Source organism: Carya illinoinensis, chromosome 7 (assembly GCF_018687715.1).
Source record: "Carya illinoinensis cultivar Pawnee chromosome 7, C.illinoinensisPawnee_v1, whole genome shotgun sequence".
NCBI classification, from domain to species: Eukaryota; Viridiplantae; Streptophyta; class Magnoliopsida; order Fagales; family Juglandaceae; genus Carya; species Carya illinoinensis.
Window position 1 is genome coordinate 6,512,595 of NC_056758.1, and position 144,179 is coordinate 6,656,773.

The 144,179-nt window shown below is 35.2% G+C and overlaps 9 protein-coding genes and 1 non-coding gene across 16 annotated transcripts; 3 read left to right on the forward strand and 7 right to left on the reverse strand.

The window, feature by feature from the left end:
* Window positions 1-27,897: 27,897 nt before the first annotated feature.
* LOC122315209 (putative UDP-rhamnose:rhamnosyltransferase 1) lies at window positions 27,898-29,479 on the reverse strand. The gene has a single exon (XM_043131008.1). It carries the CDS (start codon window positions 29,466-29,468, stop codon window positions 27,978-27,980), a length of 1,491 nt encoding a protein of 496 aa, XP_042986942.1. The 5' UTR covers window positions 29,469-29,479; the 3' UTR covers window positions 27,898-27,977.
* An 8,490-nt stretch (window positions 29,480-37,969) lies between these two features.
* On the reverse strand, window positions 37,970-42,133 carry LOC122316500. Its single transcript, XM_043133070.1, has 6 exons — window positions 41,782-42,133; window positions 41,594-41,700; window positions 39,828-40,648; window positions 39,235-39,367; window positions 38,395-38,735; window positions 37,970-38,289 (listed from the first exon to the last, which is right to left on the reverse strand). The coding sequence occupies exons 1-6, from the start codon at window positions 42,089-42,091 to the stop codon at window positions 38,166-38,168; spliced, it is 1,836 nt and encodes a 611-aa protein (XP_042989004.1). The 5' UTR covers window positions 42,092-42,133; the 3' UTR covers window positions 37,970-38,165.
* Window positions 42,134-46,100: 3,967 nt separating this feature from the next.
* On the reverse strand, window positions 46,101-46,173 carry TRNAR-CCU. The gene has a single exon. It is a non-coding gene; the product is annotated as a tRNA-Arg (tRNA).
* Window positions 46,174-50,230: 4,057 nt separating this feature from the next.
* Window positions 50,231-55,143, forward strand: LOC122316501 (receptor-like cytosolic serine/threonine-protein kinase RBK1). Of its 2 annotated transcripts, none has more exons than XM_043133072.1 (8): window positions 50,231-50,526; window positions 50,664-51,137; window positions 53,132-53,332; window positions 53,735-53,889; window positions 53,993-54,072; window positions 54,167-54,302; window positions 54,421-54,570; window positions 54,683-55,143. In XM_043133072.1, exons 1-8 carry the CDS (start codon window positions 50,514-50,516, stop codon window positions 54,839-54,841), a joined length of 1,368 nt encoding a protein of 455 aa, XP_042989006.1. In that variant the 5' UTR covers window positions 50,231-50,513; the 3' UTR covers window positions 54,842-55,143. The 2 variants fall into 2 exon arrangements, with proteins under 2 accessions (XP_042989006.1, XP_042989005.1); XM_043133071.1 differs by having other exon boundaries at window positions 50,234-50,526; window positions 53,132-53,389.
* Window positions 55,144-55,265: 122 nt separating this feature from the next.
* LOC122316502 lies at window positions 55,266-56,298 on the forward strand. Its single transcript, XM_043133074.1, has one exon. It carries the CDS (start codon window positions 55,449-55,451, stop codon window positions 56,085-56,087), a length of 639 nt encoding a protein of 212 aa, XP_042989008.1. The 5' UTR covers window positions 55,266-55,448; the 3' UTR covers window positions 56,088-56,298.
* Window positions 56,299-57,808: 1,510 nt separating this feature from the next.
* LOC122316503 (crooked neck-like protein 1) lies at window positions 57,809-68,229 on the reverse strand. Its single transcript, XM_043133075.1, has 7 exons — window positions 66,963-68,229; window positions 66,788-66,853; window positions 60,307-60,451; window positions 59,998-60,216; window positions 59,173-59,392; window positions 58,871-59,066; window positions 57,809-58,350 (listed from the first exon to the last, which is right to left on the reverse strand). Exons 1-7 carry the CDS (start codon window positions 68,114-68,116, stop codon window positions 58,236-58,238), a joined length of 2,115 nt encoding a protein of 704 aa, XP_042989009.1. The 5' UTR covers window positions 68,117-68,229; the 3' UTR covers window positions 57,809-58,235.
* A 12,531-nt stretch (window positions 68,230-80,760) lies between these two features.
* Window positions 80,761-86,204, reverse strand: LOC122316832 (AP2-like ethylene-responsive transcription factor AIL6). 3 transcript variants are annotated; one of them, XM_043133641.1, is made up of 10 exons: window positions 86,040-86,204; window positions 85,387-85,564; window positions 84,199-84,769; window positions 83,738-83,820; window positions 82,554-82,562; window positions 82,329-82,417; window positions 82,113-82,186; window positions 81,974-82,024; window positions 81,735-81,811; window positions 80,761-81,540 (listed from the first exon to the last, which is right to left on the reverse strand). In XM_043133641.1, the coding sequence occupies exons 2-10, from the start codon at window positions 85,523-85,525 to the stop codon at window positions 81,098-81,100; spliced, it is 1,536 nt and encodes a 511-aa protein (XP_042989575.1). In that variant the 5' UTR covers window positions 85,526-85,564; window positions 86,040-86,204; the 3' UTR covers window positions 80,761-81,097. The 3 variants fall into 3 exon arrangements, with proteins under 3 accessions (XP_042989575.1, XP_042989574.1, XP_042989573.1); XM_043133640.1 differs by having other exon boundaries at window positions 85,934-86,204; XM_043133639.1 differs by having other exon boundaries at window positions 85,667-86,204.
* A 19,965-nt stretch (window positions 86,205-106,169) lies between these two features.
* On the forward strand, window positions 106,170-111,517 carry LOC122317158 (putative U-box domain-containing protein 50). The gene is made up of 8 exons (XM_043134104.1): window positions 106,170-106,688; window positions 106,765-106,877; window positions 106,997-107,124; window positions 107,313-107,757; window positions 108,081-108,221; window positions 108,328-108,867; window positions 110,247-110,957; window positions 111,065-111,517. Exons 1-8 carry the CDS (start codon window positions 106,526-106,528, stop codon window positions 111,272-111,274), a joined length of 2,451 nt encoding a protein of 816 aa, XP_042990038.1. The 5' UTR covers window positions 106,170-106,525; the 3' UTR covers window positions 111,275-111,517.
* A 9,947-nt stretch (window positions 111,518-121,464) lies between these two features.
* LOC122316463 (nucleobase-ascorbate transporter 11-like) lies at window positions 121,465-129,750 on the reverse strand. Of its 4 annotated transcripts, none has more exons than XM_043132991.1 (11): window positions 128,787-129,749; window positions 128,212-128,309; window positions 127,950-128,120; window positions 127,099-127,199; window positions 126,197-126,332; window positions 125,962-126,012; window positions 124,199-124,279; window positions 123,870-124,058; window positions 123,152-123,386; window positions 122,557-122,837; window positions 121,465-121,944 (listed from the first exon to the last, which is right to left on the reverse strand). In XM_043132991.1, the coding sequence occupies exons 1-11, from the start codon at window positions 129,448-129,450 to the stop codon at window positions 121,723-121,725; spliced, it is 2,229 nt and encodes a 742-aa protein (XP_042988925.1). In that variant the 5' UTR covers window positions 129,451-129,749; the 3' UTR covers window positions 121,465-121,722. The 4 variants fall into 4 exon arrangements, with proteins under 4 accessions (XP_042988925.1, XP_042988923.1, XP_042988926.1 ...); XM_043132989.1 differs by having other exon boundaries at window positions 123,771-124,058; window positions 128,787-129,747; XM_043132992.1 differs by lacking the exon at window positions 127,950-128,120 and having other exon boundaries at window positions 123,771-124,058; window positions 128,787-129,750.
* A 3,589-nt stretch (window positions 129,751-133,339) lies between these two features.
* Window positions 133,340-135,149, reverse strand: LOC122317551 (protein SKIP34). The gene is made up of 2 exons (XM_043134685.1): window positions 134,723-135,149; window positions 133,340-133,782 (listed from the first exon to the last, which is right to left on the reverse strand). Exon 1 carries the CDS (start codon window positions 135,031-135,033, stop codon window positions 134,740-134,742), a length of 294 nt encoding a protein of 97 aa, XP_042990619.1. The 5' UTR covers window positions 135,034-135,149; the 3' UTR covers window positions 133,340-133,782; window positions 134,723-134,739.
* Window positions 135,150-144,179: the final 9,030 nt, after the last annotated feature.

The window sequence follows — 144,179 nt, forward strand, 5'->3', positions numbered from 1 at the left end:
CTCCGGTTTTGTGCTGCTTGTTATGTTCAGAAAAATACAGAAATTGAGAGAGGGATACCTCGTCTAGTTATTAATTACAAACTCTTCAACAAAGTTTTAGAGTGGATTAGGTACCCTATTCCTAACAAAAATGACTTGATTCATAGGTTGTGTGATGCAGTAGTTTTTTCCAAGTTTGACCTAAAGTCTGGATGTTGGCAGATCTAGATTAGTGAGTCAGACAGATATAAGATTATCTTTATTACCCTATTTGGTCATCACGAGTGGAATGTGATTAATTTTGGCCTAAAAAATGCCCATAAAGAATTCCAAAATATTATGAATAATATTTTCAATTCATTCACCCATTTCACTATTATTTACATTGATGATGTTCTTATATTTTTAAAGTCTATTGATGAGTATTGAAAATATTTCTCCTCGTTTCTAGATATCATTAGACAAAATAGTCTTGTTGTTCCAGTAAAAAAGATTAAACCATTCTAAACCAAGATTAGGCCCCTAGGTTATGATATTTCTGAAAGCAAAATTCGACCCATCAATAGGGCCATCGAATTTGCTGACAAACTTACTGATGTTATTCTTGACAAAAATCAGTTACAAAGATTTCTTGTTCCCTCAACTTGTTGCTGAATTCTATAAGGATATGTGAAAGCAATGTCATCCACTCTTTGAACAACTACATTCTAATCCCCCACCTTGGACAAATATTCATACTAATCTTATTAAATAAATCAAGACACATGTCGAAATTCTTCCGTGTCTTGGAATTCCTACTTCTGATTCTTTCAAAATAGTCAAAACAGATGCCTCTGACATTGGTTATGATGGCATTCTAAAACAGAAAATTTCACCAGACTCATCTGAACAAATTGTTTGCTTCCATTCTGGAGTTTGAAATGGTACACAACTTAATTATAGTACTATTAAGAAAGAAATCTTGTCTATAGTACTATGCATTTCAAAATTTCAAAGCGATTTGTTAAACAAAAAGTTCTTACTACGCATTGATTGCAAGAGTGCTAAATACATTTTAGAAAAAGATGTTGAAAACATTGCATCAAAACATATTTTTGCCTAATGGTAAGCTATATTAAGTGTTTTTTATTTCGAAATTGAATATATCAAAGGTTCTGATAATTTCATTCCTGATTTCCTTACTCGTGAATTCTTGCAGCAACCATGAGCAAGAAGAAAGATAAAGGAAAAAAGATTACTACACCTTCACCAATCCCAAATCTCAAGCTCATAAAAAGTGATTCCCCACTAGAAATTGCTAATAAGTTTACTACCCTTGAAAATATCTCTACTGTTAAACTTGCTTCATTTGCTTATGCTATTGCTATCCCTTATGATCCATATACTAAACCAATTTCTTCTGTTAAACCCACTCAGTATTTTCCTGCTTCGAAAATTGAGTATTTTAAAAAACTTATTTTCCAAAATCTGTTATATATTGAATCGAATCGATCTATATATATATACAAATCCCTTCAAAATTGCTTCCAGCTATTTCCCTCCAGGTTTTCACTGGATTCTTGAGAATCCTGCAAAAAACCTCCAATATTATTTTGGTATTATGCTCCAAACAGAATTCATTGTTATTAAACCCATTTATGATAAAACTATTAAATCAAAACTGGTTTATCATAGTGCTTACATTTTGAACATCATTATTGAAGAAGACGGGGGTACTTACCCCTTTACTTCAAAAAGACTTTCCAATTCTAAAAGTGTTTATTGCTATTATGATTACATCGACGCCTGGTCCAAATTCATGATGTTTCAGACTGTAGACATGAGTCACTCCTGGTTTCTTAATTTTGATAAGAAATTCAATGGTAAACTTCCCTTTTGGTTCTTAAAATGGTGGAACTAGTTTGGTCCCATTCCTAAAGTTTTTCTTGAACAACTTCATAAATCTATTAAATGTTTTACTAAAGCAATTGTTTCAAAATTAGATTGCTAGAATGCCAAATCCCTTTACTCCCTCCATTTCTGCAAAAGGTGTAAGATACCTTGGATTTTAAAATGGAGCTATGAGAGAAATGGTGACCTATTGGTTCGTTACTACTTTGTCAAATGGTGGGATAGATATCCTCATACACAAGACATTATTGATCACATTAACAGAGATTTTCCCGAGACTACTCTAGATCTCAAAAATACTGGAAAATTCCCTTTTATTGTTCATCAATCAACAGTTCCTGGATACTCACTTATCCAAATAATCACTACTACTAAGACCTCTAAACAGAGGCAAAAACTTCTGTTTCCTCTTCTGCAACTATTAAATCTGATAAATTCTCAAAGTCTAAAAAGAAGAATGTTCTTGAAGGGTTTAATAAAAAGGATTTGATTTATTTGTTAAAGAAGTCTATTGAAAATGATAATTCTAAAATTTGATAACAAGTCGAAAGCATCATTTGAAGCTTCAGTTGCTGACCCATACAACACAATATTTGAACATGATTCAGAAGATATCCCAAAGTTATCTGAAGATGAATGATCCATTAGCACAAACCAACAAAAACTATGGAAGGCTACCATCCTAAAGACTAATTGGCCTATTTACTTGATTTTCGACATTAGTGGGACTCCAACTCCCAGTTCTACTATTTGCTTTATTTTGATTCGACATTGGTGGGACTCCAACTGCCAGATTGTTGCTCCAACTACCAATTCTGCTATTTTCACTATTTATTTTATTACTTTAATAATTGTAATTGGTGCCCCATTCGTCTATAAAATGGAAGCCTTGCTTCAGAAGAGGGCATCAATTGTTTCAGGATTCATTTCCTTCTGAATACCTTATTCTCCTCTCTCCCTTTCATACCTGGATTTCTCTTGAAAACCCTTATGCATTTTTGAGTTTTTCTTGTAATTTATTTCTTTATGAATAAATCTTGTTACTCTCATTACTCTTGTTATTTGCATTAAGTATTTTCAATTTATTTTAATCATTTCCAAGTTCCAGTTATCTGGTCCTATCAAGTCATCTAGTCCTGTTTTTAATTTATTTTCATTACTTCCAGTTCCAGTTATCTGGTCCTATCCAATAATCTGGTCCCTATAATTACTTGTGCAATTATTCTTGCTCTTCCTTCTGTCCCTTTTGGCAAAATAAAAAATATTTAAATATATGTAAAATCACTTCTTAAATTATTAAGTAAAAGAAATTAAAAAAAAAAGTTAAATTAATGAGCAATACAATAGAGAAATACAGAGTTAGTCGTAGTAAGGGTTTAAAATTTGAAGCATGCTCAAGTAAGGATGATGAATGTGATAAAATAATTGAGGAGGTTCGGAAGTCTGTACAAGCTAGTTCTATGGATAGTCTTCAATCTACTCCGTCGTATTGTAGTGGGGAACTATTAAAATGGAGTAAACATAGATGTACAGGAGAGAAGAAGGTGATAAGGGAAAAGATAGAAATACTAAAAAAATTACAAGAAGTAAAGGGGTCACAAAATGCAAAAATGGTTAGAAACCTTCAGAAGAAAATGGTTTAGTTGTTAGAACAGGAAGACATAAGGTGGTGGCAGAGAGCTGAAGCAAACTGGTATCAATCAGGGGATAGAAATACAAAATTTCTTCACATGTGTGCTACTTAGAGAAAAGAAGAAATCTGATCTCACAAGTGATGGACTCTATGTCAGTTCTAAGAACAACTCAGCAAGGAATTCAAAAGGCTTTTGAAGATCATTATAGGGATGTCTTTTGTTCTACTTGGCATTCTCAAGAAGTAATTGATAGGGGCTTAGATCATGTCAAGAGTCAAGTGTCTGATGCAATGAATGAGCAGCTGTAGAGGGAGTTTACTAGAGATGAGGTTGATGAGGTTTTGTTTAGTATGGGACCTTTAAAATCCCCTAGACCCGATGGGTTTGAGGCTTGTTTTTATCAAGATTTTTGGAATGTAGTAGGTGATGATGTTGCAAATGTTTTGCTTAGGTTTCTTAATAATGGTGCTTTTGATGAGTAGATAAATACTACACATATTGTATTGATATTGAGAGTTGAGACTCCTAGGGGGTGACAGATTTTACACCAATAAGTTTATGCAATATTTATGTAAACTTGTTGCAAAGACACTTGCAAATAGGCTAAAAAGAGTGTTGCATGAGATTTTATCCAATAACCAGAGTGCCTTTACCCATGGTAGGCTTATCTCATATAACATTATGATAGCTTATAAAGTTGTGCATACTGTGACATGTAGGCAGAGGGAGAGAGAGGGTAGCATGACATTGAACTTGGATATGTCAAAAGCATCACGTCTGTTGCATAGGGTGCGGGGGTGGACCTCCATCCGTCAGCCCCCCTCCCCTCCTCGGCTCCCCAAATTGATTATAGCAAACTCAAATACCAGAACAAGTTACAAACCCAGATCAAGAGAGATTTATCTATCTTGGTGTCTCCTACAACAACGAACAAACCCAGATCAAGAGAGATTCATCTACCTCGGTGTCTGTAACTTTCATGGCAGACAAAATCGATTCCTCTCTACCAGTGTCTATTACTTTCATGGCAAACGAGATCAAGAGAGTTCAAGATGAGAGAGATCAAGATGAGAGAGATAGAGACAAGAGAGAATTAGGCCTTCCTAGTCTCATCACCACTGGCCGCAGGCAACAAGCTCTCTAATTTACACTACAGTCTCAAGGGTGCCCTCCTCAATCCTCAAGCCTAAAAAGTCATTTGTAATAGATCAAAAACTCCCATTTATTCTCTACTCTGTTGGACCTTTCACGTTTATGTCCACACTAAAATGTTTAGACAGGAGAGATGGAGAGAGCTCGAGAGAGTTTGGGACTAAAGAGATCGAGAGAGATTGAGAGAGTTTGAGAGAGTTTGGGAAGCTGAGGGGAAGGGTTGGGTTGGGGATTTATGCAGTGGGGCTGATCCCCCTCCGTCCCCCGCCTTCGCAACGCCCCTTTCATATAGGCGGGGGGCCTCGCCCCCAGTTTGTGTGGTAGTGGATCCCTCGCCCCACCTAAGCGGGGGTGGGAAGAACAGGGTCATGCAGTGGGTAGCGAGCACACACTGCCCACCCCTAGGAATGGGCATATATGAATGTTGTAATGTAGAAGCTTTGTTTTGGATGTAGGTGGACATATTTGATCATGAAATGCATATCAATATTAAAGTACTCAATTATTGTGAATGGGCAACCAAGTTCAATCATAACACCAATACGAGGATTAAGGCAAGGAGATCCACTTTCTCCTTACCTTTTTCTCTTATGAGCAAAAGGGTTTAGTTCACTGCCACAAAATGCAAAGGGGGAAGGGATTATTAAGGATGTTGCACTGAGTAAGGGTGGGACCAGGGTGACTTATTTGTTATTTACAGATGATTGTATGATTTTTTTGCAAATCAAATGTGCAACAATGGAGTGCTGTGGCAAGAGTTCTAGACATGTATGAAAGGGCTTCTGGTCAAAAATTAAACTTGCAAAAAACTTCAGTCTTTTTTAGTGCAAATATTTGTGAGTTTGTAAGAGAGGTATTGAAGGATCTTATTGGTGCTAGGGTGTGTGGGGATGTTGAGAAGTATTTGAGCTTACCAAATATGGTGGGAAGGTCAAAGAATCAAGCTCTTAGAGGAATTAAAGAGAGGGTTTGGAAGAGAACAAATAGCTGGAAGAATCAGTTTCTATCTCAGGTAGGTAAAGAGGTACTCATAAAAGCTGTTGTTCAAGCAAAACCTACATATGCTGTGAGTTTTTTCCAATTACCAAAGCAGCTACATAAGGAGATCTCAAATATGATGGCAAGGTTTTGGTGGGGACGTAAGGATAATGATAGAAAGATCCAGTGGAATGAGTGGAGGAAACTTGGGATTTCTAAAAGTCATGGAGGGATAGGCTTTAGAAATATTCTGACATTTAATAAGGCTATGTTGGCTAAGTAGCTTTGGAGGTTACTCACAAAACCAAACTCTTTAGCTACTAGAATTATGAGAGAAAAATATTTTAAACATGGTGATCTTTTAAACTCGTGGATGGGTTGTGGCCCTTCTCAGATTTGGAAGAGTATTTGGGGGGCTGGGTATCTTGTCAAAGCTGGTATGAGATTGAGGGTTGGAAATGGTGAACAAGTTAGAATTTGGGGTGATAGATGGTTACCTATTCCATCAACTTCTATGATTAAGTCTCCAGTGAGAATTTTGCAAAGGGAAGCTTATGTTAAGGAGTTGATAGATGAGAGGGGTTACTGGAATGAAAGCTTAGTTAATGCAGTGTTGAGTGAAGAAGAAGCAGATCGTGTGAAGAGCTTGCCATTGAGTAAACGTGGTTCTGAAGACAAGTTGATCTGGGGTCCGTCTAAGTCAGGTCAGTTCTTAGTTAAATCAGTCTATTATTTGGAATACCAGTTAAAGAATGCTCTAGAGGGGAGTCATCAACTAATAATAAGTGTTCAATGATGTGGAAGAAGATTGGGGATTTGCATGTTCCAAATGTAGTTAAAGTGTTTCTATGGAGAGTTGTTGGTAATGTACTTCCCACTAAAAAGAACTTGTGTATTAGGAAACTTTCTGGTGATGGTCTTTGTCCCATATGTGAATAGATAGAAGAAATAATCACTCATATATTATGGGAGTGTGCAGCAACACAAGATGTATTGGAGGATTCATTTAGTTGCCAGAGTTGTTTCTACAAAATATGGGAAGATATGATAGTAGGTTTGCAGCAGAAGTAGCTTGAGGTGGTTGCTTGTGCTCTCAGAAGAATTTGGCTTTGGAGAAATAGGTATCTTTTTTAAGGTAAGTTTGAAAGTCCTACATCCATTTTAAAGAGGGCCAAGGAAAGGATGGAGGACTTTCTACTTGCACAGTCCAATAGCCTTTTAGAATTTAGTTGTCCTAATATATGTAATGTGAGCATTTGTTTCGGTACATCTTAATCCTATTTAACTATGATTGGCCAATTTCCAAGTAGGTTTCATTTGCTTGTGTGCTTTGTGTATATTGTCATGTTGCATTTGTGTGGTTGATATAATTAATTCTTAAGGGGTCAGGCAATGCCATGCAATGGGTTTGATCTAAGGCTTCATGGTTTTGATCTTTATGTTCTCTTCTGCTTCTTAATTTTGCACATGCTTTCCTTTTGTTTATCTACATTGTGTGTATTTTCAATCTACATTTGCGTGTCCTAAATAAATAATTTCAAGGTGTCATGCAAATGCCATGAAATGGGCTTGAGCTATGGCTACACTATTTTGTTCTTTATATTCTCTTCTACTTATCAATTTCCCAAATGCCATAGCACGTAGCTTGTAATTGTGTTCATATGTTCTATATTTCATGTGTACATGGGCCATGTCTAGTTTGTGGATAAAAAAATTCCCACATGCTTTTCTGTTGTTTAACTACATTTTGTCTATTGTTAGGCTGCATCTGCATGGCCAAAATAAATAATTTTAATCTAATGCCATGCAATGGGTTTGAGCTAAGGCATTCTTTTTGTTCTCTTTTGCTTTTCAATTGCCCACATGCTTTTCATTTGTTTATCTACACTGTATATTGTCTGGCTGCATCTGCGTGGCCTAAATAATTAATTCCAAGGGATCAGGAAATGCCAGGAAATGGGTTTTAACTAAGGCATTCTTTATGTTCTCATCTGCTTCTCAATTTCTCACATGCTTTTCATTTGTTTTTATCATAATCCACTTACACTTCATGTTTTTACCAGAATCCACATGCCTTTTATATTCTTTATTTTTGTTTGCCTGTTATCTAAGACATTTGCATGCTTTTTAAGTGTGATTGCACTTCATATTTTTACTTGTCAAAAAGTGCTTCTCATTCTCATCTTAAGAAAATTTCAAACTTGTGTTTCAGTTATGCTAATTATTTTAAGGTGTGTTCTTTTACAAGTTTAAAAGTTCCTTTCAACATTTTGAGACATCTTTCTCTATACTTTTATTGGACTTTTGAAAAGTAATGTCACTTGTTATAGTCCTTTGGGTGTAGAGATAGCAGGGATGTTCTTACCAAATTAGTTCATATTTGTTGTTGTGCATTGGAGTTTAATTAAAGCAATGTATGTGTTTTGTAATGTTCTAAGAATATCAATTCAAACAATGTAATATGTAGTGGATTTTTTTTTCTTTTTAGGTTAATTAGTTGTTTATAGCATTAGCTGATATGTATGTTTTAATTATAATTAGTTGATATTTTTATCATCATGGACAATGATATAAAAAATATAAGCTTTTATATAACAAAAAAATTTTGCATTTCAACAATATTTCTTGAAAAAACTGCAATAAAATATTGAATTTTTTATAAATGTTTTTTCAACATAAAAAATTAATAATAGAATGATTTCAGTTAAAAATTAAATAAATAAACCTGAGTTTTATCCGGAACCCAGATTTCCAGATTGTAAAAATCAGGATTAATCCGGATTTCAAACAGAGTCATAACCCAGATATACCTAGGCCAAAATCAGGACCGGGTTTGAAACCCGGGTTCTGTGCTGGTTATACCCGAATATCCAATCTGAAACCGGTTGAACACCCCTTAATTTCCCTTTCTAAGTTTGTTTATGCCAGCCAGGAGTTTTAGAGGATTGCAAAATATGTTTAATTTTACATTAAAAATCCTGCATTGAGCCAAAAAGTGAAAAGTGGGACTTTGAGCTACGCTGAATATAGGAAGGCTCCATCAAAAAAAAAAAAATATATATATATATATATAGGAAGGCGAAAATCATATTTGGCGTCCTACTCTTGTTTTGGGAGCCAAAAGTATATTTTATTCAATTAAAATCATTAATTGTTTTTCTGTTTTGCCCCTACGTAATTCATTTCTAAAAATAATATTTGTATTTAATTTGTAACATGAAAATATTATTAGTCTAGTGACTATGATTTATTTTTATGAATTGCTATGAAAAATAATATGAAGATAATTGTTATTTTTTTCAAATAATATTACATGCGAAAAATAATATTATTTTTAAATCTAAGAAGATATATTAAAAAAAAATATCTAAGTTGTTAATTTTTTCTGTGAAAGTTCAACAAAACAAAAATCTTCCATTGAAATTATTTGTAAGGTATTATTATTTTATTCTTATTACTATTATATTCTAATTAATATATATAAGAATATTAGAAAATATAATTTTATTTTTAATGATAAATTAGAGGATAAAAAAGTAATTGTGCAAATGAGGGCAAAAATGTAATTATGGAAATAAGGGAAAAAGCGCAAATGTGCAAATGGGGATAGTGTGAACTCAAACAAAAAGCATTATTCATGAGGCTCTTTTTGTACAAGAGATGGTCCATAGAATGGTTGTGACACTTTTGAGATTCGTGTATATATATATATAGAAAAGGACGTTGCACGCGTACATTAATATATATATAAATCGAAACCAAAAAAAGGCATGGGGCATCCGAATGATGGAATGATCTTACTTTATCCAAGTATCAATAATGTGTAGTTAGTGTCACGCCCAGTGAGTTGTAACCGGGTGTACCTTTTTAATCTGAAATCAAATTTAAAAGTTCATGCAATAATCCTCCAAAATCAAGTATCTCAAAAAAAAAAAAAATCCTTTCAAAATAAACTCAACACCATTACATATTCTCTAAAATCTCACCAATCTACTTATGTCAGCTGTCACTTACATGAGTTATCTCACATTTATCTTAAAATCCAGTCACGTGCCAACGATTCTAAATGTCACAACCATTAACATCAACTGAAAAAAATGATGGACATAAAGGGGTGAGTCTATCATATGCAGAGAACGTATATTAGTGTGTAAACATAATGAGCTAGTTACATAATATAAAACAAAACAAAATCTAAAAAATAACAAAGTGATATTCCATCAACATTTATTTACTATAATAATATTTATAGAAGACCTTTGGCATAAGCATAACCGAAACAAGAAGATAACAAAGGCCATGTTTAACCCCAATTGTAGGGTTCTACTATCCCCAGCAGCCAATCAGAGTAGAAACATAAGTGTAGTCTTTCCGGCTCATCAAGTGTACAAATAAAAAAGACCACGCAGAAAGCCACATTATCTCTAAAGCGGGTGCACTCAACCAAAAATGCTAGTACCCACATAGTAACAGATGCCACAATTTTACATCCGTTGTAAGTTTGGGACAGATGTGGAAACAAGATGTCATGCTAGAAGGTTTTTAGATGCAAAATTGATGAGTGTACGAAAATGCACTTTAAATACCTTATTATTGGACTAAAATGCTAACATGTGAATAGAAATCATAGGAATTAATTTATACTCCTGAATTCAATTTTTATTTATTTTGAAAGATTTCTCAGCACATTTTTATGTTTAATTTCAAAGTCCATAAAAGAGGAGGACATGTAGCAGTGGATTTTTATCTCAAAACACAACAACTTCGATTCTTTTAAAAATGCAAAGCGGGTGTGAGTTCTACTTGGTTCAAACACATGGAGTAGCTAGCTCTGAAAGGAGTAGCTTTGGTTTCTACTTTCTCTCAATATACACTTCACGTGGGACACGGAGCAGCTGGAACGGAACTGCACATTGGGACCTAGCAGTTTTTGGTTGAGGAGAGTTGTTTGGTTTTGGGAAAGACATGCAAAGGAGTGAGTCTGCTTCACACGCATGCGGGTCTCAACACATTATCTTGTTTTTCGTTTTGAACATAAATATGAACAGAGAAGGGAAAAAAAAAAGATATCATTTTTTTACTTTTTTAGTTCTCCTATGGAGAACTAAATCTTCGGAAAAAAACATAGAGTAGAAATTGATTGGTGAAAACACTTTGACTTTATTTCAATTCATAGATTAAGTTTTATTGTTTAAGATTCTAGGATTGAATTCTCTATTTGTTTTAGATTTTTATAAGTTTGAGACAATTATATTAAATCTTCCTATAGTTTTTCGTTGAGCTATAAGATTATGAATATATGATTGTGACTTAAACAGTTATTTTTTATGTCATCGATGTGATCTTTTGCTACACTATTGTTTGTAAACATAGTGTCATCTTTAGATCTGATATTCATTCTTATATATGAAAATTATGGTTTGTAAATGGAGGAATAGATTCTAGAATTAAATTTGACAAAATAGATGAATATAACGTCATATTTTCCAATTAAGAATTTGGTGCTATAATTCTTAATCATGTATATAGCTTGGATTGAAAAAGTCTGAGTATTGGATCCGGTAAGTGGAAGCCCGAAGTTTTACTTACCTTTTTATCCGTACCCTAATGTTATTTTAATTGTGTGCTTTAGGTAGAATTTTCATACTCTTATCATATTGTCATTTAATCTTTTCCCTTAAACTTGTATCTTGTAGTGTTTCTTCCGACTCCCTGTGGTTCGACACCTTGAACTATACTATATTATTGCGTAATAGTTTAGGTATAATCAAATTTTGGCATCATTTTTGGGGAGTGCAAGAATCAATACAAGCATAATTTACTCCAGCAACGTATAAAGGCAGTAACTTCGTTCTTTCTTTTAGCTTGCTACATTACTTTTTTCTTTTTTTTACATTGCATGCACAAATATAGATACGCTTGGGTAGGTTTGCTCATAGGCCCATGCTAGAGTCAAAATCATTTTTTTTTTTTAAAAAAAAAAAAATCCTTTATTTGACAATCCATCTAATTTTGAATAAATGAGTGAACACGAAGATCAACTCACTAGAACCCTTTAGACCCTACACGCACAACCACACTATTATGCATAATGTTTCCAGTCAACACTCGTCAGCTTCATTTTAAAACATGAATGATACAGCAACTTCCCACCTTTCATGGGTTAGAGAATAAAAATCCTTATTTGCACATCAGGGAGTTTAAGGAAGTAGTTACGACTTTCCATAGTCACTTAAACAAATTGGTTAGATCTCAATCTTGCAATTATTTAATAAATCAATCAAATAAAGTAAATAATCAAATTTGCATGACACGACGATTGGTAACAAAGGGAAACCCTTTAAAAAACTCCTTAAAGGTAAAACCTATGGGGCAGCCAAACCTAGAAAAGTCAATTTCATTATTTGAAAATTAATTACAAGCAAGTCTCAATTATAAAACCTTTGTCAATTGAACCCTTTACTTGACCTAACAAATGATTCGTTTGCCTCTACCACAATAGTAGCCAGAACTTTTGACAATCTTCAAATATTGACCTTTCTACTAAAACTCCAGTGATTGAATCACTATCAATCAATCTCCAACATGGAGCACAATGACACTCGAGGAGATGAAAATAACTAGAAAATTCTCAAGTAAATTTTCTCACATTTAAGCACTCAAAATATCCTCTTCTATAATTGATGGCCAAAATCTCTTCTACGAGTTATTAAACCAAATCCCTTTAAATATAAAGTCTAGAAGAAGTTCCAGTTGCAATAGGATTCTGCTGATGGATTGAATATGTCACAAAAATGTCTATTGGCAGAATACTAACACTCGCGATAAAGTTTCCCTGCAGAAACTGAACTCATTCCAACTTCTTTTCTGGATAAGAGCAAATTCCTTGTAATTCGATTTTCACACTTATGACGTATCTAAACAACCTCTAATACCTTTTAGATAAATTTAATATTGTTATAGATAAAGTCAATAAATAATTCATATTCATCCAAAATTACAAACTTAATGATAGGATAAATTATATCATTTTAGTCACCTAGTACTATCCAAACTTAACAACTTAGTCATTTAGTCAACCTAGTAACATCAAATTTATATTCGGCAAAAATAAACTTTCTCCCCTCAATATTGAACAAAAAAAAGAAGCATTCAACTCCACCTCAATAAATTCATTTCAACGGCAAATTCATATAACTTCCCCGCAAGCAAATTCCTTAAACTCCCTTTCAACAACACATTTACTCAAACTCGCCCTTAATTTTACAATACCAAAATAAATCAATCTACTCCTCTAATACTCCCCCCTTTTTGTCATTAATCTGACAAGACTCATAAGAAATTAAATACCACTTATGTGTACCAAGATGAAGACACTAGAAAAACCCTAATTTGACATTGCTAAAGCTCCCTCTGATGTTAACTCAACCATGAATTTTGATAGACCTAATGTATGAGTGTAAATACATGTCAAACAATGAGCAAATGAGTATCATGGTTTGGTTGAGATATAAACACAAACACTTGGTGGACACTAGTTAAAAACCCAAATCAACAATGCCACAACTCACCAAAATCGAGCTTTTATACATGAATAACATAAACCGATGTGAAAAATATGTATAGAAGCATACTCAACTCAACAAAAATCCAAACTCCAACTTCACATATCAAAAACCAAAATCCCAATCTCTATATATATAAATATATATATATATATGCGCCAAAACCTAGAACTTGAGAGAGGGAGATAGATTAGAATAGAAGACTTACCGTGATAGAGAAACTTAGGTTAGAAGAATTTGTTCTGGTTCTTAATCATGAGAAACTAGAAACCGATAAGATGTGAAGTAGTGGAATATGGCTAGGGCGTGGAAGAAGAGAGTGTCTTGGGTCTATGTATCACAAGGACTTAGAGAAATAATATCAGGGGTTGGGTATGTTTGTTGTGACATAAGTCACTTAAGTGACTAATAGCCTTGCACGACTTACGCTAGAGAGTCCCACTAGAACTTGCACAGGTTATGCTCTAGAGTCCCACTGGGACTTAGGCAGATACAATTACTCCCATACTTGTGCATAGATTTATGCACCAGATACTAAAATACTCAAAGCTGATACATATAAAAAAAATATAAATTGAATCAAAATAATAATCAATAAAATAACTATAACTAAATATATATTTTATATTTTCCCTTCTGTTTTTTTTTTTTAAATCCCCCTTTTTCTTTAAAAAAAAAAAAAAAGGCAATGAACATGTCTAGGTGCATCTCAGTTCAAGCATAGTGTCACTCACACAGAAAAAAATAAAATGCATTCTTATTTGCAACAATCACAATGGATGTCCATACCTCATAAGTTCATCAATGTCAAAGTTCATATGAGTGTGTGAGTGAGCAAACTTATATAGAATAATAACATTTTATCTCTCTCTTAAATATATATTTTTTGATAATATTATTTATGAGTATTTCCTTCTTATAGATGCTCCCAAGAGATTTTCACTCACCTCAAAAGTCAAATTATATGCTAAGGCCTAGATATATGAGTATCTCCTCCAAACACTAGTTTGCACAACCCTTTGATATGTCAATTTTTGTTGCTCATCTTTTTTCACAATGACTAGAGTAATAATTTTTTCTATAAGGACTTAAGGGATACATCTGTATATAGTGTTTGTGTTTTTTCGCAATGATTAAGTACTGACTTTTTCTATACGAATCAACCATTTGTGTTTGGCAATGATAGATATCCTTTTTTTTTTTACTAGGTTCAATTAGTATTAGTTAATTTATAGCCTAGACTCCCACTATAGTGAGCATCTCACTTATAAATATGGTACTTAATTATAAGAAGCATAAATATAAGTTCCTCACAGTGCATATAAATGAATTTTGTCACGATGACCCCATAGGGTTAGTATGCATACTGTTGACTGTACAAAATAAAGAGATGCATAAGTTCAAAAATTCACTATGTGGGAACTCAAGTGCTCAAACCTTGACACATCAAGTATGCACTTTCAAAACAAACTAGAAAAATAGAAAACAACTCAAACAAACCAAACAAAAAGATATGCAAACAAATAAAAGAGTGTGAAATGCATGTCCTAAACTAATAATATGCAAGAACATGCAAGTGATCCTATCAACTAATGTGACACTATATCTTCTTTAACCACCTAATTTGTTTTAAATTTTGACTTATTCATTTCATTTGCATCACTTTGAATGATCTTTTTTATTGTGTAGATAAACTTTTGCTAGTTCAACAAGCTTGAGACTTGTGAAGGTGATTTGTTGACTCATCTCATCAACTTGATTTTTTAGACTCTTTTCCTTCCTTTTTTAACTTTCTTTCACCTCCATTTTTCTTTACTTTATTCAAATTAAAAAAATATGGTCTTATATGGCTAGCAATACTGATGATAAGTAGGAATAAACTTATCTCGAATTGCTCTTTTTGAAATTGATTTTCCATGAGAGTTTTTTGAATGCTTGGCTTGGATACGGCTTGATTTTGAGCATCCACAACTTGACTTCCCTTGACAAAGACAATATCTTTAGATGTAGTGGCAGCAGAAGAAAAGGCTAGATGTTTTTTGCCCTGAGAAGTTGTGTACCCTAAGCCCGTTCTATTACAACTAGACTTTTAAAGGTTCAACATTTTCTCCAATTTTTGTGTTGCAGTTTTTTGTTTGCACTCCTGAAAATTTTTCAGTTCTTTTTCCAGTGCAACTTTTTGAGCATTTAACCTTGACATTTCAATATCAAAAATTTTTAGCACTTCAGCCAAGTTATTCTTTTCATTTTTCACAACTGTGAGTTTATTGTACAGCTTTTTGTAGAGTTTTTCAGCTTGACCACCTCTTCACATAAATCATTATAGGCTTCGTGTATACTCAACTCATGGTCAACATCAACAAGAGCTATATCGGGGTCATTGTCATCACATTCACTCTCAGATTTTGTTAGTATAACCTCAGGAAAAGCATTAACAACAGTAGAAAAAGCCATAAAATAATTTTCATCATTAGATGATGAACTTGGAAGTTTCGGATTCTGAATTGTCACTAAGTCTAACATTCAATACTTTTCCTTTGTTTTTCTCAAAATTTGGACATTCAACTTTTATCCGACCATATCCTAAACATTCATGGCACTTAAGTTTGTCCTTTTTTCTCTTATTTATCCTTATTCCAATTTTTAGACTCATTTTTCTTTGGTGAAAAATCCTTACCTCATTTTTGCTTTCCACTAGCTTTCTTGTTAAATAAGAATTTTTTGAATTCCCTTGCAATGAGATCTATATCCTCATCGCTCAGATTTTCTTAATCAGAAAAATAATCTCGATCATCTTTTATAGTTTTCAAAGCAATGGATTTACATTTTCTTGTCTGAGGAAGTGGTGATTCATATGTTTGGAAAGAACCGTCCAGTTCTTCAACTTTAATAGCATCCAAATCCTTCATTTCCTCAATCCCTACGACTCTTGGGAGAAATCTTTCAAGCAAGAACCTTAAAAGCTTTCCGACGACTCTTGAATCCTCCACCTTCTTGCTGAAGTTAAACCTGGAAATAACAATATCATTAAGTCTATCATAAAAATCACTAAAGCTCTTTTCTTCCAACATTTTAATCTCCTCAAATTTAGAGGTTAGCGTCTGCAATTTTAAAATTTTCACAATTCTTGTGCCTTCATATGTAACCTCCAAATATGGGTGTAATTTTGGACCGGCAAACCGATGAACCGGCCCCGTTTGACCGGTTTATAACTGATACGATTCTAGAACCGGAACTTATGTTGTGCAAACCAGCCAAAACCTGTCCGATTTCGGTTTTCTACTTTCCGGAACCGGAGTGGTTGTGAAAAAATTAATATATAAAAATTAATTTCATATAATCTTGAATATTAAATAAAATATTTTATTTATATATAATTATACATGTATATTTTATATATAATTATATATCATATATGAAATAATTTTATAATATAATTTTCACCATAAGATCATCTGAACCTTAAGTATGAATATTTGTAATTTGTTTGGCATATGTTGTTAATAACAAAAAATATATTTACATTTTATGGCATAATAAATTCTCAACATATTCTTTTAAATCTTTTATAAAGACATAATAGGATTAGTAATCTACTAATCCACTTTAAACTTTAAGTCTATATATAAACATAAAACAACTATATAAATCATCATAGTATTAGTAGTTATATTAATACTATATCAATAGATGATACTATATATATATATAGTGTTATGTATGTATATATACACTATAGTGATATCACTATAATAGTATAATATATAGTGAGGATGATGTTAGTATAGTTAACTATTATAATATGTTAGTATTAAGTATTAGTAACTTAATAGTATTAGTATGCAGAATAGTATTACTAATATTTATATATTTTAATATAAGATATAAATATATATATATATAAAGTATACTATATTAATGTAAATATCATAGTATATTGCATTTTTTTTTACAAATTTTCAATTTTACCGGTTTAGGGAGATAATCGGTATGTAATCAGTTTTTGAAAATGCAAAACTAGTACATACCGGTTCGGTCCTAAATTTTCTCTAAAATCGGACCGGACCGATTACACCCCTACCTCCAAAATATCCTAAGTTTCTCTGGCAATCTTACACATTAAGATTCTTTTAAATTCATCGGGAGATATAGTTATGAAAATAGCATTAAGTCATTTGCTATTCCATTTGCAATTGGTGATCTCATCTCTAGTCTGAGCATCAAGAAATGTCTCGGGCTTAGTTCATTCTCTTTCAATTGCATACCACACACGTTGATGTAAAGACTTGAAGAAAGCCCTTATACGAACTTTTCAATAAGAATAATTTTCCCCTTCAAAGTGTGGCAGAATAAAACGACGACAACATGATCTACAAGGACACACATCAAATGTGTGGAAATAAACCGAAAAATCAGAAAATCGGCCCCATTGATTTGATCCGGTTCGGTTCGGAATCGGTTCCTTCATTTTAAAAATCGATCAATTTTATGTTTTCCAACACCGGACTAGACTGGTTCACATATTATATATATATTTTATTAATTTTTAATATTATATATAATATATTTTATATTATATATAATTTTTTATAGATAATATATATAATTATGTATGAAATAATATATTATAATTTATTAAATAAAATTTTAATTTTAAACATGAATATTTATTTGATTATATATTTTAAATATAAAATATAGATATTAAATATATTTTATTACCTAATAAATTCTCAATATATTTCTTTTGATAAATATATTAGTAATACTAATATACTAAATATATTAAAACCAGAAAATCGAAATAGACCAAAACTGGTAAAACTAGAAATACTGGTTTAACGTGGTAACCAGTGTGTAATCGGTTTTATAAAGTGCAAAACCATTGTTACCAGTTCGGTCCTAGATTTTGTCTAAAACTGGACCCGTTATACCCTAGACATGGATCACACTCGGATGAGTGAACCACACTCTATGCAAAAAATATAAACTGGAGGAAACTATATATTGTATTCACTGACTAATTCAATACATTAAAGCACTGTATATATAGACAAGTGCACCCATAATTTATGGGATTACAAAAGTAATTGAAAAGATTGTATTACATTGAAAATGAAAGTGTTGAAGCTAGAACTAAGGAAAGAATTAAAGAATAGATTAAATACTAGAGGCAGGACTGTTGATACTTTATCATCTTGGTTTGTCTTTCCATACTTGTAGTTGGCCTTCAGTCAAGCCACTAATTAAGCCTCCATCATCTCCATCTGAATATTTTTTAACATCCGCCTTCAAGCTGATGGGTGAGGTAGTCACTCTAAGCTTATCTCTTAGCAGCAAGAAGTGTTGAAGTAAGCCCTTTTGTGAAAATGCCAGCTGCTTGATCAATAGTGGGAAAGTACTTGATTATGATATCCTCATTGACAACCTTCTCTCGAATGGAGTAATAATCAACTTCTATGTGTTTTGTCCTTACATAAAAAACTAGATTAGTACTTGCCAATGATAGTGCCCCTAGATTGTCACACTAGAGAGTAGGAGTTATATTTAAGGACACTTGAAGTTCTTGTAGAAGCATTCTAAGCCAATATAGTTTAGCTATGGTGATTGCAAGTGCTCTATACTCTGCCTCAGTGTTGGATTTAGACACACACTTTGCTTCTTGGCACTATAGCTAATGAGACACAAGCCTAGGTAGATAGTATATCCAGTAGTTGACCTCCAATCATCTGGACTCCCAGCTCAATCTGAGTCACTGTATGCATTCAGTGTGAGTGATCCTTTAGTGAACAACAAGCCATGATTGAGTGATCCTTTTTGGTATCTTAATACCCTTTTGGCTGTTGCCAGTGAACAGCTTTTGATTGTGCATAAATTGGCACAATTGATTTACAGTGAGGCTGATATTTGGCCTTGTTAGAGTGAGGTATGTATTGCAAGGCTCCAACAAGTTGTCTATACTCAATTGCATTTTCCAAAGGATCACCATGGTTTTGTGAGAGTTGAGAGAGTCTGCTGGGAGTGGTGTCTTGGCTAGTTTTGCTTCAGTCATTTTAAATCGAGAGATCATATCCATAGTATACTTTGACTTAGAGAGTAGAATGCCATTAGATAATTGTTGAGCATGAATGCCAAGAAAAAAACTTAGAGAGCCAAGATCCTTTATAGCAAAGTGTTGCTTGAGGCAGTGGATTAAATTTGTCATAGCTAGGACATGATTGTCTGTGAGTATTATGTGATCAACATAAACCAATAAAAACATATGAATTTCAGCATGATGGAAAACAAAGAGTGAGTAGTCCACTTTACATTCTTGAAAGCCAAATGCAAGCAGAGTTGTGGCTAGATTCTTGAAAGTCCATATATAGATTTTTGGAAGTTTGCAAACATGGTGAGGATGCTTTTGGTCTTTATAGCCTTTTGTTTGTTCCATATAGAATTCCTTCTCGAGTGTCCCATGTAGAAATGCATTGGAGACATCAAGTTCCAATTGTAGTGAACTGCTAGAGCCAGAACAATTCGAATTGTTGAGGTCTTGACTATTGGACTGAAGGTTTCGGTATAGTCTATTCCATCTTTTTGTTCATACCCCTAGGCTACAAGTCTAGCCTTGAATCTGTCCAATGAACCATCTGACTTTTATTTGATTTTGAAGACCCATTTGTTGTGAATAACATTCTGGTTGGGAGGTCTTGGGCACAAAGTCCAAGTATGATTGGATACAAGGGCCTTAAACTCTTCTTTCATGGCTTGAGTCCAATGGGGTGATTTAATGGCCTGTGAGAAGAGATGTGGTGTTGGTGGTAGTGTAGTGGTTGAACTTGAGACATGCAAGGCCATAAGAGGATGTTTGGTGGCTTTGTAAACTGTGTAGTCTGAAAAGGTTTTGGCTTTGCTAGAGCCATCCATTGATCTAGTGATCATAGTACGAGTAGAGACAATAGGAACTATTGTGGGTTCTGGCATAAGTGCTGCAAGTGTTGTTGTTCTTCTGCCTGAGATGAATTAGGTAGAGAGGATGCAGTAGGGACAATTGGTTTTTATGCGAAAGAGAGGTGGGTTGGATATGGTGTTGTGTGGAGATGTGTTTGGTACACCACAAAGTTGCTCAAATTGTGGTCAACCAGTGAAGGTTGCAGAGCCTTGTGTGGATACAGTGTGATTTAAAGGTAACATGACATCATTTAAAAGTAATGAACTGGCCCGTAGAAAAGGCTCTTGTGTAGTGAACTTTGGTAGAGATGGTTCCTAGTCTCGAGCAAAGAAGGTATGCTCATCAAAGACAACATTCCTGATTATGAAAATTCTACCAGTCATAGGGTCAAGACACCTATATCCTCTATAGTTTGAGCAATAACCAAGTAAGATACATTTTTTGAACTTGTACATGAGTTTGTGAGTGATGTATTGTTTGAGGAGTGGATAGCAAGTGCACCCAAAGACTTTGAGAATAGAGCAGTTAGATGCCTTATTGAGAAGCTTGATGTAAGGACAAGTACTGCTTAGTATAGGAGTAGGGAGTCTGTTTATAAGATAAACAGACGTGTTAAAGGCATCTACCCAATAAGTAGTTAGGAGTTTGGACTGTGCTAAAAGAGCAAAGCCCATCTCAACTATGTGCCTGTGTTTCCTCTCAACAAGGCCATTTTGCTTGGCAGTGTAGGGACAAGAAATACGATGGCTTATGCCATTTGCAAGGAGAAATTCTTTGAACTTGGTGGAGAGAAATTCACCTCTACCATCAAATTGAAAAGCCTTGATTTTCTTGTTGAGCAAATTTTCTGCCAGATATTTGAATTTGACAAAACAAACAAATGTTTCAGATTTTGTTTTAAGAGGGTAAATCCAAGTGAACATAGAGAAATTGTCAATGAAGACAACATGGTACTTAAAACTAACAGTAGAAAGAGTAGGAGAGGTCCACAAATTAGAGTGTATTATTTTCAAAGGTTCAGTGGTTACATTGACAGAAGCAGAAAAATGAAGAGGTTTTGCCTTAGCTAACTGACAGGCCTCATACATTGCTACAAATTCAGTGGCCTTAAGTACAGGAAGATGAGCATATTTTCTAATTTTGTCTAATACAAGAGGTGCTGGATGCCCTAATCTACAATGCCAAAAAGTGGCATTGGCTGAGATTCCATGAAAGCTAGTGTAGGTCTTGACAATATTTGACTTGGAAAGTTTTATTGGATATAGGTCATCTCTACTTTATCCTTGCATAAGTGTCTTCCCTATTGGATTTTCCTTTCCAAATAAATGAGTGTCAGTTAGTTTAAGCCAACAAATGCTATCAACACAAATTCTTTGAATGGAAAGCAAGTTTGCAGCAACGTTAGGGCAGTGAAAAACATTTTAAAACTTGAAAGAATTTTGAGAATGAAACAAAGTAGAGGAGCCTATGTTTAGAATAGGTAAACCTGCACCATTTCCTACAACCACTTCTTCATCTCCCTTGAAAGGTTATTGAATGTAAGATTATTCAGGTTTGCAGTGATATGATTGTTTGCACCACTGTCAGCAAACCAAGGTCGTTCTTCATATTCTGCAAAGTTCATTCAAGCAACCATTGCAGCTAGTTGAGCAGGAGGATGCTTCTTGGTAGGAGTAGTTTATTCTATTGTAGCATTCCAATGCTTGGTGTCCCATCTTCCCACAAATTTGACAAGAAACTCTGTGATTATTTTCATTTTTGGGTTTCTGGTTTCTTATATTGTAAATTCTACCTAGGCTGTCCAGAGTTCCTTTCTTTGTAATTAGAGGATTTGGACTTATGAGTGTAAAGGGTAAAATTACCATATTCATTGCTCTGTTGAGAGTGCTGATTTCCAAGGAGAATTTCATGATTTAATAGTTAAACTTGAAAATCTTCAAAAGACATGACTGACTCTCAAGTAGCAAAATTGAAAGAGTTTATAAAACCTGTGAAATTTGGATCGCATTTTCTACAGTATTTCCTGCTGCAGTGAGTTGATCAGCTAGAAGTTTAGCTTGACCTAATTATTGAGTGCAGGTTTGTGATACCTGACTCAAGGATTGAAGTTGCCTCTTTAGGTAGGTCACTCTGGATCTAGATTGTGAGGCAAACCTAGTGGCCAACCAATTCCACACTTGCCTAGAAGTGTGTAGGCCATAGACAAATGATAACACACTGTTAGATAAAGTGATATTAAACCAACTAGGAAGGTATTGATCCTTCTTTCGCCACAACAAAAAGTTGGGATTGATCTCAGTTTGTAAATTTCATGAGTCATCAGAGAGGAATTTAGTAGACATGGTTCAATGTCATCAATTATCCCCATGAGATCATGGCTGCTTAGCACAAGCAGAAACTGTGATACCCAGTTGAGATAGTTGTTGTTGTCAAGTTTGATAGAAATGAAGTGAGTGATACATGGGAGAGATAGAGTGGAGGAGGAAGAGTACTGACCAGAGTTTTACATAGTGACAAGCCAAACGAATAGATGGAAAGTAGGTGTTAGCCCTTGAGGGCCTCTGATACCATGTAAAAAATATAAACTAGAGGAAAAAATATATAGTATTTACTAACTAATTCAATACATTACAGCATTGTATATATAGACAAGTGCACCCACAATTGATAGGATTACAAAAGTAATTGAAAAGATTGTACTACATTGAAATGGAAAGTATACAAGCTAGAATTAAGGAGCGAATTAAAGAATGGTTGGATTAAAGACTAGAGTCAAGATAGTTGACACTTTTTCATCTTGGTCTATATCTCCATACTTGTAATTAGCCTTCAATCGAGCCACTAATTAAGCTTCCATCATCTCCATCTGAATATTCTCTTATGCCAATTGAAATTACCCAAATGTCCTTATAACGTAATACAAACATTTACCAATTCACTTGAACAAATTGGTTAGATCTCAATTATTTAATAAATCAACCATATAAAATAAATAATCAAATTTGCATGACACAACGATTGGTAACGAAGGAAAATCCTTTAAAAATTCTTTAAAGATAAAACCCTACGAGGCAGCCAAACCTAGAAAAGTCGATTTTATTATTTGAAAATTAATTACAGACAAATCTCAATTACAAAACATTTGATAGTTGAACCCCTTACTTGACCCGACAAACAAACCATTTGCCTCTGCCACAATAACAGCCAAAATTTCTAACAATTTTTAAATATTGACTTCTTTACTGAAACTCCAGTGGCTAAATCACTACCAATCAATTTTCAACATGGAGCACAATCACACTCGAAGAGATGAAAATAACTAGAAAATTCACAAGCAGTACTCAAGCACTTAGAATATCCTCTTCTATAATTCCTGACCAAAATCTTTTCCACGAGTTATCAAACCAATCCCTTTAAATATAAAATCTGGAAGAAGTTGCAGTAGGACTATGCTGACGAATCGAATTTGTCGTGAAGACGTCTCCTAATGAAATGATGACAACTGCGATAAATTCTCTCTGCACAAACTAAACCCAAAGCAACTTCTTTTCTGGATAAGAGCATATTCCTTGGGACTCGATTTTCACACTTATGACTTATCTGAACAACCGCTAATACCTCCTAGATAAACTTAATATCATTATAGATAAAGTCAATAAATCATTTACATTCATTCAAAATTACAAACTTAATGATAGGATAAACTCTATCATTTTAGTCACCTAATTCTATCTAAACTTATTAACTTAGTCACCTAATCTTAATCAAAATTTTGCATGTACAAGCTCTATTTTAAAAAAGCATTTGACGCTTCAATACTAGGTTATCTCTTTCTACATAATATTTATCATTTTCTTTGTTCACTGGTTTACAAAGCGCGCATCTTGTAGATATTATTTATCTTTCTATTTAATTTCAACCCATTTTACATTTTTTATTAAAGAAAACCTATTGATTATAAGAGAAACACATGCAAACTATAATTTTTCCTTCTTCTAGGCTGAAAATCTAAAAAAGAAACTTTCTGAACATGGTATTAGAGTGGCCCGGCTAAATTTTGCACTACAAGGAATCTGGCTTTTTGCAGTGATTTTTATTTTGTTGCAATTAAAATCACTACAATTGATTACCTTTTTCAACGTTTTATAACTCCTTGCAAGCTTTTGTTGTAATAGGTTACTTTAATGTAGGCGGTCACTTAACTTTATTTTTGCAGCATTTTTTTTTCTTTATTAAGGCGAAACTATGCGTTGCAATAAGAAAAAATTTATTACAGCGGGGTACTATCATTGCTAATGCATCTCGGTGCCAACTTACACATACTTTTAGATTTTCCCCCCGAAATCATACCCCACTATGTTACTGAGCTCTTTCTCCATTTCGACGTTCAAAGCCATTTTTCCTACCTTCAATGCCTAGGTAACGAACTTGATACACACGACGTGAAATCTACCTCCATTGTCGACTACGTCCCGAACCCTAGATTCTCCTCCACTTCATTTGCCCTCCGTGGAAGCTACGGTCATCGTTCCCTCCCCATACGAGCTCTGTTCCTCCTTCGTTCCTATCGGAGTGATTTTCTAATCGATATATTTTTTGTATTGGAAGCCAAACATTTACGAGCGAGACACTTGGGTATTTACATACCCAATGTCACCACAGGTATCTCTGCAACAATTTTGTCTCTCTCTCCCCCTTCATCCGCGCCCGTTTCTTTACAAAAATTGGAGCTTTTTGTTTGTAGACTATTGATAGTTGTTTGAATCTAAAAGCATCTCCTTTTTTGCACCATTTTTTTTTTATATCTGCATTTTGGCTACTGGTTGATGTGGGTATTTTATAAATATTTATTGGGTGATAATTTGAACCTGTGTGTCCTTTGATTGGCATAATTTTTGCTTGAAATCAAAATCCCTAATTAGATTACTAATTATCCAATATGAAGTTAGGTTTAGAATAGCCTTAGCTTGAAAAATTGGTTCTGCTGATTGTATATTCTGTTAAACTAAGATGCTTAAAAGTTTGCTTATTCCAATGTGAATGTGCCTAGGCATGAAAATCTAAACTTGGCCCTTACGTGGGATATTTTATTACATTTTAGAAATTTCTCATCTATTTTATGTTACATATTCAACGTAGGAAAAATGTTTTGTGACTTTGTGAGGAGAGACTAATTGTGTGATAGGGGAGCTAGAGACAAACGGGAGACAGACACTGCAGTGAGTTTCTTATACCCTAAATTAAATGATACAGAGTTTTCTATCCTTTTCTTGCAAGGATTACTTGTAGTAGTTTGAATTGAAAGTGGGGTCTAGGTTAATTTAAAACATTCAGGTGAGATGTCTTGGTGCATTGGCCCAAGTCAACATGTATGATAAAATTTGCAGCATTATCCTGCCTGAAGGCTGGTGGGTGCAATGTTTAGAAAACATACCTAATTTAGGTGACTTGACTTAATTAATTTTCTACTGTATAGTCTCCATTCTATATACATATACCACAACCCTCACCTCTCTGCCTTTCATATAAAGTTACTGCATTTTGATGCTAGTAGAAAACTGTAGCTAAACTAATGGGAAAATTTTGTGTCCAATAGAGAGAAAGCATACCGATGCTCCTCTGTGATGAAGCTCCCATGGGGACCATTGAACATGGCAGCAGCATCTTAGTTATTTTGGTTTAGAAATATATATGATCAGTCTATATATATCTATAAATATATTGATTAGGATGTAATTAATGACTGGTCTAGTATGTTAGAAACTATAGTTATTTGCAATTTTCTCTTTTGTTTTCTTTTTCATTAGATTGTTACCCTTTTATAATGGTTCAGGAAAATAATTACAACATTTTCAAATGGCATATAGATCTGTCAAACATCTTTTCTTTGTAAAATACTAAATTTGTTATTTTAAAAGGGTGTTTCATTTTCTATCTGTCTTTTCTTCTTTTATTGCAAACAATACCATTGTGATCCATGGATGCTACTGTGACTTACTTATGGAGACTGATATGGCTATATGTGAACACTGCATTTGTATAACGAGCACTGCATTAGCTTCTTTATTTTAACAGTTCTGCTACATGGAGACCATTTCGCGCACAGAAAAATATAGTTGCAAGCATAATTGTGCACTAATCTGTGCACTAATGTGATGTAATTGGTTAAAAATTAGATTTTATTGAAAATAGTGTTAATTTAAATTTTAAGTATGAATAAATCAATATTAATACATAAATTAGTGCGTAATTATACTTATATGTAGTAAAATTTTTCGCGCACACCTCGTGCATCCCTGCTGACGTAGCAGGTAATTTTTTTAAAAAAGAAAACAAAAAACCAAAAGCACTGAAAGGAAATCAACGTCTGGGTTGTGCACCGCTGCGAAGAGAATATCTGGGTTGCTTTCCCCCACGGCTCATGAAGCATACCAGATATGTTTTGACGAGGTCCCGCCAAAAAGGAAGAGCTTCAGCTTTCTCCATTTCTGTGTATCTCACCACCGGCATCGACCTCGGATCTGGGTTTCGCAGTCACGTTCTCAATCGAAAAATCGTTGGTTTCCCCCGTTGTCACTCCTCGCCATCCATTGTCAGTTGAAAAATCATTAGCTTTTTCCTTTGCAAAATCTTGAAGGGTGAATCATTCGTGATACATGGCGCCCTTCGTTCATGCCAAAAATGAAAAACTTTTCAATTCCCAAAACATGTTCTCTCGTTCCTTTCAACTCTCTAGCCTTATAAATTAGCCGTGACTGATCCTTGTCCTTTCCACGGAGTACTTTGGATTTGGAACCCTTGCATCAAAATACCCTATCCAAAGTCTTTCCAGATCTAAATCAATAACTGAAAACGCAAAAATTAGGGAAGATGGTGGGTTTTATTTTGCAACCTATAATAGACTTGTTGGTTGCTGGGATTTCTTTGGTCACCGGGATGGGGATTTTCGCCTGCATTGCTTCCATTCCTTGGTCTGCTGCTTTCTTGCACAATGCTAGGCTCGCCCATTAATCCCACGCACTGTCGAACTCAAGATACATATCCTCCTTCGATTACCCAAATTCGACTTCATCTCCACAAAATTGTCTTCAGTTATTATTTTCATTGGTCATTATTATATGTGCCATTATTATCAGGAAGGGTTGGTTCAGGGAAAAAAAAGAAAAAAAGAAAAAAAAAAGTTATATCTTGGTGGTAAGGATCTTCTCCGGCTGGGGTCCATGTAGATTGAAATTTACTAAGTGGAATCGTGTGTTGTTAGCTAGAGGATCATTGAGGAGTAAAAAGAGGGACCCGTTTGGAGAATTATGAGCACAATAGGAATGTTATTAGTTCTTGTTGACTGCTATACAAAAGAGAAGAGGAGCTGCGAAGAAGAAGGGCTTCAAATCGATTTTGCACAGCGTGGAGAAGATGAGATCATTTCGGTACGCACCGTTTCCAACGTTTGGGAGGAATGGATTTTTAATTTTTTATCTTCGTTTAGTTCATTCCGTGCGCACCGTTTCATTAAACCCGGCAGCCATATAGAGGGGTGCACGAAATGGACTACGTTTAGCTTTTTCCAATAAGGGAAAAAGTTCATGCAAACTTAAATGGAAAAATATAATTGGAAGTATAATTATGTATTAATTTGTATATCAATATAATGTGATTAGTTAAAAAGTAGATTTTATTGAAAAAAATGTTAATTTAAATTTTAAGTATGAATAAATCAGTATTAATATATAGATTAGTGCACAACTATATTTATATGTAGCAAATCTCAACTTAAATTACTCCTCAATTAAGTAACTTTGAGGCAAATTTTACTGTACTTTACTCGCTTTCTAACCACCCTTGGTATTAGCGATCACCACAAGCCTGTCCATGTTTCTCAAGAAACTCAACGAATTTGTCTACATATCGGTACTGGAGTTGCTTGTCTCCAAAACTTGTCATCATCTCCTTAGCTTTATCCCTGTAAATCTGTCCCTGTGCATCCTTCATCACCAACCTTAGCGTTTTGGCCACAGACTCCCTGCTAAACGACCCGTCTTGCTCATTTCTGGGTACCTCTGCTCCTGTCTGCATCTCCTCTAAAAGCTTAGCATTCAGTACTTGGTCCCCAAAAATGGGCAACATAATAAGTGGACGTCCAAACTGGAATGCCTCTGTGACTGAACTCCAACCACAGTGTGTAAAGTAACCCCCAACTGACTCGTGACCTAATATCTTGACTTGAGGGGCCCAACCCTTCCAAAGAACCCCACGATCTCTGGTTCGTTCCTCAAATCCTTCAGGAATATTCTGATCATCCAAGTCTTCTCCATTTTCTTGGCTATTGTGCTTTCTTAGAACAAGAAAGAAAGGCAAACCCGATTGATCTAGCCCAAGAGCCAACTCCTTGAAGTCTTCTTGACTTGGTTTGGTCTCACTTCCAAATGCAACGTAAACCACTGACCCTTTCTCTTGCTTGTCTAACCACTCAACAATGCTTCCCCAAGTGCTATCCTTGTGTTCGTCATGTCCGCCTTGATCTTCCGCCGACGGTGGCAATAAGCCCACTGGAATTATAGGTAAATTATAAAGTTTTCCGATAAGTTTCAACCACTCACCTTCGACCTCCATGCAAGATTTAACAGCCATGACTTCGGTGCCTAACACCACTTTACTCTGACGAAACCAATCGGAAATACCAGAAGCATTTGCTTCATATAAGCCAAGCGCCATTTTCTTTGCCATAAAGAGCGGAAACGCAACTTTTGTTGGAAAGGGAACCCATTTGGGAGTTACAGTTAAACGCTCTGGCTCCATCCTCGTCCCCTTTGGATATATAGCATCTTCCATCACACTCGACTCTGCTGGTGGTCCAAGGAAACCTATACATGATGCACTGAAAACACTGAAGAACGCCCGTGAGATGCATAGCTTAAGAGCAATTGGTGGTAACCAATGGGGGGCAAAGTCACATACAATCCAATCGGGAGTGGAGGCTTCTAAGAAACGAGATAAAGGTTCCTGGAGATTATCGTAAGCTATTTTAAGATATGGAATTATGTGATGTGGTACGTCCATGGTGGCCTCTGCGTTTTCTGGGAGGTTCTGTACATGGGGCAAGGGCAACTTCACAAAAGTTATGAAAGATACTAGATCTAGAGGGATCTTTGGGAGGCGTTCAATGTTTCTAGGAGTAGAAATGAATGAAATATGATGACCCTTTCGAGCTATGTGCTTGCTGAGCTCTAAGAACGGGATTATGTGACCGAAGGCAAGCCATGGGAACATGGCTATGTGAAGCTTCTTAGGCAGATTATCAGCCATGGCGTCCATTTTTGTGGTATTCTCTGAGTCCATTATCTTATCAATCTCCCTTTAAATACAGTCCAAAATGATTTGACGGTGGTGAATATATCTTAATTGTTTATGTAATCGTCATCACATTTTTTGGAAACCACGGGAATAATCCGCCACCAGAAAATCTTATACCGCATAGTCGTCAATATTTTTTATCAGTATTAGAGTAATAAGTTTTGTGTATTTATATTGAAAAAATAGGAAAGAGTATTAAAGATTAAGTCTAAGGAAAATGATATTTGATTTCATGATCAGTTTGTTCCATTAAAGTTACAGTTCGGGTATTGTATTTTATTTTTTATTTTTTTAATTAATTAAAAGAAGTCATAATTACTGAAGTTGTCTTTTTTATTTTTAATAAATATTTAAAGATATTTAAAAATATTTTTATTTGTATCCGCGGTAAATTTGAAGAGCAAACTCATGGAACTGCACCCCTAATTTACTCCTAATAATTCATTGGTAAAATTCAAGTGACAGGATCACTTACCTTGGAACCACTCAAAAACAGTGCTGTCGTTAGAATAACATTTAAAACAAGGGTGGGGCTACTCTGCCACCCCACCTTGACCGCTGGGCTTACCGTCCAGTGTAAAAGTTTTTTTTTTTTAACTTTTTTTCATAATTTTTTAATTATTTTTTTAATTATTAAATAAAAAAAATACATCAATACACTTAAAATCTCTTTCTTAATCACTAAGTAAAAAAAAAATTATTTTTTTCCGAACGGTAGACTTGAGCGGTACCGTCCGGACGGCAAAGTAGATTTTTCCTTAAAACAAAGTCTACTTTTTGTTGGGGGCAGTTCGAATATTTAGAATATTTTAATAGATATATTAATAGTATTGAAATAATTTGTATTAAAATATTTTATTAAATTTAAAAATTTTAAAAAGAAATAGTTGAAAAAAATTGTTTGAATATAATTTTTTTAATATAATTTTTTGTTTTGAAATTTAAAAAATTAGTTTTTTTTTTTTAGAGTCTCGAAAAGTTGTATTGATTAAATAAAAATTTAAAATTGAAAAGTATTTTATTTTTAAATAAATGTTTGAAAATAAAATATTTGAGAATGAAAAATTCTTCTCATAATTCTCACACAATATACTATTCATGATTTTTTATTTTCTTAATCTAATTAAATGTGTAATATATACAAGAATGATGAATATAAGAGCTCAATTAATTTACGAAGATTAAAAAAAAGAAAAATTACAAAAATAAAAATAAATGCTGTAGAGATTATAAATAGTAAAGCTCATAAATGAATATTTTATTCAAATATTGGTGATTATGAATTTAATTTACAGTCAATGTTTTTCAAATTTGACACTTCCTCATATGATGAAAACATGAATGCATGTCCGACCGGTGTTTTCGGAATACCTGCAATTAGTTCATATATTTTATTCGAATATTGAGATTGTGGGTGCAGCTCGGATTAGGACGTTGGCGCGCATACGCTAATAAGTCGAAAAGAAAAAGAGATGGCAGATGGGACACGTGACGTAATATTACATATAATTATTAGCGACAAAAAATGGTGGGTTAGGTTCCATCAGATTTGGATTTATTGAAAAAATCTTCACTTTAGCCATTTTCTTGACTTACAATCAGATTTTCTATCAATTATTTTATAATTAATAGATATATAAACCTAATCCTATTATAAAATCATTGAGAACGAGAGAGAGGATTATAACATGTTATGAAATTTATGAATTCCTGCTATATATATAAGAGTACAAATGAGACTATACTTTTGACGATTAGTACTATGCATTTGACGATTAATACTATGCATTTGACAACTAACTAAATATGATCATACAATTCAAGATAGTTTATAACACTTCCCCTTTGGATGACCATATTTAAAGAATATGCTTCGTTAAAACCTTGTTAAGGAAAAACCCTGTAGGAAAAAATCAATGGCGAAGAAAAAAGAGTACAGTATTCATGTAAACCGCCAAGTGCTTTAGGATTACCTCATTAAAACCTTGCAAAGGGAAACCCAGTGGGATAAAACCTTAGCGAAGGAAAAAGAGTACAATCAGCACAAGTCTTCAAGACATTACTTTTCCTGAAAAGTGCATGATAACAGGTCTTCAAACCTCCGCATTCTAATGTTTTGCACAATTTTCTTAAATGTTGCAGTTGGTAATGCTTTTGTGAATAAATCTGTCAGATTATCACTTGATCGTATCTGCTTGACGTTAATTTCACCTTTCTCCTGAAGTTCATGAGTATAAAAGAATTTAGGTGAAATATGTTTGGTTCTATCACCTTTGATGTATCCTCCTCTAATTTGAGTAATAAAAGCAGCATTATCTTCGCATAAAGTTGTTGGACTATCACTAATCACTGGAAGACCACACTTTTCTTGAATATGTTGGATCATTGATCTTAGCCAAATGCATTCTCGACTTGTCTCATGAATTGCAATGATCTCTGAGTGATTTGAAGAGGTAGCAGATAGTGTTTGTTTGACAGATCTTCATGATATAGCAGAATTTTCATAAGTAAATACATATCCAGTTTGAGATCTACCTCTGTGTGGATCTGAAAGATAACATGCATCTGCATATCCAACCAATTGTGGACTTAACCATGTTGATAAAATAATCACAACTGGATCTTTCTGCTCATCACTACTCTTCTGGAGTTGTGCTCTTCTGGAGTTCTTGTAAATAACACAGTTAGTGGAGAATTAATCAACATTAAACCGCTAACCTCATTTTTCAATAAAAACGGTGGCCAGCCTTTCTAGATCAGACAAGCACCGCAGATTTTCAACTCTTCTGTAGGTGTCAGGCGTGCTGTCAGGCGCCGCAGAGCTATGAAGCTATATTTCATCTCTTTTCTCTTGCTTCAAGAGAGATGCTGTATCATAATTTTCTCTATATAAAAGAGATATTCAGCTCATCTTCATTCACATCTCATCTTCTTCACTTTTCTGTAATCATGCTGCATTTTTACTCTGCAATCTCTTTCTGCATTCTTATCCTACAATCTCTTTCTGCAATGGCTCAGCAATATTTTCAGGGTCAATATATGAGGTATTCTGCACCTCGTTCATCAGCTGTTCCTGCTTCTACCACAGGTGCTATCATGCAATATAATGATCTAACTCATAGGTCAGATAATGAAACTATCTATGAGTTTGTGAGTCTCGGTACCCGATACTCATCATCCATTGTCGCATTTTCTCAGCGACTGCAATCTAGAACTTGTGGAGTTGACAAACTCCACGAGAATATTGCTATCTTTCAGCGATTTCTTCTGGAGTCCAATATGAAAATAGGAGCAATAAAGCAAGAGAATAAGAATTTAAAATCTTTGCTTAAATCTTCTTTTCGATTGCCTACACATTTAGATAGGGATGCCATGCAGATTCTTGAAGAACAAGAGCGTTTGAAGAATGAAGCAAAGTGCCTCAAATTTCTGTAATTTTTGCTTCAAGATAATAAAATAATATTTCACAAATATTCATATTTGTGTTTCTATCTTCTCGTAAATGTTTTATGTGCTTCTTTTTATTTCTTCTTTAATAATACTTCATATCAAACCCATAATATGAATCTGAAATACTAATTGTATTAAAAGATGGTATTTCATGACTAATAACATCATCCATCTTCTCCTTGAAGCCGCAAGGGTTTCAGATCTATATTTCAAATATGTGTAGTTTTCATGAGCTCTTCTGGAGCCTCAATGACATTTAAATCATATATATAAACTGCAATAATAGCTTGTTTCCATTTGCGTTTGAATTGCTTTAAATCATATAAGAATCTTTGAAACTTGATAGAATACATATTTTTAGATATATTCATATTAGAAGTTTCAGACATTTTCTATCCTTCAGGGATTTTCATATATATATCATGATCCAATGATCCATATAAATATGCAGTTAATTATGCATATCCAAACTCTCGATAACTTTCAAGCTAATAAAAATCTCAATATGATTTCAACTACTTTAAAAGAATATCAATATTATTTCTTCAAAAAACTAACTTGTGATTTCTATATCACATTTTCATATTAAAAGTTTCAAGCTTTTTATATCATGTATATAAATATCTACTGATATTTAACAAAAATCACCTCTTTAGGTGTTTGGACTTCACGTCCATATTTATCACATTTTACTTAGTGATATCAATTCTGCAGGAATTGAGAAACTGACTCATGATTTATATATCACATTTTTATTTCCTTTCTATAAATACCCACTGACATTCAACAAGCATCACCTCTTTAGGTGTTTGGACTATAAGTCCCGATGCATCATATTTTACTAGTGAATCAATTCTGCATGAATTGTTTCTTTCAAATTTGGCCAATATTTTATGTCGTATTTTTCAATGGTTTTTTATTCACTTTCATCATTACTTTTGGTAATGTCAATTGCCATCTCATATGGAAATACGTTGTCGACAACGATTTTATTTCTATCCATAATTTCTCTAATATTCATGAAATGTATCGAAATCTCGTTATTTTCATATACATGTCCCTCTTTAAGGGAAGATATTTTCATGAAAAACCTCTTCAGGAGGCACTCTTAAGGAGATAGGAGAATTTTATACAGAAAATTTGGATGGACTTTATTGTTTATTCTGTAAGTATGGTCTCTTTAGAAGCACCAATTATTTGTGCATTTCTCTTTTGAGATGCAGTATCTTTTGTATCAATAGGTCTCACATGCTTTTAGACATGTCTTTAGACTGCTGAATTTCTTAATTGTCCTACAAGGACTTCAATCCTCGCTGGGATTTTAGCAGCTAGAATATGAGACATTTTTATCTTATTGCATCCAAAATTTAATTATCATCTGAACTTCTAGTTCACATATAATAATCAAGATAACGTCGAATTATTTCATCTTATTTGCTTCTAGAAAACCCATTCTTTCCACTTCTGGTGGTAAGACTTTATAGTAAAAGAATCTTCTAGTTCTTTTATGGACGTCCATATAAAAATCATTCGACTTATCGTAATTGATTTTGGATGATCAAGATAACCATGAAAAGATACAAATATTTTGAATCATATCACTTTTTGATGCATCATAATATTTGATTCAATAATTGTATAATATCATCTCAAAGAGAAAGTTTATAGCTTTTCCAATACGAGCTTCTGACCCGAAATCATATCACATCTAATCTCTTAGTTTTTTTGAATAAAACGCATCATTCTTTTCACTTCAGGGAATAGAATGATATAAATTTATTATCATTCACTTCAGGGAATGATGTATATTTAGTAAAACGTGACTAATGATTCTTATCAAAAGCTTATTATTTTGCTCAATCACTGAAAAACCAGATATAAATTTAGAATATATTGTGAACGTTTGCATTTCATATTGCTACTTCAGGAGCATACTCGATATTGCTACTTCAGGAGCACATTCGAGACGTTCATTCAAATATAAATTCTTTCCACAATTTCAATTATGCAACTTCAGGTGCATAAATTATAATGAACTTTTGGTACACGTATCACTCATTTAAACTATGAGATACTCAAAAGCTATTATTGATTTAGGGCGATCCTTCAGGGATGCTCCATTTCCATTCTCAGATAAATCATATCATCAATAATTTATAACAAGTATAAAAGAATAAATAAAACTTGTATCTTAGAGATTTCAAATAATATATTGAAAAACTTACTTGAAATAAGATACTACTATCTTCAGTGTCATTAGGACCTTCGTGTATTATGAAAATTAGTGTGATCGAAAAAAAAATCACGATATATAATTCCATGCTTGTGATCTCACTCGACACATACCTTAAGGGCCCCACTTGCAGCCCACCCACCTGTCTTTCACATCGTGCTGATAACGTGTTATGAAATCATTGAAAAGAGAGAGCCTTTAGACAGAGAGAACGAGAGAGAGGATTATAACGTGTTATGAAACTTATGAATTCCTTAAATGATACAGCGATATATATAGGAGTACAAATGAGACTATGCTTTTGACGACTAGCATTATGCATTTGACGTTTAGCACTATGCATTTGACGACGACTAGCACTATACTTTTAACGACTAGCTAAATGTGATCATACAATTCAAGATAGTTTATAATAAATCCATCAATTTCATTATATTTAAGATTAATATCCACATTTCTTATTTTGGGGGTTTTATGAGACCCCACTCTTTCTTTTTTCTTTTTTCTTTTTTCTTTTTAAAATAAAAATGAAATGAGCCGAAGTCAGATTTTTTTTTTTTTTTTTTTTTTAGCCAAAGTTGGAGTCAAAGGTGTTGCTAAACTGATTCTGATTTGATTCGACTCTGATTTTGCACTTTGAATCATACTCCGATATTGTGCATATGTTATAAAATATATATTTATTTACATATTTATCATATATTCTAGTATATTTATATAGTTAAATTCAATAGTATTAATATGAGCTAATTATTATAAAATAATATGCTTATACTATAATATAAATAAATTAATAATAGTTTAGTATATGTAAACATCATAGTATTGCAACCGTACATAATCAAGAATAGAAATAAGTTAGACACTAATATTGCTATAAGCCTAGTATAATAAGTTAACAACACAAAATACTAGTTTACTAAAATATAATAAAATGTAATTATATACTAGAAAGTTTAATATATGAATATGTTAAGACGTTAGTATAATAACATATAAATAGACAATATAGTGTAAGTCTTGTATAGAAATAAATTAGTCATTAATATAGAAATAACTAATAAGTCTAATATAATAAGTTAATAACACAAAAAAACCAATAAAAAAAGTTAATAACACAAAAATACTAATTTACTAAAGTATCATAATATGTAATTAGATACTAAAAATAAGTCATGTAGAAATAAATTATAAATAAGTTAAAACACTAGTATAATATATATATATATATATACATATATATATATATATATATATGTATATTGGAAGAAACACTAGTATAATATAATAACATGTAATTGGACACTAAAAATAATTATGTAATAGTATGAAAGATATAATTAAACTCTATAGTATAAGTCTAACATAAAAATAAGTTAGATAATTAGTATAGAAGTAAATTAGCAATTAATAATTTAGTTTTAGTTTTTAATTTTTAGAAAAACTAATATTTGAAGCCCACAATTTTTTAAAAAAGAAATAGGGTAAATATGAAACTTAAAAAAAAAAAAAAACCAAAGTATGACTTCTCTCCTACAAGTCCAAGTCAAAGTCGGATCAAAACCTATACAAGTCAAAATCAAAGTCAAAGTCGGAAGTCAGATTTGAACTCTGACAAAGGTGGAGTCAGAGTCGGATTTAGAAGAATCTAATTCAGACTTTGTCGGTGCTCACCCCTGATGTGAATAAAAACCGTAAATGTTCTTATTATTTATTATTTTATAATTACATTAAATCTTAGAATAAAGAGTCTCACAAATCTCTACAACGAAATAAACTTTTGCCAAGGAAAAATGGAAGAAAGTTGGCTCATAACTCGTGCAGTGAAGACTGGACGGATATTTCAGTGAGAACTACAATAGGCCCCTTCCTCAATCTTCGCCTTATCTTCGGCCGTACTACCCGGACCACGGAAACTCATATTCTTCTTATTAACTTACAGCCTTTCAAACTCATGTTTGGGCAAATAGGTAAAATAGGTAAAACAACGCCCGAAAACTCCATGTACAAGCTTCGAGACTTTGTGAATGGCAGGTGAAATCTCATTAATTACCCAATCTTGATGATCAAGATGTAACACCTCAATGAAAGGTCCAAATCACATGACTTACAATCCAAAATGACTAGTCAATGATACTATTGAAGCTCCATTAGAACCTTATAAAGAGCAAAAACTTCTTTCCAAATAATGTAAGATCCCATATACCACCTACCCTTATCCTTATTATATAGGGTATCACACAAGGGAGACAAATTGAATTAGTTGCGAGTGATAATTACAGCCTGTAAAGGGCGGACCCAAGACATAAGTTAGGTTGTTTTCGCGTGCAATCATGAAGCTTGAAGCTTAGCAACCATAAGTGGCCACCATTAAGGAGCAAAGTCTTACATAATTTCAGTACCGAGTGACTGTTTCAAGAAAACCAAAGCCAGGGCTTCATGTAATTCCATCATGAATCGTGGGGTTTCTTAGGGGTTGCTTAAGATCCGGGGTCTGGTTTGCAGTGAGGGAAGTCTATGGTGAACTCTGTCGAAAATTCTTTTGAAGGATTTGATTTTGGAGAAGTTTAGGAAGGTAAATTATGTTTAGATGCGTGGATATGAAAGGAGACTCGGTGACCCTATTTGGCAATGAGCTTGAACACCTAGAGCAATTGGGTCACGTGACCAAAGGCTAGTTGTTGTAGAATGGCTATCACTTAGGGTTGGTCACACAACCAAATTGAAGTGTTTTTCCGTCGGGGCATCAAAGCGTACCTCTACATGACTTGGGCCACTTGACATTGAAGGAACAGAGACAGGATAGCCACAGAAGACAAAATGTGTGGATTTAACACAACCACTGCTACAATATAACAAGATCCATTCATGTCATCAAAATTTACAGTAGAAACAAAAAAACATCTTCTAACAACATTGGAGAGCAAACTATTGGAGAAAAAGTAGAAAGTCAGAACAGCCCACCCGTGTGGATGGTAAATGACCAAATACCTGCCGAGCTATTTGCTCAAGGGGGACATCAGCCTATTTTCTTCTGTATCATGCTTTGATGTAGCATCCCCACCCATCAATTCCTGAAATCCCTCCACCTTCACTGGTGGGGTTCTAACAATGCCCATGTTCCTGCAAGCAAACAAGAAATTCACAGAAATTCACAGAAATTCAACCAAGAATCTCCTGTACTGAAGGCCATCAGTGGAAAACAGTCTCCTTTAGAGTTTTTCTTACTGAGTCTGGATTTGGGGCATTTGAAGGGAAGGGATCTGTCTAAGTTGACTGCCTGGTTGAGCATGGAGATTTGGCATTGCAGCAATTTGTTGTGGCCGGAACTGTATCTGGGCATGCCTGGCACTGATAGAGTTGAAGGTATTACCATCTAATGGTAATTCTGCTGGGTTTTCAATCTTAACTTGAACCATTGGTTTGTCTTTCTCCATATCCATAACAGGGCGAGGAGTGGATGGTTGGCGTCTTCGCAGTCTATCCAACTGCTGCTGCTGCTGTTGCTGAAAAGCCAGATTCTGGGGATGAACAATTTGCTGCATCTGCGGATGCATTTGTCTAGGCATCTATAGTTTCAACAGAATTTGAAATTAAATCAGCGTATTAATTATGTCCCACTGTTCTTAACAAAGTTCGAAGCTGAAAATCTACTAAGGCACTGAAACTCTAAACCCTGCAGGAGAGTTCGAAGCTGACTCTAAATCCAGCCTGCCAAACTTAGTTCACGCAGATGGCTTGTGTTAGAAAACATTGAAGGTAGCACAGGTGCAAAAATATTTAAAAGCACCATTTCTTTCCAGGATCCCTAGGATAAAGAAAAAAAGGGGCAGCAATCCGGTAAAGATCGTCAAGCACTCTTCCCTTTTTCCCAGTTAAGTGGATCTTTTTGTATTCTTCCTGTACTATGCAACACCCTTTTGGAGTATTAATAAAATCTTATCTTATCAAAAAAAAATTGAACCAACTAGCTGAATTTTGGAATCTCATAAATAACTCAAAAACTAAACAACGCACAGAAGTAGCATGCAACTAAAATTAAGAGTAATGGAATGTCAGTGTACAAACTTGCTGGGGAAGTAGAAGAGAACTATGGTACTGTGACTGCAATTGCGGCTGGATTCCCTGATGTTGTTGTGGAGGTTGTTGTACAAAATTCCTGGAGCCATCCTTTACTAGCTCTGCTAAAGACCCTACATTACTGGTGTGTGTGAGTGAGATAGAGATCATTAGTAAATTCATGTTGCCATTCATATTACAAATGTAAAAGACAAGGCCTGCATATTTGAAACAAATTACACTTTTTTTTCATAAGTAATAAGATATTTTATTGATATGAAGATAGGCATAGCTCAGGTACACTGGAAGTATACATGTGAATACACCTATTTAGGAAAATTACACTTAAACAAGGGAAAGATTAATATGGGTTTTTAGTGAATATTGATTTGAGCCAAGCTTATGGAAAGCTTTAGCTACATCTTGGCTTATACTCCAAAAGTATAAGACGAACATGTACACACACATTTGAATGGGCACACGCACAAGTTAATGAACAGCTTTAGTGTCTGTATTACCAACATTAAAATTCAGCAAAAATGAAAGGCAAAAATGAAAGAGAATGTTCTGATAGCAAAATTTGAAAGGAATTTCAACCTTACCTATATCCCAATGTTTTAAGGAACATCTTAAGTAGTTCAGAAGCTGAACACTGCTTTCTGTAACTATCAGCAAGGACCTTCAATATCCGGCCTAATTTACATATATGACAGCTCAGCAACTGAGAGAAGACTTCCATTGGAACTTCCGAGGAACCACCAAACCCCACAGTTGTCAACATGTTTGCTATAACCTTTCGAGACATTTGTGATGCTTGCTCTGGACCAAGACATTTCCTGTTCCCTTCCGACCCTAGTTTTCCACGATATAAGCTTCCTCCTTGTTCGATACTAAGGGACTCGGGCCTCATACCAAGCCTCTCGATCACCACAGGACTCCTGGTCATAACTTGAGGCAAGGTATCAAGAACTCCATAGAACTCCACTTTCCGGTTTTCATCCACTCTCTCTGCAGGGGGGAGTGCACTGTCAGGTACACAGTTCAATGTAAACATCACCTCTGGGAAAAAAGGTGTATCATCTTCAATTGAGTTACTTCCATTTAAGACAGAATTCGGAGGCATGTTTGATGCATTTTCCAACATGGAATTTCCATAGCCCATGGAGTGATCCTCCATAAATGCCAAACGCCTTTTCTTATGCTTCTCAAGAAGTCTCAAATAAGAAGACATCCCTTCGGGTGTACGTTTGTCAAATTCATGGTTTGCAGATGACAACCTATATGGTTTGCTACCTCTATACTTCTCAATGAACTGGTTATACCATGTTTCAGGCAGTTCTTCATTCCTAAATCTCTGTGATAGATTGTCAATCTCAGATTCACCATATCTTGATCCAATGCCGAAACCGACCCTTGATTGAATCTGCAAAATTAAGTGATATGTTCACCAACTATGGCAAATTTTTTTGACAAGAGAGGCTATATCGTCTATAAGTAAATCTTCTTCACAGAATAAGTACAGTATAATATGACTCATTACTAATTAATAATCAAAATATGACTCATTACTAATATTAAATATTACTATCTCTCACTCAAGTCAAGCCTAAAGCTTATCTTCAATTAAAAAACACTGCATCGACATGCAAGGAACGTGAGAAGGTACACCATTGTGAAATGATAATATGACTCATTACTAATTAACAATCAAAATATGACTCATTACTAATACTAAATATTACTATCTCTCACTCAAGTCAAGCCTAAAGCTTATCTTCAATTAAAAAACACTGCATCGACATGCAAGGAACGTGAGAAGGTATGCCATTGTGAAATGCAGCATAATTAATCCTCTTGGCGCACTCGGACTAGCAGAAGTTCAGAAGTGATGCAAACTGAGGCAGGACTGAAATTGGCGTTTTCCTATTGGAAAAATAAAGCTCTAGCCAAATTAGGATAGCGAACCAAATTTCCTGTAGCCACCCTAAATATCTGTTGTAGCTTGAAAAGTTCACCAAACGGAATGCGGAAAAAAGAGGAAGCATCTCTGGAGCACGCAAACTACACTTCGAAGGAATAGTTTCTAGTCCACTTATCAAGCATAACATGCAAAATACACGTAGCATCCTTCTGTGGAGCAAAGACTCGTATAACAAATACGAACCACAAGGTCACATCTACATTCCCCTAACATTATAGAACTCGCATTCCCAACCCATACTAGTTACTATAAATTTTTCAAATTCGTCAAATTTTCAAGTGCTATTTTTTTCTACGTTATTTTCATGTGGAATTCAATGCACCAAAAATTTGGGAAAAAAAAAGCAAACAAGTAAAGATAAAAGAGGATGAAATTGAGGTATCGAACCTTGGAAGACGCCGTATTGGACAAAACACCACCTTCCCGCTGTTGTACACCGTCTTGTGCTGAGTTCTCCAACGTGAAGTAAACGTCATCACCGCGCAATCTCAAATCTGCAACAACAGCTTCAATTACAAACCACAACTCGAATCCACAGCCAAAAAAACATGCTGAGAATCTAATTGGAGACTCACAACTCGGATTGAGCTTTGAAACTGCAATAGAAGAAGACGCTAGAGACGAAGAAGACGACGGATTGGAGCGGAGGAAGAGAGAGATGCTGGCCTTGTCGAAGAGGAGCGCTCGAACCCGGAGTTGGAGATGGATATGAGCCCTAGAATTGGACTCGTCGGTCCGCATGAAGGCTTTCCATGAGGAAGGCGAGTTGAGGAAATCGGAGAAACCGGCGTATTTGGAGTCGCCCAGCCACGAGCGCCACACCCCGCAGGCCTCGAGCTTTCTGGCCAGTTCGTAGCCCCGACCCTCCTCCCCCATTAGAGCCATTGTTCTGTATGCGGGAAAGAACGACGACGACGTACTTCCTGCTTGATGATGCTTCGCGTTTTGCCGTTTTCGATATTAAGGGGCAATTATTCTCTGCGGGAAGGAGCACAGTTTCATATTTCTTCCTCTACTCTATTTTCATATCACATGTTGTTCTAATTTTGAGACATTTTAAGGTTTTTTTTTTTTTTTTTTTTTTGAGGCGTTGTCTTGTATTTATTTTTACCTAGTAAATGTATATATTCATTTAAAGCGTGTTAAATTAATAATTATGATTGAAAATAATAAATCTATGATAATAATTATTATTATTATGAATTTTAAGAACCTTCATATTTCTTAAAAGATTTTAAGCTTTTTTATAGTCAAAAACTCTATATACAATCACTTTTACGTATTTATTACACACTCCATTAATGTGATTAGTTGTATTATTTTTTTTATAAAAAATAATTATTTTGATCTATCATATTAATAGAGTTTGTAAAAAATATATAAAAGTAACTGTACTTAAGAAAACTCTTTTATTGTGTCATTTTACGAGAATGATTCAATGGATTAAGAAATTATGGGACTAAATTTGTTGGCTCCACTTTAAATACTATTTTTATTTTTTGTTATGTCAAAATTGTCCTACAATGTTAAGACCTTCCTAGTTGACTCCCTCTTTTTATAAGTTATATTTAATAATATTTTTATCTTGTCTAAAAGAATTTCATATTGTATTTTTTAAATGAAAAGAAAATATTTAAATAAAAATATGCAAGGTTTTGGATAAACATTGAAAATAAATAAATAAATCCGATGAAGTTGAAAGAATAAAAAAACCTAAAAACACATACAAATGGAGTATCATCAACAATAAGCCAATGAAATTAACAATATTTACGAGTAATTATTTGGACAAGTTTTAAATATATAAATTTTAGATAGTTGTTTAGAAAAAATAAATAAATTATGTGAGAAAGTATAAATGATTATTTTTAATAAAGATAAATGATATTTACACTCTTAGAGATCAGGTTTGGCAACTCAAAATTCTTATCTCATCATTACATTTTTTCTAAATTTTCATACAAAATATAATAAACAATTCAATTTTTTCAAATCTCAATTTTACTTTTCAAATCTCAAAATAATAATAATATTAAAATATAATATTTTAAACTTTCATCCAAAATAAAAAAAAAAAAAAAATTCTTATCTCATTTCTCAAACATAACCTAAGTCTCGCACACTCACTTTGTAAATGATCCATGTTCTGTTAATGATTATAGGCATATTTCTATTTGTAATGTTTTGTATAAACTGATTGCTAAAGTACTTGTAAATAGGCTCAAATTTGATTTGCCTAAAATAATATCTAGCAATCAAAGTGATTTTGTACCAAGAAGGTCTATAAGTAATAATGTGATAGTGGCATATGAGATACTTCATTCCATGATAAGCAGAAAGAAAGTCAAAGTAGGCAATTTGGCTTTAAAAGCTTGACATGTCTAAGACATATAATAGGGTGCAATGGAAATTCCTTAAAACAATTATGCGAAAGTTGGGATTCAATGAGAGGTGGGTCAAATTAATTATGGATTGTGTCAGAACTGTTACGTACTCAATCTTGATTAATGGCCAAGCTGGGGAGTCATTTAAGCCAAGTAGGAGATTAAGGCAAAGAGACCCTCTGTCCCCTTATCTGTTCATTTTATGTGCTGAATGGTTAAGTATGCTCTTAAGCATAAATGAAAGTAAGGGAGGGATAAGAAGGGTAATAGCCTCAAGAGGGGCGGCACAGATCACTCATCTGCTATTTGCATATGACTATGTTATCTTTAGTCGAGCTACACAAGTTGATTGGCAAAGAATATTTAATGAGTATGAAGCTCCCTCAGGTCAAGTGTTGAACAAGCACAAGACGTCGATCCAATTCAGTACCAACACAAGAGAGCAAGTGCAGAGTCAGATTATCCAAGTTGTTGAGTCTATGGTGTGTGTAGATCATGGTAAGTATTTGGGTTTACCAATAATGGGAAGGCTAAATACAACACATTTAGGGGACGTAAAGAGAAAATGCGAAAAAAGATTTGTAGTTGGTAATCAAGCTTTATATCTATGCTAGCAAGGAAATATTAATCAAATATGTCATTCAATATATGCCCACGTATACTATGAATGTTTTTCTGTTACCAAAAACATTATGTAAGGAAATCAACACATTACTAGATAAATTTTGGCAGAAGAACCAGAAGGCAGAAAGGGGTTTACACTGGACTAATTGGTATAAACTAAGTGAAGCAAAAAACATAAGTAGCTTGGGCTTTAGAGATATTCAACAGTATAATAAGACTATGTCTGCCAAGCGAGGATGGAAGCTAGCACAAGAACCAGATTCCCTTGTGAGCAAGGTATATAAGGAAAAGTTTCTTAAGAATTACACGTATTTTGAAGCTACATTGGGTCATTTTCTATCAGATAGATGGAGAAGTGTATTGTCTGTTAACGAATGTATTAAAAGCAGGAGCTATGTTGAGGGTTGGAAATGGTAGAAGCATATCCATCTGGGGTAAAAAAAAATGGGTTTCATAGGCTCATTCATTCAAAGTTCATTCTCCTATCAGAATTTTGAATGAGAATTCAAAAGTTAGTGAACTTATAATGGAAGAGTTGCATTGGTGGAATCACAAATTGATCTATGACATATTTGAGAGGGATGGAGCTATCAAAATATGTAGTATTCCTCTAAGCAATAAAATGATTGAGGATAGAGCAATTTGGGGGTACACAAGAGATGGAAAATTTTCTAGTAGAAGTGCTTATCATCTGGGTGTAAGCATGGCAAAAGAAGGGCAAGGTGAATCCTCATCCTCTCGTGAAAAGAAAGCTATGTGGGAGAATCTATGGAAGCTTAATATGACATGCTCAACCAAACAGTTTCTATGGATGGCACTGAAATACATCCTTCCTACAAAGCAGAGTTTGTTCAAGAAAGTTTTGGTGAAATATGAAATATGTCCAATATGCAGCAAGGAAATATAAACCATCCAACATGTACAATGGACATGCCCTACCGCTAATGATGTTTGGGCGAACAAGAAAAGTTTACTACAGAAGTGGAATTGTGACATATGGTTTCCCTATCTATGGGAGAAATTGCAAAAGCGTTTCTAGAGGGAGCAAATAGAGGAGCTGGTAGTTATATTTAGAGGCCTGTGGATTTGAAAGAACAGATTTATTTCTTAAAGTAATTTTGAAGATCTTGCTACTCTAATTCAAAGGGCTTTGGTGAATTTAACAGACTTTTGGGAGGCACAAAAGATGGATAAAGGGGTGTGGAAGCAAAGGAACTGCAGAATAGAATAACTACTAAATGGAATTCACCACTTGAAGGCATTACAAAAGTCAACTTTGATACTACAATAAATAATGATAATAAGAAGATGGGAATTGGTCTAATAACAAGGAATAACAAAGGTGAAATTATGTTCTCATCATGTACAAACATACCTATTATTGGTCCTTTCAATAATGCTGAATGTTTTGCACTGCGGAGGGAAATGGAATTATGTCTTGATATCGATATCAAAGAGGTGATTTATGAAGGAGATGCAAGGAGTGTCACTCCAGCTATTAATGGCAAGGAAGATTGGACATGTTTTGGGCTACTGGTAGAAGACATCAAGAATATCCTATCCATGAGAAAAGGCTGGAAAGTTCAATTTATTTACAGGGAGGATAATGGTAAAGCTCACATATTAGTCAAAAAACCAATGCATTTGGAGGACGATAGAATATGAATAGAGGAAGGACACATTGAGGCTGTAAGGAAAGAATTGTCACGTATGAATTAATTTTAAATTATTAATAAAAGGAAGGTAATCATTAAAAATAAAATAAAAAATTATTATTTTTTTTATAATAAATCTTCCCTTTTTTGTTTCTAGGGAGAATTGATGACTGTTATTGACGATGTATATAGGTATTATTGTTGCTCTTAAGAACATGGTTTTGAGTAGTACGCGCCAGGTAGGGGTCGAACCTACGACTTTCTGCTTAGGAAACAGACGCTCTATCCACTGAGCTACAGGCGCTTCTCTGCGTCCAAGGTCTCTGTCAATGTGTAAAACTTACCAAAGGGATTTGAGTATCACCTTTCACCGTACTAACTGACCGTGTAGCATAACATTTTACATTTTAAGCCTAGCATTTGCATAATGATATATACTGGCACGATATGCCCATCACACAAATTATAAAAATTGATTGGCTTGATTGCTTGCTACATCAACGGTGTTAATTAGTGTATAAAATGCAGAGAGTAGGCCAGAGAACCATTTTTAGTGTAGAGGATTTGGTTCAGTCTGGCCTTATCTATAGCACTTAAACCCATATGGACGGACCTTTTGTTTTTTCATAACATGTGGGTTTGGGGCTTACGATTACTCCAAAACACTTGGAATTTGTCCCAATCCATGATCTCACACATGTTTGCTAAATGTTAGTAAGCTATTCTTCTTGGTTTTTGGTTTTTTTTTTTTTTTTTTAATATGTTGTGGAACGTTAACTCATCATCTTTGTCTTTGGGCATACCTTGAGTTAACTAACCCATTACTTCACTCTTTCTCGAATCTTCTCCTCCAAAACCCTCTCCCTCTCTCATGGGTTGGTGTCCCACCTTCGAATTTGGAGCACCAAAACCTGTCTGAAATTGGTTTAAGTGAAAGCTCCATTGGGAGATACATAAAATCCTCTTTCTATTAGTTCGAAGGTCCACTCTCTAAAAAACAGTACAAAAAGCCAGCATTAAGGGACCCTAAAGATCTGGTCTTGAGCTACTTTCTTTTTTAAAGCCTTGTTTATGGACCCAAGTAGTTTTAAGGACGTCAAAGAGAATTCAGTTAAACGCACTTTTCTACCTGAAGTGAGATTAGATGGCTTGGTGAGATTGGTGGATTTGGGTCTTGGGACAATATCATATCACTTTAAAAGTCACACTAACGGGTTTAGTTCACCCACTAAATTCATTACTCTAATACTCTTCGGTCTTGATTATCTCCACTCAGTTCACATTTAATAGCACTTGGGTTGATTAGGATAGCTCGCAGAAAAAAATGGTTAGCCATGACATATAACTAATTCTCACCTTTTTCTTACATGATTGTGACTACTTACAATGACCTTCTTCATTTTAGGTCATATCATATATATATTATATATGGGGTTCAACTCTTGTGATCTTGTTGATTACTAAGTCTAGCTGCCAAATTATTTGCTTGTTTGGAAAAGAAGAATGGCGTTTGTCATCTTATATTTTATTAAACAAATGCTTTGGTTATAAAAAGTAAATCGTGGTTTAATATAATATGTTAGATTATAAAGTTTATAAAATAGATCTAATGTATCACATAAAGTTATGTCAGTTTGTGAATTTACTTTTATGTGAATCTCTTGTCAGTGGTAATACTTCTCATTTTATAATCTTCAATTACACATGCTTATGTAGTATTTTATAATAATTTCATATGTCTTCCACTTAAACGACTAAGGGCAGGTTTGGAATATAGGATGAAACACAAAATTCTCATTTAATCTAATTTTATCTTATTCATAAACATAATTCAAATATAAAATTTTTAAATTAATTATTACAACTTTTTCAAACTTTCAAATAAAAAATCATTCCAATTTTTTTTTAATTTCCAAACAAAAATAATATTATAAAATTTTATTCTTAAAATATTTTAACATTATAATATTTTTTATTCAATTTTTTCTCTCTCATTTTTTAAAACAAAAAAAAAAATACTGAATTCAAATTATCTCATTACTACTAACAAATCATCTAACTACTATTTATAAAGATTTCATCTTACTTTACTCCCCGAACCTGTTTTATTAGTTATTAGGAAGTTTCAGGAATATAAAATACTCAAATTATCTCACTACTATTTATAAATTATCTTATTACTATTTATAAAATTTTCATCTCATTTCACTCCTCAAATCTATCTTAATAGTTATTAAGAAGTCTCGGAAATATAAAAATGTTATTCATACATCCTTTAATAGGATGTCCCATGCTAATTAAAACTAATATTTATGTAAATAGTTTTAATTCATAGAGTATAAAAGATAATTTAGTTAGATAAATGAACCCATATTTCTCACCTCCCAAAGTATCTTCCACTCATTTGTCACACTTAGCTTAATTTGTCGTTGAATGATGATGTACGTTAGCTAAGCTAAAGCCAACACAACACTCTCTCACTTGCTTGGAGATCCTTTTGTCTTTATAGCCCGATGCTTAGACATTAAACTATGTGTAAGAAGAAGCATCCTTTGTAACTGTCCCTTTTATTCCGTCGATATATCACATTATTATTCTATTTTTATCCTATTATATAAGATATAATATATTTATTATTATTAATCGATCTTTTATTAGATATTTTTTTATTTTTTAATAATAATAAATATATCATATCTTACATAATTAAATAAAAATAAAATAATAGTGTAATATATAATTACTTTAATAATAATGCAACGCTTCCTTGTCGCTTTTTCCTTCGTGACTACAAAGCCCTCATGTTGTTACTTTTCTTGTAACCACGGGCTCTTTAATTTTGATTATCAACTGACGCCATCACTACATAATTTTTTCTTTAAATTGAAGAAAAATGAAAAGTTTAAAAAACAAGACTTAATTAATTTTTTAACAAAATTGTTTCTTTGTAATTAAAAATACTTTTCACGATGTGTTTATATAAAAATAGTCCTACATACAAATTTAAAATAAATAAAGTCTGTATAAATTCTTTCTAAATAAACAAATACCACCAAAACAAAATAGACTTTTCACATTTTTTAATATGGGACATTTGAAATTTTAATCATATATATATGAGTTTTTATATATATAGTTATTTTTATATATTCAGTTAATATGATTAGTTAAAATAATTATTTTGTATTAAAAAATAATATAATTAATTACATTAATTAGATGTATAAAAAATATATAAAATGACTGTAAATAAGATGATTGTTTATATATATATATATTAGTAAATCACTGTAATTGTTGCTTGGCCAAGGGGTGCGTACGCCGTACGGACAAGGGAGCCGTCCAAATCAATTGAAAAACAAAAAAAAACGATAATTAAGATAGTGTCGAGCATCGCACAGAAAACACGTTCCTTCTCATTTCCGAAACTGGCCTTGTGAATTTTGCAATGCTACGTATAATTGTAGAATTGTAAATGTCGTGTAATTATTTTAAAAAAGAATGAAATTTACGATTAAAAAGTTAATTTTTTTTCATGTAAGTCTCATATTAATTCATTTTTTTCAAAACGAATGCATGTCACTTGCACAACTACGATTACAAATATCATTTGCCTTTGTCAATACTTTACATCAATTGCCCCTCCCTTCCATGGCTGCGTTTATGAACGTTGGTCACGGCAAAAATCACGGAATCATATGAACCGACGGCCAAGATTGAATCTACTAATACAGTTCTCCAAAATACAAATTGGGTACGAGTCATATCATATATTTTTCAAGTCAATTTGTGATAGGAAATTGAAAACTTCGAGTCAAAGAAAAAGTGTTATGTATATAACTGAGTCCTATTTAAAAATGTTTACAAATTCATGCCACTTAACATAATATATAAGATTTATTTTTTAATAATGCTATATATTATTTAACGTGCGTAAGTTTTGTATTTTTTTAAAATATATATATAGAATTTATTATTAAAAATTTTTTTTATATAAATATTAAATTTATTCACTTTTCTCAAAAGAAATATATAATTATCATACATCCTAAAATTATAAATATTATTTAACTATATTTTTAAACATTATTGTACATTCTATTATTACGGTTGGTTACATTATTTTTTTAATATAAAATAATTATTTTAATTCATTATTATAGTAAGGTACGTTGAAAATATATAAAAGTAATTATAATATACCTCATTTTTAAATAAAAATTATTTAAAATTTAATGAATGCCATTCATAAGGGTGAGATTTTTGTTGAATATCAAGCATTTATGTTGAATATTAATAAGGGTGATATTTTTGTGTAAAAAGATGAAGAGAGGGTTATCCTCCAGACAAGAAGTCCGTATAAATATGGCATTATATTCCGGTCTTCAACCAACTTGTTTTCCCTTCCTCTGAACCTTCAAAGAATAACCAACTCCCAAAGATATATACCATTTTTAACTGATTTTTGTCAGTGTCTTCCTCTTTTTCCTTCCCTCTCCTCCTCTGCATCGTCTTGTCTTTTCGACTCCCCAAATGTAGAAAAGGTTGTTCTTTGTTTGTTTGGTTTCTTATGTTTTGTTTTTTATGAGGCTCTTTCTTCCTCTGGCTTATTGGATAATCTGAGAAGACCTCGATATCTTAACCATGTCCGTCGAAGGTGAAAGCTTTTGAATACATCGAAAAAGCGTTTAATTTGATTTTTATTTATTTATTTATTTTTTATTGGGAACCAAACAAACGAGTCTGGGGTCTCTCCATTGCTGAAGTTGTTGTTTCCTGTAATGGATTACGCAGAGAGCAGAGGAGAAACAGGAGAAACCCCAGATATACAAACGCCAGAACCTCATATTTCTACCAAGAATCAGGAAGTTTCCGATGATGACGAGTCGTCCCCGAGAGGTGTACTGGAAATCCCTGTTTTAGGTGCCACGGACTCGGACCACACAGGGAGCAGCAGTTTCAGCTCGTGTATCTCTCCCACGCAGAAACCGGCGCCTACTCCTCAGCCCCGAGAGAGCCACGGTGGGTCGCAGTGGAAGTCCGTGATCGAGGCCTTTAAGAGGAAATCCGTGAGGAGGTTCTCCATCGTTCCCTTGCTGACTGCGAGCCACGAGTTTTCCGCTAAGAATCTGAGCAGGAAGTTGGGTCGGATTCGGAGCGCCGAGGCCGAGGATGGGATTGACAACGATGGGATTCCCAGACCCAAGCCATCTTGGAGGAGCTTTGATTATGCAGAGCTAGCAGCCGCTACGGATAATTTCAGTTCCGGTAATCATAAGCATTTCCTTTCCCTCTGTTTTCTTAAATAATTTTTTCATCAGATATATAAACATCTACCAAATCAAAGACCACCGGAGGTGTCCACAAAAGGCCGCCGGACCACCAGGGGTCCATTTGGCCGACTAACAACGCACACGTCATGTTTATTATCTGCAGTGAATACATACATTATACATAAGATCGGCATGGCATGGCTCGTGACTTCTGTTATGTTTTTACTCGCTAGGAAACGGACAAAATTCAGTTTATTTTATTGCAAAAAAATACTCCTAATGAAACTGTACAGTGAGCTCAGGCGTACTTGTTTGTTGGACTGATCCACCTCCGAGATTGATCGGGATAAACTCCGAAAAGCCGGCGGCGAAAACAAAAAAACAAGAAAAAAACAAAAAGATCTGTACAGTAAAATCATTCTTATTGGTTGCACTGTCAGGCTTATTTTTTGAGTTATTCTGTAGCAGTGCACACATTACAGTCCTTACACAAATTACGTAGCTTTTTTTTTCTTTTTTTTTTTTTGCCTTTTTTTAAGCTAGTCCTCGCATAGCCCCTCTCCCTCTCCTCCCTGTTTCTCTCTTTTTACGCGTCCCCGTCGCAGCCCAGATCCACCGCCACTGTTGACTGGGCTCCGACCGCAGCCACCGAACACCACCACAAAGCCCTTCCTCCTCCCTCTTCCCTCGCACGCACGCACACCAGATCCGCCACCTACAGCCACGCGTCACCGTCCACGAGCACGCCGGACCTCCACCCCTCGGCCATACCCTCCTTCCCCAGCCCAAGCTGACCTTCCTCTCTCCCTCACATGCCCTCTCCCTCACGGGTCCTCTCTCCCTAATAGCCAGATGTGCACCACCAAACTACTGTACCGCCACCTTGACAGTCGACGGCACCACCAGCTCCACCGTAGTCTCCCCATGACCACCCCTTTCAGATCCCGTAAAGGATGGGCAACGCGGGGGTATGGGGGAGAGAATGGGTGACGCAGGTGGTTGGCGGGCAGGGGGGAGGATGGGCTTGGGCAACGAGGGGGAAGAGAGGAAGTAAAAAGAATTTGAAATAGGTGAAATGAAATGGAACGTGCAGAATATGAATTTTGTTATAAGGAAATTTTGGTCATTTCACTTAAGCGACGTTGATCCGGCTGCCTCAAGACTTCTTTTTTATTTTTTTAGCCTCCAGTCTCCTCACCACATAAACTATCAGCTAGTACATTATTAGTATAGTATCTAGTGAGGTATTGGGATCGGCAGCTATTTACCGAGACAGCCCTAGAACTTTTCTGTAGGGAGCGACCTTTTTGACCAAACTTTATAAATGGAGGGAGGAAAAGAGGAAACATATTGTGGGCCGTGACTGCTTGACCTGATACTGTGCCTAACCTAGGAAAACCTAGCCATGCCGGTGTATTGGGTTGCCCGTGGTCCAACCGTCCAAGATCTGTTGCACCATTTGTGGCAGGGCCTATCATTATTCTTGTGGGCAGTATGAATTGAGTAGGTTGGGAGAGTAAATGCATGCTGCTTTCAAACAGCTCAAAAATGCATTTGCTTTCGTGTTAGTGGTGAATTTGTTGGATTTTAGCTATTCTGATTTGTGTATTTGTGAGTAATGTTGGACTTGAAGATTAATTTCCGTTGGCTTTTTTTTTTCAATTTGTGAACCTTCATTATGCATAGCAGGTCATCTTTATGCGCCGAACTGTTAGTTTGATGGCTGCAGCCATGGTTGTTGAGGAGCTTTTGTCAGACTGGGACCATTTTTGCTACCTTTTTCAGACCTTATCTTTGCGGGTTATCATCAATAGTATCAGACCTAGCAGTCATAATGTAATTCATCTTAAAGTCAATTAATTACATAGATCTTAGGTAATTTATTTGAAGTATTTAACTTATGAAATCATTTGAAAGGCTGATTAACTTTTAATAGTTACTTGTTATTAGATTCATTTATGCTCTAATTTTTCCATAAAACTTTGATAGAGAACTTGATTGGGAAAGGCGGGCATGCTGAGGTATACAAAGGATGCTTATCTGATGGTCAAGTTGTAGCAGTAAAAAGGCTAACAAAGAAAAAGAAGGAAGAGGAGGATAGAATTAGTGATTTCTTGTCAGAGCTTGGGATTATTGCACACATAAACCATCCCAATGCTGCTCGATTGCTTGGTTTTGGGATAGATGGAGGTCTGCACCTCGTCCTTCAGTTCTCCCCGCATGGCAGCCTTGCTTCTGTGCTATTTGGTGCTGTCTCAATCTCATTTTTTTATTTTTCTGTTTATTTCTCCTGGTATGATTGTTTCAAGTTCACACAATGAACATATACAGCAGTTTGTATATTACAAATTTACTCATTCTGCCAAATCAGCTACATCTCTGCTTCACCAATCACTACTAGAGAGTTTTTATGAGATGGGAATTTCCCACTCGAATCACTGGGAAAATGATGAATTGTTCGGTGTTCTAGTTCTTGACTAGGCGTCTTATCTTGTATATGCCGTGTACTTGAAAAAAAAAAAAAAAAAAAAAAAAAGTGTAACCAATGATCATAGATTTATTGGGCTGATGAAGAGGCATTCAGCATTTCAGGTTCATCTGAGTGTCTGGAGTGGAAGATAAGGTTTAAGGTGGCTATAGGGGTAGCGGAAGGATTGGATTATCTTCATCACAATTGCCATAGACGCATTATTCACAGAGACATCAAAGCCTCTAATATATTGCTCACCCAAGATTACGATGCTCAGGTATTTTTGCTACTCAAAAGAAGGGGATTGAACTTGACATATATGTATATAGTTGACCCCAAATATAGTAAGTAGAATTTTGTGATTTATCCATAACATGCAGATTTCTGATTTCGGACTCGCAAAGTGGCTGCCAGAAAAATGGGCTCACCATGTTGTCTTTCCTATCGAAGGCACATTCGGGTTAAGCATGCATCTTCAATGATTTATTAGTAGCATTTCTGATTTTCAAAAGGTTGAAGTCATCTGGGCTAATGAATCTTTATATAAATTTCAGGTACCTGGCTCCAGAGTATTTTATGCATGGGATTGTAGATGAGAAAACTGATGTCTTTGCATTCGGGGTACTATTACTGGAGCTCATTACCGGTCGCCGTGCTGTTGATTCAAGTCGACAAAGCCTTGCCATATGGGTATCATTCCATTTTGGACATTGAATGTTCCTTATAGCTCCTATCTTTTACAGATCATGAAATATTTCTTAAAAATGTAAGATGTATGACAATTTGGTTCATCTGTTATGCATAATAGGCAAAGCCGCTGCTGGACAGTAATAATGTTGAGGAATTAGCAGATCCACGATTGGGAGATGCTTACGATCCCAGCGAGATGAAACGTGCCATGTACGCGGCTTCAATCTGCATCCACCACTTATCCTCCATGCGTCCGCAGATCAACGGAGTATGAATTTTGCTACCTTACCCCTTCAGTTTCAGGTCAATTTAATCAACTTCTGTCGTAAAGAAGCTGCACCATTGATCACCAATGCAATGCAAAAATGTGTGCAATGCAGGTTGTGCAGATACTCAAGGCAGAAGATGGACCACTTGAACCAAAATCAAAATCAGTGGCAGCAAGATCACTCGTTTTTAATGCTTGTGACCTGGAAGATTATACCTCCACCACTTATCTCAACGACCTCAATCGCCACAGGCAACTTGTGATGGAGTAATTCCTAACCCATCTGTTCTGCAGTGTTCCTTATTGTTTTACTTGTTCCTGTGTAAGTTACGAAAAAGAAAAATGGTATGGCCCTGCTGCAGTCGTTTTGTGTGTGAAGTTTCACCAAGATACCCATATAGCTTTGTTCAGTCCTGAAAGACACTACTACAGATCAGAATGGTGAAGCGGCGTTCAAGTTCCTTAATCACTGGAAAGAAAACTCGCCCAACCAGACACAGATAATTGTGTACTCCATTGTAATATTGTGTCTGTACTGCTGCAATTATCAAAATTGGAAACCCCTTTTATTTATGTTTCCATGTGTTTGGTTTAATTAGAGCACAAGAATAAAGATTTAAATACGTAAAACCTCGCACCAAATTTCTCTAAAGAAAATAAGCTGGGATTCTTCAAGTCTCGAAGATCTTGTTTATATTTTTGGGGGAATTTGTTGATTTTTTTTTTTTAATAAAAGAATTATAAATTAATTTAATTTTAGTAAAATAGTTAATGGAATATGTCTCAGATGAGTGCTGAGTGCAAAAACAGACCCCACCATACATTGTCAAATCTTAGAGAGAGAACGAAGGGTTCTGAAGGACAGCGATCGCACGCTAATGGCGCCAGAAATTCTTCTTCAATTGGCGCTCCTAACCCTAGCGTTAGCAATGTTCTTCGTGATCCACAGGCTCCCAAAAGGAGCCCTAACCAAGCTCAGAACCAAGCACCGAGCTACCCTCCTGTCCAACCGCCACTTCGTCCAAGGGTCCCATCTCCTGGATCGGGCGCGATCCACGCCCCACAGGATCCAATCCTTGAACCACGCCAAGTCAGCTCTGCTCGAAGCCGAGAAGGCCGTCTCGCTCTCCCCGAAAGACCCCGCGCCTCACGTCCTCAAAGCCATGGCTCTGGACCTCCTCGGCCACAAGACCTCCGCGCTGAGATCGCTGGACCTGGCCTTGTCCACCCCGCGCGTGAGGTCAATCGTCGGGAAGGAGCGCGGGGACGCGCTGGTGAAGAGGGCAGAGTTGAAGCTGGGGATGAATCGGAAGCGACGAGTCGACTCGGCGGTGGAGGATCTGGTGGAGGCGGTGAGGCTGAGCGAGAATAGCAACACGAGAGCGTATTGTTTGCTGGGAGAGTGTTACGAGTGGAAAGGAAGGAAAGAGGAGGCCAGGGAGGCATTCGAAAACGCCTTAAGGGTCCAGCCAGATTCGGTCGCGGCTCGCCATGGCTTGGATCGGTTGAGTTTGTAGTCTTTACTGTCTTCAAATTGCAAGATTTTCTGATTTTGCTTGACGATGTTAATAGGAGTTAATGAAGACGCAATTACTAGGTTTTCTGAACTTTCTTTTTCAAATTTTCTTTCTTCTTTTGTGTATCAAATCTAGCAAAGCCTTCCCTTGTGGGGTTAGCCATCCCATTGATGTAGATAGAAATGAATGTAAATAAGATGAGTTTTAGTTACGGTTTGGATAATTAGATTATAGAGAATAGATAATAATTTTAGATAAAAATTAAAAATTGAATAAAATATTATTATAATATTATTTTTAAATATTATTATTGTTTTGGTATTTGAAAAAGTTGAATTTTTTAGTATACTTTATTTGAAAATTTTATAAAAATTATAATAATGAGATAAAATGAAACATTTTTCCTATCAAGACGGGTGCATTACAATTCAAAGAAAGATAGATGAACATAGTATGCTGATTCTCTTGCTTCAATAATATGAACTTCAGCATTAACATACTGAGAATTATATTAAAAACAATTAGAGTAGGTTTGGATATTAAGTTAAGATAAAGTTAAAAATTAAATAAAATATTATTAAAATAATATTTTTTAATATTATTATTATTTTAAAATTTAAAAAAATTGATTTGTTTATAATATTTTATACGAGAATTTAAAAAATAAAGATATAATAAAATAAGATGAAATACTTTTTATATCTAAACCTAATCTTAACAAACAATTGAAATGTTCACTTCAACCTTAAATATAAGTTACAAGACTTTGGAAACAAGAGTTAGAATTATGCTTGGATGGTAGGTTAAGTTAGGATGAGAATTGAAATTTAGAATAAAATATTGTTAAAATATATTTTTAATATTATTTTTATTTTAGATTTTGAAAAAGTTTAATTATTTATTATATTTTGTTTGAAAGAAATTATAATGATTAGATGAGATAGGTTAAAATTAACTCTTAATCCCCTTAAGAGTAATATTACTTATCATATATTTTACCATCATCTTCTTACTATTCTATAATATGGTATTAAATGATTTAAATTTTACTACGTACAAGCAAAGTCACATATTAGTTTACATATTAATACTGATTCTTTCATATTTAAAATTTAAATTAGCACTATTTTTAATAAAATCTATTTTTTGACCAATCACATTAGATTGATGTACATATTAATGCGCAGTTGTGCTTGCAACTAGATTTTTTCTAAATAATTAGATATTATTTATTATATTTTACTTGTAGACCTATCATTTAATGTTATATCAAGGAATAGTGAGAGTATGATAATAAAAATATAATAAATAGATTTTTCTTATTGTTAAAGAAAGTAAAATTTCAACGGAAGGATCGTCAAGAGGGGTAGATTTATATTTTCTTCTTCCTTTGAGCTAAACTCCTCAATAAGTACATTCGGCATGTATAATACCTAGTAAATGAGATAAAAGTGTAAACAAACGAAGCAGATAAATAATTGGGCCAGGCTAGACGACGATCAACCGTGAACACTAGCCTGCCAGCACTAGCTTATAACATCAACATTATAAAGTTAAAGTGGGCCCATTTGCTCCATTAATCTCACTCTTTACCTTCTCTCGGGTTATTTATTCGCGAAATATTATGTTTACACCAGTTTTTTTTTCCCCCCTAAAGTTCAGTTACACGCTAATGTGGTAAAATCTTAGCTTAATAAAAAGTTAACTCAAGGTTCAACCGATTAGAGAACTGACTGACACATTGCTTAGAAAATCACATTTATGAGAAGTGTTAATGATACAAAAATATTACGTAAAAATAAATCCATAAATTGACATGTTTGTACCATAAGAACTCACTACTAGACCAAAACTATAGCCAACAATCAGTTCAAAGTGCTGTATAGCAATTATTGAACCACCATTCAATACTTTGAGCCGTGAAGGAATTGTTGCTTCCTCGCCATGGTAAAATACATTCTCTGCGTCTAAAATTCCTAAACGCTCCCTAAATTTTTAGTTCCACAAGAACAAAGTCTTTTGGTGCCACAAAATTTAAGAAAAATCTGACTAGCTAGTACACTATTTCATTTAATCCCAGTTAAAAATATAAATAGAAAACGTTGGTATTTACATACATGAAATGCCACAGTGACAAAAGCAACCATGCTAGTCATCGTCAGAGGAGAGCTTCTGCTTCTTCCACTTATAGGCAGCTTCCAGTATCTTAAGATTCGTGGTCTGATTTTCTTCGGGAAAAAGATAGTCAATGTACTCCTCATACCTGCCACATCAAATTTGTTAGCATTCACCAAAAAGGAAAGGTTAAAAATGGAATAAAACATAATATAATCAAAACTGCAGCCCACACCAGTTGATTGAGAAATTTTATGGACCAAATTGAAAATGGTCCTCAAAATGCTAAGTGTTTTAAAGAAAGACTAATTAAAAAAAAAATTAATCAAATGTCTATTCTTGATTGCAATTGTGCGCTTGTCAGACCATACTAAGAATTCTGACTCAGCACCTCTGTAAATATCAAGCGAGGTGTGCGATGACTCCTAAAATTGGCTATTGTGGATGGTAAACTTGCCAGTAGAAAGTAATGGGCTCCTGTCTCATGCATAAAACTTTATCCCGTGTGTCCAAATTTTACTAATTGAATCCTAACCTAAAAGTTCACTAAGCATGTCAAAATGATATGATTAGTGTTCAACTCTCTGCATGCTGTTGCCGGTGAATTTTTACGACACCGTAACATCAAAATCTTATGAAAAGGGACAAGTAAATTTAGTTATACATACCCAGCAGGACCGTCCTCGGCTACAATAGGCCTCCTCTTTTTGAGCTTCTTTGGCAGCTTAGCCTGGACTAAACCAACATCACCGAGCTCACCAAAACTTCTCTCCATGGTCAACCACTCCTCTAACAGCATTGCTCTCTCTTCTTTTAGCTCAGGTGCAGATGTTCTAAAGTAGTTGATTGCCTTCTCAAAAACCCCTAATTCATTTGGGGGAGGGGATGGAAGAAAATAAAATTTTAATGTTTGTTTATTTGGTAATAATTGAGAAAACTAAACAATAGGATTTTCCGAGAAATTGCTTACTTCTAGCATGCTGAATGCATTGTTTCTTTTGTTCATAAAGATTTTCTTGGCTGCTACCTTCTGCCAAATCCGAGTCCCCAGCATCCTCCTCCATAGCAGATGCCTCAAATTTTGCATAGCTTATCCACACCTTTAGGTGCTTTGTTCTGTCTAGAAGTCTCTCATAGAGCTCTCTGGTCCTTTCGAACTCACCCTCAGATATTTCAAAATCGATATATGTCTGTCATGAAATGAATCAACGATTTATTACCCATAATCTCAAAAGCAAGATTACCAAAAAGCATTAAAATCTTCTTAAAATCAAGTTAATCTTCTATATTAGAGATCAAAAGAGCGATCCCCACATCCAGAGAAAATTGTTGTATCAAATGAAATAACAATTCAAATAAGACAATACGATGAAATTTATGAGTCAAAAAAATAAAAATAAAAAGATTTTTTTTACAATAAGATGAAATTTATGAGTCAAAAAAATAAAAAGATTCAAAAGAAAGAACTTCGCCTATTTTATCTGCAATTAAAAAAGGTATCAACAGAAGAAGGTGCCTTTATATTGGCCTTTTTTCCTTAGTTCGTGCAAAGCAATTTTTAGAATCAAGAAACAACAAACTTTTTTATAGTTAATAGAAATTTAACAGAAGAAACAGTGGAAGGAATCACGAAAACATAACAACAAAGAAAGAAAATTCAGGGATTAATGTTCATCAGGATAGATTAAGTAATGGTACAGTTAAAAAGACTACGGAAAACAGTAAAGAAGAATAATAGAATTTTTTGTAACCATATTTAGCTTTTGACTAAGATGAGGAATGCCTAAACATGTACCTTCCACAATAGCTCTGGCATATCCAGTGCTGGTTGGGCAATTGCAAGCTCAAAAATAGCCCTAGCTCGCTCAGTCTCAGACAAAGATCTCTCCAACTCCGCGTACTTGCTCCATGCATAACAGTTTTCTGGTGACCACTCTAAATACTTCTCATAGATTTTACGGCAACGATCTATATTTCCAAGCTGCAGCTCTATCTCAATATACTTCTTGAATATCTATTTTTCAAAAAAGCACAGTTGCAATTGTTACTGTACTCACTTAATTTTAGAGTATAGAAAAAGACTTTGTATCAATCTGTAAATTACCTTATCTTTAGGAGCTTTCCCAATTGCATTTCCTAGGACTTGTCGTGCAGCCTTGAGATTCAGCTGCCGGATCTCAAACTGGGCAGCTAGAAGCCATATTTTTGCAAATGAAAATTTCTCATGAGGAATCAACTTAAGACATTCACTGGAAGAATTAACAGCAAAAGAACAAGACAACATATTAGTATGTCATTTAATTGGCATGAACAGTTGTCTAAGAAATTTATTGTAGGTGTAATGAGATTTCAATTCTTCATGGTCATTAACAACCAATTAAGTGAATAGCATAAAAATTTCCTGGAAAATTGAACAATTAAAAATCACCTCTCACAGTGTTAATGAACCACAAAATAATTACTTGCAAAACATATACGCTACAGTACTCAAAATGTATGGTAACATTTTTTTTTCCTATGAACATTTGAACACTCATTCATATAAAGTACAATATTTTCCCTTGGTATCAAGAGTGGAGAGAAAATCAGAAATAGTTTCTTCATATTTAGCCTCAGTAGCCAGCCTACAAAGTATGGGAAGAAGAAGCAAAGAAATAATCCTCTCGTTCCCATTTCTTTTATCTAACTTTTGTCTTGGTAAGTACCAGTACAGCTTTATTAAGACGAAAGAGGACGCAACCAGAAATCATGGCATGTGGTTGGCGAGTGTTTAAAATATGAATTGACTTGGAATGAGTCCTCCTCTCTTGTGAGGGTGGGGTAGTTTTTCTCTATTGGTTCCGAGTGAACAAAGAGTTTTGTCTCTTGGGCAGAATGTCTGAAGAGTCACAGAGAATGGAGAATGAAATCTCTAGTCTCTGTGAGGGGCTTAGGTTGACTGATGAAGAACGACAGGAAGTAGTAGTGAGGAAAGAAGAGGTACTGTTATCGGTTGCCAAAAGCAAAAAATGCTTGGTTGCACACATTGCTGCAGATAAAGAGGTTAACAAAGGCACCTTCATATCAACAATGTCAAAGATATGGCCTACTGGGGCGGATAATGTTTAAAGAAGTGGGATGGAACAGATTTCTGATTGAGTTTCAAGGAGAAAAAGAAAAGAATCGTGTCATGCAGGGACTTCCATTGTCTTTTGATAAATTCCTTGCGTGTTTGAAAGACTGTGATGGTAAGTCTGCTCCAAAGGATATTCAGTTCGATTGTGAACCATTCCGGCTTCAACTTCATGATATGCCATTCACGGGAATGAACAAAAGTACGGGGGAAAAACTTGGAGAAACTGCAGGGAAAGTTATTATGGTTGATATGGATGGGAGTGGCAAAGGACGGGGAAAATTCTTTCGTGTGAAAGTTTTGGTAGATATTACAATACCTTTGGCTAGAGGTCAAGTTCTCAACATTGGAGACAAAAGGGTTTGGATAACTTTCAAGTATGAGAAGCTGCCAAATTTCTGTTTTCATTGTGGTGTAATAAACACGCTAATCGAAGGTGCTCTAAGACTGACAGGGAAGAACTCAGGGTGAAGATTACCATATTCAGTATGGCAGTTGGTTGAGGGCTAGTAACCAGAAAGCTCCCACTGGTTACCATAGGAAGGAAGAGGATGATCGACTAAAGGTTCTCACCAGAAGAGTAGCAAGGTAGTTCCGGTGAAGGGCTCTCAGGCAGTGATAAACAATTCAAACAGGAAGGTGGACAATTCTCAGTTAGTTGTAACTGATAAAAGCAACTCCATGATTTCAGGAAGCAGGGTGTAACGCCCCAATATAAGGCCCAAACCACATAGCCTATACTCTAAAAGGACTAGTCAATGATACAATTGAAGCCCCATGGGAACCTTATAAAGAGCAAGAAATTCTCCTTCCCAAGCAATGTGGGATCCCATACACCACCTACCCTCAATCTTATCATATGGAAGTATCACAATCTAACCTCCTTAAATTCCCGACATCCTCGTTGGCCTAAAAGTTGTAGGTGGCACGGCTCAAATCCCACATTTCTTGGTGGGATAGGCTCTAACATCATTTGTAACACCCCAATGGAAAGCCCAAACCACATAGCCTATACTCTAAAAGGACTAATCAATGATACAATTGAAGCTCCATTGGAACCTTGTAAAGAGCAAGAACTTCTCCTTCCCAAGCAATGTGGGATCTCATACACTACCTACCCTCAATCTTATCATATGGGGGTATCACACAAGGTGGAAATCAGCTCCTCTTGTGCCACACGTGGTTCATTCTATGCCTAATAGGAGCCAGGTTGGTCTTTCATTTCTTTATTTTAATGATAAAGTTGTTAGTAAGGGAAGCACTAAGACTTTGTCTAACTGGAAAAGGAGAGCTAGAGAAGGTAATTCACGGAAGGTTGCTGGGTTGAATGAATCCCCCATGAACCTGGACGTGTTTGATTCTTTTAAGAAAAGGAATTTAGAGGTTGAAGCTGATAAGTTGACTACTAAAAGAGCTAAAATAAAAAATTGTGTGGAAGGTAAACAACGTTATGAACTGGAAGAGGCTGCTAAGCAGCCCTGCCAATCATCATGAATCTCATTTGTTGGAACTGTCGAGGGCTTGGGAACCCTCAGACAGTTCATGAGCTTCATCTTTTGGTGAAGGAAAAGTTCCCAAGTGTGGGTTTTTTTAATTGAAACCATGTGTAATAGAAAGAAAGTTGAAAGCATTCGAAATAGGCTGGGGTATGATCATAGTTTTGTGGTGGACAGTATGGGTAAAAGTGGTGGTTTAGCAGCTCTGTGGAAAAAGGATATACCTGCTAAGTTTTTCTCTTACTCTCAAAGCCATATCTCTTTGACTATCACTAATTCTGAGGATGGTAAGAAATGGATGCTGACAGGCTTCTATGGCAATCCAGTGGCAGGCTGGCAGCTAAAAGAGAGGGCAGTTAGCAATTGCTGAGACTTCTTAAACCCAATCAGCAGTTGCCTTGGTTATGTATGGGGGACTTTAATGAAATTATTTCCCAGGATGAGAAGTCAGGTGCTGCTAATAGACGATGGAATTAATTATTCAGAGAAGCTCTTGAGGATTGTGACTTAAGTGACCTGGGTTTCATAGGGCCCAAATTTACACGGTGTAACAATATGGAAGGAAGGGAATTCACTAAAGAAGGATTAGATAGAGTGCTAGGAAACAGTAACTGGAACTTGCTATTTGGCCTCACAGAGATACATGTTCTTCCTGTTCTAAGTTCTGATCACTATGTAGTTCTAAGTTCCTGTTCTAAGTCTGAGATAAACCACCATGTAGTTGACTTTTTTGAACAATTATTTTCTGAACAGGTGGTTTGGCGGCCAAAACTGGAAGGGCTTGACTTTGATGCCATTGATCTTATTGATGTAGACCGACTGGAGAGGCCTTTTGAGGAGTTGGAGGTCTTTGAAGTTGTGAGGAAAATGGTTAAAGATAAGGCGCCGGGCCCTGACGGTTTCTCTATGGGTTTCTTTCAAACTTGTTGGGCTGTAATAAAAGATGACCTTTTGAAGGTATTCTAGGAGTTCTACTCAGCCGGAAAGTTTGAAAAAAGCCTCAATGCTACTTTTCTCGCACTAATTCCAAAGAAGGTGGGGGCTGAGGAGATCAAGGAGTTTCGACCTATTAGCCTAGTAAATGGGGTGTACAAGATAATTTCCAAGGTGCTAGCGAATCGTTTGAGTAAGGTAGTGGGGAAGCTTATTTCGAAACCTCAGAATGCATTTGTTAAGGATAGACAAATCCTAGATGCGGTTCTTATTGCGAATGAATGCCTAGACAGTCGGTTGAAATCTGGTGAGGCAGGGATTATATGTAAGCTAGATATGGAGAAGGCGTATGATCATGTCAACTGGGAGTTCTTTCTTGATCTTTTAGGGAAATGTGGGTTGGGAGAGAAATGGTGTTCATGGATTAGGTGGTGTATATCAATGGTAAAATACTCCGTTTTGATAAACGGAGGCCCAACTGGTTTCTTTTGTAGCACAAGAGGCTTAAGACAAGGAGATCCGTTATCCCCTTTACTCTTTGTGATTGTGATGGAGGCACTGAGCCGAATGTCATCAGCCTTGGTTACGAATGGGTTGCTCACTGGTTTTAAGATTGGAGCTCCGAATAGGGGACTTGTTAATGTATCTCACTTATTGTTTGCAGATGATACTCTTTTCTTTTGTGAAGCAGTCCCCAACCAGATTCGAATTTTGAAGGCCCTTCTCCTTTGTTTTGAAGTAACTTCCGGATTGAACGTTAATTTGGGAAAATCTAAGATGGTGCCTATTGGACGTGTTCGGCATATTAGACAGTTGGCTAGTATATTGGGATGCAAGACTAATTCTTTACCCATGACTTATCTGGGACTTCCACTGGGGGCGACCTCGAGAGCGGCTTCTTTATGGGACCCAGTTATTGAGAAAGTGGAACGTCAGCTAGCTAAATGGAAGAGGTTATATTTGTCAAAAGGTTGGCGGATTACTCTAATTAAGAGTACTCTTTCTAACCTACCCACCTATTTTTTGTCATTGTTTCCTATTCCAGCAAATGTTGCACTTCGGTTGGAGAAACTTCAAAGGGATTTCTTGTGGGGTGGAATGGGCGTGGAACAAAAATTTCACCTTGTGAGGTGGGACAAAGTATGTAGCCCTATCTCGAATGGGGGCTTGGGCATTAGAGATATGAGAACTTTCAATCGGACGTTACTAGGCAAATGGCTGTGGAGATATCACAAGGAACCTGAAGCCTTGTGGAAGACGGTTATAGAGAGCAAATATGGGGGCCTATGGGGGGGTGGTGTACAAAAGAAGTGAGAGGAGCGCATGGAGTGGGTTTGTGGTTACATATAAGAAAAGGGTGGGAGGTCTTCATTCGCTATACCTGAATCCGTTTAGGAGGAGGAACCCGTATTAAGTTTTGGTACGACACTTGGTGTGATCATGTGGCACTAAAGGAATCTTTTCCTTCACTATTCCGAGTTGCAAGAGATATTGATGCCTCAGTAGCAGATGTTCTAGAAAGATCAGGGGAACAAATTCAATGGAATATCATATTCAGTAGGGCGGCACAAGATTGGGAGATGAGCAGTATTGAAGCCTTTTATAGCCTTTTGTATGCTACTAAACCGGATAATTCACAGGATAGTTTATGGTGGATACCTACAGCTAAAAGTACTTTTTCAGTGCGCTCTTTTTATAAGTCTCTTTACCAAGAGACACCTATTCAGTTCCCATGGCGAAAGATATGGAGACATAAGGCGCCACCCAAAGCAGCATTTTTTGTGTGGACTGCAGCATTGGGTAAGATTCTCATAACTGATAATTTGAGGAAGCGCAGGGTGATCATCACAGATTGGTGTTGCATGTGTAGAAAGGGAGGTGAATCGGTAACCATCTCTTAATACACTGTGAGGTAGCGAGTAGGCTATGGAATGAGGTACTTGGTAGAATGGACTTGGCTTGGGCTATGCCGGAGACGGTGGTCGGGGTATTGGCTAGTTGGAAAAATATGAGAGGAAATCAATAGATAAAAGCAGTATGGAAGATGATCCCTATATGCATCATGTGGTGTCTATGGAGAGAGCGCAATGACAGGACGTTCGAGGACAAAGAGAGATCGTTGGAGGAATTGAAAGTTTTTTTCTTTAGAACTCTTTGTACTTGGACCTTAGCGGTTGATTTCAATGGTTTGGGGCTACATGAGTTCCTTATATCCATTGTTCATACCTAGATGTGGTCCCTAATCTTTGTATCAGGCTTTTGCCTTCTTTTGATAATATAATTTACTTTACTTATAAAAAAAAAAAGTTCTGATCACTAACCTCTCTTTGTTTCTTGTCTGAGAGATGAAAGGGAGTTCCATCAACAGAGGAAAATTTTTAGGTATGAAGCTAGTTGGTCTAACAAAGAAGATTGCAAAAATCTTATTAAGATATATATAAATATCAGTAGCACAAACTTGGATATGTTCTTCCTGTTCTAAGTTCTGTTCTAAGTTTGTGTTTAGAAAGTAGCACAAACTTGGATCGCAATCCAACATAAGAGGGTATTAAGAAAAAAAGACTAGAGCTCCAGCACCGATCTCTCGCAATCCACAAAAACAATAATTCATTTCCCTTCAAGATGCCACAATAACACAACAGGTCATTCTCTATCAAAATAAACTACACTGGAGAACATTGGAATTTAGCTTTGAAATCTATAAATAAACCATACGTAAAAGCTTGTAAAGAGAACTACATCAAAATAATATCAACGTAGCAACCTCTTGTGCAGGCCAAATCAGAAGTACTGAAATTTCTTACTTAAAAAAAAAAAACTCTTAAAACTTTCAGTTTGATGTGATGCACAGCAGTACATACAATTAAAGAAGCAACAAGATACGCCAAAAGAAGAAGAAGATGAAAAGAACAGGGAAAAAAATACGATCAAAAGAACAAATATGTAAGTTCTAATTTACCAGGTTTCTAAGTCGAAACAGAACATTACTTTTAAAGAGTCTTTATTTTCATTTCTTTTTTTCCTTTTTGCAATCATAAACTTACCGATACACTTCTCTCGTTCGTTCCATGTCTCCGGCATCAAGCTCTTCGTACAGGGCATAATTAATCCTAACATTACACATTCAACAAATAATCAACCATCAACACATTACAAAACAAAACAAAGAAAGCTACAAGTTTTCGATATCCAAATTCTCAACCACGAAAATGCACCTACCACAAATAAATGTACCGCTGCCAGTATCGCTTCTCCTCGGCGGGAGGAACGTTTGCAATAGCCCTTTCATAAACCTCCCTGATCCTTTCCTTATTTCCCACGCTCTCTTCCAACCGAATGTAATCAAACCAAGAGTCGTAATTCAGCGGATTCTTCCTCACCTCTTCCTCATATTGAAACCTCCGTTTCCCTACTATCGCATCCTCAATCCCCTCTCTATCCCCATACTGCTTTTCAAACGCCACAAACTTTCTATACAAGTCCTCAGCTCGCCCTTTCGGTATATGGTCGAGCGCAAACTTGTAGATACACCTCGCACGCTCTGTCTCCTTACACCGCTCCTCGAACTCGGCAAATGCAACGAACAACTGCTCAGCCTCCTCATCGTCAGCAAGCTTCTCTACCGCCCTCTCGTACACGTTCCTCGACCTAGCAACCTCGCCGTTCTTCATCTCAAACTTGGCGTACCGAATCCACCCAGTGACCTTGGGGTGGCACTGAACAAACCGCTCAAAAATCTGCCTAGCGCGCTCGACCTCGTTGTAGCGTAGCTCGAACTTGATGTACGAGAGCCAGCCCTGCTGGTCCGGCATCCAATTCATCCATCTCTCAAAGACCTGCCTCGCGCCAGCGACATTGCCGAGCATCTCTTCCATGTGAATGTACTTGTACCACAACTGGTCCACTCTTGGCAAAAGCGCCACCGCACGGTCCCATACGTTGCGGGCGTGGTTGATGAACTTGTTCTTCATCTCTACCTCGGCGTACTTGAGCCACAGCGTGTGGTTCCGGTAATCGACCTCGAGAGCGCGTTCCCATACGGAACGTGCGCGATTGAAGTCCTTCTGCGACTCCTCCCACTGCGCGTACTTGATCCAGACGCTGATGTTCCATCGGACCCGGCGGATGAGGTCCTCGAACTCTTTGCGCTTGCGGAGGCGGTAGTCCGCAAGTTCGGCGGCATCGGTAATTTTCTGCTTCGGCGGTCGGATCTCGGCTTCTTGGCGCTCCCTGGCCTCCCGGAGGATCTGCTCGGCGGTGATTTGGATAGGAGCCGGTGTTTTGTTCTTGACTCGAGTCGGCCGCGGGAGCTTAACCTCCGTATCCTTTCGCGTTAGGTAGCCAAGACTGGGATCGGCATCTTTCGCCGACATCGTCGATCGACTGGGAAGAAAAAGCGTATCGATTCTGGATATCTAATCCAGGAAGCCCCCCAAACTCCCCGTAACCTAAATGAATTTCATTTAACTGCGATAGCCAAACCCACGTACAAATTTAAAATGAGGATTTTGCCTTTTTTTTTTTTTTTTAACAGCAAAATGAGGATATTGATATTTAGGAGAGCGATGAACAAAATTCCTCCTCTTAATTTTTATCATTTTTAAAACACCCTGAAATATTTTTCAACTTGACCGTAAATTAGTAAATATATTAGTGCGTAGTCATACTTCCAACTAAATTTTTTTTTTCAAGACTTGATAGTATATTTTGTTTGATGGATAAAATTACATTTTTATTTTTAGTATGACGAAGAATGTTTTTACTTTTTTTTGTGGGATTCTTTTATCTTCTCATTTTATTTATTTATATATAAAGTGATTGTATATAACAGAATTCTAAACAGTAAAACAAAATTACTTGTTCTCGAAGATTTTCATTTAGATAATTGATGTATCTTATTTTGTTTTTCATTTTTTTTAATGTCTATTTTACCTCAATTAAGTTGAATTATCTCTTAAATAAAACTATATTTTTATCCTTGAGATTTTTTTAGACCAAATTTTAAATCAATTTGGTCATCCATTGAGTATGGTACGGTTATTTAGAAATAAGATCATCTAATAATTTTCAATCTATTAAAATCTACAAAAAATACGTAATTCAATCAGACAAGTCAGAGTATTAAAGGATGTCAAAGCTAACGTTATATTCTTATTCTCTTATATTTGCATTATTGTTAGTTTAAGAGTAATGTTATACATTACACTCTTATCTAACTTTTTTCACATTATATAAGATTGGTAATAAATGTTCCTAAAACTATACATCATTATTTTAAATACCGTACTAGTATCGTTCGGTATATGCTGTACCGGCTACTGGTCCGATATAAGTATTATACCTGTTTCGTACTGTCCTTATTTCGGCCTATACTGACCTCCGTACCGGCCGGTATTTCAACCTTTACTTTTTTTTCATCTTTTTAAACTGCAAGCTCATTTTTTACCCTCAATTAAGACCGGGCTATTTATAATTTATATATATGTATTTATATATAATTTATTCATATATAAATTATTATTTTGGAATATAATTTTTATATATTTATATATATAATTTATTCATATATCGACTATCCTGAAACAGTACTAATACTAAAATATTTCGTTCTAGTACGTTTACCGATATGGTATTCAAAATTTTGTTATACATACTATACATGATGCCACATCACACTCAGATAAGGATTTATTGAGAATTCGCAAGAATTGGCATTTGGCCCAAAAAGATGAAAGAAAACCAGATTCCTACCGATCACTTAGGATCCTTCTTTGATGGTTTATGCAAGTATGCTGGTTTTTTGGAAGCATGTGGGATACTGTGATTTCAATACTTCTGCAAATGTTATTTTCTCTCTCAGTTTTGACCGGGATAAGGATTATTTTCCTGCTGCTAGAATATGAAAATAAAGATATTCAAATTTAATGCACTCTTTAATGACTCTGTTGATGTTCATTATCCAGCAATTGAGATGTCAAAGCTTAGTTGTGTTTGCTGGAACAACTATATGTTAAGAACTATCTGCTTTCAACTGATTATGATGGTGTAGTGAAGGTGCGTATATCTACATGGCTCTCTGTGAATTAAGGCTAAAGGATCTTTTTCTATTCATAGTTCATGCTCGTGCTCTGTTTTCCTCTGTTAATTCTAGTTTCCACTGGTAACTTATCAATTTTTTGTCGCCTTGAATAGGGGAACTCCAATGTTTTAATTCTTTAAACCTTTTCATCCTCGGTACATAATATTAGAGCAGCATGCACAACAATGTCCCAATGCCTTGAAGTTGTAGGATCATGGTGGTCCAACCTTTCGTGGCAACACCAATGCACTTGATTTGCAGAAGCTGCCCTCCCTGCTTGCACTCGTTACCACTGATTGTATTGTAAATAATTTACTAGAAAGTGCCTCAAATGGATGAGATGTTATGTATATTTTAGTCTTTACAGATTTTGATAGTGAGATGTACAAACAGTCTTTTATTCTTGGCTGGTTAGTTGGCCGTTTTACTATATATAGATGGCAATAGTCTGCATTGTGATGCACAAGGAATGAAAAAGTTGTAGCCCCTTTTTCATCAACTCTCACTCTTTTCCTTTTCCTTCCTTTTCTTCTTCTTTTTCTCCTTCTTCTCTAAATATTACATGGTACCAAAGCTCTAAGAGTGAGTTTTCTTTTTCCTTCCATGGCTAACGATTCACACAGTTCCCTTTTTACAAACTTTACCAATATTATCAACCATTACCGACTTGACCATAGGGACAATCCTTCTATCCCTTTGGTACCTAACCCCCTCACCATAGAAAATTACACCACTTGGTCCAGAGCTACGTGTAGAGCTCTTCATGCCAAAAATAAAAAATAAAAATAACTTGGTTTAATCAATGGTACTTTGTTAAAACCAAAAACCCCAACTGACCCCTTGTATGATGCATGGGAATGTTACAATGACTTGGTTGTTTACTAGCTCTGAAACTCCATCAATCCAACCTTGAAATCTAGCATTGCACTAGTTGATGATGCTAGACAGAGTTGGGTTGAGCTCAAGGATTGCTTTACTTAGCAAAATTGGTATCTTTCAATTGAAGAAAAGCCTTGACAAGTTTGAACCAAGAGCATGACTCTATTAGCATTTATTTTGGCAAACTTAAAACTCTATGGGATGAAATTACCATATATGACCCTTTACCTGACTGCACTTGTGGCAAACTATCTGTTCTTTTTTCTAAATATCAAAGAGACTGCATAATACTATTTCTCATGGGCCTCAATGAATCTTACCATGTTATCCGTGACCAAATTATATTGTTGGACCCCCTGCCTCCCATCAACAAAAACTTTCTATGATTCAGCAGCAAGAGATGCAGAATCTCATGCTTTCAAGCCTTCCATCTCCTAACTCTATGGCACTTGTTGTTAGGCAGCCATATAGCCCATCCAAAACACCATTCAAACCAACCAATTCCCAAAAACGCGAGAGAACATTTTGCTCATATTGCAAAGTTCAAGGCCACATTCACAAAACCTGCTTTAAAGCATGCAATGCACAACCTCCCCTCTACACTCATTGCCACATGACAGGTTACATGGAAAATAAGTGTTATAAGCTTCATGGCTACCCACTTGGGCATAAGTTGCATGTTAAGAATAATCCCCATGTATTTTCCTCTGCCAATCTCACCTCAGTTGATTAAGAAGCCCCTACTAATGAGAAATTGACCTTCACCGAAAACCAATATCAGCAACTGTTGTCTTTACTGCACTCAAAGGAGACCTCCATTGCCAATGCCTCAGTTAATCGTGTCCAAGCAATTTGCACTCCCTCTTCTCTTATGAATGGTAATCACTTTTGTCTCATTTCCTCCACTCCAGCACCAAACACAACATCTCATATTCTATGGATTATTGACACTAGTGCTACATGATCTGTAGCACCTCATTTTTCTTAGCTGTCACTTCTCATGTTTCTTTTGTGGTACGACTTCCCAATGGTCAAACAACACATGTTACTCACTTAGGCACTGTCAAAATCACCAATACACTGATCCTCCATAATGTGCTTTGTGTCCCTTCTTTTAACTTAAACTTGATTTCAGCAAAATAATTAACTAACTCCCTTTCTTGTTGCTTTATATTTTTTCACAACTTTTTTTTATTCAGGACCTTTTATCTTAGACTACGATTGGCATGGATGAGATGAAGAATGGTTTATATCACTTGGTTGCTAATGCAGTCCCATCAACAGCTCTTTTTGATCATTTTCCTGTTTCTTTGCCTCACAATATTTTTGTTTCCACTACTTTTAAATTTGCTGATTTGCTTTCACATCTTTGGCATTGTAGAATGGGCCACACCCATTTCAAAATTACATGTAATTTCAAATCTTTCTATAAAGAACAACTTATCTTCCATTCCTAGTGATAAACCTTATCTTGTTTGTCCCATGGCAAAACATCACAGACTCCCCTTCCCCATTAGCACTCATAAAAGCAACAAACTCTTTGAACTTATACATTGTGATATCTGAGGACCCAATTCAATTATAGCTTATGATGGTTCCAAGTACTTCCTCACCATTGTAGATGACTTTTTAAGAAGTACTTGGATCTATCTACTCCGAGGTATTCTGCTACCAATGTTATGATGGTCCCATGCTAGATTTTGTATTGAGGCATTCTGCACCTTAGTATAAACACAATTTAAAACTAAAGTCCAAATTCTCAGAAGTGATAATAGACTTGAATTCCAAATGATAGACTTCTTTAATAAAAAAGGCATCATCCACCATAAAACTTGTGTGGAAACCCCACAGCAAAATGGCATTGCCGAGAGAAAGCACCAACGCCTTTTAAATATTGCTCGAGCCCTCAAAATACAATCCAACCTTCCTCAAAAATATTGGAGTGATTGTATACTCACAACAACATACATTATCAATTGAGTCACCAGTCCATTACTTTCTAATAAAACCCCTTTTGAACTTTTGTTCTACTCTCCTCCCACTTATTCCCACATGAAAGTTCTAAGTTGCTTGTATTTTGCCTCAACTTTATCTCAAAATAGAAAAAAATTTTACCCTCAAGGCAGAAAGTGCCTTTTCCTTGGGTATTCTTTTAGAATCAAAGGCTACAAATTCATTGACTTTGACAATAATGTCATTGTCATTTCTAGAGATATCATTTTTTATAAGCATGTCTTCCCCTTTCATAATCATACTCTTTCCCGCCCACTTCTCAACTACCAAACTCTGATGCCTCTCTATTTTTTCCTCCCCACTTTACACTACCTCTCAATTCATCATTAGCTCCACATGTCACCATCAATTCTATACCAAGCTCACCACATGATTCATCCTCTTCATCACCTTCTACTTTACTTTCTGACTATCCTCACTGTCTCACCTCATGTCTCACCATCACCTTCACCTCCGACCACTCAACATGTTCTTAGAAGATCATCAACAAGAACCAGAAGAGCTCCTTAAAACCTTCAAGACTTTCACTGCCAGCAGACTTCTTCTATCTCACCTAGTCAATCTCTGGTCTCATTACCTCCTCCCTCAGGTATATTCTTTCCTTTATCTGCTTCCATTTGTTATGATCATCTGTCACCCACTTTTTCACATTTTTTTGCCACAATTTCCTTACACACTGATCCAAACATTTACAAGCAAGCTGTAAAGAACCTTGACTGGTGTAAGGCAATGGAGACTGAAATTGAGGCTCTAAAATTCAACAAACCTAAGTCCTCACTAATCCTCCCCCTAGTAAAGTATCCATCAACTGCAAATATGTTTATAAGACTAAGTATCATTCCAATGGTACTATTGAGAGAAAAAAGACTAGGTTGGTTGCTAAAGGCTTCACCCAACAAGAAGGAATAGACTATCATGAGACTTTTTCCCTAGTAGTCAAAATGGTTACTATAAGAACACTTTTGGCATTAGCAATCATCAAGGGATGGCACCTTCAACAGTTTGGTATAAACAATGCATTTCTCCATGGTGACCTGCAAAAGGAAATTTATATGAGAAGACCTCTTGGCTACAACAAAGGCACTTCTACTCAAGTCTGCAAACTACTCAAAAACACCTATGGCCTTAAACATCTATGGCCTTGGACATCATTGCTGACTCAAATCATTTAGTTTCCAAACATCTCAAAATTCCAATGGATCAAAACCACAAAATCAACAAGCATTCTGGCTCTCTCTTAGCTGATCCTACTATTTATAGACGCCTCATAGGTAAACTTTTCTATCTCGCCTTAACTAGACCTGATATCAGCTATCTGTTAGCGTGATATGCTCTGTATTTCCTTATTTAGATTTAGACACTTGTATATATTTATTTACGTAGAATCTGTACAGAAGGCTAGTTTCCATACATAGACAGATTTCATTTACTGTAATCTAGGCTTAATTCTAGCCGTGTATATTGCACTTTGGTGCCTTTATAATGATAAGAAATCCTCACAATGAGGTATTCAAGCCATTTTGACATGGTATCAAGAGCAGGTTACTAGTCTTACGTTTTTTTTTCCTTCGGGCATTTTTTTTGGTGTTCTCGGCGGCATCTGTGCTGTCTTTCGGTGCTGGACTGGTGATTCGGTCCTCTCTGGGTGGTTTTTGGCTGTGGGTTTCGTGTGTTCTGGTGTTTCGGTCCTCTCTGTGTGATTTTCGGTGCAGTCTGGTTGTGGGTTACGGGTTTTCCTGTGGCTTTCAGCAGTCTTTTGCGTGGCTCTGGTTCTAGACTTCTAGTCGGCACTTTCTGTTGCCCTTTCCGTTGCTGGTTTGTGTTTTTCTGCTGCCTCTTTCCATTTCGGCTTCGTGGGTTGGGTATCGGCAGCAGCACTTGTCATTTTTTTGGTCTCGGCAGCAGTTGTTTCTGGAGCTTTCGGCAGCCTCTTTATTCCTTTTGGATTGTCGGCAGTTTTTGGTTGGTCAGGTATTATTTTTTAATTCGGCGTTGCTTATTTTTTACGGGCCTCATGTCTTCTGAGTCTTTTACCGTAAAATTTACGGGTAAAAATTATTCTGCATGTGAATTTCAATTCCGTTTATTTGTTATGGGAAAGGAGTTATGGGATCATATTGATGGGAGTAATCCGGCTCCTACTGAGCTTCCTAAATTAGCTCAGTGGCAGATCAAAGATGCTAAGGTGATGACATGGATTTTAGCATCGGTTGATCCTCTCATTGTTCTCAATTTGAGGCCTTATAAAACTGCTAAATCTATGTGGGAATATTTGAAAAAGGTGTATAATCAGGACCATACGGCTCGACGGTCTCAGTTAGAGTATGAAATTGCCAGTTACACTCAGGGCAATCTCTCCATTCAGGATTATTTTTCTGGATTTAATAATCTTTGGGGAGAATTTACTGACATAATTTATGCCACGGTACCAGAAGAGTCTCTCTCTGTTGTGCAGGAAATTCATGAGCAAAGCAAGCGCGATCAATTTTTAATGAAGTTACGTCCTGAATTTGAGGTCACTCGCTCTAATTTGATGAATCGTGCTCCTGTGCCGTCTTTGGATATTTGTTTTGGGGAATTACTTCGTGAGGAGCAGCGACTTGCCACCCAGGCTACTTATCAGCACGACACAATGATACCCACTGCTGTTGCTTATGCTGCTCACGGAAAAGGCAAGGGACGAGACATGCGGACTGTTCAATGTTTCAGTTGCAAAGAATACGGACATATTGCTAATAATTGTGCACGAAAATCTTGCAACTACTGTAAGAAGCCTGGACATATTATCAAAGATTGTCCTACACGTCCCCAAAATCGCCAGGCTCATGCTTATCAGGCTACGGTGGGTTCCGCTTCTTCTACTCCTATTAATGACTCATCTACTCTTACTACTGAGAAGGTTCAGCAAATGATTCTTTCAGCTTTTTCAGCCTTAGGGCTGCAAGGTAACGGTTCCCTTTCTCCCTCATGGCTTGTTGATTCGGGTGCATCTAATCACATGACTAGTTCTTCTGATACACTTAGCAATATTCGGCCTTATACTGGATCGACACACATTCAGATTGCTAACGGTAGTCAGTTACCTATTCATGCTATTGGGGATATGGATTCCACTGTTCGAGATGTTTTTGTATCTCCTCAGCTTTCTACTAGTCTTATTTCAGTGGGTCAACTAGTTGATAACAACTGTGATGTTCGTTTTTCTCGTGATGGTTGTCTTGTGCAGGATCAGGTGTCGGGCAAGATACTCGCGAGGGGGCCTAAAGTTGGACGTTTATTTCCTTTACATTTTTCCATTCCTGATGTCATTTCATTTGCTTGTAACACTGTGAACAATAAGTGTGAAGTATGGCACAAACGGTTAGGTCATCCTAATTCCGTTATTTTATCTCATATCATAAACTCTGGTTTGTTGGGCAATAAAGATCAATTTTCTTCTCTCTCTTTTGATTGTTCCACTTGTAAATTAGGCAAAAGTAAGTCTCTTGCTTTTCCTTCTCATAGTACTCCTACTGAACGTTGTTTTGATTTGATTCATAGTGATGTGTGGGGCATTTCTCCCGTTATCTCTCATGCAAATTATAAATACTTTGTTACGTTCATTGATGATTATACAAAGTATACTTGGATTTATTTTCTTCGCTCAAAATCTGAGGTCTTCTCTGTCTTTCAACAATTTACTGCTTATGTTGAAACTCAGTTTTCTTCTGGCATTAAAATTTTGCGGTCTGATTCGGGTGGTGAGTACATGTCTCGTGAGTTTCATGATTTTCTTAATCAAAAAGGCATTGTTTCTCAACGTTCTTGTCCGTATACACCTCAACAAAATGGTGTTGCTGAACAGAAAAATAGACATTTGTTGGATGTCGTTCGTACGTTACTACTCCAATCCTCTGTTCCCCCTCAATTCTGGGTCGAAGCCTTATCTACGGCAGTTTATTTAATTAATAGATTACCATCCAGTGTTTTGAATTTTGAAAGTCCTTATTTTCGTTTGTATCATCGACATCCTACCTATCTTGATATGCATACTTTTGGTTGTGTCTGCTTTGTTCATTTGCCTTCTCATGAACGACATAAGTTATCTGCTCAATCTGTTCGATGCGCTTTTATGGGTTATAGTGCTTCTCACAAAGGCTATGTTTGCTTTGATTCATGCTCTAACAGATTTCGTATTTCTCGTCATGTTGTGTTCTTTGAGAATCAGTCCTTCTTTCCTTCTTCTGTTGAGTCTTTACCTGAGATACATGCTTTGCCTAATTTTGATGATCCGGTTTCTTTTCCTGATCGTTTCAAATCTGGACTTGTATATGAAAGACGACGTCCTCCTTTGCCCCTTCCTGAGCCTGGTCCGCCATCTGAGCCTGTTCAGCATGCATCCTCTACGGGTGATCTGCCTCCTACCATAGTTCCTCGCCGTTCGACCAGAGTATCTCGCCCACCCGACCGGTATGGTTTCTCTCATACCTCTCTTCATGCTACTTTGTCCTCCATTCCCATCCCGTCAGGTTACTTTGAGGCAGCTAAACATGATTGTTGGCGGGCGGCGATGGCTGAGGAACTCCAGGCTCTTCAGGCTAATCATACATGGGATGTTGTTCCTTGTCCTGCTCAGGTGAAAGTCATTGGTTGTAAATGGGTTTATTCCATCAAGCTGCGTTCTGATGGGACTCTGGATCGGTATAAGGCCCGGTTGGTTGCACTTGGTAATCGGCAAGAATATGGGGTGGACTATGAGGAGACTTTTGCTCCGGTTGCCAAGATGACTACAGTTCGGACTATTCTCTCGGTTGCTGCCTCTCAAGGCTGGCCTCTTCATCAGATGGATGTCAAAAATGCTTTTCTTCATGGTGATCTCAAAGAAGAAATCTACATGACCCTTCCTGCTGGTTTGTCCTCCTCTTCCTCCTCGGATGTCTGTAAATTGAAAAGATCGTTGTATGGGCTGAAGCAGGCTCCCCGAGCGTGGTTTGACAAATTTCGCTCCACTTTGTTTCAGTTTTCTTTTAAGCAGAGTGCCTATGATTCTTCTTTATTTTTCTGCAAGACATCTCTTGGCATTGTTCTTCTTCTGGTTTATGTTGATGATATTGTTATTACTGGGACAGACTCTGCTCTGATCACCCGATTGCAACATCATCTCCAAGCATCCTTTCATATGAAGGATCTTGGTCCTCTTACTTACTTCTTGGGATTGGAAGTCCATACTGATCCTTCTGGCATTTTTTTGAATCAGCATAAATACACTCAGGATCTGATTACTTTGGCTGGTTTTCAAGATACTTCTTCTGTGGATACTCCTCTGGAAGTAAACACGAAGTATCGTCGGGAAGAAGGTGATCTACTCTCTGACCCCACCCTATATCGACAGTTAGTGGGGAGTCTGAATTATTTGACTATTACTCGCCCTGATATTTCCTTTGCTGTTCAGCAAGTGAGTCAGTTCATGCAGGCTCCACGCCATCTCCACTTGGCTGCTGTTCGTCGTATTATTCGATATCTTCGAGGTTCCCCTAGTCGTGGCTTGTTCTTTCCTACTGGCACTCCTCTTCGTCTTGTGGCTTACAGTGATGCTGATTGGGCAGGTTGTCCTGATACGCGCCGATCTGTTACAGGTTGATGCATGTTTCTTGGTGACTCCTTACTCTCTTGGAAGAGTAAGAAACAGGATCGTGTCTCCAAATCTTCTACCGAGTCTGAATACCGTGCAATGTCCGCTGCTTGTTCTGAGATTCTCTGGCTTCGGGGTCTTCTTGCTGAAATTGGTTGTGTTCAGTCCTCTCCTACCCCTCTCCATGCTGACAACACCAGTGCCATTCAGATTGCTGCCAATCCTGTGTTTCATGAACGTACCAAACATATTGAGGTGGATTGTCATTTCATTCGGGAAATCTTGGACTCTCGTATAATTACACTTCCTCATGTTTCTACTAATCTCCAGATCGCCGATGTGTTTACAAAGGCTATGACACGACAGCGTCATCAGTTTCTTGTCAGCAAATTGATGCTTCTTGACCGCCCAGCATCAATTTGAGGGGGGATGTTAGCGTGATATGCTCTGTATTTCCTTATTTAGATTTAGACACTTGTATATATTTATTTACGTAGAATCTGTACAGAAGGCTAGTTTCCATACATAGACAGATGTTAGCGTGATATGCTCTGTATTTCCTTATTTAGATTTAGACACTTGTATATATTTATTTACGTAGAATCTGTACAGAAGGCTAGTTTCCATACATAGACATATTTCATTTACTGTAATCTAGGCTTAATTCTAGCCGTGTATATTGCACTTTGGTGCCTTTATAATGATAAGAAATCCTCACAATGAGGTATTCAAGCCATTTTGACACTATCCCACCCAAGTTCTTAGCCAATTTTTAGACAATCCTTCCACTACTCATCTTGTAGTGGCCCACAAAATTTTAAGATACCTAAAAAATGCTCCTGGCCAAGGCATCATTTTATTCTCAACATCACCAATTCACCTTAAAGGTTATTGTGATTCTAACTGGACTTCTTGCCCTGACACAAAGAAATCATTTTCTGGCTATTACATTTTTCTAAGCCAATTTCTTGGTGATCCAAAAAGAAAATTGTTGTCTCCAGATCCTCTGCTGAGGCAGAATACTAACCCATGGCATCCATATCCATAGAGTTTACTTGGCTTAAACAGCTATTTTCTAATATGTCCATTCATCATCCACAAGTTGCTGATCTATGCACTGACAACTAAGTTGCAATTCACATCGTAGCTAACCCGATTTTCCAGGAAAGGACCAAACATATTGAAGTAGACTACTATCTAATCAGAGACAAAATCCTTGAAGACAACATCAAAACTAATCATGTTTCAACCCAGTTCCAACTTGCTGACATATTTACAAGGTCATTGCCTTCTTGTCTCCTCTATTCACACCTCTACAAGACGGGAATAATAAATTTCTATTCTCCATCTTGCGGGGGTATTAGAGCCAACATGCACAACAATGCCCCAATGCCTTGAAGCTGCAGAATCATAATGGTCAAACCATTCATGGCAACACCAATGCACCTGATTTGCAGAAGCTGCCCTCACTGCTTGCACTCGTTACCATTAATTGTATTGTAAATAATTTACTAGAAAGTCCCTCAAATGGTTGAGGCATTATGTATATTTTCGTCTTCACAAATTTTGATAGTGAGATGTACATTCTTTTATTCTTAGTAGGTTAATTAATTGTCCATTTTACTATATATAGATGGCAGTTTTCTGCATGTGATGCGCAAGGAATGAAAAAGCTATAGCCCCTTTTTCTTCAATTCTCACTCGTCCTTTTCCTCCTACTCCTCCTCCTTCTTCTTCTGCTTCTCTAAATCTTACACATAATATAGAGAGAATGTACTATATATGTAAAATTACAGGCTAAGATTATGTTCAAGATGGGTATGGGAGGTTTCTTGATTTCTTTTAGACGTATCTTCAATTGGGTTATGCTAGCAACTAGATGCATGTCTGCAAAATCGTTCACTGATGATGATTAATCACCAGGTATTTCTGCTTTGATACTAGATACTGAAATATACATCATTATTAGTTAATCCATGATATCAGGCTTCCGTGGGCGTGGTGTTTTAACCTGGCATATACCTGGCTTTGACATTTACAAAATTTCATCGTTGCTCATGACATGATTTGCTTGGATTGAGGGGTTTCTCAGTTGAAAGAGCATGAAAAAAGAGCGTGGTCTGTTGACTTTTCTCGAGTATGTCCCACAAAATTGGCCAGTGGCAGTGATGATTGTTTATTGAAACTGTGGCAGTGCGCTCTCTCTCTCTCTCTCTCTCTCTCTCTCACACACACACACACACACACACACACACACACACACACACACACACACACCAGTCGTCAACTATCACTACTGCATTCTAGCCTGACCAAAAGAAAAGTAGACGGCTCCCCATATGCTTTATCGAGTCCATCCGTCCAGCCTAAGATTCTACTCTGACCAACAAGAATATGGGAGCAAAAACTAAAAAAGGATCATAAAATGCAGCATATATGGAAAGAAAATACTTTATAAAACTTTTGCAGTTAGATGGATGCCCCGTTCAAAAGTATTCATCACAGTACCGTAACTTCTAACGAGACTGAACCAAAGTTACTTACAAAAATCCAGATTCCTAAAGGGAACTTGGAACTTTTAAGCCTTCAGACAAAAAACCTCCTGCCTTTGCTCGCCCCAGGTTGAGAGGTGAATTAGAGTGAAACTGTGAAAAAGGGTCAGATCGATGTGAGTCAGCTTAGGACAGTGCCCACAACAAGAGCTTCCGGTAATGTTAGCTGACTTATTTGGGGGCACCGTCGGCAATGAAGTGAGAACTTCCGGGTCACTTGTCAGTAGGGCTGGTGCTGCTGAGGCCATAAGAAGAACTCAGCTGGTGGTGGAAACATATTAGTAGTTGGAGCAGTAATGGTTGAAGAGCCAGGAGAGTCAGAAGTAGTGTTAGGTTGAAGGTGCTGGAAAAAGTGGTGATGATACAGTGCAGTTGCCGCATCAATCGGAATGCCGGATGGAATGGCATGAAGGGGATGAATTGAAGTGAAATTGATACTGTTGCTGCCACTGCCTGTTGGGGGTTGCTGGATATGGTTTAGTGATGGTTTTTGTTCAGATTCTAGTGAGAGTTTCAGGCGTTTAGCCGCCCCGCCAATGGGTAGAGAACTCTTGGAAATGGCTTCCACATCATACCTGTTCATCTCAAAATTGGTCACAGCATTTGCACCTCTAAACTTTATTGCTGCAATATCATATGCCTCTGCTGCCTCCTCTTCAGTGGCTGCCACCATTCAACCAAAAACAATGTCAAATCATCCATTTTTCATGTATTTTTCACCTAACAGTTCTTGCTATGACACAGAAAAATGATTTTGACCAAATTCCATTTACAAATACAAGGTGAGATTGAACAAACCAGGGAATCTTCTATTCTAGTAGCAATATCACTGAAGCCACCCAAATATATTTGCTTACCAAAGGTTCCAAGGTACAGGTCCTTGTTTCCGGCAACACGGCCAATCCTCGCTTGCCATCGACCCTGTTGATGATGCCTGGAGCACCAAAATGATACATGCGACTCCATTGTAAAGATAACGAACAGAAAATGAAAGCATTGTAAAACAAAAATCTCAAAAATTTCAAAACAAAAACAGGAATGATAATGGTAATATAATCAAAGGCAAAGAGCTTCAATTGCATACAAATGTCCAGACCTTGTCACACCCCTATATATGGAGGCTCCCCTTGAAAAACCGCTACTTTTCCTGAAAGGAATACAGGAAATCAGATCAAGTAACTTCTTAACTACAAAAAAAAAATCCATAAATAACAGATGGCACAAAGCTTCCTTACCTCCTCAGAGATGCAATGAATTCCTGCTTGGTCACAAGTTTCATCTCTTCCAGTTCTTTGGTGTAATTTGAAACCTAAAAATAGGGAAAGCCAAAATTAATTGCTGGGTACTGATTCAAAGTCCATGATATAGGCCACGCAGTGTTTCATGCAGAAACAAAGACATCATGGCATAAAATAAGATGAGAGAATTAGAAATGTGAATATCGATCTTACGGGAAAGTTTGTGGTTGCAGTGGAGCCCCAGTATTTCAGGGCTGCTAAATCATAAGCTCTAGCTGCCTTTTCTTCCTTGTCATATCCACCTGATAACATACATCAAGCAGATATATATAATACAATTAAGTTAAATGTTACAGAAATTCCTTATTCCAGAATGAGATAAAGCGTAAATTCAAAAGGAAATGCTGAAAAAGGTAACAGGGGGGGAGAACCACTTACCCAGGTACACTGTAGAACAAATTCGAAGTAGCAAAAGCCAGATATGCAAAGGTCCCACGTTACATGCATTAAAGAAAAGGAGTAGGAACGTGAGTGTTATATAGTAATAATTATATAAAATGGTCAAGATTTACTGCTGGAATATTATTTCTCGAAACAAATAAAAAATTTAAAAACAACACAACGTGATTTGCATGCCATAGCTAGCATATGCTCAGAAGATGGTAGGTAGTTCAGTGCACCATTTAAATAATAGCTCATTTTCCACCTGCAATGAATTCTCATTTCTCTTCTTTCCCTAGAAATGACTGCTGAGGATTCGTTTTTCCATTTTGCTTTATAAAGTGAACCATACAACATTCATTTCTTATTTAATGTTGTCCGAAAAATTTATACACGTAACAATAAATAACATAGGACCCATGTTATGTGTTCTCTCTTTTCCACATTCTGAGCCCAAATTTATAAATTACAAAGGTAATTAGTAAGAGATGAAACAGCAATGTCATTCTGCAATTGTTTTCAAGTTCGTTCCATTCTCTCTACCCAAAAAAGATGAGCCAGAACCGAGCCAAGACACCACCACTAAACACCAGACAACCCACTACAAAACAATTTCAGCGACAACAGCGGGCGCTTTAGTTTCGAAGTTGGATATTTTTTTCGGTTTTTGTTTTGGTTCGTTAGGGTAGTGTGGTCAAAGCTTGGTCCATGATGCATGAAAGCAAAAGCAAAAAGTGAAAGGCAAACTCAGAAAATAACAGACAAGTGCTCAGAGACATTATTGAAGAGTGTAACGTCTTGTGAATGGTTGGTGGGTGGGGGTCGCATCAACTCAAAACAACAACAGCATTGCAAACTCAATGAATACGACTCAATGAATACGGACACCAGCCAGCCTCGTTTTGTGCCTTTGAGTGGGAAAATCTAATGAGCAAAATGGCGGCACCAGAGATCAAATCAATGTGAAAGAAAGAAAGGAAGAAATGAAAAGAAAATTCAGAACAGCGTAAGCAGAAATACAAGCACGTACCATCATCTGTGCATGTATGTGTATATGCCATCAGTCAGTCAGTCAGTCATAAAAAGACAGATGGGAAAGAAGTGCAAGTTGGCTTCACAAACAAAATGTAATAAATAGAGAGAGAAAGAAGAAGAAGAGAGAGAGAGATAAAAGAGAGGACCTTGACGCCCTTTTCTAGCCTGACCCTCTCTCCTACAGCTGTTATCCCATAGATGCGCTTCATATCTGCCCGTCCACCTGTGTCTGCAAGATCAATGCACATACAATACAAAATTCAGAAAACTTTAGAAATCATTCTGATGATCAGTTCCAATTCAAGCATCTTTTTAATTTCTTCATCATTTTCAAATATTACTCGCAGGACCCCTAGATTCCTACTATATATTATATATATATATATAAAATCTTCCATCTCTAATGCCAAAACATGAGATTTTGAAGGAATCATTTTACTTTAGTATTCATTCTAATTTCAAATCACCTTAGACAAATATGGTATTCTTTTTGGGTATGTTCTCTCCCCTAACATGACAAACAAAAAATCAACGACAACGACATCGATAATGAGGATTAAACAAAAGAACAAAACAAAAGATTATGGTACTATTGAATGGTTTATACCTAGTAACCCCTCTGTAGATTGAAGTTCTCTGACCAAAAGTGTCAGCAAGCTTCTTAGTTCTATCAGACTCAGCCGAGACAATGGCCTTTTCATGGCTCTGAGCAACCCCAAGTGAGAGAGCTCCCTTGGCATTGCCACTGTTTGTGAAACCCAAATCTTTTCCAGATGAGTCAATAGATTGAGTCGCAAACTCGGCACAAGTGACCTGCTGAGTTCTAGCCATGGACGCCGAGTCATCCACTTCAGAGCCCGAGTTAGTAGAGAAAGCTTGAAACCCAGCTAGCGCTTTCAGATCTTGTTGCTCGTTGAAGTATGCCGAACCCTGGTGGTCGTAGATTTGAGTAAGGGACGAGTCCTGAGTCTCGGTCTGGCTGTCGGAGTACCGAACCATCGACGACGAATCGCCGAGAAAGTCTTCGAGCTTTGGAATTGGCTGGTTTTGGGTTTGTGGATCAATGAAACTCGTGAAAAAGGATGAATCCGCTAGGCAGCTTTGGGCTTGAGCTTCTTTGGCTTCTTGGTTCTCTTCTCCTTCAGTGTAGAAGATTTGGGACTTCGGGGTTGTCCAGCCTACACGAAAAACGTAAATGGTGACTCAGTGACTTAATCCGAGTTGTCGAAGACTTTTCTGGGTCAACAAAACCATATCGATTTATAGTTACAGAGCAAAAGAAAATGGAGGATAAGAGGACTTAGATTTCTTTCATGGTACTTAGATTTATCGATATAAGGACTGACAAAACAACATCATTGATTTAAAGGAGCCTAATGCAATCAATCCATTTCTATGCCTCGGTTTTTGTCAGGCACTGCCGAAGAGCACCTTTCAATTTTGAAAACCGGGAAAAACACATAACGCACAGATTCAAAACGTATTGTACACTGGTTCTCTCGGTTTTCTCAGCAGCCAAACAAATCTGTGGTAATAGGTGGCTCAGGTGGGGTTGGTTTTCACCAGACTGAGCACCGTGATTTGCGGATCATTACAAATATAGTGAGCTTTAGAAACTAACGGTGTTGACTGCTGAGAAAATGAAAGTAAAAACACTTTGAAAGCCAATAACCCAGTATTGTTTTCCATTGGTACCTTTTGACAAAATACCAGCATATACTTTTTTTTCCCGTAATTTCTAAGCAGCCAAACAGAACCTAAGCGTCTTACACTCGAAGAAAAAAGTTCGGTTTACCGTTTGCATAGAAGGTATCTATCAAGTAATGGGGAGAGGCAGTGGAGGAACTGTCATAGGTCATGAACTGAGACTCGGAGGACCTCAGCATTTCCAGCGGGGACAGCGAGAACGATAACCAGTTAGTTGTAGGAGCCATTATTTCCTTTTGCTTTTCTCTGCTTCCTTCCTCCAAAATCTGAAGAAGAACCAAACAAGGTTATTTTCCATATATAAAACAGAATCTCAGGAAACAAACAAACAAAATAAAACCAACTTTTAACCCCAAAACCGAAATTACCCCAGCCGTTACTAAAAAACCATCATCTGGGATAATCAAAACACGCTTGAGCAGACGTACGATAATCACGATGTTATTACAGTCAAAAACAAGTTGACGTCGAGACTGACAAAGCTCCAAACGTTAAAATATAAGGAGTACTGCAAATTAATGGTCCTAGCTAGCAAGACAATGCATGCAAACCCAAATCCATTTTGTGCGAGGATTGAAAAACAGCGTCAAAAACTGCAACTTTCACTAAAGAAAGAGAAGGAGAAACAGGTGTACACTTCTAAACAAGACTTTGAAAAGCGGTTTCAGCTGCTAAACGGCGTAAAACCAGAGAGAGAGAGAGAGAGAAAGAGAGAGGGTTTCTTTCAAAAGCGAGGAGGACCTGAGAAAGTGATGAGTTTCAGAAAGAGAGCGAGAGAGACGAATAAACATATAAACAAGGATAGATAGAATGGTAAGATTAAAAAAAATGAGCAAGTGACTTTTGGCTCTGCGCAGAAGAAAATTTGTCTGAAACAAGGTCGCGAGAGATCCGGGCTGGCGGAAATTGGAGGCTTCCTAGCTACTACTATATACTAATTTATTTTTTCGGCTTAATTGATTTACTCGCCCTTTTTTTTTCCTTTCTTTTAATTTATGCACGCTACACACTTGTCTTACATGCGGCTTTCCTACTTGGACTGTTCGTGGGTCGGAGTTCGATGTGACGTGGATCCGATGAGTGGAAACATTCAAATCCAAGTCCTGTTTTTCCTTTTCACGAACTATTTTAATTAGATTTTGCATCATATTATCTATACACATTATATATTAAATTTATTTTAATTTTTTTAAATTATTTTAAATTTATTCTTTCTAAATTATTTAAATTCTTTTATTTATTATTCATACACCACATATTTAATAAGAAAAAATAATAAAATTTGTGTAATATATAATATATAAAGATGATAAGTAAAATTTTTCTTGGATGGTTACTGTTGGGGAGCAATATATTTGAGATTTTGGAAAATTAAACAATTCGTAACGACCAGCTTCCAAATAAGCTTATGAAAGCATACATCTTATATGTATTCCCTAGTTCTTATTAGACTTAATTTTACAGTATTAAAAACCCTCCAATTAGTATTGTATAATTATCAAACTCCAGTGTACGTACTTATTTGGTTTTTTAAATGAATGAAGGTCGCTTAGGAAAAAAAAAAAACATTCATGACTTTAAACACGCAACAAAAGAAAGAGATGGGGACATTATTTTAGGGTTTTGGGACTCAAAGCCAGGCTTTAATATCTTCATATTTGAATGATCAATTGTTCGAATTCATCTACTTTAGAGTACCATCGCCATCATCATTGGAGCCCTTTTGTTTTTCCCTAATAGATCAATCTTCGACGTTCAAAACAGGATTACTAGTAGTTTATCTTCTGATGACTGGTACCATTGACTGCTAGCTCATCATGACCAACTCATGATAACTCAAATCCTTTTTATTTTCTACTTATGAGTAGGGTTTTTTTTTTTTTTTTTCCCCTCAATTGTTTCAGCATCTTTGGCACTTTCAAATTAAACTAGTGAAATAATTGAGACCCAATTGTTCTAAAAATATCAACCTTTCCCTCGCATGAGTTCCTTAACTTCATTTTCTCTTTAAGTTCTGTAGCAGAGAAAGCGAAAGCTGTGATTTACCGACACTTTTCAAACCAAAGAATTAAAAAGGAGAGTAAAGGCTAATACACAGAGGAAATACTCATGACCTGCGCTTATTCAAGTGAAAGACACAAAGCAGCAGAGAAATACCTAGTAAAAATATATAATATGGTCCTTAAAAGAATGCAAAACTCAAGGCCATGGGAATGCGAGACCAGTAACCGGAAAAAATGGGACACAGTGGCCCGATGATCAGGCGAATTTCCTCGGCGATTTGGGGTCCCCCACTTTCATGGGTTTTCATGTGATTTGAGAACCATAGTGTGTGTATATATATATATATATGTCTCTCGATCGTAGGCTACCATATCTAGACCGGCAAGACCTATGCATGCAGACAGTAGTTGATTAAATTCTGCAGCATCCTATGTTATCTTTAATTAATAACTATTAACATTAATTTTTTCCAACTATATTGCTGGCCGGGCTTATGCGGCTAAACATGATTTCAAATTATATATCATGGTATCATGTGTGACAAAGTCTAAGCAATATTAATAACTATATGTATAAAAAAAGTTCACAAGACATGATCGTGGATCGAGTTCATGAGGCTGAATGCATGCTTTCATCTAAATTCGTAAAAAAACAATTTTTTCCTCAAATTAGTTACCATTCAATTAGACAATTAGCAGTGAATTAATGCATATATGAACAATGGTTGATCCAAACTTACCCTAATTTTTCCATTAAATTTTTTTTATAATGTTATGGCCTGATTGAGTTGTACTGGATCAGGTTCAAAACTTCAAATTCAGCTAATTAACCACCAATTTTAGTCCCCTCTCTCTCTCTCTCTCTCTCTCTCTCTCTCTCTCTCTCTCTCATATCTGATCTCTGAAACTAGAATTTTTGGAACAATCGATAGTGAACCAATTTACAGATACATACAAGGCCACCGAAACACACATTTATAGATATATGTATATATATACACACACAAACACAAGCACACTGCACGTAGAGTAGGCTGATTCGTTGGAACTTAGGCGGAACTAAATTATGTAAGCAAAGAACGTACGTAACAGTAGGGTTTTCCCAGCTTGACGTTTGTTTCTGTTCGTTTTCACATGAACGTACGGGGTCCCAGCTGATTTTGCATGAGACGTGGCTTCGCGTACGTTGCGTTAATTGATAGGGACAGCAGCTAGCTGGTTGTGAAGTTATGGCTGCCTGCCTGCCTCACTGCACTTTCAATAGTATATATTCTTGCTAGCTTCTTCTTCATTTACGTACTCATCATCTGCCAGCAATTAAGCAGGCGGCCTTGAATATTCTTACTCACCTGCTCGATCGCCGCCATTAATCTCTCTCTCCATCTCGTGCACGATTTGTAAGCCTAGTTGGGTTATAAACTTATACCAGTCAAATTAAATAAAATATTATTAAGTAGTACTGTTCTATACTGCCACTGTCAAGCATTTATATATATATATATATAAAAGAAAATATTTTAACTATAAATAAATTGTATAGAAACAATCTCATAAATTAATCTGATTTGACGTGATTAATCATATTATAAAATTATTTTTATTATAAAATAAATTTAACGAATCAGATGAAATCATATTAATTTATAAAATTACTTTTATATAATTCGTTTATGAATGTAGAAGTAATACTCATATAGGAAAATACTATGGATGTATAACTTTATATGTAATTTATACTATAAAGAAACTTGAAAGGGTCTCTTATAGTATGACAAAGGTTTCTTAGAATTAGCTCAGTGCAAGCAAAATTTCCATAAGTAGGATATTTTACTTGTCTTCTTATTATAACTCACGACTCATGTTCGTTTGCACTTTTAAGTCGTTTAAAATTAAGAATTATGCGATAAATCATAAGTTTTAACCCACTTAATTACCAACCGTTATGATCATAATATTTTAATATTAATTAAGAATAAATATTATTTTATATATTTAATTATAATAAGGAATATTGGGTTCATGCTTTCGGAGTTCATGGGGTATGTGCCCTATGGCATGTAAACAAGAAAATTATCTAAGTTAAGATCATGTGGATCGATCAGTCCCTTAAGTACTCGTATAGATGTATGTAATTCCTGCCTGCTCATTAATGTTCCTCTTCGATCAAGGTTCAAAGATCAAAACTTATAATCCTTTGGCAGATTAAGTTGCAGCTTAATTGCATGCTGCAACTTGCTCGTGGGGTACATCGATCCATCCTTTTGAAACGGCATGTGACATCAGTACAGATGCTGCATCTAGACAAAGGGAATGTGTACATTTTACTCTTTGTATATATAAATAAGATTGATTGGGTTAAAGTACATTTATAGGCTTAGAGTACACGTCTCTATTAGTTTATCTATAGATTCATCAACTTTTAGCATATGAACAAAAGCAAACTCTGATGACTTCCTCCTCCTATTACTCAACTGGGTGACAGATTATAAACAAGCTGCTCGTAAATATATAGCTTTTGCAATATTTAATCAACATTTAACGATGCTATAAAAATTTACTCGATAACAATAAATGTTGTGAAACCTATTTTTTATATCTATTTCTCTCTCACTTTATATATTTTTATACAATTCTTAAATCTCACGAGATTTGAAATTGTATATATATATATATGTGTGTGTGTGTGTATTTTATCTTCTCCAATTCGAAAAAGCAAAAGTTTACATGTAAGCCAATGTGGACTATATATTATTTTTTTTTAAGGAAAATTATCATCATTAATTTATTCATCAGATAAAATTATATCTGATATATTCTAGAATATTTTTATATCAAACATGACATTATAAATATTTAAAATAATACATTAGGAATTCCATCCGTATACTATTTCTTTTTATAATTGGTTTGATCTTTACTATTGTTGATATTCTTTACAGACAATTGTCTAAGAGCATTGGCATTGGTTTAACTATTTTATTTTTCAAAATTTGACTAATATGCAACTTTTTTTTATTTTAGCTAATCACTCAAAAATTGAAATCTACATTGGATTAGCTATTATATTTTCTATAATAATAAAATATTATTATTTTTTATTATTTATATTTTTTAAATTATTTTTTATTTTTTAATACTTTTTATTTTTATTTCACAATATCCAATATTATACAAGAATCATATATTTCAATTTGCACAACAGAATATGAAGGAAACTTGGCCGCTGGTGAAAAAATGAAAAGGATCAACTATACCAGTGAACTTCAAAAATGATTAAATATTCAATATGAAAAATTACAGTTCATTTCAAATATGACTTCTCTTTTAAAAAGACTGTAGCTCATCTTGTAAATAAAAATAGTTTAACTAATTCAATATAGACCATTTTTTAACCAGATTGGCTAAATTATAAAAAGTACTAACAGTGCTTTAAGAGATAATATTCTTTACCTAAATAAAAATTCAACATCACAATTTATAAAAGGAAAGGATTCAGTCTCCACAGATAAACATTCAAGATATAAACTACTTTTTTATTTATAAGTGAATTAAATTTTAAATTTATATTATAATATATATTATATTATTTAAATAGTGGGGAGTGTATGTGATGCTTTTACCTTTGCACCGACTTGTGAGCAGAGGGTTTCTCTTAAAAAAGTAAGAAGAATCTTAAGAATATTAATTCATTAGATCGAGCCATGTACATTCACAACACGTGGCATTGATTTGAACATGATCATGGTCTAGGTCACTGCCATATATGAATCATGCATTCATGAGGGGATAAACGAGGATCCGGTGATAATTACTCCTTCAAGGTGGATCCTAATCATCGTTCTTATCTTCGGCTTCTCCATTTGCTTTGTAAAAATAAAAATAAGAAAAGAAAAAAAGGATGATTTACGGCAACAAAACTTTTGACCTTTGACCAAAAGTCACGTGCGGGTGCATCTTTTAAGTTAGAATACATCTCGATGATTTCGGTGACGAACGTGCATTTCCCTGTCCGGACATATATTAACATCATTATGTCTTTAAATGTTCAAACTTCCTTTTACTTACTTTATTCTCTCTCTCTCTCTCTCTGTGGTAGATTGTCATTGCTCTGATAAATAACATAATTTCACGTTGATGGCATGGAACCGCGCAATTTGGGGTTTGGTTTGACTCTGAGATTTAAAGCTGCTTGCCGGTGCCCACCACATGCGTTAGCTATATCTATTAAGTGTGAATCTGTCTGTTACTGTAACGCCCCAATGTTGTAAGGGTTAAAAGAGTTATTTTTTGTAATTTAAAATTTACATTTTATTAAGATATTTATAGACTTTAAAACTATAAAATCATCATAATACTATAAAATCCTTTAATAAAATCTGTTAATCTTCATAAATCTTTTATGAGTAATCTATTATGCTTAAATAATCATCTCACCTATATTCCAAAATCTTGATACTTAGCCGAATTATTCAACATTATCTAAAAAATATTATAAAGGTAAGAGGTGAGTTATCAACAACTCAATAAGTAAAGAACATATATTAGTGTGCAAGCATAAGTATTCACAGAGTTTAAAATGCAAAACAAAATATTTTTACTTTCATTTTCAGACTACAAAAGCATAAACATATTATCAAAAAAAATGTAAGGGCGAAAGTTTAAAAATATTCTTATTTAAAATTCCTTTGGCATAGCATAACTGACAACCATTATACCAAAATATCATATCACATCAGAGACCATGTTTATAGCCCCCGTGGTAGGGTTGTGCAAATCACAGTAGCTAGTCGAGTAGAAATTGAATGTGAATCTTCCCTATCTATTCTCGGAACCCTGAGTGTGTATACAGAAAAGACCATAAAAAAATCACTTTATTTCTAAAGTGGATGCACAAAAAACATAACAGTTTGTACCAATCTAAATGGAAGTCACTATTAGCACCCGTGGTAAATCAAACAGATCACTATTTATAAACCACATCTCAAATTCAGAATGTCATGTCAAAAGTTTTCAAAAATCACATCATATTATATTAGAGTTCAGAATATCTTCAAAACATAACAGAATCAAATCACAAAAATATAATTTATGTATAAAATTTCATAACAAAATGCTAGAAAATAAGCTCATGTTTACACCAGTCATGACAAAAATACTTTCGTTTTCATACATAGTTCATGAGTAATGCTAAAACAAACAATTGAGGTTGTTTTTCATATTTGTTTTCAAAAACTAGATGCCTATTTTAAAAGTTAACCCTGTTTTATTTTCATTTTATATAAAGTCTAGTATAAAAATCCTGCTTACCTGAACTTCTTAATTTTTTAAAAATTTTCTCAACAATGCCAAATAAATATTAATTGTCATCTATAAAATAGTTACGTGATTTCCATAAATTTACAATCAATTACATATTTTAATATTTAAGCCTAGCATGCTAAAATAACCTATTTTAATTTCTCAAGAATCGAAATTCTCAAAATTTCTAAAATACCATCCTTTTTCAAAACGATCAATTATATACTTAATACACTTAACCTAATTTCAACTCAAACATTAGTCTATCTAAGAAATCAAAACCCAACCCGTTTAAAATTGAAAGGTCACTGAAATAAAAATATTATCCAACCTAAAATAATTTAGCACATGAACTCAACCCAAAAACATTTTACTTCAAAATCACTTAACTTAACATACTGTATATATATATATATATATAACAGAACCAAGTAAAAAAAGCCCACTCAGATAAATCCTTAAATACTTTCAATAGGAAAAAATAAGGTTTCTGTAAAAATTTATAACCTGGCCAGTCTCATTTAAAACACAAGTTCAAAGTAGAATGAAAAAATACAAAGCCCAACATGAAACCAGCCTGTAAAAAAAAAAAAAGTGTTTTGGGAAGGAAATAAACAAAATATGACCACGTTTGACCGACTGCAATCAAAACCTAACGACCATTTAAAAACCACAAATTGATTTCTAGAACCATAGAGATGTGCGACATGGCTTACCCAAATAGCATAGAGGACCCGTGGTAGAGAGCACGGCATGGCGGTGCAGGCCGGGCAGGAAGAAAAGAAATCCTATGTTTCGGTCGTGCAGAGCAAGGTGCTTCAAGCAGTGCTTCATGGTGGCTGGGCACGACACTGATCTACGGGTAGTGCAATAGCAGTACAACAGAGGAGCTATGCAGTGGCTTGCAGCAGCTTCGATGTGAAGGAGTTGTGGTGCTCGTAACTGGTTGTAACCAATGTTATGGGCTTGCTCTGTTTTTAAGCTGCAAAAACATAGTGGTTTTCAGTTGTTATAGGGAGAACTGGCAGCTAAGCAGTGAGTAGGCGGTGCACGGCTGTAGTGGTGAACTCTTAATAGTTTGGGTGGCTGAGGTTCCATGCGTGGGCAACGACGGCAGAGGCTGGCGGTAGTAGAAACACGATGGGAGATGCTGTTGGACGAAACGAGGTTGCGAGGAGGCCGTGAGGGTGCAACAACGGGGATGGCTGGCTACGGTTTCACATGGCTGGGCAAAAGCTAGCTATCACAAGGTGGTTTTGTTCTGGAAGTGAGGCTCACGATGTGGAAGAGTTTCACTGAAAAAGATACTCAAGGCTGCGACAATATCTACAAGCAGGCGAGAAAACGTGCATGTGTTTATAGCGATGAACGGGAAAACCCTAGCGGAAAAAGAGAGGGAGAAAAACTGCACAACATGAATGTATATCTCCTAAGCAAGCTATTACTGTGGATGAAACGGACGTGTAACGTGATCAATGCCGTGTGTGAAGGGAAGTCTAGCATGGTTCTTATGGTCTGGGTTTTCTCTCCGAAATCTTGGGCAAGTTTATTATGTGCGCAATGAGTCTTCCATATATATATAGACCAACAAAACACCCTAATGATGAGGAAATAGAGATGTGTATAAAGAGATAAACAAACGTGATCGAAGCTTGCACGAAGTGGAGTCTAAAAGGAGCTGTGCGTGAACTTGTGTGATACGTGAAAATAAAATGATGAAATTAAATAAACAAATGGGCTCTTTCTTGAATTTTGGACCTCGAACTCAAACTCAAAAAAAAAAAAAAAAAAAAAAAATCTAATTTATTCAAAAATCATCTTGGCCCATAAAAGATTTTTAGGACAAAAAAATACAAATAAAAAATATTGAAAATGCAAATGGGCTTTTCGCACATACAATAAAAATAAAAATAAAATCTTTAAAAATGCCTCGCACTAGACTCGGGGGTTACAGCTACAGTATTTTTGTCTAACTCTTTATTTCTAATTTTGCCAATTTGCTTTTACTATTTTACGTTTAATCCATTCTTTTTCCTCTCATCCCCTATCTCTCCTTTTCTCTCTTCCTCTCTGCTCCCGATTCCCCTCCCCGACCCTACTTCACCTTTCGTCGAATGCCACCACCGCAGCTCAACCGACTCCCCATCTCACTGAAGAATTTTCCCTCCCCACGAATCTTTATCTCTTCCCATAGTAGCCCAGCCCGTGCCTCCTCTCCCCAAATTCCTCACGCCCCACTGCGCACCACTGCGATCTAGCCCATCTGCAATTGAGGGCATCTCGTCACGGCCTCTCTCTCTCTCTCTCTCTCTCTCCTAACAGCCCAACACCAAAGGCCTATCCTTTCTCTCCCTTTGATTTCCGCCCATGCGTCCTTTGACTTTCATTATTTTCTTGTTCTTTCGTTGTTGATCAATGTGATACACTGCAGATCTTGGAACGATGTAGATGAAAAAAAAGAAAACAACAGACGGCGCGGCAGAAGAAGAAGAAAAGAATAAAGTCCTAAGGGCAGGCCAAAACAACGCCGTATAAGGAAAAGAAATGGGCTGAATGCAAGCCCACGAGCTAGGCTTCATGAAGCTAAACGGCGCTGGACCCAAAACAGAAGTAAACACACTAAAACAAGCACAGTCTTAAAAAAAAAGTCCAACAAAATAGAAAAATACAATAAAATAAATAAAAACACTACAACTAAATATTAATAAAACAAAATAATAAAACTGAAAAATAAAATAATTTAAAATAGAGAGTAATTTAAATAATAGACAATACTCAATATCAATAAAAGCGCACTAAAATAAACTATACAATTAGTAATTATAAAATAATACAAATAAAGAAAGAAAACGGTCAGTTTTATGATTGGCGATTTACCTTATGGGTTAGTAAAGCCAAGCTAAATAATAAACTAAATAAAAGCTAATGATCATAATTTGAATGGAGTGCCTAAATCTCATGACTTCTTTTAAAATTGTTTTCAAATATTTTATTTTATTAAATTTTGGAGTACCTGAAAAAATTAAAAATACAGAATATAAGTTCTTAACAAAGGATTAAGTAAACTGACCAAGCTCTTTTTTCTTATAAAGAATTATTGACATAGTACAAGACAACTACCTGCAATGATATTTGGTGCAATTGCAGAAGAAGTAACAGGTTATTCAGCAATTGATTTTATAAATCATATCGGCGAAGTAACATAATATTATATTTTTTTAACTCTTTCAATTCAAATGATCTAATTATAAATCAAAACATAACTAAATATTCCTATATAAAATCTTTTGGACCTTACATTTTATACATTTTACCTTTTTTTTTTTAGGACCATCTACCATTCTTGGAAAACATGGCCAAAGAAACCTCACAAAAAGAGTGGATAATCCAGCTTGGCGTAGATACAGACAAACTAAAACAACGCCATAATAAATTTAATAACCTATCAATTGATTTTACAAAAAAACTATGAAGCATGTTCATCAACTAGTAATATTATATAATTTAAATTTACTTCATTTTCAAAACTTATATCAAACTACATTTATAAACTTGTATCAAATTTCTTTAGATTGGATGGATATATAATGCATGTTGGGTTTTTTTATTCAATCATATTTTTTTCTTTCATCTTCTTTTAATAATCCATTGTTTCTATTTTTTTGTTTCTTATAATCCATTATTATTATTTTTCCTTATATTTTGTTATTAATATATGTTTTTCCCGAATTACCGTGTAATTAAATATATATTTTGGGCGAATGTCCTTCCCGCTACTAGTGTATATATGTATATGTATATCTTTATATATAAAAAGTGTGTATCTAACAGAAATTGTTGCTTTAAAATTTTTTATCATTTTCCGTTAACTTTATCAATTTTTCATTAACTCAATTTGTCTTGAAATTAAGTGAGTGTAGTATAGTCATGTAAGTTTTATTTATCTTTTCTGTGTCAGTGTTTGAATATCAAAAGTCTATGTACTCTCTCTCTTTCTTATTTTCTTTTTATTAATTACGTAGTGTAAAAGTCTCTCCATTCTCTCTCTCTCTCTCTCTCTCTCTCTCTCTCTCTCTCTCTCTCTCTCTCTCTCTCTCTCTCCATTAGCCTATTCTCTGCTTCAAATCTGTAGGGAAGAATGCCAGACAGTAATTCTTTAAGAGCAAGAACTGGTCTTCTCCAGTGTGGTCTGGGTATAAATTTTGGATTTTTTGTTTTTTATTTACATGTCATGAATCTCCTCTCTTTATCTGGATTTTCTTTTTATATTTCAAGAATAGTTACGGATCTTCCAAAGTGAGAATTTTTTCAATTTTTTCGGTATATTTTGAGGTTTTATAGAATGTTTAGATTTATTAATATAGATATAACTCCAGAAAGTTCTAATCGGAGATTTGAATCCCTACGGTGGTTTGTTTGATGACGAGCAGACAAAAATTCTGGAAATTAAAGAGCATCTCGAAGATCTTGACCAGGTTTTTTCCCTTTCTTTCTACTAATTGTTTCGTTTATATTTCAGTTTTATTTTTCTGAGTTTGATTTTCTCTTTGTTTTGGGTTCGCTTCCGTGAGTCAGTCTGATGATTCTTTGGTTGAATTGCTTCAAAATCTAACGGACATGGATATAACATTCCAAGCACTCAAGGTAAATTATTAGTTCAGAGATTGGTGAAGCTATTAGTCAGGTTTTGAACAACCAAAGTTTAAGATAAATATGTACAAATGTTCCTTTTTTTTTTTTTGTTTCTAATCTATCGTTTTTTTTTTTTTAATTGCACATGATAGTGCACTATTGCACCGCTGGGCAGTTAGTGGATCAATGATGGCAAGCACCTGAACAACAAGAAACAGAGAGGAAAAGGCAGCAAGCGAAGGAACCAGGGCTTGATGGCAGTCTTGGATGGTTGGCGACGTGGAGAAACACGATAGACACGGGTGACGGTGGCCTTGGATGCAGGGAGGCTGAGTTGCGGCTTGTGGCTCACGAGTAGGAAGCAAATACTTTGCTTTGGTTGCTAAAAACAGGGGTTGTTGGGTTGTGTGAGTGGAGGCGCTGGGCTTGCGGTTTATGGGGAAGAGTCAAGGCCATTGGATGAAGTCAATGAATCTTCTTAATTGAGGCTGCACTGGAGTTCCAAAGCAAGCTAGACTCTGGAAGTCCATCTTTCATCAAATCAATGGTTCGGTCTGATGTTTATAGCTGTTTTTGGTTGGTATGTGGCGATTGAGACAGTTTATGGTCTTCTTATCTTAACTATGCTTTATCTAATATTTATATGCAAGGAAGGGTTTGATGTAGCTTCTGAAGCTGACTTCTTAATGGTTTAGTGGATAAGTAGTTGAACTGTATATTTTGCCTTTATTACTAGGGCATTCCTTCAAAATTCTGTGAGGATCATCTTCTAAAAACATTGTTGGATATGGTATTAGTAAATGAAAATGGTGTGGAATTCGAGGCTACATATATTGGCAAAAGATCTGGGCTTAGTGGTGGCTGGAGAGCATTTGCACTAGACCATAAGCTGGATGATGGTGATGCACCGGTATTTGAATTGTTTAAGCCAACGAGATTTAAGGTAGGCCTAAAAATCAATGAGGTTAATCTTGTAAGAGTGGTGTGCTTGTATTTTACAATCATTATCAGATTTGAGTGTCTATGTAGCTGTACAAAGTATTAATCTGGTAGTAGCATGTCACGCAAATTGAGTCCTATCATATTTAATTTTAGCTTTTACCTGCCAGGACAAATTCTACCCATTACATAAATCTTCAATGTTGGCTTGCAATACGAACGTATGTACTAATGTATGGGCACATATATTATACAAAAATGCCGTTATGATCTATCGGTGTGCACTCCCATTCCATCCTCTAGTTGTGATAGTCAAGACCACTGCAGAATTATTTTTGGGCCGGGTCACTTTTTACATGTGACTTTCTCTCTTTTTATATAAAAATATAAATAAAAAAACAATTTCCATTTGGTTCAAAACACGCCATTAAATATCATTATCATCTTGATGATGCAAATTCAATCATCTTGTTAAAGTACTGATTATAGTAGTTAATTTTTTTGTTAAAGTTTTTTTGTAATATTCTATTAATTATATTATTTGTATAAAAATTGAAGCAGTGTCTTCTAAGCTATATATGCTATCAACTATTTTTATAAGTTTTGTAAAAAAATATATTATTTTTGTAAAATAATTTGATTCAACTAAGCAAACATGTTTTGCACGTTACTTTAATCTAGTATATATATATATATATATGAATATTCTTGTTACTGTGATCAATCATATTTAACCTTTTTTTTTTTGGAGTTTTTTTTTCTTTTTTTTTCTTTTTTCTTTTTTTATCTCATCAAAAATAGAGAAATAAATTAGTCACAAAAGTAAGTTCTTAGGTGCGGTTTGGATAATAAGTTGAAATGAAACGAGTTAATATGAAAATTGAATAAAATATTATTTTTTAATATTATTATTTTGAGATTTAAAAAAATTGAAGTATTTATTATATTTTGTGTAGAAATTTTAAAAAATTGTAATAATGAGATGAAACACTTTCTTTATTCAAATGGGGCCTTAGTTTTATGTATTACGCCATATTACAAAATATTTTTATGAGTAATATTTCATACAATCACTTTTGTATACTTTTTGTGCACTTTTATTGATGTGATTAGTTGCATCATTTTTTTAATACGCAACTAATCACATATGTAAAGTGTGCAAAAAAGTATAAAAAAATGATTGTACATAGAATTTTTATATTTTTATTATAAAAAAATTTAACATATTATATAAAGTCAGGTCAATATATATGTTTATTTTTATAAAATCTCTTTCAACATGTAAAACTTCAAACTAAAATATCTAAGAGGGCAAAGCACAAACTTTATTTTTACTGTTTAACCCATAAAACTATACAAAATTACCTATCTATCCATCCTATGCAAAACATGAAACAAAGTTAAAAAGTTTCCACCCAGACGTCCACTGGTTATGGCAGGTGATGGGGGGCGGCTCAACCCATCATCGAGGAGGCACTCCTCCATCTCAAGACTCACGCAGCCAACCCCAACTTGCAGGATTGGGTTATAAGAGGTGATGATCTTTGTCACACCATGATTAATGTCATTAGGAGTGGTATGATAGCCATAATTTTTAAAGAGTAATGATACATATAGTCACTTTTACATACTCCATGCATACTCTACTGATATGATTGACTGGATTAATTTTTTTTTAATACACAACCAATCATATCACTGGAATGTACAAAAATATTCGCAAAAGTGATTACACATAAAATTTTTTATTTTTAAAAGGGTTAATACTCAATTCTTAAATAGTCAGAATAAACGTCTTAACTCTTCAAAGTTAAAAAAAAAAAAAAAAAAATACAACCAAAACATACAAAGTGTTTCTTTTACCTTCGCGACACAAATTGAGATTAACTTATCTTAAATTAATTATTGATAAAACTTACTATTTTTTTAAATTTTTATTTAAAAAAATTAAACACATTTAAACTTACTTTATAAATTTAAGAAAAATTCTATTCTTCCCTGCATCGCACACAGCACATATTTTTTTCTTTTATCAAATATGTGGTGTATGAATTATGAGTAGAATAATTCATTTAGTTTAACAAGAATAAAACAAAATAAAAATAAAAATAAAAATTATGTGTGGTGTGTGGTATAAGAATGATGGGTAGAAGAGCTCTAAATTTAAACACTTATCTCAATCTATTATATTCAAATACATATCAATTGGACATAAAAAAAATACATCTCAATAAAACTCACAAAATATTACGTACTACTCACATATTAACTCAGATCATTTGATATCATTTCAACTTCGAAACACGTAGTTTAATTTATTTATGCAACTCTCGTGTCAACACAAAGTAATTATCCTAATGCTATGACTGTTAAAAACTAAGTCAAAAAGACTCTCAAATTATTTTTCATTGCTTGGAATTATTTCACTTATTCTAGTTGAATCTAATAAAATTCCATAAAACATAAAATATATCTCTCTTCTAGTAATTTAACAAAGAGTTGATCTAATCATAAGAGAATGATCATACAAGCTAACAACTTTACCTCTGAGTATCTTTTAATAGATGGATAGAGGCAAAAATTTGTTAAATGTGAAAACTTTTAACACTCTTAGTACTTAATTAATTAGATTTATTGATTATCATGGAAACTAAAGGTATTTGTATCCCATTATAACTCATTAATCAATTAATTTAATTTAGACTAAGTATAAAACCATTAAAATTATAGAGTGTGTGAAACAACTCATAAAATTATATTATGACAATCTTAAATATTGTAATATAAAAAAATAGAAATGCCTTACTCTTGTGGTCTGGTAAACGACCCATTGTCATGGAGAAGGTCGGTAAATGTGTGAATGGTACATGCATGCAAATATATACATATATTTCTTTCCAACCATGACATGACTGATTAAACCTATACAGTGATGGAACCTCGAGGGGAGCTAACTTTTCTATTGTATAACATATGTACGTAAAAAATAATGCTAACTATAATGTGTGCAAGCTATACACACTTTCTTTAGAAAAAAATTAGAGTTTATTATTAAAAATTTTTTTCATGTAAATCTTAGATTTATCTATTTTTTTCAAAGCGAGTAGACGGGACTTGCACATGGTCCTAGAACTACAAACATCAATTATATATCTTATATAAATTAAAAAGAGATTGAAAATTTATAAAAACTTAACTACAAATTATTTTTCATATAGATTATCGACCTTAAATAATTTTTCTTGTATTTTCACTTTGGATTCCATATTAAGAAACCTAATATTTTATAATAAAAATTTTGGAATTTATATTAATAAGTTTATTATTTCTTCTAAATTTAATTTTAAGTTTAATTTTAGAAAAACCACATCCTTGAAAATAGATCATATATAAAAATTAAATAAAATTTTGGGACTATAAAAAAATTGGAGAGAGACATTTCTAGGTAAATTAAATCTTTTTAAAAAAAAAAGAGAGCATAGCTAGATTATAATTTTTTTGAAGTTTTATTTTCTATATTTGTAGAATTATGCATAAAATCTAGAGATTATTACAGGATTTCAAAAAGTTTTGGGAGGCCATGCCCCCCCCCATACAATGTGGCTCCTCTGATCCTATATTTGATCGAAAGAACTTGATAATGAGTCTTGCTACATGCATGGACTTAGGTATTGTTTGGTTGTTAAATTCAACTGAAATTAATTTAATTTAATCTAATTTTAAATTGAGTTTAACATTCAAATAATCAATTTTTAAATAACTAAACTCATCTCAATTCAAAACCTCTTTACATCTACAACTTTTTTCAATTTTCTATAAATATCTCTAAACTCACATTAACATTCAAACACATCTAAATTTATCTTAGATAAACTCCATACAACTTAATCTACTAATTCAACTCATTATTATTTATAAAATACTCATTTTAACATCTAAACACAACTTAAAAAGAACATGACGTAGTGTTAAGGCCGAGGCCCAAAAGTAGAGACTTCACAACAGTATTTTGTACATTAATACGATTGGGTTTCGTATTGCTTGAAATTGGGCCTCCCAATTAAATCCTTTCGGTCTCATATGACAATGAACTCACTCTTCTCGTTGACAATATAATATTATTTTGTAATTTGCCCCAAAGATTCGTCAAGGATTGTAATATGTGAGTGAAAAAAATGGAGAGATATCTAGGTTTAGAAAAGGAATGATAAAAGAATTACTTTACGCTTTGACTTGGTCAGTTATATATAGTCCATCAGATCATAAAAAATTCTTTTTATAATAATATAAAAATAGTTTATTACATCAAGTCACGTTAATTTAAAAATTTTTTTTTTATAATTCTCGTTGCATATTTTATAGGAGAAACGAGGAAAATGATGATTAATATCTTTGCACAAAATACAATATTGACGTCCAAAGAATGTTAATTGTTGCCATTTGGATAATGAAGTAAGATAAGATAAGTTGAAAAGAAAGTTAAAAGTTAAATAAAATATTGTTAAAATATTATTTTTTAATATTATTATTAGTTTAAAATTTGAAAAAAAATAAATTGTTTATTTTATTTTGTATGAAAATTTAACAAAGTTATAACGATAAAATAAGATGAAATATTTTTTTGTATCTAAACCTGACTCTTTTCACAATAGATAGCCCAATGGGCCATGAAGGTTGGGCTTTCATATCTAGTCAGCTTGATACAAAACCATGTGTCCAATGTGTTGTTGGGCCCTGTGGCTAAAACTGTTAGAAAACATGGCCTCTATTAGACCCAACTCCCATTGTTCTGTTCATCAGACAGTTCTTGTAAACTTACTGGTAAACTTTAATCTCGATATTAAGGAAAACAAACAAAAGAGTAATGTTTCGTTTATTCATAGGTTTGTAAACGTAGGGCACTATATTTTAAAAAATATAAGATCTATAGTTAAAAAAAATATTTATTTATTTATTTTTTATGTAGATCTCATATTTATTTATTTATTTTTCTTTTCAAAATGAATGTGTGATACTTGCGCACTTTATTACTGTAATTGATAACTGTTATATACACAAAGAGATTACACATAAGTAAACCCGTAAATTGACATGATTTTTCATGATACGTTAGATCTACTTTACATTAAAAATAATTTTAGAAGCTGACATACTGCATCAAGTCACATCAATTCGTGGATAGCTAAAATATTTATCTAATGCTAATATCATTTCTGAAATAAAAAAATCATTAAAAATTGAACGAAATTAAAATATACAAGTATCATACAATCGTTTTAAAAAATAAAAAAATTTATTATTAAAAAATTAAATTTTTTATGTAAATTTTATATTTATTTATTTTTTTAAATAATTATATGATATTTGTACACTTAAATTTGTAACAATCATTTTTAATAAATTAACTACAGGAAAAGAAAGGAAAAAAAATAAAAAAGTAAGAAGTGGTCACTGTCTTCTCAAATTTGGAACGGATTAAAAAAAGAAAAATTGAAAAAAAAATGTGATTGTAATTATGATTAAATATTTAATACAAAATATCATAAGAATCATTTGATGCCTATTTTCGTATGGGCAATGATACATTTAACATATTTTTATAATATATTTTATAATAATATTGTAAGATGAGGATATTTTTATAAAATAATATTATTTTTATAAAATATTTTATAAAAATATTCTTCATTTAATATATTATTATGAAATATATTGTAAAAATATCGTGTGTAAACCGTTATCCTTTTCGTATATTCTTTGGATCAAATCAGTTTGGAGTAGAACGCGTGGAGGACTGGCATTGGATTGCATGACAGCTGTCCCCAATTCCCTTCTTTTCTCTCTCTGTCTTCCTTTTAGTCAGCAAAATACAAATATATGTTTGGGTATGGGGTTCTTTATTTCCACGCCTTCGTTACTTGACTTTTCTTTCTTTCTTTTTTCTACTTATTATTAATATTTTATTTTTCTACTGATTAAAATTATATCAATTTGATGCGACAATTTTTCAAACAAAGAAATAGGAAATTTGGAATATTTTTTTACAAGGAAAGTTAGAATTGGATTATCCTATTTACATATAATATTAAAAAAATTATTTTAATTATAAAAAAATTATACATAATCAATCTCATAAATTGACGTAATTTATCAGATTATAAAGTTAATTTTATTATAAAATAAAATTAATAGATTAGAAAAAATGACTTTAGTTTATAAAATTATTTTTATTTAAAAATTATACTACGCTACATAATATCTCTATTTTATTTTTTAAATGAATCTTTTTCTCGATTAAACCATCTAACTCGGTTAGATAATTAAGACAAATTTATATCTAAATAAAAAAGCAATTTAAGTATAGAGACAAGAAAAAATATGGACGGTTTTGGAGTCAACAGTATTGGACCTTTGCATCAATCTTCAACACTCCCCCAACATGAAATTAATAAATTATTGGAAAAATACGTTTTTATTTTTATTTTTTTATTTATCGTCCAACTTGTTAAAACTTACACGTTCATAATTAGCTTTGTCATTAAAAAAGGAATAATTAAAACATATATATAGAGAGAGCCATTCATTATCTAATGAAATATTTTATACATCACACAATCATCTCACTTTCATCTTACTATACAAGATATGTCACATTTATTACTATTAGATAATCATTTATTAGTTTATTCTTAATCATCTAATGATGATAAATATGTCACATCTTATATAATAAGATAAAAGTGAGATGATAGTGTAGTATATAACATTACTCTTCTCTAATATTGTTTGTTGAAAGTAAGTTCTAAATTTAGACTATTGGGTTTTTACTCTAGGAAAATTCTTTTTATCATCCTCACACTTCACACACCATACTTATTTTAATTTTTTTATTATTATTTTTATAATAAATATGTAATGTGTAGATAATAAATATAATAATTTAATTAGTTTAATAAGAATAAAATGAAATAAAAAATAAAAAAAATAAAAAATATTATTTTAATATATAAAGTGTGTGGTGTGGGATGATGTGTAGCCTTTCCCCTCTACTCTAGGCCATGCCGATAAAGCTATTGTCAAGTAATTCTAAGTACAAGTTTCAAATAGATAAATCACGTGTAAGTCCTTTATAAAAAAAAAAAAAATGGTTTTACAAATAAAAATTTATTTATTATTTATAATTTTTGTAGGTAAATTCTATTTTTTCTATAAAGACTTGCATGACTTTGTCTATTTAGGACTTTTAACTGTAATGGATAAATAGCAAAGAATTCCTACTGTTGACCAATGGAAAAGGAGATAATTTTTGGATAATGGAGATAATAAATATTATTTTCCATGAAAAAGGAAAAACATTCTCGTACAGTACCTAACAAACAGAGGCATCATCCATGTAATTTTCGGATCCCAATCTCTTCTTGTTATGGAACAAAAAGACATCTAATTATCAGACCAACTAAAACGCGTTATCTGATGTGATGTACAATTTCACAGTTTTTTGTCCCGATTCAAATATGTCAACAATAGACAAAGAAAAATGTTCGACTTCGACATTTGATTCCCGATTTAGTTTGATATGTATTTTTTTAATTTTTTAATTTAGTAATTAAGGAATTATTTATTATTTTTTTAAAAAAAAATTAAAAATATAAAAAGAATAATGAAATTTTTTTAAAAAAATTAAAGAAAAACTTTGTACTCTTGTCGGGACGAATCTCGTACATCCACCTGTAACACGGCTTATACACCAAATCAAGGGACCAGAGAGAGATTGAAAAGGAAATATATAATTTTACTTTCTAATTTCAAATACCACGTAAAACCAAATCAGATTATAATTTTAATTTTATAAAAATTTATTTATAAATTAAACATTTTTATATAGGGATAAGATAAAAATACCATATGAATTATATTTCGGGACTACGTGATAATTTTCTACAGAAAATAGTCCGTTTGGATGGGAAAAAGGCATTTCCTGGAAAGCGAGAAGAAGCGAGGACGACCCAACCTACCCATGCTCGCTTAGCCATTCAAAAAAGTCCAAACGTGGCCGTCCAAAGAAGAACAAAAAAAAGCCCCTTGAAATCTACAAAAAGATATTACCTTTGAAAAGAACGCAATCCGCGGGGCAGCTTCTCTTGCTCCTTTTTAACAGAATTTTCACACTAAATCCTTCCACAGGCTTTGGATTTGGATTTACTCTACCAACTAAAACTTTCCAGTCCTTTTCCGGTGATGGGTCTCGCCGGAACTTTGTTAAACTCCATGTATAACTAAAGTCAATTCTTCTTCTTTGTTTCCATCCATCGATCAGAAAAGGGGTCAGAGTAGTACTGATTTCGTGGTGGTCAAATGGATGCTCAGGCAGAGAAAATCTACGTTGCTATTGGAAATGATCTCCAAGATGGATTCAAGACCTTGGAGTGGACGCTTGGGAAATGGAATTCTCGTCCAATCTCCATAGTCATTCTCCATGTCGCTTACAACATTTCTGCCGAATTTGTTTACACCCCATGTAAGTTTTCACAGTTTTATTTCAGTTTTCCATGAGTTTGAGATGGGTTTTTCTTAGTTTCGTGTTTCTGTTTCAGTCGGGAAGCTCCCTGCAAGTGTTGTGAGTGAAGAGAAACTGGAAGTTCTTAGGAAATATGAGCAAGAAAAGATTGACAAGCTGCTTTCCAAGTATATCACTTTCTGCGGAAAGGTATCTTTCTTGTTTTGCTTCTCTGATATGTTCTCATGGCTTTCTGAGATTTTTTATCTTATTGCTTTATATTAATTCACACCTCCAACAGTTTTCAGAGCTTTTTCTTTCGTTCGTAGGTAAAGGCTGAGATATTGAAAGTCGAGAAAGACGATGAGCCTGTTCAGAAACTCATCGTAGATTTGATTTCTCGCCTCCAAATAAACAAACTAGTCATGGGGTTCACATTCATGAAGTCCTCCTCGTGGTATGCATTTTTCCTTTCAATTTCATAGTTTTATCAATGTTTTAGATATTAAAACTTGCTGAATCTGCTTCATTTTATATGCCTTGATGGATATATCAATCATGTATGATCTATTTTTGTATCTTAGCTTTATAAATCTTGGTTTTTTTTTTTTTTTTTTTTTTTGTGTTTTGGTTTGACCTCTATAGGAAATCAAAGGGCACGATTAGTGGGTCATTTTACATTGAGCAGCACAAGCCCGATTTTTGTGAGTTTTACATTATCTGTGGAGGAAAGCAGGTGTTCCTCAGAGGACAAAATGAAGAAAGAATCATGGAGGATGATCATCAAGGGGTTAGAGTTGCACGAAGGAGAGATAATAAGGCTTCTCTCAAAAAAAGGGTCGGGAAAATATTTTCCGACCAAACAAATACCCCAGAAAGAAGCTCTCATCACTCATCCAGTAATTCCTCAGTAAATTCGAATTCACCCAAATCAAAAAATCAGTGGGAATTTCATGTCCAAGAAATTGAGAATTATTTCCAGCAGTTGCTGTCTTCAGATTTGGATGCAGATGATCTTCCCCAGGAGAATGACAGTTTCCAGATCATAACGAGCCATGCAGCTGAGTCCGAGAACAACGATTCCCATATGGTAACTAAAAATATCATAGATATTTTCTTTTCGCAACATGTGGCTGTAATTAAAACTGTTTATTCTGGTAAATTGTAAAAATATTTGTTTTTGTTATGGTTTGGACATGGAGTAGGTGTTTTTGTTCACCCAGTTTATTTTCGCTGTCCTTATCCTTCTTTTGACTCTCATCGAAAAGATAGTGATACGATAATCATGAGAGGATGTGTTTGCATGTTTGATCTCCACTTAACACATGTGGGGTTTCCATGTTCTCTCTTCCTATTGTCAGTCTCAATGAGCAATATTTACTGATTTTGTAATTCATCTTGGTATTTCATCAGAGTCTAGCAGAAAATATCGAATCTTTAAGAAGTAAAATTAATGAAGCTCAGCAGGAAATCGAGTTGAAGAGAAAAGAAGCCAAGGAGAACGTTGAAAGGCATGCAAAAGCTGGATGGGTCATTTCTTTATGCACTCAACGGGTAATAATTGATACAACCTCTTTAGTTTCCCATTTTATGATCAGTGCTTTTTTTGTTTGGCTCCTCAGAAAAACCATGACCACAAAATTTTTCATTTTTGATGCAGTCTCAAGAACTTGAAACTTCTATAAAAGAGGAGGTAAAAAATCGATCGGAGTTGGAGAAAGAATTAGAAGCAGAAAAGGAACAAATGAACGAAGTAATAATCGACATTGAAGAAAGTAAGAGCAGGCTAAGTTCATTGTTACAACTCCAAACCGAGCTGTCCGAAAAGCTCCAGATTTCAACAATGGAGAAGTCACAAGCCGAGGTCCAGCTTGAAAAGGCAGTGCTGACAAGGGCAGAGATGGTGAGGGATATCGAAGAGTTGCGGAGACAAAGAGATGTGTTCAATAGGAGGATTGAATTCTGCAGAGAAAAAGACGCCATTGGAATGCTTTCGAAGCTGAATGAAGTGAGCTGCGGTTACAGAGAGTACAGTGCGGAGGAGATCAGATTAGCCACTGATAACTTTTCGGAGAGCAAGAGATTGAAATCTGGTGGGGATTGGACGAATGTGTATAGAGGGCGCGTGAAGCATGGCGCAGTTGCGATCAAAGTTCTGAGTTCAATCGGGCAGCTATCCCAAGAAGCTTTCCAAGCTAAGGTAACAAAAGTACAAAACCAAACATGTCTTTTTAGGCTTTTTTATTTTTTATTTTTTATTTTTTTTTATTATTATTTTTTAATTTTTAATTAAGCAATGCTACCTACAGTCGTAGAATTACAAATATCGAGCAATCACTTTGAAAAAGAGTGGAGTCCACGATTAAAAAGTTAGTTTTTTTTTCATGTGGGTCTCATATTAATTTATTTTTTTCAAAACGACTGCACACCGCTTGTACAACCACGACTGCAAATATCATTTCTCTTTTTAATTAGAAATGTTTAGTATATACATGTATTTACAAAATATATAATAATTTTATATAATTCAAAAAATATAATTTTATAATTTATTTTAGGTTCTATTTGAATACACAATTCAAATGAGATGAGATGAGATATTTTGAATAGTAATAAAAATTTTGAGTTAAGATGAGATGAAATAGTTTATAAAAAAATGTATTTTTGGATAATGAGATAAAATGAGATAATTTTTAATTTTTAAAATTTGAAAAATGCGTGGATCCTACTATTTAATAAAAATAGCCGAATTATCTACTGTTCGCGATAGTGTTTTGCATGTTTACTTTACCCAATTATCCTATATTTTGCATGAGAAGTGACACTCCATTCTCAAGAGAAATCTCAATTTTGATGTTCCCAAGGTACCATGTAGGCACAATAGGCTAATACATATATTGATATGGATATGGATCTGATTGGCTTAGAGTAATGTAAGTTATTTACATTACACCACTGTTTTAAGGTTCAGATATAAAAATGCAATAGGAATAGAGTATAAGGGATAGGTGACATTGAAACATATTATCTGAAATAGATTAAATAGGAAAATAAAACAATTATGCGTACATGTATAGGCAATTGGACCATCAATAATTAGAATTCTAGGGGGCATATAAAATTGCTACCATCAATAATTAGAATTCTAGGGGGCATATAAAATTGCTAAGAGTCTTCAACCTGCTCTCTCTCTCTCTCTCTCTCTCTCTCTCTCTCTCTCTCTCTCTCTCTCTCTCTCTCTCTCTCTCTCTCTGTAGAACTTGAAATTCCTCAGTTGTACTTAAAAATTATTTGCATTCAAAGAAATTTAAACCTTAGACATGTGAAATATACCCCGAAATCCAAAGTCTTTATTACTTAAACTAACCCCTAGGAGTTATGTAGAATAAATATACAATTTTATAGAAACTATTTTTCTTTAACTAGTTAAAAAATACAGTTATATTATATTATTATAATGATTATATGAGATGAGATGAGATGAGATGATATAATTTAGTTTTGTGCAACCGAACCAGCCCTTAATGATTTTTCACATAGTTCATGGATCAAACTGAAAACTAACTCACTTAAATGCAGGTGGATGAACTTGGCCAAATTCGACACCCACACTTGGTGGCCATGGTTGGCTTATGCTCCGAGCTAAAATGCATTGTCTTTGAATACATGCACAATGGTAGCTTAAGGGATGTGTTATCTTCCTCTAACAGAAGCTCTAGGAAAAGAAACCGGGCCCTTCAATGGCTAGACCGTGTCCGCATTGCAGCCCATGTTTGTTCGGGCCTGGGTTTCCTCCACATGGCAAAGCCCTTGCCCATGGTTCATGGCTGCCTCGCCCTGTCCAACATCCTCCTAGATCGCAATTATGTCGCAAAGATCGGTGGTTATGGGCTCTCACAAGCCCATGATGAATGTGGCGTGCAGTTGGATATTCGTGCTTTTGGGTCTGTAATGCTACATCTTTTGACCGGGAGAAAATGGGTCGGGCTGGCTGAAGAGGCAATGACAAGGGATAGGGCAGCCTTGATCCAGGTCCTGGATGAGACCGCAGGAGATTGGCCATTATATTTAGCGGAGGAATTTGCGTGCTTGGCGATAAGATGTTTGTCCATTAACAGTGAGCCCAACGCAGAGCTGAGCATCACCCAGGTAATGGAAGAGCTGAATAAGATGAAGAATAAGGCGGAGGATGCAATGAAAAGAGGAGGATCTGACCCATTTATCAATGGGGATGTTGATGAAGCAGACTCATGCGATGTGCCTAAAGTTTTCATCTGCCCCATATTTCAGGTTTGGGTCCTCAAACCATTTTCCACACCAGTTTTGAATTAATAATTATTTATTTTAATAAATTCATGAATATTTTGTTTTCTTGATGTCCATACTTCTTGGTGCAGCATATAATGAAGAACCCACACGTTGCAGCAGATGGATTTTCATACGAGCTAAAAGCCATAGAGGAATGGGTAGAAACAGGGCATGACACCTCTCCCATTACAGACTTACGCCTCAAGCACACAAAGGTCATCCCTAATCACACCCTTCGTTCACTCATTGAGGATTGGCAAAGTAAGAGATCAACAACAGTAGCCTCCCTAACACATTAAATTGTCTCCTGTAAATAGTGAATTCAGCTTCTTGAATTTCTTTTCCCTTTTCCTCTATTGTACAATAGTTTTCTACTCTTAATCAATAGGAATTGAGAGAGAGATAATTGAAAGAGTGTTTTGACTGTTGATACAATTTTGCAACCAGTCATGTTTGTCTCAATTACATCATAATCTATTGATTTCTTATAAGAATCTATTGATATGTAAAAGGTATTCCTCCGCCATAGAGCAGTTTTTTTTTTTTTTTTTTCCTTTTCCTAAAGAAGTGACTCTTGTCTCCTCTTTTTTTTTCTCTCCGTACAAAAAAAAAAAAAAAAAAAACCTACAATGTTTCATCTTGTTGGTGTTCCGTTCCCGTTAATAATGGTGTAGTTCGGTGGTGTTTTTAGCTCAACTGTTACCTGTTTTAGGAATAGATACACTGTGATAGGGTTGTCGAAGAATATTATAGTTGATCAGAAGTGTTTTGAGTTTGAAAAATTAAATGAGCGATGGTGGAGATGCACGTAGAGCAGTTGTCATGCAGTGAACTGCATTTACATTGCTCAAGATTCTATGGGTTGGTTAGCTGCCATGGTGAAGGAAGCTCTACGCTACGGGGGCTCTGCAGAATTTATCAAATCACTGAGAAGCGGGCCTCAGGTTGTGGTGGTGCAGTGGCAGCGTAACTTTTATGGGAGATTTATCTCCGTTTCAGAGTTCAGCAAGGGAAACGTCATGGTTTGATAGTGATACCGGAAGGGAGACTATAGGGTGGAAGAATTTTTCTGATTTGGTGCTTGAAATTGCTGTAACCTCCTCTGTTTTGGGGGGGGGGGGGGAACAGAGGCAACTTGCAACGGGGGCCTCTTCCATCGTCTCAGCCAGGTCCTCCGTCGCAAGGGTACCAGCCTTCCCTTTCGTACAGGGAGGCGTTGTCTCGAGCCTCAAAACCTGCAGTGAGGACAGTCGAGTCTTCCTCTTTGGTGAAAGATCAATAGTGCGCATGGAATGGCTAGAAGGTGTCGGGACTAAACAAGGAAAAACTGATGCATGCATTGGCTGAAATGGAGAAGCAAGTGGCTTCGCTGCACATAAATATTCCGAATATTGAAACGATGTGTTGAGGCTGAGGGGCTGGATCAGTTTATGGGTACCCAGGTTGAGCTGGGCTTTAACAATGAGATGATGTTTGGGCCCAGTTTTCTTGATAAGGGGAAGGGGTTGGCTTCAGATGGGCCCAGCGGACCCAAAGGATTCCACTATGCCGTTCAGCAATGCAGGCCTTTCTCACAGGCTGATGGCCTTGGACCAGTCTGCTTCTCAGGCCCGAGTGAACCCACAGTCCTTAATAATCATAACATGCCCAAGCCCAGCCTGTTATTTAGCTCCAGGAGACGGAATCCTCGTCCCGAAGGCCTCGCAAGAGTGATGTTGCATCATCGGCGGCGTGTGGGTCGCAACCCCCACCGCCGACGATGGACTAGGGGGGCTAGAATACGCCGGCGAGGTTCGTGGCGCCGGATTTTACACCAGAAGCTAGACACGATGTAGAAATGGGTCTGCACAATGTCGAGGTGCCGCTTTTGTCTACGGAGAGTGCATAGACAAGGTCGCCTGAGGTGGCCGAAGGTATTGCTGCTCCATCAATGCCGTCAGAACCGTTGGGATGTGGTCCTCTATTTGTGGGTCTCCGATAGTTAACTTATCAAGGGACAATTGCAAAACTGTTGGGCATATGCTGGGGGAAATTAATTTTCCTAATGTTGGGAGGCTTTCTGAAGCAGTGAAAGAGGTATTTCGGCCGGAAGATTTAATTGGTGGGGAAGAACCAATCTTAGACTTGATTTTGTACCTGGCTTTGGTGGATAAAGATTGTATTGGTGGTGAGGGGGTTGCGCTAACTCCGTTATGCACCCTCTTGCCAAGTTTCAATAATGAGCGAGTTCCTTCTAACTGGGTATTCAAAAAAGTGGAGGAGATACAAGCTATTATTGGGATTTCGTTTGGAGGTGATGAAGAAAAATTTAGGGATCTTCTTATGGCAATCTAGGATAGGCGTATGAAGTCAGACACAAAGCGGGATAGGGAATTGAAAAGACTTACTTGCTCCATTAACTATGATGCAAATGAAGGAAGTAGCGGTAGGGATAGAGCGAAAGGGAGGGGAAATCTAAGTTTACATGCAGCCTAAGATTATCTCCTGGAATGTGCGGGGGCTTAATGATCGTAATAAATGCCTTCGTATCAAAAGTTTATTGCAGATGTGGAATGGTGATGTGGTTTGTGTTCAAGAAACTAAGTTACGGTTTATTGACAGAAGAATAGTTTGAAATTTATAGGGATGTGCATATGCGGGCTGGTCTTACTTGGCCTTCTTAGGAGCGTCAAGTAGAGTGTTATTAATGTGGGACAAAAGAGTGGTTGAGGTGACTGAGGAGTGTATCGGGGATTACTCGGTAGCATTGTGATTCGAAAATGTTGCTGACGGATGGGAATGGGCATTTGTAGGAACATATGGGCCCAATGTGGATAGGGAGCGGAGGAGGTTATGGGAAGAGTTGGCGGGTGTATACTCTCTTTGGGATGTACCGTGGTGTATGGGAGGAGACTTCAACGTTACTCGCTTCCCTAGTGAGAGGTCAGGACATCTTCGGAACTCAACGGTTATGGAGGAGTTCTCCGAGTTCATTTTTGAGTTGGACCTTATGGACCTCTCTTTGGTAGGAGGCGAATACACTTGGTCAAATGGTCGAGTATGGTCGAAATTGGACAGATTCTTTGTCTCTCTTTCATGGGAAGCCCACTATTCGGAAGTATGTTAGAAACGTCTATAGCGAGTCTGCTCAGATCATTTTCCTATTCTACTAGATTGTGGGGGCATTCATAGTGGGCGTTGGTATTTCAAGTTTGAAAACATGTAGCTTACCGCGGACGGGTTTGTGGAGATGGTGCGTAATTGGTGGTTTGCTTATCAGTTCACAGGTACTCCAAGTTTTATTCTTGCAGGTAAGCTGAAGGCTCTGAAACAAGACTTAAAGAAGTGGAATGTGGAAGTCTTTGGCCACATTGACAACCAGAAAACTACCCTTATGGAGGAAAGAGTTAGAGGGGAGGGAATTATCGGGAGATCCCTCAGAGGAAATGATGGTGAGGAAGGGTACAGTCTTAGCACGTTTGGAGAGGGTGTTGTTGTCAGAGGAGACCTCTTGGCGTAAAAAATCTAGAGCCCTTTGGTTGAAAGAAGGAGATAAGTGTACGAAGTATTTTCACAAAGTGGCAAATTCACATCGACGCAATAACGCTATAGAGTCGTTACACTCAGGTAATCAGGTGTTATCTTCTCCCACATACTTAGAAAATCATATTGTGGATTATTATGAGACCCTTCTCACAGAACCGACTGAGTGAAGGCCGAAAAGCTTGATGCTTTATCTTTTGGTGCTATTGACTCTTACAACGTGAGTGTGTTGGAGAGACCTTTTGATGAAGATGAGATCTACAAGGTCATTGTTGGGATGACTAAGGATAAAGCGCCGGGGCTGGATGGTTTTTCTATGGGATTCTTTCAAACTTGTTGGGACATTGTCAAAGGGGATGTTCTGGAGGTATTTAGCGAATTTCATTCTTTTCAAAAGTTTGAAAAATCCCTTAATGCAAATTTCATTGCGCTCATTCCTAGGGAATGGACTTTCTAAGAGACTTGATTAGTGAAGTGTATAAGATTATCTCAAAGGTTCTTGCTAACCGGTTAAGCCCGGTGTTGGAACTTATTATTTCCAAGCCCCAGAATGCATTTATTCATGAAAGACAAATTCTTGACTTGGTGCTCATTGCAAATGAATGTCTAGACCATAGATTAAGGGAGGGAGGCTCAGGCATCCTTTGCAAGCTTGACATGGAGAAGGTGTATGATCATGTGAGTTAGGAATTCCTCTTATACCTACTCAGGAGGTGTGGTTTTGGTAATAGGTGGATCGCATGGATGAGTCATTGCATTTCGACTACTCGGTTCTCAATTTTAGTTAATGGTACACCTGCTGGATTTTTTGATAGTTCTCGAGGTTTGTGACAAGGAGACCCCTTATCCTTCATTTTATTTGTTATAGTCATGAAGGCTCTTAGCCGGATGGTGCAGACCGCAGTTGGTGGAGGTATTTTATTTGGTTTTCAGGTGGGTAATGGTTTTGGTGGCTCGATTACTATCTCTCATCTTTTATTTGCAGATGATATTTTACTTTTCTGTGAAGCAAATAACAACCAGATCCAAACTCTACGTGCTCTGTTACTTTGCTTTGAAGCAGTGTTGGGACTCAAGGTGAACCTTGGCAAATCTGAGATGGTTCCGATGGGTGTGGTATCAAATATACGCAATCTAGCAAGTTTATTGGATTGTCAGGTGTCCTCTTTGCCTTTGAAATATTTGGGACTTCCATTAGGCGCATCTTTTAAGGCTAAAACAATATGGGATGAGTGGTGGAGAAGATAGAGAAAATGTTGACTGGTTGGAAATGAGTTTATTTATCAACAGGGGGCCGACTTACTCTTATTAAGAGTACCCTTTCAAACCTTCCTACATATTTCTTATCTTTGTTTCCTTTACTGGCAGGGGTGGGGAACAGGATTGAGAAAATCATAAGGACATTCTTATGGGGGGGCTTGGGGGAGGAGAAGAGATTCCATCTAGTCAATTGGAAGAAAGTTTGTGCTCCAGTTACACAAGGGGGGTTGGGAGTGCACGACTTGAGAACTTTTAATAAAGCCTTATTAGGGAAATGGTTATGGAGATATCACTCGGAGGGGGGGTCTTTGTGGAAAGGAATTATTGATACAAGATATGGAACTGCTGGGGGTGGTTGGTGCTCCAACGAAGTGAGAGGGGGGCATGACATGGGTTTATGGAAATTTATAAGAAGTGAGTGGTTTTGTTTTGAGAGACATGTTCGCTTTGTAGTTGGAGATAGAACTCGCATCAGCTTCTGGAGGGATGTTTGGTGTGGAGACCAGGCATTGGAAAGAGTTTATCCAACTCTGTTTCGTATTGCAGCTAATAGGGAGACTTCAGTGGCAGATGTGCGATTATTTTTTCAGGGTGCTCAACAGTGGAATGTTCTTTTCATCAGGGACTTCCATGATTAGGAATTACCTATGGTTTCAGATTTCCTTAGCTTAATCTACTCCATGGGGACTTCTATGGCATAGTGTGACCGCTTGAAGTGGAGGGCTAATAATCAGAAGAAATTAATAGTAAAGGCGTACTGTAACTTCTTATCATCACAAGACCACTCTTCCTTTCCTTGGAAGAGCATTTGGAAGGCTCATGTGCCTTCTAAAGTAGCCTTTTTTGTATGGAATGTAGACCTTGGAAAGATCTTGACCACGGATAACCTGAGAAAGAGAGGATGTGTAGTGATGGATTGATGTTATTTGTAGGGGTGGGCAGCAGGGCCCCAAAAGCCGCTGCCCTGCCCCGCCCCAGCATATGCAGGGCAGGGCCCCCAGCCCGTATGGTGGCGTCCCAGTGGAGGCGGGAGATGGAAACGACCTCCCCCCGGTCCGTTTTTCCCCCGCCCCGCCCCGCCCCGGTTACTATATATATAATATATAATATATAATATATATTATATATATTAATAAGTCTTCTTATACGAAACGGCGCCGTTATATACTTGACAAAACAACGTCGTTTCATCTAGGGGGTTTATTACACAAAACGGTACCGTTTCATTTAGTGGGTTAATCCTAAATGTAAACCTCCTCCCCCGCCCCCCTCGGCGTCATCCCCTCCCGAGTCCCTTCGCACATTCCTCTAATCTTCTCGAAAGCTCTCTCTCCCTCCCCTCGCCCCCGTGTTCCCTCCTCCCTCTCGCAACCAGTCGGTCCAGTCGCTCTCATTCTCTCCTCTCTCTCGCACGACGCCAGATGCACGTCGCACGGTACATGGTAAGTTAGTTCGTTCTCTCATCTCTCTCATTTCTCCGTTGATTTTTATTTTTTTATTTTTTTTTTTGAGTTTTGATCGGAGATTGGAGGAAGGATGGGTTGAATCAGAAATGGAGGATGAGATTTGTGAATTGTGTGCTGTGGATTCGTGACTTGTGTGATTGTTTTGGATTTCAATTTTTTTGGATTCATTGGATTGTTTTTTTTTTTTTTTGTAAATTTCATTGAAACCCTAACCCCTAAATTGATTTAGGGGTTAGGGTTTCGGATTGGAATCCCAAATTAAATTGAAACCCCCAAATCATTGAAACCTCTAAATTGATTTGGGGTTTCGGATTGGAACCCCAATTTAATTTGGGGTTTCAATCCGAAACCCTAATTTTTATTTGGGGTTTTATTGATTGAAACCCCCAAATTGAAACCCTAATTTTTGTTTGGGGTTTCATTGATTGAAACCCCCAAATCAATTTCAATTCGAAACCCTAATTTTTGTTTGGGGTTTCATTGATTGAAACCCCTAAATTGAATTATGGGTTTCAATCCATGAAACCCCTAAATTGATTTAGGGTTTCGGATTGGAACCATAATAATTTAGGATTCCAATCCGAAACCTAATTATTTTTTTGATGTATGCAATTTTGTATACAGTTTTGTATGCAGTTTTTGATGATTGTGTTGGATTGCATTTTGATTTTTTTTTTTTTTTTTTTTTTTTTGTTGGAGAATCAGGAATGTTTTCGGATTTCAGTGATAGCTTGCCTAACTCAGCCAACACCCTTACCCCAGAAGCTAACCCTACTCCTACCCCGAATCCCACACAAGGCAAGAAACCTGTATCCATAGTTTGACAACACTTTACCAAACTAGAGGGTGGTGACCCCAACAACCCATAAGCTAAATGTAATTACTGTGGAAAAATGTATGAATGTCACTATAGGAAACATGGTACATCCCAGCTGAAAGTCCATCTAGAGGAAGAATGCAAGAAGAGTCTAATTTTAAAATCCTTAGTAGATAAGGGTCAATGTAGACTAGATTTTAAAATGGCAGATGAGAGTAGTGGGGCCGGGGGGCCAACATTGAAGGGGTATACGAAATATAACCTCGATGAGTGTAGAAGGAAGTTAGCTCGTATGATTGTCGTGGACGAGCTGCCTTTTCAGTTTGTGGAGGGTAAAGGGTTCCAATAATTTGTCTAAGAGTTGGAACCGAGATTTGTACTTCCTTCTTGTCACACTGTGGCAAAAGATATTAAGAAGATGTACATCCGTGATAAAGATGTTTTGAGGGGTCAATTAGCGGGTTTGGTGGTTTGCCTCACTACCGATACTTGGACTTCTATCCAAAATATGAATTACATGTCGTTGACTGTGCATTTTGTTGATGCTGATTGGGTTCTACACAAAAAGATTATTAAATTTTGTCAAATAATTGATCATAAGGGTGAGACGATTGGGAAGGCCTTGGAGGCCGCAATAAAGGAGTGGAGGTTGGAAAAGGTTTTGTCTGTGTCAATTGATAATGCGTCGTCTAATGATGTCGCCTTGGGATATCTAAAGAATTATCTTAAAGATGTAAATAAGACGTTCTGGGTGGTGAATACTTGCATGTTAGATGTGCTGCACATATTTTAAATTTAATTATAACTGAGAGGTTGAAAGATGTTGATGACTCGGTTGCACGAGTTAAAATGGCTGTGAAATAGGTGAGATCTTCTCCTTCTAAATTGGAGAAATTTAAAGTTGCTGCAAAGGCTGCGGGCATAATATCGAAGAAATGTCTTTGTACTGATGTTCCTACCAGATGGAACTTAACATTCTTGATGTTAGAGGCGGCCCAAGAATATAAGGCAGCCTTTCAATTATTGGGTGATGAAGACATCCAATATGTCAAATACTTTGATGAGCACAGGGGATCACGAATGCCTAATGATGATGATTGGGTGGTAATTTCTACTTTTGTTGATTTTCTTGAATTATTTTATTATGTCACATTAAATATATCTGGTTCTTTGTACCCTACATCCCATGGGTTTTGTCAACAAATATGTAGGGTAAAAGAAGAATTATAAGATATGCGTAGGGGTTCCAATGAAAGGATTAGGGGGATGGCAGTGACCATGATGCTAAAATATGACAAGTATTGGGAGATTTGACTAGAATGAATATTTTCTTATATGTAGCTATTATTCTTGATCCCCGTCTGAAAATTTCAGGCTTGTTATATGGGTTGGGACTTGTTCACGATCAGGTATGGACTGAACTTATTGGTGAATTGGCCCGAGATATCCTAAAAAAATTGTATGATGAGTTTAATGCAATGAAGAGTGATACTACATCGAAGACACATACACCGACCCCAACGCCTTCTACAGACACCGTGACTGGGCCTCCTAGAAAGAAGCGCAGGATGCCGTGGATTAAGACCCTCGCACAGAATCTCATACTAGTCCATCAATCTACAGATGTCGTTTCTGAGTTAGACAACTATTTGTCAGCGGATATGATCCAAGATGATGATGATCATTTCGATATATTAGGATGGTGGAAGAATGCCTCAAAGAAATATCTCATCATTTCTGAGATTACCCGCTGTATTTTGGCCATCCTTATTAGCACCGTTGCCTCAGAATCAGCCTTTAGTACCGGAGGTCGTATATTGAATCCTTTCCATAGTTCGTTGTCTCCTACAACTGTAGAGGCATTGATATGCACACAGAGTTGGATGATAGGAAAAGATATTCATGTTCCGGATATTTTAGATTTTAAGGAGACCAATGAGGGTGGTGATCAGTCTGGATTTGGACCACCTGGTAATTGTTTTTTATTTTATTATTTTAATTTATTTATATTCATTTCCATTTCATTGTTATTAATTTTAATATTAATTTTTGTAGTAACACATTAGACGTCTAGCACCTCTGCAGTATAAAAATGTGCTCAAGCCCGGGCTGCCCCAACTGTCACATCCCTTGACTCAAAGACAAGCTACAGCTGACAAACCTCTTTAAAATATTCAATTTTTAATTATTTGTTCATATTTTATATTCAATGATTTGTAATGTTGATATAATGTCCCTTGGACACTTTTATGTTTATAATTTTGTAATTGTTTAGCCTCTCAATTTTGTAATAGCTTAGTTATTATTATTAGTTTATTACATATTAGACTCTTAGACTAGTAACTTTTATTAGCCATAAAATCAATTACCATTTATAACACTTTTTTTTTTTTTTTAATCTGGTTTTTAAATTTTTTTTTTCTTTTTACTTATAATTTTATGGATTGAAAAATGAAAATGGCCTACAAGCTTTTTTGGGGCCAAAAATACAACATTGTAGGCCATTTTTGGCCCATTGCTGAGGTTTCTGGGTCCAAAATGGCTCAGAAATTGCTTTTGGGCCCAAGGCCCAAAAGAGAGAAGGGGGGGGGGGGCGGACGGATTGCCCCCTCACACCGTACCCCGTCATGCAGGACGGGAAAACATTTCCCCATCCGCCCCATGCCCCCGCCGGGGGGGGGGGGGGGGGTCTACCCCGCACCGTATGGTGCGGGTAGCACCCCTAGTTATTTGTGTAAAAAGAACGGAGAATCTATTGATCATCTCCTACCACACTATGAGGTTACAAGGGGATTGTGGGATGAGATTTTCCAAATGATTGATGTTGCGTGGGTTATGCCCTCAAAAGTGGTTGAGCTGTTGGGGTGTTGGAGGAAGATGCAAGGATGTCATCAAGTGGCAACAGTGTAGAAGATGATCTCACTGTATATCATGTGGTGTATTTGATTGGAAAGAAATGCGCGCTGCTTTGAAGACAAGGAACGCTTTGTGGCAAAGTTGAAAAACTTTTTCCTACGCACTTTATTGCTTTGGTTTTCAGCTATTGTACTAAACGTGGACAATGTTCATGAGTTCCTGTCTTTAATTCATCGCACATAGAACATCCCTAGGTGTTATGTATATTTCCTATATACACGGACTATACCTTTTTTCTGATTAATAATATTTTTCTCTTACTTATCAAAAAAAAAAAAAAAAGGATCCATCCTATTTTCTTGGTTCTAGCTTGTGCTATACTTTTGCTTGTTTGAAAAAAAGTCTCGTCTCGTCTCGTCTCGTCTCATCTCTAAACATAATTCAAATACAAATATTTTTAAATTAATCATTACAATTTTCCTAAACTTTCAAACAAAAAATAAAAAACAATTCAACTTTTTCATATATCAAAACAAAAATAATATTATAAAACTATATTCTAACAAGATTTTAACTTTATAATATTTTTTATTCAACTTTTTCTCCTTCCTTTCCCAAAATCCAAAAAATAATCAACTTAAACTATATCACTACTGTTCATAAACTATCTTATTACTATTCACAAAATTCTCATCTCATCTCATCTCACTTTCCAAACCTGCCCTTATCACTGCTTCACCAACCCAAAGAAAAATCTAGTAAGGTCTACAGGCAGAGAGCAATTTCCTACTAGTTGACTGTTGCTAAGGTTATTGGATGCCAATCATCACACTCCCAAACATCTTGCCCAGTAAAAGCACCTGGCAACTTTTCTTGGAAGAGCATAGTCTGAGAGAAGTGATGGGTCGTTTGCAATTTCTTCAGCCCTTGACCATATGTATACCCCCCTTTCTTGCCGGCTCCCTGGGACAGTGTTGTCCAGTACAAATGCCACAAGAAGCGTCACCACCATGTTCAACGACAAAATTGCATTTAATGCAAAATCGAGCTGAAACATAACCAATGAGGAACATGACAGATCAGCTCTTATTTCTTGCAGGGAAAGACGAAAAATGATATTCTTAGATAAAATAAACGATTGCCTGAAGAAAAGAGTCTTTACATTCATGCATGGTAAAAAGTCCTTAAAAATGAGATGTTCTCTTTGGAGCTAAAAGTCTCAAGATCAATCATTAGAATAACCTTTTTTTGGTAATTCCTGATGCCAGATCCTTAATCAATATCAAGCCAGCATGGAAGTTTCTCATATGAATGGTATACTTGATGTTTTTGATTGGTAAACAAAAGTTTATGAATCATAAATCGACAAAGGCCCAAGTATACAGGACATATACAAGAGTCATGCCATTTATATACTTGATGTTAGTCCTTTGAAACTCGTGAACTTATTTATTTTAAGTAACTCTAGAAATTGAAAGATAGCTTTCATTCCGATCATCACTCTCGGGAGAGTTCTACTGATAAAAAAAATAAAAACTTAAAAATCACTCTTGAGAGATTTCTCTCTCATTTTCTATGTGAAGGATTAGCTGACTCGATTGGCTACACTCAAAATACAAAAGCAAACTCCATTAAAAGCAAAAAAGAAAGAGCCACTTACTTGTTCACTGCCGGTGTGGACTGGTCCACTTGAAGCTGCCATATAAGGAACAAAATAACTTGGCAGTATCAAGCTGGATTCAGGTTGATACTGTTGGAAATAGGCCGGAATGGATAACCCAAGGAACAATGCAACACCAACTATGGTAATGTTTCTAAAACTTGCTGTTTGGCTATACTGCAAAGTGGATAGACCCAATGCCACAATAAGGGCCCACATGAAGCAAAGTACAGAAGCAGCCAATGCCTGTGGTATAGAGGCAAGAATTGCACCCACTTTTCCTATCAAATACAAGTGAGGAAATAAAAACAATCAACCTATATTAAAACTAAAAAAGAAATTAACCACCTAGGCGTGATAATAAACAAGCTACATTTGTCAACAGAAAGGAGGCTTAAAATATTGAATCCAATCTGCAGATGAAAACTCATATTTTATCTCAGGTATCAAACCTGACAGATTGGCTTGGATGTGTTCTGGTCTCTCTTGATTCAGGTATCAACCACATACCCATATTACATATCATGCCAATCTGTAGGCCTCATGAAGATACACCTGTTGAAGGATTTCAGCCTCAATCATTAATTTGGCTTACCTACGAATGAGAAGAGGATCAAGAAAACTGCACCAACTTCGACTGCCCTTCGACTTGCCACCTTTGTTATGTCAATGGTATGGACATTTTCTGTCAAGGTTGTTGATCCAGTTCCAGTACCCCAAAGTCCAGCCAATATACTGCAGAAGCCCTCCATTGCAATTCCTCTACTCACAATTCCTGGAGATGGAGGCTTGGAAATAACCCGCACAGAAGCAGAGTGATATGTTCCTACCTGGTTTGGTTGTTAAACCATTTGTATCAGTGCCACACTCATAATTCTATCTCTGTTTATTTAGTGCTCTTATGTGGAGGACAAAAAAAAAAAAACACTAAATTATTTAAACATAAGAACTGGTACTTCTCATGTTATTCCACTTCCTTCTATAAATGAAGTCATGAAAGTTTCATGACTGCAGGAAGTCATGCCAAAGTAGGCACTTGCAAATTCCCCCTAAAAGAGAGGGCTTAGAATTCAAAAAGTAGCACAATTCTCAGCTGGGATTGTTAGGATTGCAAAAAATATGCTGTTCTCCCATCAACCCCCAAAAGATATAAACAAGACATTTTCCTTTTATTTTTATTTTTTTCCAGTGCATTGGTATTACAAGCAACTAACCGAATCCACCGACGCAACAAGTGACACTATGATCATGATCATGGAAGTCCTTAAATGGAAGATGGGAATACCCCACTGCAAAGGGTAGGGGATTCTAACCCACGCAGCAGCTCTCCATGCATTTGAAACATCAGTTCTGCAATGCTTCATGGTGTATGCATGCTTTCTACATGCATCAATTAAGATGTTGGAACTGGGTATGTCAGGACTGCAGCCTTTGTAATTGTATGCTCCTCCTGCTGTCAAAAAGAATGCATATGTCCATATAATCATAATGCTCAATGGAACCTGCAAAGTTTTTAGATATTTCAGTAAGATTAATAAAGCAATACTTGTAATCACAAAACACATTTGTAGTACCAACAACAAAAAGGAAATAAATAAGTTTTAGGCTGCTTTATAAACATGGGCTGGATGGGTTTCCGTACTGTATTTAAAATTGTCCCCATAATGTGGTCCCACAAATCTTCAGGTAGAATGTGTTGTGCCGATGGAAGCTCTAATACCAACTTGTAGGGATAAATTTAGATTTTTGGATCAGAAACATAGAGCTGAAGAATAAAATAAAGCAATCACAAAGGATATTAAGAGTTTAATGGTTCAGATTGAAAGATTAAATCCACAGGCGGAGAAAATTAAGAGAAACCTACTAACATAAAAAGGAATACAAAAGATGGTGAGAAACATTCAAACCCTAAACCCTAAAATACTTTCTTTTTCCCTTAATTTTGGGGTAAGTAAGATCCTCACATTCTCACAAAAAATATTTTATAAAAATATTTCTTTTTCTTTAATTCTCTTGGTGTAGCTAAACCATAAGAATTTACCATCTTGGCCTAAAGCCCTACTTGGAGCTTGCACCAAAGCCATCAAATCTATAGAAACAATCCTTATATATAGGCTCTAAATTTCAATTGCCGTTGGGCAAGGTAAACGAAATTCAACGCTTCAATTCCTATTCCTTTCATGTTAAGGAAACCGGAAAAAAAAAAAAAAAGAAAAAAAAAAGAAAAAGAAAATAGCGCTCCAATCCTTTCTAAGTCTTTGTTTGGCTCAAAGATATCCCATTATTTTATAGATCACTATGCCAGATTGGACTTAACATTTGACACTTCCCAGCTTACATGTAGCAAGCGTGCTAACCAAACATATAAAAGTTCGCTTCAGATATAAGGTGATTGCATGAAGTGCTAGGTATCATCTCAGTTGAATTGACGCATCAGCTCGAAGTTCTATAAGGAAGGTGAGGCTGATGGTGAGAAAGAATGAATTTTTAATATAGATAGATTGATGTAGCAGGATTTGTGTCTGCACCCAAAAGTGTGAGTTCCATTGATAAGCTGGGCAAGGTTGAAACAAGAACCATTTCAGACTTCCATTAATAATTAAGGTAAAACATAGCATCTGATGAAATGATAATCAATAATGTGGAGTGGATTATTAACCATCCAGAACCAAGATTATGCAGAATCAATAAAGAAATCCATGTTAAATGCACCTAAGTTAATGGCATTCAATAATTAGAAACAGAAGTGCTACAGATACAAAAAGATTATATAAAAGCAAACATACAAAGTGACGTGGTTTGATGTGATCCGTTAGATCTATTTTATCATAAAAGTAACTTCAAAATTTGATGTACCACTTGAAGCCATGTTAACTTGTAGGTTTACTTTTGTATAATCATTTGTGGCCAAGTATTTCTCAATTAGAAAAGGAAATTCCAAAAGATTGGTTAACATAGATTTCAACATTTGGACTAGTCAAGGTTATATTCAACATTAGAAAAGAAAGTCTAAGTCGCCTATATTCCAAAAGGACTGGTCAAGGTTACATTTGGAGCTTCTTTGACTCATTATAAACTGCAAGAATTTCTCCCTACCAGGAAATGTGGATCCCATTCATTACTCTGCTATGCTCAATATGGGTGTTACACAATGGCTTTTAGCCAAAGATTGGATTCTCTTTCTGTAGGGGACCATGGTATAGATCTAAGTTACAATCCTATAATAAAGATCCAATTCAACAGAAAAGGAAAGGAAAAATGACAATTTTTGTTTGATTGATCTTATCCGTAGCATTTACAAACTTGGTATATTCCATGGTACGTGTAAAAACATGGTACACTAATATACAAACCCCAAATATGTTCTCCCAGTATGCCATGATATGATGAAAGGTAAGAACATACCGCATAAATTCGAAATACACGATGCCCAAAGATGGATATTCCACGAAGGTACTAAAAAACAACAAAAATGAAACAGTGAGTGGCATGATCACTTTGCAAAAGCATTTAAATGACTTGAGAAGAAATAAAAGATCATATCAAGAACAGATGTATGTATAGAACTACAAAATATACAGGCCTACATAGAAATGAACAATCTAAACCAATTAAATTAATCAGCTCAAAAATCACATACCAGGGTAAATATAAGAAGCAAGAGTATCTGTGGAATGCTGATTTCCACACAACTACCAGCTTCTGGAAACCCATAACTAAAAAATGCTAGACCTACCGCGGCAACAGTTGGTGCCACCACAACTGGGTTAATAAACCTGCAAAATGTCCTAATTTACATGAGCACACATTGGCAAAGTCCAAAATGCAGTGATACTTGATCTGGTAGTCCTTGAGGACACATTTAAAAAAAATAAAGGATTCTAGACTATAATCTTGAAAAAATACCAATTCACCCAATAAAGTGAATATAGCAGAAAATATATAATGAATAATCTGGGAAATTTCCTCCTCATCAGATTTTCTATTTGCTGCAACCACAAGGCATCACATGAATATGGACAGACTGAGATATCTGTCCCTGTGAAAAGAAAGTTAAACATGCTAGAACCTACATCCTAAGTAGTGCTCTATTACGTTGTCATTATTATTTATTAGTTTTGAAATATGTCACACTGCCACATTTGGAGTAGAAGAAAGGAAACTTTTTTACGATTCGTAACCTCACCAAGGTAGGACCCTTAGCCTTAGGACCTACCTCTATGGAGTAAACCCCAAATACATGATCCCATTCACCAGAATCATGTATTAGGTAATTCAGGATCTTCTAACATGGAATTGAACCTAGAAAGTCTACAACTCATTCCAAGCACACTTTTTATCTACTAGGCTGCCACCCCAAAAGGTTAGAAGAAGAGATACTCGAAATAAATAGCATCAAGACAGAAGTCGGGAGTGGCAGAACTAATGCAGCCGAGAAAGTAGATTAATTTCTTACTGGGATTTTTTTAAACTTCTTGTTAAAGAAGCATCGAAGATTGGGACAAGCATAAGCAAGATATTACAACCAGCCCATTGGTTTACCTTAAAAAAAGGGACATCAAGCCACTGTATCCCAAAATGCTCTGAAATATTGAACCAACGATTATTGCTCCTTGCAGTTCCCTCATTATGTGCCTGAATTTCTGCAATACATAAGGCCATGTTTGGATAGCACACTTTTCCAAAACTTTTTGAAAAGTTTTATCAACCTCAAACCGAACATCTTTCAATCTAAAAAAAAAATTACTATTATAAGCTTTCATCTAAGTAGTTGCCAAGATTTCAGTAAAATGAAAAAAAAAAAAACTTTGCAAAAACCAGAACAAAAGATACCCTAAAAAAATTATATCCAAACAAATTTTCAAATCTACCCATCCACTTTTACAAATCCAAATATAAAAAGATATTTTCAAATTTTCCATTTTTTTTTTTTATACGTGTAAATTTTCCTATCTACTTTAACAAAACCCAATAAAAACCACATCTCAAAATTTTTCAAAAAACCTCTCAAATATTCTCAAATTTTCATTAAACAAACACGCTTGTAATATATTGAAACTAAGGGACGAGTTGAAATCCAAATGAAAAACAAAGAGACATCCATTCAACTGATTCTTTGGACATGCAAGAAGGGGCTCACTGCTAGAAACTCATCACTGGATATACAAAAATGATTCAGAATATAAATCATTGCAGTGATGCTAGTCATTCTCATTCAATCGGAAAACTTTCATCCTCAAGAGTGCCCTAGAAATTTTGAAGAACTAAAATTTTCGGCAAGTAAATGTCTTATAACTGCAAAACTTCGAATTCAGCATCTAAGGTATTCCTTGGGAAGCTATAAAAGCTTAAAGCTAATTGAATGAAACACTTCTGAATTCTTACGAACATACGTGTTCAGTAAGATCACGATACTCTCGAGCATTCATGATTACTAATGCTGGTGCCAGATATACATACGAGCTCCCTTGAACTAAAGGAAGTCGTGTGCCAAAGTAGGAGTGCAGTATTGTCGTGACGCCAGAAACCAGCAGCATTGTTGAAATCACAGTAGCGGTATCCTTCTGCCATGATTTATTTAGAAGTAAATGAAAAAACACGTACTATCACCTTATTAAATTGGACTAGAGATTAAAGGAACTATAGGATGCTTACATCTGTTCCACCCATGGCTGGTACAATTATCGAGGGGATGAATATTAGTGAACCAGCCAAAGATAGATAGTGCTGCAGGCCATAATATATCAACGGTACTGCAGTTAAACAACCAAGGATCAGGAAATGGTACTAAATTCTAGCAAGTAGCACCAACAGGATTCCAAGAAGCCCAATTCAAATCTTCCTAAGATTTCAAATGGGAAATAACAGTTCAGAGAGAGAGAGAACATTAATCACTCTGAAAGACTGAAAGAGCAATTACAATTTTTTGCTTTCTCTGAACTACATGGTAAAAGCTTGAGCTAAAATTGTCCTACGATTGCACACGTAGCTTGCTCTTAACACATTCAGTTCTGGCTCCAATAAGTTGTAATCAGGATTAATATCCCAACAAAATGTCGGTAAGAAATCAATTTTTTAACTACTGCCTCGTTGCTTTATCGTATAAATGATCAAATGTATGCCTTACTCCAAAACTTCCTCACAATTTACATACAACCATTTCAACCAAAACAGTAAATGCAGCTCCATATACCAAAAAGGAAAACACACATCAAGAAAAAAAAACTAACCAAAACCAGGATTTTCTCTGAGCCCACATTTCATTCCGGACGGCCTGTGCCACCCACCTGGAGCAGGTTCTTCACCATAAGGAAAATCGAGTTTCGCATCTCTTTCAGCTAGATTATCGTCTTTCTTTGGCTCAACCGCTGGGGCAACAACTGGGACTTCGTTTCTGTTGCCATTTCCATTCGCATTCGCATTTCCATTCACATTCCCATTCCCATTACGGTACACACTTCCATTCGAACCAACTTTCCTCTCATCGACTTTAGCCTCAACCCCAGTCCTCCTACTCTGATCTTCACCCCTCCCTGTTCCATCCCTCTCATTTTTCACCACCGGTTCGATTTCAATCCCCCGGTTGGGCTTTGTCCGGCCCAGAACCGGGTCGATCTCTATTTTCGGCGAAGACCCGCCGTTTATAGAATCAAGGCCCTTCTCCAAATCAAACAAAGCACTATCATTCTTCTGACTGGCACTTGCCTGAGTCCCTCCAGAGTAATCAGAGACAAAGCCGGTCCTCTTGGCCCAAGATCTCAGTTCGTTCGGGTTGTGATCGATTCTTGGCATAAACGGCTCGATCTTTTGAAGCATAGAACTAAGTCTGGTGGCACCACCATCCTTCACTCTCTCAGCCTTAACTCGGGATTTTGAAGTCGACCCAGTTTCCATTGGAGCTTTTCCAGGAATGGGAACCAGCTTTCCAAGAAAATCAGCCAGAGGAGCGAAGAAATAAACCAGCTTCGTCCCTTACAAGAGGGGGGAGAGAGAGAGAGAGAGAGAGAGAGAGTAGAAGCGAAGCAAAAGAGTGGGTATTAGATAGAAAAGGTGTCAATGAGAGAGGAGCATCATTGCATTATTTGATTTCGCAAAATGTTAATGGCGACTGGTGAATGAGGGAAAGTTAGCTTTCTGAAGTATCCTTTAACTCCTTTCTGATCTTCCCATCTCATTACCGCTCGCCAGTTGCTATCGGTTGGAACTTTCAGACGCTGTCAAATTACCGTAAATGTCCCCAGTTCTTGGCCGTTGAAGATTTAAAAGATAAATAAATAAAAACGTATCCTCTCATCTTATTTTATTTTTTTATTATAATTTTTTTATTTTTATATAAATTATAATAAATAATTTAATTTTTTTAAACTCACCATTAAGAGTCATAACTGCCATTTTATTTTGACTTATTTAAATTCATAATTACAAAAATATTTTTTAATAATATTATAATTTTTTTAAAAAGTATTAAAAAATGTTAAATATATATATAACACTTTTATTTTTTATTTAAAATCGTCTCATTTTAATATCTAGACCGCACCTAACTCTCTCCACTTTCCTTTAAAAATCTCTTTAACTTTATTTACTTTCAACTCTTTTGATGAGTGGAAGTATCAAAGTGTTTCTTCCATTTGAAGTTTGAACCTCGTCTCGGATGATATGAGTGTGAACATGGAAAAAGGGAAGAATCAAAAAGGAATATCATCGATTTTTCTTTTTTCTTTGTTCTTTTTACTTTTGATTTTTTGGGTGGACGTGTGTCGGGGGAAGGTGGTTTGTTTTATTAGCACTGGTTATGATAATAATGCTTGTGGAAAAATATAATCAATGGGTCCCATTAGGAAAAAATAGATGGGATAGTTTGGCTTAAAACAGCCCTGGGGAATGACATTAATAGAAGAATTAGCTCGTGGCTCCATGCAAAATTATTTTGGTCGTGGACTGACGATGGAAGAAAGAAATGATTGGCTCGTCGGTTGGTTAGTTTTCCTTGCTTCTGCAGGAGTGTACTATATCCTATTATCAAGATGTAACAGATAATTTTACTACTTACACGTGGTTGTCTAATTATTATTAAATTTAAAAGACAGAATCATGCGGAGGAGCCGGCCCTAGTATAGAGAGTTACTTCTTATTCCCTTTAGAAACTACCAAGAAACTTCCACCAAATCAAATCAAATCAAATCTGCTGGCTCCTCCTTTCTTCATCCCTCTTCCATCTCTTCTTTCTAGTTTTTCTTCTTTATTTTTCCTTTTTTTTGTTGTTTTTTCAAGCTAAGTATTGTGAAAAATTGATATGTTACTTTTCGGCATCCAACGACCACCACGCATCCTACTATAAGTTTCTCAAGACGTCAACCCTTCAAATTGGCAAATAATTTCACAGAACAAAGGGTACAAAGTGGGTGCATGAAATCTACTTACCATCGCTAAAGGTACTCTTCTGCCGCTATGTACGATTTTTCTAGATCCAGAACTATCGGTTATTTCAGACCTTACTAACCACCATACTTTCAAGGTGGCCGACGAGTCACCACAATTACTTTATTTGTAATTTTTTTTCCAAAATTAAAAATATAAATCTATATCTTTTCAAGATGTAATTCATTTTTTCTCATGTATTTTTAATTTATGTTATATCTTTGCTTTAGAAAAATAAAAACAAACAAAAACAAAATCTCTTAGACTTTTATCCATAGAGTGTGTCATCTACTCCGTCTTAGACAGAGTATAAAATTTATTAACTTTATCTTGAATAGAATTGTGCTATCTCTCAGACCGTGGTCTTTTGAGATTTGCAGCATAGACTGACCATGTCAGTCACATTTGTGTACAGATGAACTATTAATGTTGTAATTGACTTGTAATATATGTTTCAGGTCAAAGTTGTAATGTCCGTTATTAATGAATGCAATATGTTTTATATTAAAAAAATATTATTAAATTTGAAATTTATTACAATTATATAAAAATAATTAAAATAAAAATTGTTAGTTATAAAACTTTAAAAAATTTCAATTATTAAGCTCGTGTACAAGAGCAGAGAACACATAATAAAATAGTTACGTAACATAATTTAATTTGAAAGATATATTTTAAAATATAAATCTTGCAGATCAAATCTTATAATTTTAATAATATAGATGTTACGCTCTATTAATCGACTTGAAAATATAATTAACTCATAAAACTAATCTTAAGTCAATAAACAGCCCATGAACATAACCCAAAGAGAAGTCGGGATCTAGAAACTACGACTAGGAATGAAGTAACCGAGTGAGGAACGTTATGGCAAAGGAACAAAGGCCATTGACCGCAAGGCTGGGAGTACAAACGACCTAGTTTGGAACTTAAGCTGAGCATAGCAAGGGGTAAAAAAGGGGTTAAAGGGCAATGGAGGTCCATTAAGAAAGTTTAAGAGCAATCAGCAACAAATATGACGCGATTGGAAGCCATCAACAAGTAAAAGCAAAAGCAATTAACACGAATGAACCCAAATAAGATCAACTGAACCCCTACACGTCTCATTATATGCGCAGATAGTATTTGATGACATGAAAAATTACAAACACAAAGACACATTTGCATTATAGTTCTAAGTTCATCCTATAAACTTGAGCCTCGAAGACTTCTTGCATCACTTGATGCCTCTTCTAAAGTGAATATTTTGGTTGACAGGTAACTCTTTCAACACAAGCATTTTTTTTTTTTTAGTTTATGTCAGTCGTTATAATTTTTCTCTATATTGAGATCACAATAATAAAAAGTTAAAGATTCAAAATACAAAATGATTTTATGTGCTAACCGATGTAACTTTACATGTCACAATGTGTTTAACGTGTCAATAAACAGTAATATTCAATAAACATTACGACTCAATTCATCTCATCTTATCTCATTATTATAACTTTAACAAATTACCACATAAAATTCAATAAACAATTCAACTTTTTTAAATTATAAAACAATAATAATATTAAATAGTAATATTCTAACAATATTTTATTCAACTTTCAATTTTCATCTCAACTCACTATCCAAACCTAACTCATGTTTTAGGAGGCTGGCAAGTCACAAGGCTTACTAGACGTTGATTTGGCGATCCATGGGGCGATGATAGTGAATCTCTTGCAAGTGATTCGAAGCGCCTTTGTTTTGACAGATTTCATACCTGCGTGGACTGGGCTTAGGGACTTCCCATTCCTAGGGACTTAAAACACATAGAAGCACAGTACTCACGCTGCTTGGTAGTGTGAGTCTAACACTGTTATAAAAGCTTTGAATTTTAATATCACCTCCAGTTTTAGCCAATCCTGTAATAACTCAAACACGGTACCCAGAATACAATCCCTGATTATAGTGACGCCATCTCTATTTTTAAGAAATAAAATCAATGCATTGAGACCAACTTCAGAATCAGTAAAGGCCTGCTATTAGCATATTATAACCTTCAATAATAGGCTAAAACTTGATTGACAGGGTTAAACATAATGGAAGCTTAAAATTCTACATTTTTAACTACTTCAAATGAATCCCAGGATCAAATATAATGATCACTCTTTTCTAATCTCCTCAATAAAAAATGAAATATCACAGTATCACACTGTAACACTCATGAGAAAATAAGAAACTTCCAAAGATTTTTTTTCTAAAAGAAAAGAAAAAAGAACTCATAACTGAGTGTCTGGTATGTTTTTGGATAATGGTCATTTGCTACCCTATTTCTATCTTCACTAACTATCAAAGTCATTTCATTGAGTTTATGTTCACAATGGACAGAGACTACCAACAGAAATCTCAATAAATTAGAGGATCCCAATTGTGCCAGCATCATCGACCACCTATTCTTTAGGAGATGCCCCACGTTTGAACTTTATGTGAACATTTAATAATTCTACATACCATTACTTCAAACTTAGTCCCACGGTTCAGCGTACTCCAGCCATGTTAGTTTTCAATCACATCTAGAGATGGAAAACATCCAGTGACGAGGTATTCCAGTTGCATAATTACAAATGTTTATAGAATGAAATCTTCATTTCCTCAAGCCAGATTAAGAAATTTTCCATCGAAACACATGTTTGAGAAGCATAACCTGGATTTCTTTCCAACATTATAACATGGAGAGGCTTTCCAACATCAACTATCTCCAGCCAATTCCTATCTTACACAACACCACAACACCTAATGAGCAAGCACCTCACAGTTTCAAGAAGTTTGAAGTATCTGCAAATAAATTACAAACCTTTACATTACTTTTTTGTATAAAAAAAATTTTACTAATACTAAGAAAAAGGGTTAGCCCAAGTACACAGATGGTACATAAGAGAAACACTTATTTAGGAGTTAGAGATAGATACAAGGAAATTGTGAAAACTAACACCATTGAACAAACCTTTACATTACTAACATCCCTCTTCCATATTTGGGATTACAAAAAAGCTTCAAACTTCAATATCGAGATCAGTGAAGATATCTGGCATAAGTAATTTAAACCAATGGTACAGGTTGCACTTATACATATTTTTGTTTTTAGCTCCACCGACATTGTAATCATATACAACGAAACCCATCAATGAAGATGAATGCATTTCAAACACTTAGACACTCTATAACATCCAGTGTATGCATCCAATCTTATCTTCAAGCGAAATAACTGAATTGTGGAAATGAACAACTACGACCCTTCCCCTTCCCCCCCCCCCCCCCCCCAAAACCACCATCAACCCCCCCCCCCCTCTCTCTCTAAATTAACTATTATTAAAACTATAATTGCGATACACCTTAGTTGATCAAATAGACAGCAGCTTATAATAAAATGCAAACAAGTCACTCATGCGTATGAGTAATGCGTAATAACGAATAATTCCCAAAGTACTCAATCTACTAAATCCTCATACTTAATTAGACCATATGAGGTTGATCAAGCATTCAAGCCCAACCAAGAATTTGCATTATAGGGGTGTCAAATTTGCTCAGTTCCCAGGAATTCCAAGCTTAATTCAACTCCCAAGTTTCACCAGAATCAGCATCCAAACATAAAAACCAAAGTTCCAAAATCTACATACCAGTGGTATTAAATTTATATATAACAATGAAACACAGACATACAACAACCAAAAAAAAGCATCAAATCAAAAGGAAAAAACGAATCTGGCAGAATCACCGAGTGGGAAGAGGTTTCTATTTATGGGGCGGAGGGGTGAAGAGGAGGGCGACGTGTTGTTGTTGCTCGCGGAAGCGTCGTTTGAGGTAGGTCTCAAGGATCTCCATGACGGAGACAAAGCGCTTCATCTCCTCGAGGCGGCGGCTGAGCTCGGCTTCGCGAGCCCTGGCGCGGGCAAGCCGAGCCTCGGTCTCGGCCAGCCGGCCCCGCAGTGTGTCCACCACCACGACGTTGTCGGGGGTTGGCAGCCCGGCGGGTGGCGACTGGGTTAAGCTGTCCCTGGAGAAGGGTCGCTGCTGGCCGTAACACATCGTGACAACGACGACCACGTGATCAGGATGATCGAGAAAATAAATGCGTCGCGGGGAGAGAGATAGAGAGAGTTATTTCTTGGCTTGTGTTCTCAGGTATTAATGGCTGACAAAACGTAAACAATAGGCGATGAAAATTAATCTGAACCGTAGATATACGGCCTACTCTTCTCAGCCCCACTCTTTTAGATATAAATTTTTAAAAATTATTTTTTACTTACTCTTTTATATATTTTATTAATATAATTAATTATATTATTTTTTAATATAAAATAATTATTTTAACCGATCACTTCAATTTAATACATAAGAAATACACAAAAATAATTATAAAAAACATAACTCTTAAATTTTATACTAGAAAATTTACGTTGTAACTTAATATAATATATAGCATATATTTCTTACTAAAAATTATTTACAATTTGATGGTTCAAGTTAAATTATGTTAGTATGTAATTTTTTTATTTATAGAATTTGTGTGTAAATTAAGCATTTTTCTTAATTATATTATATCAACAATACTTCTAGGTTTGGATGGTGATATGAAATTTTTTTATTTTAGATAAAAATTAAAAATTAAATAAAATATTATTTTTTTCATATTATTATTATTTTAAAATTTAAAAAAATTGTAATAATAAAATAAGAATTTTATATCTCATATTAACTACCAAATCTATAATGTTGGAGATTTTTAATGATTTAAAATAATTGTCATTTTATTTTAAACAGCGATATTCTTTTTCAAACCCCTCTATCGGAAAATTTCTTACAATCTCCATGAAGGATGAGAGGAGCTTCTTAAGGCCTATGGCTGCACCGCTGACTCCTTGCTCACCTCTTTACTCTTCTCTTTTAAGACTTATTTGAATATAGAAATAGTTTTATTTCATCTCATTTTATTATTATAATTTTAATAAATTTTTATATAAAATATTATAAATAATTCAACTTTTTAAAAATTTAAAATAATAATATTATTAAAAATAATATTTTAATAATATTTTATTCAATTTTTAATTTTTATTTAAATTATTTCATCTTATTTTACTATCTAAACTCTACCTTATTCTCTCACAACAACCTTATGCCATTTTCTTTTAAGTTTCTTTTTTCTTCCATCTCTCGTCTTTTGGATGGTTGATAATCCCACCCATAAAACTCCAACATGCAACGCGCACCTTACCTCCATCTTTACCAATGGTTGATCCTTCACGATCCATAACCAATGCACCATCCCAAGTCACACGTGTGTTACACACCCTGTCGAAGTCATGCATGTAAACCATGTGTCATCACGTCACCACCATGCCAAAGCTCCCATAGCCAAGGACGAGGAAAATGAGTTGTTCCTGTTGTGAATTGTTGAAAAAAGAGAGATTCAAAGATAGAGAGAAAGCTCAAAGAGGTTGAGAGAGGTACTCTTATTGATTGTATGTATTCTGAACTTAGAAATACCTATATTTATATTGGTACAAAAGTCTTAATTGAATATTACGACTTGGTCAATTACGACGGCTGAATGTGGTCATACAATACAAGATAGTTTATAACACTTTCCCTTTAGATAACCATATTTAAAGAATATGCCTCGTTAAAACCTTGTCAAGGAAAAGCCATGTGTGAAAAAAAAACAATGGCGAAGGAAACAGAGTACAGTATTCATGTGTACCATCAAGTGCTTTATGATTGCCTCATTAAAACCTTACAAAGGAAAACCCAGTGGAATAAAATCTTAACGAAGGAAAAAGAGTACAATCAGTACAAGTCTTCAAGACATTACTTCCTCTGAAAAATGCATGATAATATGTCTTCAAGTCCCCGCATTCCAATGTTCTGCACAATCTTCTTAAATGTTGTAGTTGGTAATGGTTAACATCAATTTCACATTTCTCTTCATGAATTGTAATGATCTCCTTATGTGGATATGAAAGATAACCCGTATCTGTATATCCAACTAATTGTGGACTTGATCCATGTTGATAAAATAATCACATATTCAAGGCTTCAATTGCACTGAGATAAGGTACTTCAGGACCAAGAATTTTTCAATCGTCTTTACAAGGACGAAATGGATCTTTCTGCTCATCAAATTATCGAGTAACTATTGGAGTACTCAGGGGATAAGTTTTGTCTATATAAAAGTACTTCAAGATTTTATAGTGAAATTCACCATATTGATTCAAGATCATTTTAACATTGAATTCACTACTCTTCTGGAGTTGTGCTCTTCTGGAGTTCTTGTAAATAACACAGTCAGTGAAGAATTCATCAATATTAAACTGCTAACCTCATTTTTCAACAAAAACGGTGGCCAGCTTTTTAAATCAGACAAGCATCGCATGCTTTTTCAACTCTTGTATAGCTGTTAGGCGCCACAGAGCTATGATAATACATCTCTTGTCTCTTGTCTCTTACTTCACGAAAGATGCTGTGAAATAATAAAGATGCTTTATCATAATTTTTTCTATAAAAGAGATATTCAGATCATCTTCATTCGCATCTTATTTTCTTCACTTTTTTGTAATCATACTACATTATTACTTTGCAATCTCCTTTTGCAATCTTATTCTGCAATGGCTCAACAATCTTCTCATGGCCAATATATAAGGTATTCTGAATCTCGTTCATCAGCTGTTCCTGCTTCTACCACAGGTGCAATAATGCAATATAATAATGATCTGACTAATAAGTCAAATAATGAAGCTATCTATGAGCTTGTGAGTCTCGGTACCTGATACTCATCATCCATTATCGCATTTTCTCGGCGACTACAATCTAAAACTTGTGGAGTTGACAAACTCCACGAGAATATTGCTATCCTTCAGTGATTTCTTATAGAGCCCAACATGAAGATAGGAGCAATAAAATAAGAGAATAGGAATTTAAAATCCTTACTTAAATCTTATTTTCGATTGTCCACTCCTTTAGATAAGGATGTCATGCAGATTCTTGAAAAACAAGAGCGTTTGAAGAACAAGAGCATTTGAAGAAAAAGGCAAAGTGCATCAAATTTTTGTAATTTTTGTTTCAAGATAATAAAATAATATTTTACAAATATTCATATTTGTATTTCTATTTTCTGGTAGATGATCTGTGTGCTCATTTTTATTTCTTCTTTAATAATGGACACTTCTTATCAAACCCGTAATATGAATATGAAATATTAATTGTATTTAAAAGATGGTATTTCAGAACTAATAATATCATCCATCCTCCCCTTGAAGCCGCAAGGGTTTCAGATTTATATTTCAAATATGTGCAATTTTCATGAACTCTTCTGGAGTCTTAATGACATTTAAATCATATATATAAACTGCAATAATAGCTTGTTTCCGTTTGCGTTGGGATTGCTTTAGATCATATAAGGATTTTTAAAACTTGATCGAATACATATTTCTAGATGTATTCAGATTAGAAGTTTCAGGCATTTTCTATCCTTCAGGGATTTTCATATATATATATATATATATATCATGATCCAATGATCCATATAAATATGCAGTTAATCATGCATATCCAAACTCTCAGAAACTTTCAAGCTAATAAAAATTTCAATATGATTTCAACCACTTTAAAAGCATATCAATATTGTTTCTTTGATAAATTAACTTGTGATTTCTATATCATATTTTCAGATTAAAAGTTTCAGACATTTTATATAATGTATATAAATATCCACTGATATTGAATAAAAATCACCTTTTTAGGTGTTTGGACTTCAAGTCCATATTTATCATATTTTATTAGTGATATCAATTCTGCATGAATTATTTGTGAGAAACTGACTCGTGATTTATATATCACTTTTTTATTTCCTTTCTATAAATATCCACTGACGTTCAACAAGCATCACCTCTTTAGGTGTTTGGACTATATGTCCCGATGCATCATATTTTACTAGTGAATTAATTCTGCAGGAATTATTTCTTTCAAATTTGACCAATATTTTACGTCAGTATTTTTCGACGGTTCTTGATTCACTTTTTCCATTATTTCTGGTAATATCAATTGCCATCTTATATGGAAATACGTTGTCGACAACGATTTTATTTCTATCTATAATTTTTCTAAAATTCATGAAATGTATCGAGATCTCATTATTTTCAAGTACCTGTCCCTGTTCAATAGAAGACATTTTCATAAAAAACCTCTTCAGGAGACACTCTTCAGGAGATTTATACTCTTCAAGAGTTTATATAGGAGAATTTTATACAAAAAATTTAGATGGACTTTATTGCTTATTTTGTGAGTACGGCCTCTTCAGGAGCACCAATTTATTTGTGCTTTTCTCTTTTTGAGATGCTCTATCTTTTGTATCAATAAGTCTCACATACTTTTAGACATGTCTTATGTTTATTAGACTGCTAAATTGCTTAACTGTCCTACGGGGACTTCAATTCTCGTTGGGATTTTAGCAGTTAGAATATGAGATATTTTTATCTTATTGCATCTAAAATTTAATTATAATCTGAACTTCCAGTTCACTTATGATAATCAAGATAATATCGAATTATTTCATTTTATTTGCTTCTAGCAAATTTTTCTTTCCACTTCTGGCGGTATTTATAGTAAAAGAATGTTCTGGTTCTTTTATGGACGTCCATATGAAAATCATTCGACTTATCGTAATTCATTTTGGATGATCAAAATAATCATGAAAAGATACAAATATTTTAAATCATATCACTTTTGATGCATCATAATATTTGATTCAATAATTGTATAATATCATCTCAAAGAGAAAGCTGGTAGTTTTTTCAATACGAGCTTCTGGCCCGAATTTATAAAAGTATTATAAAAATATTCATTATCACGTCTAAACTCTTAGTTTCTGAGAATAAAATGCATCATTCTCTTTACTTCAGGGAATAAAATGATATAAATCTAATATTATTCACTTCAGGAAATGATGTGGAACTATTAGGACGTGACTAATGATTTCTTATCAAAAACTCATTATTTTGCTTAGCCACTAAAAGACTAGATATAATTTAGAAGATATTGTGAACTTTTACACTTAATATTGCTACTTCAGGAGCACATTCGATACTTTCATTTTAAACATATATTCTTTAGTGGCTTTTCTCTACACAATTTCAATTATGCAACTTCAGGTGCATTAATAATAATGAGTTTTGGTACACAATCCTTCGAGGATGTTCAATTTCTATTTCAATATGAAATTTAACATCAATAATTCATAACAAGTATAAAATAAATAAATAAAACTTGTATCTAATAGATTTCAGATAATATATTTAAAAACTTACTTGAAATAGAAGATTACTATCTTCAGTGTCATCTGAACCTTCGGACACTGTAAAAATTAATAAGATTGAAAAAGATCACAATGTTATGAAACTTATTGAAAAAGGAGAGAGTTTCAAGAGATTGAGAGAAAGCGAGAGAGGAGATTCTCTTATTGATCTGTATATCATATAACATCAATATACCCATATATATAGAGTTACAAAAGAGACTATACTTTTAACGACTAGTACTATGCGTTTGACGACTAGCTAACTATACTTTTGATGACTAGCACTATGCGTTTGACGGCTAGTTAAATGTGGTCATACAATTCAAAATGGTTTATAACACTTCCCCTTTGGATGACCATATTTAAAGAATATGCCTCGTTAAAACCTTGCCAAGGAAAAATCATGTGGGAAAAAATCAATGGCGAAGGAAAAATAGTACAATATTCATGTGAACCGTCAAGTGCTTTAAGATTGCCTCATTAAAACCTTGCAAAGGAAAACCTAGTGGGATAAAACTTTAGCGAAGGAAAAAGAGTACAATCAGTACAAGTCTTCAAGATATTACTTCCCCTGAAATGTGTATGATAACAGGTCTTCAAATCTCCGCATTCCCATGATCTGCACAATTTTCTTAAATGTTGCAATTGGTAATACTTTTGTGAATAAATCTGTCAGATTATCACTTGATCGTATCTGCTTGACGTTAATTTCACCCTTCTCCTTAAATTCATGAGTATAAAAGAATTTAGGTGAAATATGTTTGGTTCTATCACCTTTGATATATTCTCCTCTAATTTGAGTAATACAAGCAGCATTATCTTCGTATAAAGTTGTTGGACTATCATTAATTACTGGAAGACTACACTTTTCTTGAATATGTTGGATCATTAATCTTAGCCAAATGCATTCTCGACTTGCCTTATGAATTGCAATGATCTCTGAGTGATTTGAAGATGTAGCAGATAGATCTTCATGATATAGCAGAATTTCCATAAGTAAATACATATCCAGTTTGAGATCTACCTCTGTGTGGATCTGAAAGATAACCTGCATCTGCATATCAAACTAATTGTGGACTTGAACCATGTTGATAAAATAATTACAACTGGATCTTTCTACTCATCACTACTCTTATGGAGTTGTACTCTTCTGAAGTTCTTGTAAATAACACAGTTAGTGGAGAATTCATTAACATTAAACCGCTAACCTCATTTTTTAATAAAAACAGTGGCCAGCCTTTTAAGACTAGACAAGCACCGCGGATTTTCAACTTTTCTGTAGGTGTCATGCGTGCTGTCAGGCGCGGCAGAGCTATGAAGCTATATTTCGTCTCTTTTTCTCTTGTTTCATGAGAGATAAGTATCATAATTTTCTCTATAAAAGAGATATTCAGCTCATCTTCATTCGCATCTCATCTTCTTCACTTTTCTGTAATCATACTGCATTTTTATTCTGTAATCTCTTTCTGCAATGGCTCAGCAATCTTCTCAAGGTCAACATATGAGGTATTCTGCACCTCATTCATCAGCTGTTCCTGCTTCTACCATAGGTGCTATCATGCAGAATAATGATCTGACTCATAAATCAGATAATGAAGCTATTTATGAGCTTATGAGTCTCGATACTCGATACCCGATACTTATCATCCATTGTCGCATTTTCTCAGCGACTACAATCTAGAACTTGTGGAGTTGACAAACTCTACGGGAATATTACTATCCTTCAGCGACTTGTTCTGGAATCCAACAAGAAGATAGGAGTAATAAAATAAGAGAATAAGAATTTAAAATCCTTGCTTAAATCTTATTTTCGATTGCCCACCCCTTTAAATAGGGATGCCATGCAGATTCTTGAAGAACAAGAGCGTTTGAAGAATGAGGCAAAGTGCCTCAAATTTCTGTAATTTTTTCTTCAAGATAATAAAATAATATTTCACAAATATTCATATTTGTGTTTCTATCTTCTGGTAGATGTTTTGTGTGCTTCTTTTTATTTCTTCTTTAATAATGCACACTTCATATCAAACCCATAATATGAATCTGAAATACTAATTGTATTTAAAAGATGGTATTTCATGAGTAATAACATCATCCATCTTCCCCTTGAAACTTCAAGAGTTTCAGATCTATATTTCAAATATGTACAGTTTTCATGAGCTCTTCTAGAGCCTCAATGACATTTAAATCATATATATAAACTGCAATAATAGCTTGTTTCCGTTTGCGTTTGAATTGCTTTAGATCATATAAGGATCTTTGAAACTTGATAGAATATATATTTCTAGATGTATTCATATTAGAAGTTTCAGGTATTTTCTATCCTTAAGGGATTTTCATATATATATCATGATCCAATGATCCATATAAATATACAGTTGATCATGCATATCCAAACTCTCGGTAACTTTCAAGCTAATAAAAATCTCAATATAATTTCAACTACTTTAAAAGCATATCAATATTGTTTCTTCAAGAAACTAACTTATGATTTCTATATCACATTTTCATATTAAAAGTTTCAGGCTTTTTATATCATGTATATAAATATCCACTGATATTTAACAAAAATCATATCTTTAGGTGTTTGGACTTCGAGTCCATATTTATCACATTTTACTTTGTGATATCAATTCTGCAGGAATTGAGAAACTGACTCGTGATTTATATATCACACTTTTATTTCCTTTCTATAAATACCTACTGACATTCAATAAGCATCACCTCTTTAGGTGTTTAGACTATAAGTCCCGATGCATCATATTTTACTAGTGAATCAATTCTGCAGAAATTGTTTCTTTCAAATTTGGCTAATATTTTACGTTGTATTCTTCGACGGTTCTTGATTCACTTTCATCATTACTTCTGGTAATGTCAATTGCCATCTCATATGGAAATACGTTGTCGACAACGATTTTATTTCTCTCTATAATTTTTCAATTACTCATTAAATGTATCGAGATCTCGTTATTTTCAGGTACCTGTTCCTCTTCAAGGGAATACATTTTCATGAAAAACCTCTTCAAGATGCACTCTTCAGGAGATTTATATAGGAGAATTTTATACAGAAAATTTGGATGGACTTTATTGCTTGTTCTGTGGGTATGGCCTCTTCAAGAGCACCAATTATTTGTGGCTTTCTCTTTTGAGATGCAGTATCTTTTGTATCAATAGATCTCACATGCTTTTATTTGAATGTGTACCAAAAACTCATTATGATTTATGCATCTGAAGTTGCATAATTGAAATTGTGGAAAGAATATATATTTGAATGAACGTCTCGAATGTGCTCCTGAAGTAGCAATATCGAGTATGATCCTGAAATAGCAATATGAAATGCAAACGTTCACAATATATTCTAAATTTATATCTGGTCTTTCAGTGACTGAGCAAAATAATGAGCTTTTGATAAGAATCATTAGTCACGTCTTACTAGATCTACATCATTCCCTGAAGTGAATGATAATGAATTTATATCATTCTATTCCCTGAAGTGAAAAGAATGATGCATTTTATTCAAAGAAACTAAGAGATTAGACGTGATATGATTTCGTGCCAGAAGCTCGTATTGGAAAAGTTGTAAGTTTTCTTTTTGAGATGATATTATACAATTATTGAATCAAATATTATGATGCATCAAAAGGTGATATGATTCAAAATATTTGTATCTTTTCATAGTTATCTTGATCATCCAAAATCAATTACGATAAGTCGAATGATTTTCATATGGACGTCCATAAAAGAATCAGAAGATTCTTTTACTATAAAGTCTTACCACCAGAAGTGGAAAGAAAAGATTTGCTAGAAGTAAATAAGATGAAATAATTTGACGTGATCTTGATTATCATATGTGAACCAGAAGTTCAGATAATAATTAAATTTT

What these genes read in the sequence shown, in the direction of transcription:
- LOC122315209 (XM_043131008.1), bottom strand. Translation starts at nt 29,468, where the DNA reads ATGGACTCAGAGAATACCACAAAAATGGACGCCATGGCTGATAATCTG.
- LOC122316500 (XM_043133070.1), bottom strand. Translation starts at nt 42,091, where the DNA reads ATGGCTCTAATGGGGGAGGAGGGTCGGGGCTACGAACTGGCCAGAAAG. An exon ending in TTCAAAGCTCAATCCGAGTT is followed by an intron (nt 41,701 to 41,781) that starts GTGAGTCTCCAA and finishes CTGTTGTTGCAG; the next exon opens with ATTTGAGATTGCGCGGTGAT. An exon ending in CTTAAAACATTGGGATATAG is followed by an intron (nt 39,368 to 39,827) that starts GTAAGGTTGAAA and finishes CACACACACCAG; the next exon opens with TAATGTAGGGTCTTTAGCAG.
- LOC122316501 (XM_043133071.1), top strand. An exon ending in TACGGATAATTTCAGTTCCG is followed by an intron (nt 51,138 to 53,131) that starts GTAATCATAAGC and finishes AAACTTTGATAG; the next exon opens with AGAACTTGATTGGGAAAGGC. An exon ending in CCTTGCTTCTGTGCTATTTG is followed by an intron (nt 53,390 to 53,734) that starts GTGCTGTCTCAA and finishes TCAGCATTTCAG; the next exon opens with GTTCATCTGAGTGTCTGGAG.
- LOC122316502 (XM_043133074.1), top strand. Translation starts at nt 55,449, where the DNA reads ATGGCGCCAGAAATTCTTCTTCAATTGGCGCTCCTAACCCTAGCGTTA.
- LOC122316503 (XM_043133075.1), bottom strand. Translation starts at nt 68,116, where the DNA reads ATGTCGGCGAAAGATGCCGATCCCAGTCTTGGCTACCTAACGCGAAAG. An exon ending in CAGCGGTACATTTATTTGTG is followed by an intron (nt 66,854 to 66,962) that starts GTAGGTGCATTT and finishes GTGTAATGTTAG; the next exon opens with GATTAATTATGCCCTGTACG. An exon ending in GCCGAGGACGGTCCTGCTGG is followed by an intron (nt 58,351 to 58,870) that starts GTATGTATAACT and finishes TTGATGTGGCAG; the next exon opens with GTATGAGGAGTACATTGACT.
- LOC122316832 (XM_043133641.1), bottom strand. Translation starts at nt 85,525, where the DNA reads ATGGCTCCTACAACTAACTGGTTATCGTTCTCGCTGTCCCCGCTGGAA. An exon ending in TTCATTGCATCTCTGAGGAG is followed by an intron (nt 82,025 to 82,112) that starts GTAAGGAAGCTT and finishes TATTCCTTTCAG; the next exon opens with GAAAAGTAGCGGTTTTTCAA. An exon ending in CCTGTACCTTGGAACCTTTG is followed by an intron (nt 81,541 to 81,734) that starts GTAAGCAAATAT and finishes GAATGGTGGCAG; the next exon opens with CCACTGAAGAGGAGGCAGCA.
- LOC122317158 (XM_043134104.1), top strand. Translation starts at nt 106,526, where the DNA reads ATGGATGCTCAGGCAGAGAAAATCTACGTTGCTATTGGAAATGATCTC. An exon ending in TTCATGAAGTCCTCCTCGTG is followed by an intron (nt 107,125 to 107,312) that starts GTATGCATTTTT and finishes TGACCTCTATAG; the next exon opens with GAAATCAAAGGGCACGATTA. An exon ending in AGAACAACGATTCCCATATG is followed by an intron (nt 107,758 to 108,080) that starts GTAACTAAAAAT and finishes GTATTTCATCAG; the next exon opens with AGTCTAGCAGAAAATATCGA.
- LOC122316463 (XM_043132989.1), bottom strand. Translation starts at nt 129,450, where the DNA reads ATGGAAACTGGGTCGACTTCAAAATCCCGAGTTAAGGCTGAGAGAGTG. An exon ending in TTGTTGCGTCGGTGGATTCG is followed by an intron (nt 123,387 to 123,770) that starts GTTAGTTGCTTG and finishes CAACCAAACCAG; the next exon opens with GTAGGAACATATCACTCTGC. An exon ending in GATCCTCTTCTCATTCGTAG is followed by an intron (nt 122,838 to 123,151) that starts GTAAGCCAAATT and finishes TGTATTTGATAG; the next exon opens with GAAAAGTGGGTGCAATTCTT.
- LOC122317551 (XM_043134685.1), bottom strand. Translation starts at nt 135,033, where the DNA reads ATGTGTTACGGCCAGCAGCGACCCTTCTCCAGGGACAGCTTAACCCAG.